We start from the raw sequence: 131,681 nt of genomic DNA on the forward strand, positions 1-131,681 counted from the left end.
ACTGCAAATGGATCAATAGCACCCCTTTATTCGATTAAACCAAGGCGCAAGAGTCTGAACGCAGAAGTGTGCTAACGAAATTCAAAATGATAGTACAAGCCATAAGCGCTTGTGCTGTCCATTTGTACTTTTGTGGCGCACATCAAAGTTAAGATATTTCAAGAATAACTTGCCCATAGTAGACTGTTGAAGGCGTCAGCGTAAAAGCTGATGTACTAAAGCCTAAAAACATCCCAATGATCTTTGCAAAATAGAAACAAAACGTGCAGCCAGGCCGTACAGGCGCGGACATAAGTAAACGGAGCACGCTTTTCTGCTGAAACTAAAATCACGCCTTCTGCACCGGAGATGAGAAAACAATATTTGTCCAAGTGAAATGGCATTGGGGTCTGCAACCGGTTTGAACATGACTCGACTGCTGGTTCCAAATATGCAACGTGTGAGAAATTTTAGAAGGAAATAGCGTGCTTTGTTCACTTTTGTCCGCACCTGTACATCTAAAAGAGCTTGATGGGAATGGCAGGGAAAAAAAAGTGCCACTTTGCATCAAAATACAAAATTTAAATTATCAAAAGGCTCGCATGAAAGTGTTGGCGCTACGAAGCGACGATTGCAAGAATAAGTAAACATATTGTTTAGAGGCCAGTGTCATATATTCCAACAATTTATCAATATTTTGCGCGAGTGGGGACAAAATGGAAATGTTGAAAATTTTCAATAGCGCAAAACTAAGGACGACTTTGCTTTGGCAATCCAGTCGAAAAAAACCACAGAACTATGTCAAAAATACGACAAAATGTCATATAGTTCTGTCGTAACCATCAGGTTTTCTGTAGTTCTGTAGTACTTTTCTCTAGTTCTGTAGTTTTTCTGTAATATATTTCTGTTGTCTGTAGTTCTGTAGCACTTTTCCGTTGTAACTACAGAAATTTCTGATGTTACAACAGAATGCTCTGCTGTCACAACAGGATTCCGGTCAAAAACCGCACAGAAAATCTGTCGTAACATCAGCAAAATTTCTGTAGTTTTTTCTGACTGGGTCTTTTCATATTAACTGGGCACGTTACTAGGACAGCAGCAGACAACCGCATGATATTTGATATTTGTTAGACAATAATTACGGACACAATATAAGCTCATGGTCTGCTCAATTATTTTTGTTTTGTCCCGGCCCTTGATTTATTGACTGTATTGAAAAAACGCCGGAAACTCCTCCTTAATTTAGCAAGTTTAAACTTTAAACAACCGAATTCTCCGATACATAGATTGAAATTCCTGAATAATTTATCACATATAAAAACCATTACCTGTGATTTTCACATAGCAGTAAACTAAGTGGTTCGTCTGAAGTAAACTGACAGCCGAAACCTAGAGTCGGTTATCCGCAAATCCTGGACAGCAACCTGAATGTGTAAGGTGGGCGTTTGTGGAATCGATGATCCACAAATGCTGGAAACGTATCTGAACCTGTAAGTTGGGCGTTCGTCCTCACCGGTACTCCAGACAGTCGTCTTTTTTCGTGCTCTCGTGCAGCCACAGAAGGCTGTCTCGTGTCATTTTGCGCATTCTATCCAGCTCTATTCCGAGAAACGGGGAGCCTTCTCTCCACATTTCGACTATCTGTGAAGATGGTAAAAAATGATCGGTGGTCAGATGGTGGCAATCAGCGTTTCTCCTTAAACACGTGGATAAATGTAAATGCTAAAATAAGTAAATGCAACATGCTATTCCTATAAACACAATCGAGATTTTCCTGTAGGACCTGAAGGGATATTTGCTTGGCCCTGAAAAGGCAGGTTAACGTCCCCTCCTGTCATGCACATGCATAGACGTAACTTTAATTAAGGATAATCACGAAAGCCTTACAAAGCAGTCGTGTACTCCGGTTACCTTTATAAGCGCCTGTAAAATCAAGAGCCGGGATTCCTTGTCCTTACGCCTTTCGTACCCGCCTTCTTAAATGGCCTTTCGCGCTTTTGGTGCGAAAACTAGCCGTGAATGCTGCATCAACTGAAACAATTGAGTCTTCATTGTGCACTCCATCCAACGAGCTTGAAAAGGCAGCTCACAGAAGAAATACGTTCTAAGTGGTTATTGCGGTCAACTGCTACATCCTACTATAACGGTTCCATGGCCGTTCTGTGTTGGCTCCTAACCTAGTCATCAATGACAAGTGATAGTGACGGATATTTAAAAGAAAACTTATTTCGAACTGAGTGCCTGGTCATGTTCTATGCATGTATTGTAGCCATATTCTGTTCACGGAATACTGTAGCAGTGTTTGGTTTTGTGGGGTTTAACGTCCCAAAGCAACTCAAGCTATGATAGACGCCGTAGTGGAGGGCTCCGGAAAGTTCGACCACCTGGGGTTCTTTAACCTGCACTAAAATCGCAGAGCCCACAGGCGCCTTGCTTGGCGAAAAGCGGACGCCGAGGCCTGGATTCGATCCTGCATCCTTGGGAACATTAGCCGAGCGCCGTGTCCAAAGCGCCACCCCGGCAGAGCACTATAGCGGTGTTTTTACAACCAGAACTAAAGCAGACTGCTACATTTAACTACCGGCTACAGTAATAAAATTGCAGTATTGGGAACATATGCTGCAACCTGTATTTACCTGAACAATTTCATGTAAGTACAGTGTTTTCCTCCGGAAATTCTCCGATTGGAATTTGCAGCCAGAATTTCTTTTCCAAATTACTAATTTTACCATGGTACTTCAAGATCATTTGCTTGGTTAGGCTGTTAAAATTTTTATTTGCTTCCTTTGTTCCTGCCGAAGTGTGCTGTGTGTTGTATTAATTTTCTAGCTTTCTGATTTGTTATGCTATCGAATTTTTAATATCTAATACTATTATGATTCCTTTCTTCTCGCCGAATTGTGGTGTGTAATGTATATCCTCTTCTGTGTGTGAATGTTGCCTAGTATGCCCCTCCTGCTTGGCCTTCAGTATTTTGAAATAAATATATAAATAGGAAAATTGTTGCATGCATGACATAAATGAAACAATTCACTGCCGCGTTATGACATCTGCTGCGTTTCGCCAGCTTTTGAGCTGCTCTGCAAAAGAAAATGATACTTGCCATTTGAGGAAGATGAATAAAACTTGGAAGCCCAAGAAAGTACACTCTCGCACATGAAGCAGTGATGCCTATATCTTTGACAACAAATAGCACATGAGGCAACGCTCTTACACCGCAAACTGCGCAAAGGACGGGCAGTGTTGAAGGGTCTTTTTAGCAAGTAGGTAAAATAAACCTTTCAAGCTGTATTTATTTCACATTTCTCATGAGAAAAAGCTTACGGCTATTAAAAATGCTCATTTGTTTTTTCATTGCCCAAGACGTTTTGCTTCGAAATATACCTTCTCAAAAGGACTCTTTGTCGAAGTTTTGAACACACGTTGCGTTACTCACTGTGTCGTGTGACGTCATTCCATGATACACTTCAATCTTCATTCCTTTTAACTGCGGAAAGAGAAAAAAAATTACAAATCGCAAGTTGTAAGTAATATACTTCGCACCTAGAGATCATTGCCGAGCTCGGGTAACCTCGGCCCGTATCCCATAAGGATCGACTTTCTTTTTCGGGTTCATTTAATCCTCTGGAGTGGGTGACTATTGTTTGTTGACATAATCTTTTCGTTCGCATATCCGTGCGAAGTGATTGGAGCATTGCCTTCATGGTGACTGGACACTGCCAATAACCACATGTAGCAGCAAATTCCGGACCCGTGCTTGCGGTGACCGGCGAATATTAATGCGTACTTGAGAACCCGAGATTGGCTACGTGTTGCTTTGAGCTTCTACCGTCTTTAGACTTACTTCATCGACGATCAAATCGATACCGGATGTTCTTTTCAGAGGGTCATTACAGGATACAGTCCCTCGTTACATGGTGACTACATCATGCAAGGAGTTTGTTTCCCCCTTGAAGCGAGAAATTGAGGCCTCGATACAAAGAAACAAACAACGGAAACAGTCTGAGGAGGCTGGTGGACTGCAAAAATCAGAACCCGCATTAAAAATATTGCTGTCTCCAGTAACTATCGAGATCAACCGCAAACATAACAGTATTACAGTAGTGACATACAGAAGAGTTTTCAATTTCTTTTGTATACCGCAAATATTCATTTTTGCTGTTGATCTTGACATTCCTGTGCGCGCACAAAACACCGAAACCCCTCTGCTGCTGACTTAGTTGCACTCTGAGACAAAGGCGCTTACTATTTGAAGATACGAGCTAAGACAAGCACACCATCTGCTAGCTCTCACGGAAAAGCGCGCCACACTCACCATCGCTTTTAAACCATGTCTCTTCCTAAGAAAATGATAACAATAAAAACCTTATGCGACAAAAGAATGCATTATCGGAATGTGTCGGTAGAATATAACAGTGCTTAGTCGACATGCAAATGCAAATGAATAAAAACTGCGTACTCCCGCACGAAAGATCGCAATCAGCGGAGGGGCGAACATATATAGATTCGCTAACGGCTGCGTTAGACCACCACACCATGCATAGCTGCAGCAGAGCGTCCTGAGTTTTATTGTGAACCTCTTGCGATATGCTTTGGGCATCGTCTTCAACAACTTGAATGCATGATCAAGTGCACAAGAAGAGCAAAATGAAAATCCTCGGCATTTCTACGTGAAAGGTCACGTTTGACCGCGTATGCGGTTTAACTGCACACAAAGCAAAATACTTGAGCGCATCACATTAAGAGCATGCCGCTAATTGCACACAACTATGAAGTCCGAAAAAAAAAAAGTTCTAATATGAAATGTTTCTGTGAACACAGTGTAAAGGTGTAACTATATCGCTTTGTCACCAGGCATTCGCAATTAGCCGACCTCCAAATTTTTTAGAGGCCGCGCGGCTGATTCTTGTGGAGTTATGAACAAATCTCCGATGACAAAAAGAGCAGCAGAAGAACTGTTCCGAAAAGTGTTGAAACATCTGCCTCGTGATCACCTTCTGTTACCCGAGTTGCCTTAAATGGAAGCTAGAAACATTTCAGGCAAGAGAAGCAACAGTTAAGAAAATAAGGATGCTCTAACTTTATCAGGTTTGGTAAATGTACCATGGAGCTTAACATGTGCCGCAAGACATAAGACGTGATGGCACCGCGATTTATCTAGTAAGTGAGATCATACTGACCGAAATCTATGACCGTGGCTATGGGACAAAGAGAATACAGAATATGTCATGTCGTCAGTATTCTGAAGCTGAGACTGAAGCCTCCGTCATATGCATGTCAGCTACGTACCACCCCGATTTCGCATGCGCCTTGGGGGCCAAGGGCGAGCAGACGATCTTCCTGTATACGCGTCTCTGCGCTCTTCTAATGCGCCGCAAAGCAAAGCAAGAGAACGATGGCTTTGCTCTGCGTTCGGCTTTGGGCAGCTGACAGAACTTTACACCGATCACCAACACAGCATTGCTATTCCTGGCTTCTGCGTGTCTCGATATCTGTCGCACACGGAAGGAAATGGGCCGGGTATCTCTTCGTCCAACCGTACCCTCTAATATTTTCTAACCTAAACGCTCCTGCGTAGTTCTCAGAGTCGATAAGTGCGATAAGACAGCGTTGAGGCCTTCCTGACTGCAAAGAAAAGGCACGCATACTGTAGTAGTGTTCGTTTCAACTTCGGAATAAGGAAATATCGTTCTCAGTATCGTTTCAATAATCACCAGACCTAGATATTAAAGGCGTGTCTGTTCTGCAAATGATAATTTATTGGCGGATACCCATACACAAGGGTATTTATTTCTTTAGCTGTTTGTTCTGTTTACTTTGTTTTTGAAATGTTGCTCATGCTTCTTTTGCAAAGATGATGTGTACTAGAAATGGGCAAAGTGAAATGGGTGAAGGATTGCTAGATAAGTTTGTTGTGGTCATTCTAAATTTGTGTTTCCACGACGGAAGTTGTGATAGGAATCGTAGAAGGGTCATGTGACTCAGTACTTTGTATACATTTGAGCCCCAAATCGCCTATAAACAGTTGGTAGTCCAGTCTCTTGTCTGCTACTGTTTTCATGTGTGTGTCTGTCTGGCTGGTTAATTATTCCTTAATTCAATGAACCAACTAGCCCAACAATGTGTTCTACTGGTTAAGGGCAATATGACGGAGCACTAGCGGCGAAGTTAGCTAGAATACGCACATGCATGCAGTGTACAGTCAAGTGCGGCTTTTCTCGGCCAGGCTCCTTTCGGGAGGACAAAGGCACTGAAAACCATCTTTTTTTTTCCGCCTGTTATCGATTTGGGCGCACTTTCTTGACGCAAAAAAAAGACACCTAACTGAAATATGGTACCGTTTTTTTGTTTTTTTTTCTATGAAAGGAAGGTGGTGAAATAATATTCCCAACAACTTGACCAGATGTCGTATCGCTGTTGCTGTAAAGAAAGCAATACATTTAGTTAAGCGTTTGGAAGGCTTGATGCTGCGGTATTCTTTGCAAGATGGACGTTTTTAATCAACTGGACCTGTAGTGACAGTAACTTTTTCTTTGTTACAGCAAAACACCGCGTGAAACATGAGAAAGAAATTGATACACGCATAGCACAATCCATTGATAAATATTGCATTCCATCCAGCTCAAAATCTACCTACCACTTGACTATCTGTAACTTGAAGGCAGCGTTCAGAAAAGAAAAACGGTGTAGTCGATTTTGTGGCCTGAACAATCGGGAGGGCGATGCGATTGCGGAACATCCTAACAGAGGATACACACAGCCTAACACAGCCAATCTACCGAATCATTGCAACAGTTGTGATAGCTGTACCCCGTCTTTAGTAATGTCAGCATTATCGCCCGTGGAAACACACAGATGGTTCGAGAGATCTTGGAAGAATTCAAAATCGTAAAGTTAGGCCCTTATTGCATCATTGACAGCTCCGTCAGATTTTCTGCAAGAGAATATAATTTTATGAATGGAAAAGTTTGGCCACGTGTAAAATAGCACCTTTGAATTTTTGAATTTTGTTTCTGTTTGATCCTTTCTATGCAGTAAATTCAGCTATGTTCTAGCGTCGTCCTTGTGCACTCCTTCATTGTAAACGCGTCCTCGTGTTGCTGGTTTTCACCTTTAACTATGCACCAACTGGCCCAACAAGCTACGCTTCTTGAATACTGATAGCACCCACGCACGTATTCTCGATTACCGACTTCGCAGTCGACACATGACGAAATTGTCGACGCTCCTGAGTTCTGGAAAGGAACTTGTTAGGGTGAACGCTCACGCTCGCAATGTACAGGGTGGTCCACTCTAAGTGAGAACACGGCTCCGCGTGGCCGCGCTCCGCGGAGTGCCAGGGACTTTATGCCAGCGGATCCGGCGCGTTCGCGCATCGAAGCAAAGCCGCGCCGGCGCACAGGGGCCCGGGGGAGGAGCTTCGTGTCGTCTGCTACAGCGCTGGCGCGCGCCTCGCTTGCATTGCTGAAAAGCAGACGACACGAAGCTCCTCCCCCGGGCCCCTGTGCGCCTGCGCGGCTTTGCTTCGATGCGCGAACGCGCCGGATCCGCTGGCGCTCCGCGGAGCGCGGCCACGCGGAGCCGTGTTCGCACTTAGAGTGGACCACCCTGTACTAAAACCGCCTGATAATTTGAAAGTAGCGACACTCTCCTCCGCGCCGCGCTTTCCTCCTCGATTCTCCTCGCGCGGCGGCGGCGAGCGCTGCGCACGACACGCTTTTTCTCCTTGACGCCCGCCGGCCGGCCGCAGCAGTGAGTGAAGTGCGAGCTTTTGGGCCAGGTCAGCGCTCCAGGAGTGCACACAATTTTTGAAAAATTGCGGGAAAAGCATTCAGAATGCCGAAAGTAAAGTTCATGAATTGATTGGTTTCTTCTTAGAACTGTTTGAATGGAGAATACTGATAAACAAAGCTTTCAGGCGAGTTCTGTGCTACAGACACTTTTTAAGTCACATATTAAGGTTTTACTTTGTGCACCTGATCTAGTACTGCCTCTGACTTTGTGTTTGTTTTTTTAGAGCGTGAAATCTGTCACCGCGGTAAAACGTCGGAAAACGATCCAGGCTGGTGCTTTGAACATCAAGATCAGAGAAAGCCAAAGCAGGACCTAGTCTATTTCGCTAGTCAAGCTATCTCTCTGAGCATAGTATATGTCACGCGATCAACCATGAGATTGGATTATTGGTTAATTGTACATGTATTTTGATCAATTACTGGGCCAAATTAATTGATATTTAGTAAATTGCAATTAGAATCTAAATTTTAGCAGGAACATCGAACCGTATACCGTTGGAAAGCTTAGGCCAAGTGTAATGGCACTGTGCTAGTTAGCGATCCGCGATAATCTGCGTTAATTAGTTAATTTTGTATAAAACCAAATTTTGAGCTGTTCCTTGCCGCTTAGAGGCAAGGAACAGGTTTGCTACGGCAGTGAGTACGCGGCCACTCACTGACTTCACGTGTGGTTAAAAGACAGCAGGGTACACTGGGAGAAGTGGTGGACCCTATTGCCGACACACTGAAGTTCTGGGGCAAGCATGCTGTGGCCTCATGCGCTATGTAAAAGAGCTGGATTTCATTGAACGCAACAATCAAATAAAAAAATTACAGGGTGCACATAGGTCTTCAACGTGCGGAAATGAGAAAGCATATAACTGCCAATTCATTAACTATCGCTATCCTATCTATCACTGCATCTACTAATGCCAGAGACCTATCATAACTGTCACTATCCGCAACGAACACTATCACCTCACTATCCGGGCCTATTACTATCATTTACTATTATTGTCCGTAACAGTCACCATCATTACCTATAACTATTCATAACCATCACTATTTAATTTGATGCCGTCCCATGACCCATTGATATACTTCAATATTAATTGACTTACATTGTCTCTCATATCTCTTTTATAATATCTGACGAGACAACTATACATTGACTTTTAATTCTTATTTTCTCATAAATGGAGTTGGGAAAAGAGCAAGCCATAGAAATAACTGACTACTATCAGCGCGAGGTTCATGTCTCTTTCGAGGAGGCTTCCTTTACCTCAGGACAGGTCGGTGAGAGAAAATTGATGGAACTGAGTTGGGCCTGTTTTTTTCGAGTTCGTGTAATATTGGCGGCTCAAACTGGTCCTCAGTGAAATGTAGCTATAACATAGAGCGATGAGTTAATCACTCAGGCTAGGTGAAAAAAAAAATCTTCTTGCGTACAATTGAAATGAGTAATATGTTACAGTGTTAAGAATTGTTGCTCGCAAAATGTTCCCCTATTTTTACATCATAACTATAATCATTATTGATTGTTTAAGTTTCGTAAATACAGAAAATTGATGCAATGATTCCGGCTGATTTGAAATCGATGGGAAAACTTTTCTCGCAGTAAATGAATACGCGGAATCGCGGTTTTAGAGCTCCAGCTTTCAAAGCGAAGGTAACCTGCCAACGCCTTGTAGTCATGGTCAAAGTGAAGCATGTGTGATCTTGTGAACATCTCCTGTACATTGGCCGTATCCCTGATAAAACGAACGCATACTTTTTAACCTACGCGTGCGTTGAAGCATGGCAAGACACATTCAAGAATTGAAAAAAAAAAACATGCCGTACGACCTAACTAGTGCAGATTACCCGCAATGCCTCGGGTTTACTTGCCAAAGAGTTTTTCAGGGCCAGCATTCATTGCTCCCGAGTAACTGACGCACACTACAAGTACAAGCTGGAAAGGCTAGCTCCTCTACAAGCCCGAATTTTGATTTTTAGTGAAGGAGGCCAGGGATCCTAGCGTAATCGCGACAAATGCAATCGAGAGACTGTAATTTTCCAGTTATCTCTGACAGCAAAAAGCAGATTATAGCGCCCTATTTCTGACTGTACAGAAGTCGAAGCGTGGTAAATGATGGACCCTTGGAGCCTCGCAGAATATTCAGCATGCTGCAGAGGACAACTTTCTTTTTATACAATGAACATGTTGGCGGCGCAAAAATATTGAGGAGCAAGCAGGAATAAAAAACGCAGCGTCAAGTGACGTGTTATTACGGGGAGTGAGAAAGGCACCTTTCGTCGCAAACAACTCTGTTCTCTCTAGGAATAAACGTCTTTCGACTAATCTTGTGAATCAATTGACTCATGCGCAAGCCGTCACGCTTGTCTTGAGATATCATGAATACCGCATAACCATCTTCAGGCCGCTTGCTGCAGTTGTACGCGCAACAGCACGGCATAGAGCTTGCACGCTGCAATAAAAGCACAGCGCGAAATATTCGCTCGCCGAGACTAGAAGAAAAATGGCGCGAAGGAAAAAGAAAACACAAGGAAAACGCCGGACGCGCGTCGGTTTCCAAGGGCGACGGCAGGGAGACCAATCGTCGCTCAGGAAATCGGGCGGAGAGCCGGCCTTCAGCGAAGGGGCGCGCAAGGGGCGAGGAGGAGGCGAGGAGGTAGCGCGGCGGCGGCAAAGTTCAATCGTTGGCGTAACTTTCAAAGTATCAAGGGGTTTTACCCTGTACATGAGGCATAATTGCGCCCGGCTTCTTTATCCCGTTGCTGAGCATTTAAGCGTGCTTTATTAACGCGAAAGCGTTACTTCGCTATGTTCACAGATTTCTGTCCGCAGACCGCGTCCGCAAAATCGTGTCCGCCGCTGTTGCGGGTAATTGAGATGTGGTAGAGCTTAATGACTGGTATCAATCGATTGAGTGTGACGTAGTGTGTCTGCAAAAAAATAATTAGGCTGAGAAGGCAATTAGGTAATTAAATAAAGACAAAATGTAAACGTCCGCAGCAGTTGTGAGTAATTGAGAAGTGATAGAGGTTAATGAGCGATGTCAATCAATAGAGGGTGACACAATGTTGTGTCTTCCATAATATGTAGGCCAATACAATAATTAGGTAATTAATTAGAAGCAAAACACGCAAATTCTCGTCTGCAGCAGTTGTGAGTAATTGAGAAATCGTAGAGGTTGATGAGTGGCGTCAATCGATAGAGGGTGATGCAATGTTGTGTGAGAAAAATAATTAGGCTAAAAGGGCAATTAATTTGTTAAGAGGAAGTAGTGCACGAGAAACATTCTAGGCAGTGGCATCGTGTTCGCTGCGCGTGTTGCACCTGTGTTCGCTGCCGCTGAGTTCGCCGCTGATCTGCCCAGTCCTGTTGACCGAGTCCTGCTGATCTACTCAATAAATCCCCATCTTATTAAGTATCTATTTAGAGCCAAAAAATGAAAAAGGAAAGGCGAAAATAGTCTCATTATCGAATGGTTGGCGCCTCATTTTAATATATCAAATACTAAAATAGTTAATTAAATCAGTCAAGTAGGGTAACATCAAGGATGTGACACCACGCAACCGGAAGTAGAGCCGAAAATGGGCATAGGAAGAAACTAGCGCTGAATTTGAAAGCACCAAACCTTAAAGTAGTTAATTAAGGCAGTCAATTATGGTGACGTCAACGATATGACATCACGCAACCGGAAGAAGAGCCTAAAAACGGCATAGGAATGATTGGCACGCAATTTGAAATGTACTTAATACTAAAATGGGCAAACAAGAAGTGAATTAATGTGACGTCAAGGACGCGACGTAACGCAAACGGAAGTAGAGACGAAATTGAGCATAAGAAGGGATTGGTGAGAAATTTGAAACTACCAAAGCCTAAAATGAATAAATAAGAAATTAAGTAATGTGACTTAGAAGACGTGACGTCACGCAACCAGAAGTAGAGCCGAAAAAGGGCGTATGAAGTGATTGGCGCGCAATTTGAAAGTTCCAAAAACTAAAATAGGTAGAGAAGAAGTGAATTAAGCAACCAGAAGCAACCACAGCACAATCCGTGCATTCGCTTTACTCCAATAATGATTCTGCAGTGCTCTTTAATGGTTTCTAACAGTTTTGCATCGCATGTGGGAAGGATTGTTTAACGCTTCAATTATGCTGAAGAGTAATGGGGCGCTCCTGCGCAGAGTCTAATCGGCGGGCATAAGTTATCGCAGACTTAGGACACTATAACAGCAAGCTAAGAGAACACGCCAGATCAAATAGTAACCTTGACGAAAGGGTTCTGCACTTTGTGGCCTCCCACGAAACAGAAGCATTACAAAAACTACTTTTTAACTGCGCAAAATAGACTGAGCAATGAATTTCGATATTCGTGATGTGGCCGCGATGCCATAACAACGCTTTAGTGTTCTACAAAATCCGAAGATAAAGTGCAGTAAACCCAGTTACTTCCTTTGCGTGTTTTGTAGAGAGGTTTGGAAAATGGGCCTCTTCTGCTATTTCCTTTCTCAGTGTGTGCGGGTGACAAAATGAAAAAACTTCTACAAATCTCTACGAAGGCGCAATGACACGCTTCAAAGTTGTGTAGCTTAATTGCAATCGCTTTGCGGTTCATAGTGTCGGTGGAGATTATGCAGTAGTCACGCGAAAAGATAGCAGATGTCCGAAAAGTTCTTTTCTATTGACAGTGGCAGTCCCGCCTTGTAGATAGCTAATTGATCTGGTTTCCAAGTCTAATTATACACCCGCATGTTTTTTCAGATATTTTAGGGAAGTTTGGTTTAATTTGGACGGACGCCGTAACGTAGGGCTCCGGAAATTTCGACAACCTGGGGTTTCGCACAGTACACGGGAGCATTCTTCTTCGCCTTGACAAAACAAAGGGGCTACGGCTAGGATCCTACCCGCGCAATAGGGAATTCAGCAGTCTAGTGCCCTAACCATTGGGTCATCGCGAATTGGTTCTCTTAAAATGATATTTAAGCATAAAAAATCGGACTGCTACATAGAGGGAAGACTAGCGCGAAATTGTAAGAATAAAAAAGAAATAGCACTTTTCTATCATTGACACTTTAAGCTTACCGGGAAGATGAGCTGCCAAATGAACAGTTATAAATCGTGCCCAAAAGATGTTGTTGCAAAAAGGTGTCGTTTTAGAACTCAGTTGACACAAAATTTATTTTGTTGGCTAAGAAAAGCATTTAGCTGCAACCGGTAACAAATTTCGCCCAAACTCAAAGCTGGCCTTCACTCATATGCACCAAATATAGCACACCACCGATAAAACTTGCTGGCGTAACGACGCTCTTTTCAGCCCGGGTATCGCAACCTTCTACTCCTTAAAAGCTTTCGGAACCTACCAAATGGCATTGTGAAAAACCGAAACGGCTTGTAGTGGTGTCTGCTGCGTCGTCTTTATTGCATTTTAGACGTCGAAGATTTATTGATCTTGAGACACTCATTACGCTGAAACCTCTGCACCCTGTCCTGACGCTGCGTGCATGGCTTTTGTAAAGAACACATGGGGCAGGAAGCGGAAAGCTGTTTTTGTGATGGCTAGTGGCATTGGTGTTCGGCATCGCCTCAACGGCTATTGGGAAGTGGAGCCTGTTCGTAGATTACGCTCATAGAACACATTCGCCCACGTATAGAAAGAAATGTAACGGCTGCAGCAGCAGACAAACCTTCGCCATAATCGCTTTTGATAACGCTAATCATTTTCATGAATCAGATTTAGTTTCTTAAGGTGGATGCCTATGTTCTAATCTATGTTCTAAGGAGGCCCCGGAAGGCTATAAAGTTGTAGACTTGCGTCGAATTTCGCAAATGAAGGAACTTACACGCTTCTACAGTAATCTGATTCGGTGAAGCCGACGTATAAATTTACGTATAAATTACTCTTTGCAACTCTCCCGGCGCTACGTAGCCACCATTTGTTACTAAGATGTCAAGTGTGATTGAGGAAAGCGCAAGGTTTCGCCAGCGGCTGCCCAAAAAGAGAAACTGAAAACATATTGGAGCTTGTGGCCGAAGTCGGACAACTCGCTCAGACATAATTTTGATAAATATTTCTAGCAATCGCTACAGAACCGTCTTGTATGTGGTTTTCAGCGTTTATAGACATCAGGATATATTCGTTTCTTGAAGTTAATGCCCTCAATTTTCAAAAAGCTATTGAGCGCACGTTTCCCTTCGAAACGGCGTGACTAAATACCCCGAAATGCTTCAAGGCATGAGTAGCACACTGGCATATATAAAACGCCCTACCTACGGCGTATTTCGAAGAAAAACCTGTCGTATGCTATTCTTTCGCCCCGCGGAAACACTTAGCCATGAGGTGTCCGCATCCGCAAGCGACATGTTAAAGAACTAAACGAAGATATAACACCTTTGCGAATCTCGAACAATTCCTTAAAAAAAAAGTGCCAAAGTGGGCGTCGTCTACAAGCTGGAGGAAGTTGCACTAAATGACGTAAAATGCAGACACGTTGTAGAAGCTTGAACGTTATTGACGGTCTCAGGTAGCGCCACAGAAGGAGCAGCGCATAAAAGATGCTGTTTCAATTATCTTATGCAAGCCTTGTAGGATGTCTTTTCCAAATTTGGAATGAAAATGCTCCCTTTTGTTGACTGCCCAGATACGAAGGCAAAGCAATCATGTATGTTCTAGTCCCAAAAATTAATGCGTCCTAATCAAAATCCCAATCAGCTTGAATTCTTTGTTCTGATGCCAAATGGTTTGTGCAATGAGCATCGGCCAACCCAGGTAGCTTTCTCATTCACAATTTGGAATGCGAGTTACTTTCTTTTCTCGAAAAGGAAGTCCCAACTGATTTCACAGATCACGGTTTGGAGTGGGTTTGGAGTGAGGAAACAAAAGGCACTTCCAATTGGCTGTGAAGTGAAACCAATCCGAGTCAAGGAAAAACGATGGGTCGAAGTGTGCCTTTCAGTTAAGCATAGTGTGAAAAGTCGACTAAAAAAATTCAGCCAACCCTGCTCATGAATGGTCTTCCGTATTTGATTTGGTTTTTGTTCCATTTATGCATTCCGGTGTGTTCTGAAATAATGGTGGGAAAAACCAGCAGGTTCCTGAGGTTCCAAATGCTTTAATGACTGAATCAGTTTCTCCAGCTGGAAACACCCAGTTTTAAAGCTCGCCCAAAGGAAACATAATTACTTTTTACTAGAATTAATAGCTTTTGCAATACTTTCATAAAGCTTTTCAAATAAACAACCTACCTGATGAGAATACTAATTCTGTTAGCGGTTAGCGGAAAATAAATTGCACTAAATGCATTACTAAAACCTAATTACTGCCATGTATGATCCATACCGTCTTGTTTCAAATAACAGCTAGAAATTGAAGTATGATGCTGTTGCCAGTCACAGCTGCAGCGTTGGCACCTATCATGAACACACAGTGCCGCCTCGTACAAGTAGCAATAGCCGCGAAAAGCACTGTGATCTTTCACATCGCATGCCGTAACCTAATCCTGATAGCGGAAAATAAATAAATTGCACTAAATGCATTACTAAAACCTAATTACTGCCATGTATGATCCATACCGTCTTGTTTCAAATAACAGCTAGAAATTGAAGTATGATGCTGTTGCCAGTCACAGCTGCAGCGTTGGCACCTATCATGAACACACAGTGCCGCCTCGTACAAGTAACAATAGCCGCGAAAAGCACTGTGATCTTTCACATCGCATGCCGTAACCTAATCCTGATAGCGGAAAATAAATAAATTGCACTAAATGCATTACTAAAACCTAATTACTGCCATGTATGATCCATACCGTCTTGTTTCAAATAACAGCTAGAAATTGAAGTATGATGCTGTTGCCAGTCACAGGTGCAGCGTTGGCACCTATCATGAACACACAGTGCCGCCTCGTACAAGTAACAATAGCCGCGAAAAGCACTGTGATCTTTCACATCGCATGCCGTAACCTAATCCTGATAGCGGAAAATAAATAAATTGCACTAAATGCATTACTAAAACCTAATTACTGCCATGTATGATCCATACCGTCTTGTTTCAAATAACAGCTAGAAATTGAAGTATGATGCTGTTGCCAGTCACAGCTGCAGCGTTGGCACCTATCATGAACACACAGTGCCGCCTCGTACAAGTAACAATAGCCGCGAAAAGCACTGTGATCTTTCACATCGCATGCCGTAACCTAATCCTGATAGCGGAAAATAAATAAATTGCACTAAATGCATTACTAAAACCTAATTACTGCCATGTATGATCCATACCGTCTTGTTTCAAATAACAGCTAGAAATTGAAGTATGATGCTGTTGCCAGTCACAGCTGCAGCGTTGGCACCTTTCATGAACACACAGTGCCGCCTCGTACAAGTAGCAATAGCCGCGAAAAGCACTGTGATCTTTCACATCGCATGCCGTAACCTAATCCTGATAGCGGAAAATAAATAAATTGCACTAAATGCATTACTAAAACCTAATTACTGCCATGTATGATCCATACCGTCTTGTTTCAAATAACAGCTAGAAATTGAAGTATGATGCTGTTGCCAGTCACAGCTGCAGCGTTGGCACCTATCATGAACACACAGTGCCGCCTCGTACAAGTAACAATAGCCGCGAAAAGCACTGTGATCTTTCACATCGCATGCCGTAACCTAATCCTGATAGCGGAAAATAAATAAATTGCACTAAATGCATTACTAAAACCTAATTACTGCCATGTATGATCCATACCCTCTTGTTTGAAATAACAGCTGGAAATTAAAGTATGATGCTGGTGCCAGTCACAGGTGCAGCGTTGGCACCTTTCATGAACACACAGTGCCGCCTCGTACAAGTAACAATAGCCGCGAAAAGCACTGTGATCTTTCACATCGCATGCCGTAACCTAATCCTGATAGCGGAAAATAAATAAATTGCACTAAATGCATTACTAAAACCTAATTACTGCCATGTATGATCCATACCCTCTTGTTTGAAATAACAGCTGGAAATTAAAGTATGATGCTGGTGCCAGTCACAGGTGCAGCGTTGGCACCTATCATGAACACACAGTGCCGCCTCGTACAAGTAACAATAGCCGCGAAAAGCACTGTGATCTTTCACATCGCATGCCGTAACCTAATCCTGATAGCGGAAAATAAATAAATTGCACTAAATGCATTACTAAAACCTAATTACTGCCATGTATGATCCATACCCTCTTGTTTGAAATAACAGCTAGAAATTGAAGTATGATGCTGTTGCCAGTCACAGCTGCAGCGTTGGCACCTTTCATGAACACACAGTGCCGCCTCGTACAAGTAACAATAGCCGCGAAAAGCACTGTGATCTTTCACATCGCATGCCGTAACCTAATCCTGATAGCGGAAAATAAATAAATTGCACTAAATGCATTACTAAAACCTAATTACTGCCATGTATGATCCATACCCTCTTGTTTGAAATAACAGCTGGAAATTAAAGTATGATGCTGGTGCCAGTCACAGGTGCAGCGTTGGCACCTATCATGAACACACAGTGCCGCCTCGTACAAGTAACAATAGCCGCGAAAAGCGCTGTGATCTTTCACATCGCATGCCGTAACCTAATCCGGATGCGCATATGCAGAATTGATGGCCTTCATGTCAACGTGCCGTGGTAAAACCTGTCGCGAAGATAAAGAACGTCTAGAGCGTCGATAGCACTTTCGAAATCGGAGACAAATCGATTGCTATTCCTTACGGAAAATAATTTACACGAGTTTCTATAATATGGCTTATGGCAAGCTTGTTTAAAAAAATAAACAAACGTCCATTAACTGTAAAATGCATAAAATGGTCGCCTTCGGAATGTCGCACAGCGAATGGGCATGGGCAGGACGTGTAATGCGAAGGCAATATAATCGGTTATGGCTAAAGGTAACAGGCTGGTTTCCATGGAAAGGGCATTGCTGGGGGAGGTGGTGTACACTAAGGTGGGCGGAAGAAATTATGTAATTTGAGGAAGTCGATTGGGGCTGCTAGGACAGGCTATAGTTAATTAAAAGAATACGGTAGAAGCATTGGCGCTGCAGGGGGCGTAGTCGGATAATGAAGATCACGAATCGAAGTCTAGCTGTTTGACCAAATTGCCTGGGTCATGCTTTCCCCGCTCACTCTTTTCCTGCACGAGAATCTGGTCTAATAAATTGCGATGAGTCCGCCATCAAACCGCCTTTACTTGATTGCTGTTATCGTTGAATAAAATCCTACCTTTCAATCTGGGCCTTGTTGCTTGGCCTGTCGCCCTGTTCGCAACACGGCAATGACCAGCGCATAACGTGGACATTGCCGTGAATAACGTCACGAAGTCGCTTCTGCATGCAGTGAACGGCTAACAGCTGGCCTAGAAATCTGATGGTGTACAGATGAGACAAAGTTTGTCTGTAGACGCACCAGGTACTGACGGAACAAAATGTAGCGCTCAGCAGATGAGAAACTGCGAATCAGCGCCGCCTAACCGAGCCGGCTGAAGTCGCATGATCGCAACGCACATGTGCACGACCTTTGGCAGCTTGACTGTCTCCACCGCCCTTCTATATGTAAATAGACGAAGCTGTGCGCTCCCAATGCACTGCTTTCCTTGCACTTAGCCGCGTCAATGTAGAGATAATGATTATGATGATGATGATGAAGAAGATGATACGTTGTTCGCTCTAGCGTGCGAGAATTTCTGAAAGCGTGGACCATTTCCTGCATAAGGCAGAGGCCGAAGAAACTGCGCTACTGTTAAGCCGCCTCGCCTGATATAGATGTCGGCGTGTTTCCGCCCACGATGGCCCACATGACTGCAACTTTTTCGGCCTCTGGGACTCGTCTGCATACCGCTACCGAACGCGCTGTAAATATCCGAGCTTCTACATCAGCTTCGTTGCTTTATAGAGTGCTGCTATACGCGCAAGTTTCGCGGTTGAGCTGTGTAGCCATCGGTGCCTTTTTAACCGAGCGAAATAGTCACAGAAAAAAGAGAGTTGCTAGAAAGAACAGAAAGAATAACCACGTGTTCCGGCAGTTCGCACACCGGACACCCGAGACCCCCCGCCGGGCAGAGTCCTCTTCTCACGGCTCTCATCCACAAACGCTCTAGAATCTCTCTCGCCCTCTCTGTCTCTCTGGCTCCTTGTTACCGCGCCCTCCCTTAGCGTTTTCTTTCGCTTTCTATGAAAAGCTAAATACCTGGGTTAAACTTTCGCACTACGGAATGTCATAACCGTCCCCAGATGTTTTTTCTTTCTTTCATATAAATTCCGGTTATATTCACCTTGCTCCTACAAACCACCCACGCAATTCTTTTTTGCCGCGCGAAACAAGTGGAACTGGGAGGCGTGCGACATCATTCTGCTGTATTGGAAGTATTTCGTGCTTTAGTCTTGTGGATCTTGTGCACTTCGCTGCTCAGTGACTTGTACCCGAGACAAGGGGTTTTATCGCACACGAGGACTCGTGCTTTGAGATGTCCGCCGTCAATATGTCGCGAAAATTTCCTACTTCGTTGTTGAGCACCTCCGGATCTCTGACTGAGTAAATATCCAAGCACATTACGGGAGTGAATTTGAAAAGTTTTGGACATGTGTCGATTCAATTGTCTCTTGGAGCCAAACTAAATTCGGAGGACGCCCAATTATTTTAATTCAAGGGAAAAAGCTAGTGCCCCTAAAACAAAACGGAGCACCGGCCTATGGGAAAATTGATCTCATTCGTCAGTGCTGCTGATAAGGCGAACACCAAAAGTACCAAGCTGAATATGGGGCCGGGTATCCCGCACGCGCCGAAGGGTTACACATGCGCGTAGGCTTGCAGGGCGCGCCGCGAAACCAAATTCTATCGCTCATGTGCTCCATTTTATTTGCGGGCACTAGTACATAACGCCGAACCCAATATTGAGAATGGGAGAAATAAATGTCTCCCGAGCGCAACTCATATAAAAAAGACAAGTATTTGCCAGCATCTGTCAAGAAGGGCAAAAGTCGACTCTTCGAACATATCCTCGTTTACATCATGTCTAGCCGGCATGTTTACAGTGAACGTAGAGTACTTATAACGTGTGTAGCTTACCCTCTAGAAAATATGAAACGATGGATTTTAAGAGAAGGTTACCGTCTGAGTGTTAGCGCTCATTTCTCGCTTGACTCTACGTGCGAATCATTTTGACTCAGAAGACGAGAAGCGGAGCTTTCATGGCTCGGATCATTTTAGCGAGAGCCCGGCCCGAACTCCAACTTTTGCTTGCACAGCATCATTAGCAGTTAGTAGCACATAAAAGGATGAAATAGGCAACATTTTCGGATACGTTAACCGTACATAGTAGCAGGTAGTTTTCAAGAGACGGTGGCGCCACCGCGCACTGGCATGATAAATATATGGAGGATAGAGGTACCTCCTATTTAGTCTACGCAGAAGAAAGAGTGCTCGTATATTGTATATGAAAAACTGTTACCGCCCTAAGAAAAATAATTATCTGCTATTCCCATATCAAGATTAATGAGTCTCCTCTCTGCTCAATGTGAAGTTCACTGTACCTTCTTTAAGGCAACCTCCTTGGTCGCTTGGTCCATCCATGGCACCCAGCGGATTTGGCCTATGAAGGCCGCACGAAGCTCGTTGGCAATTCTCAGCACGTAAGCCTGGAAAAGCAGGTGGACAAAACAATGACGCCTTTAGGCTTGGTCGGCGTTGTCGCCGAACAGGAATTTCGCATTTTTGTTTATAAGTCACACCTGTAAGCCTGGTCGGCTCTCTGATTATCCGTTATATATTTGTACATTGTTTGTGAATCCTATTTTAATAATTTAGTTCTGAAAAAATGAGTCAACTAATCTTGAGAGTCCAGTATATTGGTGCGCAGTATGGGTAACTGGCCGAACGCTAACAGGCTCATTTAAATAAAATAAGGTAAATAATGTGAATTCACGTTGTAATAAAGGAATCCAAATTTCGCTTTTGGAGGTGTTCATTACGTTATCGTGTACACCTCATGAACAGCGGTTCAATACTCTTTCAGGGGCACAACACAATAGGTCCTGTAGTGTAGCATGCATGACAATTGCTACAAGTAATTTAATACTGTGGCTCACCACTCTTGAAGCCCTCTTACCATTTGACGGCTTCTTTTTACGTTTTAAAATACGTTTTGAAGAAACATGTAAAATAAGCGCCCTTGCGGTTCAACTTGAAGCTTTCTGCTGTGGTATACGGCTTGTATCATTTTTAAAGACATATATTTGTTGAACCACCATATTTACTCACTCATTGCGATTATATTTTCCATTAAATAAATAAATTCTGTTGTTATTATGCTTCAGTTCAGCAGCACTCACGGCCGTTCTTTTGTAGGATTCATCTTGGAGTACAAGCCTGGCGGATGTTGCAGGGGCCATTTTTATGGCGAGCATGGCACAAGTAGGAATGTAGTTCCATTTATCAAGTTCCAGAGCGTCCTTGAGATAGAAGGCATATTGATGATTGAAGGTAATATGGCCAAGTCGGTCCACTACCAACCAGCCCAAGTAATTCACAAGAGCACGCCTGCATGAAAGTGAACAGAGACAAACCGACATTTTGAGGGGAACGCATAATAATACCGAAAAGGCAGAATACAAGCTACCTATGCATATCGGTATCAGAACTGAAAATTGACAATACAAGCGACCACTAGGAAGAATCCCGTACGAAAGCAGACAATCCAAAACTGACGTTGCCACAAGAAAACAATCCTTAAAAGAAAATGTCATTCATGGCTGACACGTGCGATGTAATCGCCGCCCCAACTTCCCGAGCCTGTTTTGTGGATGTGCCCACATGAATATTGTCCTATAATATCGACGTTGGCAGTCAAACGTTCAATCTATATCGAGGCTCTATTCATTCAACTGCTACGCCGTAGGCATGGTATCCTAGGGTATGATACTGTACCGGATGGGATGTCGTGCTGTGAAATGGTGGGGGAGGAATTAGGATCAGAAGTTTAATCGCATACACAATGATGCGGGTGTAGGCAAAAAGCCTTCTGGAGGCTTGACGAAACCAGCACCCTGCTGAGAGACATTTGGAAGAAGAAGCAGCGACAGATCATATGACTGTATAAAGGGATAGCAGGCATCAACTGTTCTATTCGGTCATGCGCTTTATCCAGCCTACGCTTTGCCATACCACGGCCGCTCGATGGAAGCGCACTGGGTGCGGCCTGCTGCGTCGCGTCGCCGTCAATGGGCAAGCGCGTCCTTGGAGAGTTTACAGTTGCGCCCGCTATTTCTACTGAGGGCGCCACTGTTCGGGGACACGTCGCCGCCGGGGTCGCCGGCTCTGAGCGCGCGGTTTGCTTCCTTTCTGGACGCGTTCGCCTCGCGTCTGCGTAGTAAACGCAACCTTTTTTGTGTGCGCGTGTGCAAGCACGTTAACGTTGAGACTGGATTCGTTTGTTTTTTAAGGCGAAAGCCGTTCTAGGCTCATGGAGCGAAAATCTATGCGCAGAAGCTTTGCCTGTTATCTGTGCGTCGCATCTGTGCACTGCTGTGCTCGTCGCAAAAGCGGACGTGCAAGGAGGGAGATTAAAAATGAATATGATTGATGGTGATAGGCAATCAATAAAAGTTATAAATAGACATTGATAGAGGTAATGACTAATGCTAATGACTAATAATGGTTAATAATGACTAAAATGATTTGTAATGACCAGTATATCAAACTACGACATGATGACCGCAATTTATTAGAGGTTAGTAAAAGTGCTTAGCGATGTATGGTAATGACTATAATAGCTAGACATGACTCATCATTACTGTTAATGACTACGAAATGACCAATATGTGAAACGACGACATGTAATGACAGCTGCTGATTCCAAATGAGTAACCTGCTCAGTTATGAGTGATAAGGACTACAATGACTACGCAGGCAGACTCATCATGACTGAGAAACGACCAATATATCAAACGACGTCTTGAAATGACGTACTGTGGCAAACGATGAGAGGCAAATGATAGGAGAAGGGTAGGCTTTCGCCGTCCTGCGCTTAAGAGACATCTAAGAGACCCTCTAATTTTATCCGCTGAGCTCGCTTCAGGCAAAGCCAGCAGCGAGAAGTGGAAATGCACTCGCTTCCTCTGAAATGAAAGCGGCGCGGAGGTTAAAAAGTCCAGATGCTGAAGCATAATGCCCTGTCAGCTGTCATTGAATTTTCTACAAGGGAAAGAAGATTGGACTTGTTGGTGATTAATTATCGGTTAACCGTGCAAAACGTGACGGGAACACCGGAGAAGACGGCACAACCGCGCTAGTTGTGTCGTCCTCTTTTCTTGTGCTCCCGACACGTTGTTTGACCTATTTAGTTACCAGGGAGCTGGCCAGTGAACTAGAATTTTTAACGATGTGTTGTGAAGCAGATGAACACGATTAGGTAGCACCAGAAGCTTTTGTCGCAGGTTATGTTGCGAGGACATATCAGAAAAACCTACGAAGGTTTTTTTTTATATAAGCATGCAATTTGTTCTAAATTTTGCCGCGCTAGTCTGAGTGGCCTTGCAAGTAAAGGAGCCTGTGCATACAACATTTGTTTATACTGTTGAGACTGTTTGAGCCGATGCGATAAAATGAAAAGCCACGTTCCATAGAAAATCCGGCGCCAGCTCTGTCGGTGGAAAGTCGGAAAAAAACCTCTCTGGTAAGAGGCACTTTAGTTGGTGATATAGCCAGACACCTTTGGCACTATGAGAACACATGACATGTTGAATGTGGCAGGAGCTGCCAAACCAGAGAGAGTCAATAAGATGTAAGGGTGAAAGGGGAATTATTGAAAGCGGGACCCTTAGATCCCAAGTGAGGCACACTATACTCCTATAGGGCACGTTCGTACGGCTTCGGTAAAGAGGGGCTTTATATAGCTATGTGTAGGGTGCTATTTCATATAATGCGGTGGCTTAAGGTTGCATTCTAATGATATGCGACAGAGGCAGCAATTACGGGATACGGTGAGTAAGCAGGTAGCAAAGTGGGGGCACTCTAACGAGGCTCCTCAAGGAGACTTAAGAACCCCAAGTTTTGTTTATCACTATCAGGTTGTTGCTTAATTTATGCGATATTTGGCAATGGTTTTGAGGCGACATGTCAGTCGAGCAGGAGCTGTTGCAGGAAATATAGTCAACTGGACCAGTTACAGGTTAATGAAAACCAAGGACAATGGAGGCTTGATGTACCCCGCAAAGGAAGTAATCAAGCATTGTCAGCTCACGACCATCTTCAATAACAGGATGATGAAGTCTGAAGAGGTCCGGTGAAGTAGCAAGCTGTGTAAACTTTTGGTTTCATCATTGTTTTCTCACTGACAGTACCTGCAGCTAATCTATAAAATCAATGATCGTGCCCAAGCTAAGGCGCTATGCAAGATATCGTTAAGTTGCTGCCCCCACTGATAGCGAGCTGGGCTGGAAATGTCAACTCAACAGTGGAGCGATGTTTATGGCTATGGCATAAACCTCTCTCAAGAAATGTTTTCCGTCTGCGATTGGTAGTTTTCTTCCCTTTTTTGTGTGGCCATTAAATAAGCGTACTCGGCTGCTCACTGAATCTCGGCTGCAGTTGCGCTCTGACGCGTGAACATTCTTGTGATCACAGCTAAGAGTTTCACAACAGCAACACTCGATGCGCGTTCTTCCATTGAAAATTACGAACCAGCAAAATTGTATGGGTTTGCGAGCAGCCAATAAAAATAGTAATAAAAACTTTCGGCGCATATACGTAGCACCTTGAGGCAGACCGGCTCTATCAGGCGCGCTTACTTTGTCCGGCCATGCAAAATGCGGGAAGCCATGACGGGTAGCGTTCTGGCGTACAAAGTTTAATGTCTCCAACTGAGTCGAAGATCCCAGGTTATCATCTAGATTTAACCTAATAAACATCTTCATATTTCCACTGTAAAATTTGTCATAATGAGATAGAAAGGTTGGTTACATGTCGCATTTTCACAGAGGTTGCTCATAGTAGGACATTTTTTTATTGGATAGCGCTGGCAGCTTAGAACTGGTTGACGTCAATTTGTGTATAAAAGCTGTATGCAGAAATGAGTAAATGGTATGAAAATGACACACGGAATTCGCGACATAGTTAATTAAGTGGTTATTCATTAGGCTACCATGGCAGCTGAATAGCTTCGAATTGTTCACAGCCGGGTCACATTTTAATGTGACGAACAACTGAATCCGAATGCAACATCATGGTAATGCGAGCTCTCCAATCGATTGAACCACCGTCACTATAAGTTTTTCGGGGTACACTCCAGTATACATCCTTGCCGAGCAAGTGCTAAGTGCTGACATGGTCACACTAGACATGACAGTATATACTAATTCTTGTTGCCAAATTGTGTGAAGCGGAGCTCTTATATCCTTAAAATAAAAGGCTTCTACCACGCCTACGCCTCCCTCAAATCGCAGCCAGGCGCTGCTCTCCTCGCGCGGCTGTCCCCGAACGGTGGCGCCGCGGCGGTGGCAACTGGAAGTAGGCGCCTCCCGCCAGTTTCGGGCGACGCAGCAGGCCGCACCTAGTGCGCTTCCATCCAGCGGCCGCGGCCATACCCACGCTGTGCCAGCTAAGGCGAGTACACAGTTAGCAGTCCCGAAACGGACATTGAGCTGGCAGTGTTAAAGGTACCTAAAACCCTCTCCACGCACTGGCCCGTGGAAGTATACGCGAGCGTTCGAAGGAATAGCTGCATTGCCGGGGTGGTCCGAGTGAGCTATTTAGCCAACGCTTTTGAATACCCATTACTGAATGATTCAGCGCGGACATGGATTAGCGTTGCGTGGCATATTAGGCGTACGTGGGCGATAATGCGGATGGCTGCCTTATAATCACATGAATTGAGTATGAAAGTGCTGGATATGGTGAGAACAATGGCCGCTTCATTTTTCTCCAGTGAGGAGGCTGCGAGGACTAAGCCGGTAAATCTGCGCTGGAGAGTGAGATCCCACTTAATACAATAGCGGACGCCGTTTGTAGGAGACTGCATTGACGGAGCCATAAAGTGTCTGTTTAGTGCTCGTGCTCTGGCAGTGTGGCAAGCCTGGCATGTTCTCTTGGAGGGCGTCGTGAGCAGTTGATCTTCCTAGAATGGATAGCTGCGTCGTATTTTCTCGTGCGACTGAGGACAAGGCAGGGTCGCGTTCTAAGTCCAGTGAGGGTGGAGGAGAGGACAGTCCTGTTGCTGCTTTCAGTGAGCGTCTCTTAGCTCATCTAGTGTGTTCTAGAGAACCATCCGTAGTACTTGCTAATTGAAGATGTATACGTATCGGCAGGTTGGGTGTAGGTATCTGCGCCTTCCGTATGAGCGCATTTCCTTTCTCTCGCTCCGGTTCGGAAAGGTACAGATATGGCAGGGAGTAAACAAAACGTCTGATGACCAACGCGGATGTAATATACGCATGTCATCTATGTCTGTGTTGGTTGGCTATCCTGTGCATACGCGTGAACTGGCTTATGGAGGTTGTGAGTTTAAGTGATGGTGTCCGTGTTTTTGGCATTGCTTTTGAGAATGGCGATTGTGCGTACTCCGCCCATTTCCATGTACGGCTAGGCCTAGTTTACCTTCACGTTATTGGAGGAGGGCTGTATTTATCATTCTCTTGGGCGGGCGAAGTAGAAGATCTCGTATTTGATGATTGAGCAGGAGAGCTGGACTTCTCCAGCGGGTGTATCAACAACGTCGGTATCCATTTTAAAAGTTTCTCCAGTGAGCCGGAATTTCCTGCGTTTGCCCATAAAGCTATACTTTCAACGTTGGGAAAGAGGGATTTAGCATTGTGGAAAAATATCGCTCTATGAGGAAACGTGTGATGTTCAAGAATAGCGAGAAATTCATGATGTCTCAGTGGTATCACGGCTGCTCATGAGAATCGATATGGGCAGGGATCCAAAGCAGAGTTCGTCGATCCTCTGGCGGAGACATTCAGAGATACAGCAGCAGCCGGCATGCAACCATTGGCTCTTCCTTCCTGCGTCTCAATAGGTATTACGAAAACGTTCATTTCTAGGTATTCTTGTCCCGCCTCTTCGTAAGGAGATGACTAAGATCCTGTGCACGTGTGGTGCTAGACTGTAGTCCCTTAGTAAAACAACAGAACCACCATGTGCTGCCTTCAGATAAAGGAGAAGCTCTGGCATCAATTTCGTTCTGGTTCCGTGTCATTTATTTTGGCCAGCTTACGGTAGCGGCTCTGAAAGGTTGTTTCTATTTGAAGCATGTCGGAAAAAAAGAGCTAACAATTTTCCGGAATGGCTATGAGTGAGCAGAACGCAAATCATCTGATGGACGCGGAAGTGTAAGACTACACCTTAAAGCCAGCATCAAGGCTTATAGGGCAAGTACAACGGGATGCATAGCGGCTGCGTGGGCTGAACTGCATGATTGAATTTCACAAAAAAGAAAGGAAATCAAACGTAGTTTTATTCTTTTCTTACACAATCGTCTTTTGTTTTGCCTAAATGAATAGCTGCTTGAGATTAGCCTAGGCAACCCAAGTCAAGCGGCATGGCGATGCTGTTATGTGGCCGATCACTAAAAGAAGTGATCTAATTGTCTCATCTCATTTTATCCAAATACATAAAGCAAGGCCACAGAAGAACAATATTGACAACAACGCTTTTGCATGATGGGAGAGTTTCAACATTTCAACCACCTCAGTGTGACATAAAGAAAATATATTGTTCCAATACCATGTACGTATCCATACACTCAGTCGTTATGCTGCACTGTACCGAGACTAATAAATAAATTACCTGCGCTTCGTTTGATCTACTTCAGAAAAGTAATTACGAAATTAATCATTTTTGCCGTAGCACTTATCATGATCCAAAACGTTTTCAGATTTTCTTACCTTATAATCTTTCTCTTTAGAATTGCGAACTTAAGGGTGTTCCTGTTTCTATCTGTTTGCTTTGTGTTGAACTGAGGGTCTTATTGGAGCGGGGTCCTGCCAGAAGAAGACGGAAACGGTGCCTACAAGAATGCCTTAGGAGTATTAGCGTGAGTGCTTGCACGCGAGAAGCAATGCTTTTGTACCATCGTCAACGCTTTGGAACTATTACTCGCCCTATTCGCGCCGCAGTGTGTTTTGTGTTACCGTGGTGAAGCCCTGACCCATGTTCTGTTTTATTCTTCACAGTCCTTTGTTGCACACATCGACGGCATGTCTTCAGCGCAGATTTGTCTAATGCTGTTTCTTTTATATTTAATATTTTTCTGTTGATCAGGAATAAACCGCTGTCTTTAAGAAAGACCTGTTTTTTCACTCGTCGGGCGAGACCATGGCTCACGGACCCGTATTCTAAAAGGCGGCTTCAATATATTTGCTGTATAGGTTGCAGACGAACTGCACTCCTGTCTGTTGTTCTGCCAATTATTGTAAGAGGGGCCAGGTCACCGTCAAGCGGTTTCCACAGATTTTAGTCCTGGCTCCTCCTTTCCCCGCAGAAAAGAAATAAACCTGACTTTACTTGATCTTTAACCAACAAACAGGAGCCAGCTTAAGGCTGTTTTGTGATAACACCTACCGTGAAAAAAATCAGTTTCCTTGATATCTAGAGTGCACAAGTACTACAGTTTGAGAGACATTAGTCCCCAGTGATCATATCAGTAAGCAGTGTTGAGGAGCCGTGCAAATGAAGTCTTCTGGGCGGTCATACGACGCAGCACTGCTTTCAAGGGAAGTGTCGAAATAGTGCGAGTTTTGGTTTTAGTCCGACAGAACACCGCTGCGCGCGGAACAAATTCTGACTGTGTGTTATTACGAAGATCGCTCATTTCGTTCTGGTTTATAGAAAAGCAGGACCTCAGCCTGAAACACCGGCAGCACTACGTCCATTGAAGAATCTTCTGCCCTGAAGTTACTTGCTTCAAGTACGGGTCGCTGAAAAGCCCGGTGAGGTATTCCAAGTAGTAGATATTCCAAATATTTATAGGTACGTCTTTTACAGATTCGAATTCATCCTGACCGTACAGACTGTAGAAGAAGTTGTGCCAGTCGACCTGGAAAAACGAAATAATTAAAAATATAAGAGTTGTACATCTCCCTCGGCATTACAGCTTTGCGGCAGGGAGACTGTAAAGCCGTGTTTTGGAACTGTGCATGCTGAGAACGACAGACTACGGCTTTTGAAACTCGGTGCCACGCTAACCTTTCAAATTACATTAGGCATAGTTTTAGTCTATTAGCACTGAAATTTATATGCTGTAGGAAAACCGTTCTTTTTCGCTAAAGCATCAGTAAGCACATGGCAAAGCAAAGAGACCAAAAGTGAAGATTGGAGACATAAAGATGTTAAGAGGCGATCGATTGCCTATATTATCGACTGGATTGAGAGAGAGAAGAGAAGGCAGCATGATATGTACACGATAATCATGGAATGCGTCACGTGTCACATTCGCACGGGCGGAAACCTCCAGCTGGAGTGACTATTCCGTCTGTAATTACATTAAGCTGTTTTACGCATTGGCGCATTAGTTTCATTAAAACATAATGCCTCGCATTTTGAGTGCGCACATCGTATGCTTAAGTAGAATGGACACCTGGGCCAGTTAATGAAGGTAATTAGCCCAATGAGCAGCGCAAAGAGAGAACAAGGAGAGAAACACGCACATGAATCGCTCAACAGGTCCTTTTCTGCTGTTCATTATTGTGAATCAGATATGATATTGTTTGCTTTCACCACAAGCGACGAATTTTTCTATGTCGAAGGGAATACACGCCGCCCCGTTGTACCAGGTTAGGTGTGTGACTGACGAGGGTTTAACTTTTTGGAGCAACAACAGGCTATCAGGGTCGCCTCATTGCCGCGGTTCGAATAAATTTTAACATCTGTTCTTTTTCCAGTGTGGCATGCACTGGCATCGCACATTTGCATGCACGCCTTCTTTTTTGCAGGTATTAAAACACAGCAGCCGATGTCAGGATGGAATGAGGATCTTCCGGATCAGAACCCCAGTCCCTTAACCCTTAAATCACCGTAGTGGGGTTGTATGTCAGGCGCTTCAAGGCCGTAATCTAAACCTAGTCTCTTAGTCATATAGTGAATAAAGTTACCTATCACTACGCCACAATGGATGGGGCACTGTTAGCAGTTCTGTTACCAACTTGAGAAGGGCAGATGAAAACGAAGCTATGATTTGAATTTGTAATACCAAAGTGTTTCAAAACTGTTCAGCAGAAAAAAAAATACTTCGTCGCCCCCTATATTCAAAATCGTCGCTGGTTGCGCTACAGGGCATGTAGCTTTATTATAGCACGTGATGTGTCATGTCGAATTTTGTGGCACGCTTCTCACGTGATGCTGTAGCGAGCTCCCCATCAGTTGGCAGCTCCGTCAGTTGCGTGAAGCTGTGCACACATACAATATTTACATAGCTAAGCGTATGAGATTGAATTTGAGCCACAGCCAATCCTGCGTGCCAAAGGGCTACTAGAGCAAAATCCCCATAAACGATAAGACGACCACGGAAGCGTGCACTCGAACTGAAGTGTCGGTGACTTTACAGGCTCAGCTCATGCGGCAAACAGCATGGACGGAGGAGTGGGAGAAACAGTCTAAGTGGATTTCAGACCAATGCAGTTGCATATGCATCTAAGCAAGTATCTCATAAGTTTCCTGAACACCTCAGATCTTGAACGTGTCATCGGTTGATTGAGCAGCGCTAGACTTGCCTGGACAAAGCGACGTAACCAGCCTTTTGGACAACGAAGCAGTCACCGCGTTGGTCGTTTTCTTTTATTTCAGCCTGAATCACGCTGACGGGCTGCTAGATCGGTATATATAAAGCGAGGGCTGAATTAGCATGCCGGTGGCTTTTTTCCCTTTCTTCAAATGCTTTGATTCCAGAGCCGGAAAAGATACGACAGTGGGATCCGGCATGTGCATTTTACGGCACAAAGAAACAATGTCCTCAGATGTAGGCAGTTAGAAGTTCAAAAACAAAAGTTTCGCTCATTCTGTCCACCTCGTCCGCGAAAAAAAAGTGGCCAGAGCCGGAGTTTCATGCAGCTAAGCAGCATCCTATCTCTTAGTTTCGAAAAGCGACTTATTACAGACATGATATGATTTTGCCATTATATCTCGCATAGAGTGCAAATGTAGCCAGCAAAACTTTCAGCTTACGAAATAAAAATGAGAACTCATCCTCGTAGGAGGGGATTACCGCCACCCAGCGAGTGGACCTTGCGCGCTTTCGGATGTTTATTCGCTGATAAACTGGGTATTATGGAAATTAGGGGAGAGAGGCAATTCTTTTCACAATTTTATTAAATTTATAGTTATTCAGTTCACAAAAAGTAGACAGACACTTAAGTTCTCCCGCTAAGTGTATGACGCGATATTGTTTCAGAAACACGTAGGATGTTTCCTCACTTTTGTAATTTTTAGTTTTCTTTTATTTGTATTGTAAAGAAGTTCCGATTAAGTGGGCAGATCGCCGACAAAGAGGAAGAGGAAGTGATTTTGCGGACCAGCTGACGGCAAGCTAGGCCACCCCTGCTCCGGTCCTGCTCGCTACCAGTGCCGGCTACCAGTGCCTGGATCCCGCTTAACACTTGGTGGAGGTGGCGGGATTTCCCTTCCATTTCCTCGCCCTGGAGCTCCGCAGCCGCCAAATTCCTACCTCAATGACTGACTCCAGCACCAATGCCACCGGCCCCGCTACCTCGGTCCCTTCTATTCCATGCTCCGGAGTGCTTCGCCAGCGGGACCCGCCGGTCTTCAGCGGTATTGACGATCAGGACGTGGAAGACTGGCTTTCGTCGTATGAACTTGTAAGCACCCACAATAACTGGGATGGCATCTTGAAGCTTAACAACGTGATATTCTACGTCACACAAGTCGCAAAGTTGTGGTTCACAAATCACGACGCTGACATTCCAACTTGGGCCTCGTCCAGATCTCGCTTTGTGGATTTCTTCGGTCGTCCTGCAGTCCGCAAGATACGCGCCGAACACCGTTTGCGCGAGCGGGTGCAGCAGAAAGGAGAAACCTTCACTAGCTACATCGAAGACGTTTTAGATTCGTGCCATCGTGTAAATGCATCGATGACTGAAGCTCACAAGATTCGCCACATCGTGATGGGCATCCATGAAGGCGTATTCAACATTCTCATGGCCAAAGAGCCCCGCACTGTAAATGATGTTGTCACGATATGTCAAAGCTACGACGAACTTCGTTGCCAACGCATCGTCCCTCGACAACCTGAAGGCACGATCGCGGCTATGTCTGATGGCACTGTCAGCTCCGCACTTGGAGCCCCGCACTATAAGTGATGTCACAATGTGTCAAAGCTACGACGAACTTTGTCACCAACGCATCGTCCCTCGACAAGCTGAAGGAACGTTCGCAGCTACGTCTGATGGCACTGTCAGCTCCGCACTTATCCAAGAAATCAATGACTTCGTACGGGAAGAAGTTGCCCGGCAATTATCATTAATTTCAAACGTTCCGCAATCCAGCTCACACCTCGCTTCGAACATACGCCAGGTTATTCAGGAACAAGTTGCCGAAGCACTTCCGCCCCCTCGACAACCAACTCTTCATGCCGCTCCACTCACAGCTCCGCTCATTCATTCCGACGCTGTCCCGATGCCCGGACCCACTCCACTGTCTTATGCTGAGGTTACCGCAAGACCACCCCCTCCTACGCCTTTTCCATCGTACGGTTCGCCTCAGCGGGCATTTTTCACTCCACGTCGTGCGCTACCTATTCTACGCCCTTGGGGCACGTCTGCCAATCGGCCGATTTGCTTTGCATGTGGTCTCCCTGGCCACGTTGCACACCTGTGCCGCCGTAGCCCCGCACCGTACGCTTTTGATCAGAACCCGGTCAACTACGTGCAACCGCCGTCCCCTCTCCGTGCGCCCCCTCAGCCCTCGTCCCACTTTGACCACTTCTCGCATGACAACCGCTCAACCTTTCCGCGCCGTCGCTCTCCGTCGCCGATGCGTCGCCGTTCTACTTCGCCAATGCCGAAAACCCACTAGACGCAGTTCCGCAGGCAAGAATTGCGCTTTCGTCGAACAGTGAAAGTACTGCTTCGCCACCGAACAATTTATTCGAAGTTACCATTGAAAATGGTTGCACTTTTGCGCTTGTAGATACTGGTGCTGCTGTACCGGTTATTGACGTTAGACTGTGCCGCTTGTTACGAAAAGTTGTTCTGCCGTATTCTGGGGTTTCTTTATGCACTGCCACTGCTGAGCACATCAAAACCGCTCGGTACCTGCATGGCTCGAGTCACCATTCAGGACGTTCTCTACGTCATCAGTTTTATCGCTCTTCGTGACTGCTCTCATGACATTATTTTAGGGTGGGACTTCTTGTGTCGCAATCGCGCCGTAATTTATTGCGCTCGTGCCGAAGTAGAGCTTTCTCCGTTGTGCACCGCACCGACCGCCGTTAACGTTCTTGGGGAAGCCAAATGCCACGTTGCGGATGCTACTGATATCCTACCTTTATCTGCCGCTATTGTGCCTATAAACTGTGCCTCTCGTCATGACTGTACAGTGCTCTTCACCCCATCTTCCCTTTTCGTCTCACGACGCTGTCTTCCCCTATCCTTCGCCGTCCTTAGTGTACGAAGCGGCCACAACGAACAAGAAATTACTAATGATTCGTTATATCCACCCACGTTGCAATGTAGCGAGTGCGTTGGGTATGCCGACCCTCTACGATCAGAAAATTTTGTTACCGCCCCGCTGCTTCTCTCCGCCTGTGCCGACACAATCTCTGACAGCATAAGTCCCCTCGTTCCTCGTCTCCTTCATCGCCTCTTGCTGCCTTTGACAAAGCCATCGACAGTGCTTTCGCTCCAGATCAACGCCAAGCTCTTCGACTTGCTGAACAGATTCCGAACTTCCTTTGACATCTAGCAGCCATCCTTGGGTCGGACATCGACTGTTACCCACCACATTTATACTGGTACGCACGCCTAGTTACGCCAACGTCCTTATCGTGTATCAGCCTCAACGCTTCATTATTGATGAGCAAGTCGATGAGATTCTCCGTAGATGTGTTATTCAGCCTTCCAGTAGCCCTTGGGCATCCCCGGTCGTTTTAGCCAAGAAAAAAGACGGGTCTATTCGATTCTGCGTGGACTACCGCCGCCTTAATACGATCACACGAAAGGACGTCTATCCGCTGCCACGCATAGACGAAGCGCTGGACACTTTGCATGGAGCGGAATTTTTCTCTTCAATCGTTTTACGATTTGGCTACTGGCAAGTTCCAATGGCTCAAGACGATCGCACCAAGACCGCTTTTGTCACTCCCGACGGGCTCTATAAGTTCAACGTCATGCCATTTGGCCTGTGTAACGCGCCCGCCACCTTTGAACGCATGATGAACAATATCCTCCGCGGTTTGAAGTGACACACACGTCTTTGCTACTTGGTGACATCGTCGTATTCGTATTTTCAATCGACTTCGCGACCCACCTAACTCGCCTTGAAACTGTGTTGCAATGTCTTAGCGACGCTGGTCTGCAGCTCAATCTGCAGACCAGAATTCCCCGCTCGCTAACTTACTATTTTAGGGCATTCAGTGTCCAAGGATGGCATACTTCCTGATTCATCTAAACTCCGCGCTATCGCTGAGTTCCCGAAGCCAACATCTACCAAAGAAGTACGCAGCTTCATAGGCTTATGCTCCTATTTTAGGCGTTTCGTTGGGAACTTTGCGACCATCATTGCTCCTCTGACGCGACTTCTCAGCGCCCACAAAGATCTTTCTGCCTGGTCACCGGCTTGCGATACTGCTTTTACGAAATTGCGCACGATACTTACCTCACCCCCCGTATTGCGCCATTTTCATCCGGCTGCTCCTACCGAAGTGCACACCGATGCCAGCGGCGCCGCCCTCGGCGCTGTTGTTGCCCAACAAAAACCCGGTGTTGATGAATACGTTGTGGCGTACGAAGTCGAACGCTGACAAAGGCCGAGACCAACTACTCGGTGGCAGAAAAGGAATGTTTGGCAATTGTTTGGCCGCGTCACAAATTTCGGCCATACTTGTATGGGCGCGCATTTGATCTTGTTACGGACCACCACGCTTTATGTTGGTTCTCTTCACTAAAAGACCCCACCGGCCGTCTCGCCCGCTTGTCGCTTATATTACAAGAGTAGGATATCCGAGTTATCTATCCTACAGGGCGTAAGCACTCCGACGCAGACGCTTTATCTCGCTCGCCAGTGTCGCCTGACGCTCCGTTGTCCCCTGCCTCCAGCTCCGCCTTGTCTTCCTTGTCCATTGACTACATGCCATCAGAACAGTGCAGGAATTTGTGGCTTACAGCACTAATCGATCGTCTTACGAACTCGTCACTTTCAACACCTCCTCGCGCCCTTCGTCATCAAGCGCAGCATTTCGCCCTTCGTGACCGTCTTCTCTATTGACGCAACTATATGCCAGATGGCCGTAAGTGGCTGCTCGTCGTACCTCGCCACCTCCGAAGTGATATCTGCGCATCTTACCATAACGATCCGCAGTGTGGCCATGTGAGTGTATTTAAGACTTATGAACGGTTGTGACAGCGCTTTTACTGGCGCGGTATGTATACCTTCGTCAGTAAGTATGTGCGTTCGTGCATCGACTGCTAACCTCGCAAGCCGCCTCCTCTCCATCAACCGGCTCGACTACAGCACCTTCCATGCCCATACCGACCATTCTATCGTGTTGGCATCGATTTGTATGTACCTCTGCCGTACACACCTGCAGGAAATCGTTGGATAATCGTGGCCGTCGATCGTCTTACTCGCTATGCGGAGACATCAGCCCTTCAAGATGCCACCGGACCCACTATCGCGTCCTTTCTTCTTCATAATTTCATTCTGCGGCACGGAGCCCCCCGTGAACGTTCAAGTGATCGAGGCAAATCTTTCTTATCCGAGGTTGTCGAAGCGCTCCTACGCGAATGCCGAACCACTCACTGGACAGCCAGCGCGTACCACAATCAAACCAACGGACTGACAGAGCGCTTCAATCGCACACTAGGTGACATGATGTCCAAGTACATCACCTCCAATCACTCCGATTGGGACAAGATTCTTCCATTTATAACCTATGCCTACAATACCGCCGTTCAAGCAACTACCGGATTCTCGCCTTTTTTTTCTGCTGGTCGGACGTAAACCTTCGTCTTCACTCGACACCATCCTTCTCTAACGTCCTGATATCTCAGAGTATACAACGCTTTCAGCAGCTGCCAGGCACGCTGAAGAATGTCGCAAACTGGCTCGCTCACTCACTTCGGTCGAGCAAGCCCACAAACAAGCGCATAGCGACAGCAGCCACTCTGTCCACCAATTCTCTCACGGTGCTCACGTGTGGCTCTGCGTCCCATCGACACCACCCGGTCTGACCAGCAAGTTTATTTCCAAGTACCACGGACCCTGTCTAGTGCTCCAACAGACTTCACCCGTCAATTACCTAGTTGAACCACTAGCCGCTTCCACCGACCTTCGCCGCAGTGGGCGTGGATTGTTCATGTCGACCGTTTGAAGCCTTACTATGATCCCGCATTCCTTTCGTCTCCTTGAGTCGCCAGGATGACTCCTCTTTTCTGCGGGGGCCAGATTGTAAAGACGAAGTTTTGATTAAGTGGGCAGATCGCCGAGAAAGAGGCAGAGTAAGTGATTTTGCGGACCAGCTGACTGCAAGCTAGGCCACCCCCGCTCCGGTCCTGCTCGCTACCAATGTCTGGATCCCCGCTTAACAGTATATTTTTTCCTCCTATACTGAGCATCAGCAAAGATTGGCATTCCAGTATGAGCATTCTAACACCTTTTAACGCGAATAATATATTGCGATTATTGCAGTTAATTGATCAATTACACATTCTGTTTTTTTTTAATTAGCATCATCAAGTATTAGAATTTCATTCTGAGCGCTTTTACACCTTGCAGTCGCTCTTTTTCCAATCGTGTTTCATTTTCATTTCTTAAGATTTCAAAACGCCTAGTTTCTCCCTTTAGAATTTTTGCTCAGTGAAAAACTTTCACTGATATCTTCCTGGAACAATTTATTTTCAATGAAATTGTAGCTTTGTCTAAAACTGGAAGTGGTGCTTTGCTGATATTTCATCGGCTATCCAGAACACGTTCTGGCAGCCACAAGCGCAGATGCTCAGAGTCCACTTAGTAACCTAAATTTTGCCAATACTCCCGAGGCAACTGTCTTTGTGAGGCGGTTATGAAGCGGTTTGTAACACTTCCACTAAATCAGATTGTTTAAAACGGCTAAAGATGCGACGATGCCAGCGTGCCTTCTGAATAACAGAATTCCAATTTACCGGCTGAAGTTTCTTTAAGAATTGGTTGGCTGCTTGCCAGAATTCTTGATCTAAAGGCGTTTTCTTAACTGCCTTCTGATGCTTATATAAGACAAGTAAAATTCCTAACCTTGAGAGGATATTGTCTTTTAACACGACATAACTGCGACTTCCAATAAACTGCTTGGAAAGAAATCTGCCAAACTAGTTGATTTCTACACAGTTTGTTTATTTCTTTCATCGGGCTTAAAATTGTTAGCAGGATTAGATATATTTCGCACCCCAGAGTAATCCGCTAAAATCCCAACACAGGGCTTAGGCCTCCTCCCTTTTGCCCGCAAGTCATGCTTGTCCCCTTAGACCAGTACATTGTGATCGGACATTTGATATTCTAGCCTATAGTGAAATAACCTTTGAAGACATTTCATGGATTTGGCTTTCTCTTTCTTTTTGCTCATCGTGCCAATAATTAATAATTTAGGAGGAAATTGCACCAAAAAAGAAATTACTTGAAGACTAGATATTGGCACATAGCAGAATAAATTAGAATATTTAAAGGCAAAGATTTGTTGCCACTTTTTAATTGAATCCTTTGTATTGCAACGTATAACTACATTTTGTTAGAGGCCTAAACCGACAAAGCAGTTATTGACTCCCTAAGACCCCTAACGCTCAGTAATATTCTACGGGAGCTAAATATTTACCTTACGTCAAACCCTCGAAATAATATTCTTACCAGTGTCTCTCGAGTGGCTAGGTTTTGAAGGGGTACACTTCCCAGGTAATAATCTTCAACAGAGGGCTTTAATAAAAACATCTGTGGACAAAAAATGTGAAATTTGTGAGTCCATATATGTTCTATGTAATACTCTCATCACTAAATGATGCAAATGAGTTTATTAACAATGGGCATTCAAGCTTTGCTCAAGACTTCAAAAGCAATATGACTTCTGCTTGTCCTAATAGTGTACAGTGAATGTGACTGTTGCCTTCTAAAAAGCTTGCAACCGCAGTGTTATGGGTAAAGAACACCGCATAATACGCCGATACAAACACCCTTGACCATACGTGTCTTCATATCTATATCTGTATTCTTTGAATCACCTCCGCTTCTTCTCTCGGTGTGGATTGGCACCTAAATGGGGAGAAGCCAAGAGCCCTGCAGATGCTTACAGATATCTACTCGAGCTCCCGTTTTGCACTGGCCTACTTCTTTGCCATATTTTTTTCTCCTCAGCCAGTTGATTCCTACGTCTTTACGCAGTATTTCCCTTCTCGCACTCATGTTCGTTCGTCTCGTATGAATGAGCTTGGCTGAGAGCCTGCCCTGTTAGCCGTTGTTTATCACTTTCCTTTGTGAATCCTCTATATCTTTCGGCGCTTTTCTTCGCCCGCCCACAGCTAAAGTCTTCAACAGGACGGCTACAAGTATTCGACCGCCATTGCTTAATAAAAACAAAAGTTTCTGTATCACTTTCTAATCAGGTGTCACATTGAATACAGTGGACTCGTGCAATGTGTCAATCATAGATTTACCTTTGTCAAAGAACGGTAGAGCAACGCTAAATTCACCAAGTTTTTGAGTATTCAAACAAAGAGGTTCAAATTCAAAACATTAGATAAAGACATATATTGCGTTAAGAATCTGTAAAGCCGTAAATGCACTCCTGCCTTGATTTCGTTTTAAATAAATTAACTAGCTAGTGAATATCAATATACCGCTTACCTTGTTGAGGTGGTATTGCAGGTTAATAATTTCCATTGCAATCCCAGTAAGTTGTATGCGTCTCCTGAAAATCCGAGCTATAATTGTCATGCGTTCATTGTATTGCTCAAATATTGGCTTCTCCTTGGGGTTACTGAGGACGAGGAATTCTTTAGGCAGGTACAGCTCTGGAGGACCAATCTGTGCAATGAGCGATGAAAGCGCAAGCAAATTTGTACGCCAATTAATAGGCGAAATTTATGTCCATTTAACGCTTTACCCGTTATCCGCGTCTTCCTCAACACGCAACCTAACCGTGCAGCTTCTAAAATGATGCTTTGCGATATGTACGGACGAAGCAAGCTTTGTATGAATTACTCCACGTATACAGGCCTCTTGCGGTGCCCAGGAGAAGGAAAGAAAACGGTGCTAAATAGCATCCTCCATGCGACTGGTATGTGACATAAATCTCTGGTGATGATGATGATGGATTTTTATGGCGCAAGGGCGACTCAGGCCATAGAGCGCCAAACTCAAGGTTAACGGTGTACTCAAGTTTGCGTAATGTGATTGTTGTAACGTTTCATGAAGGGATAAAAAACAGTGGTGTATACGGCCTAAAAATGCATTTGCTCTGTAATATCACTAAAAACAGTGGTGTATAGGGCCTAAAATTCATTTGCGATGAATAATGAGCTGGGAAAATATTTAAGAAAGTATATGAGATGCTTTAAAAAATCTCATCCGTCCTCTCAAGGAGGAACGGGCTGAGACCAACGTCGATAACAAAATTACATGCAAAAAACCTACTTGTGATAAAAATTTGAGCACCTGATTTAAAGGAAATAGCAGATTGTCACCAATAAAAATGGATGGGTGTGCAGGTATTTGAAGAGTGTACAAGGAGGGAAAATGACGTCTCCTTTCTGGTTCCAGTTGCGCACATATAATGAAAACATGAATGACAGTGAGCCGGTCCCCATATCTCAAACAGTGCGGTGCAGGAGCGTTAGTTAAAAGATATGTATGTGTTGTGTAGTGTGACCAATTCTTAGTCTGCACAGAGCTACTTTTTACATCTGTCTTGTTTTTTTGTGGTGTACCTGCCTATGGTTGGCTTGATTGTGTGCAGTTTATTTTCTGTTGCTGTGTCCCATTCCTCTTGCCATATTGTTGCCGAATTATGCTTTTTATGTGTGGCTTGAGGTCATGATATGTTATCTTATTAATTTCTGTGTCATTTCGAAGGGCAGCTGATGCAGCAAGCCTATCAGCTGCCTCGTTACCTGGTATATAGCGGTGGCCTGGCACCCAACACAGTGTAATTGTAATTTCTAGTTTATGGGCAAGCATAAGGGTGTTATAGAGTTCAGGACTGGGTTCTTATTATGCCATTTCCAAAAGGATAGGGACGTTAAAACACTGAGGGAGTCTGTGTAGATGATCGGCATCTGAATTTTATTTTTCTATAATGTGTCTCACAGCTAAAAGGATACCATGGCATTCAGCGGTAAATATACTAGTATGTCTGTTCAGGGGTTTTGACTGGGAAAACTGTGGTCCATGTGCTGCACAGAAAACTTGAGCAGACTTCGAAGCATCAGTGTAATATTCATCACAAGTGTACTTCTCCTGAAGTGACATGAAGTGCTGCTGTATGGCAATGGGGGATGCCTGTTTCCCCACTTCAAGAAACGACAGGTCACAATTAACAGCGTGCATTTCCCAAGGAAGAATTAAGTTTTTTATGGTAGTTGTATGCAGACTGGTAACTGGAACGTCCAGATATTCAATATGAGTGGCAACTCTGATTGGGTATGGTGGGGTCAGAGATGGTTTTCTTGAAAAAAGTGCAGTGCTAGTTTTGTCAAGCAGGAGCCGGCGACATGGATGATCCAGTTGGCATAGAACCTTCATAGCATAAGTTACACAAGTAAATTCTCTTCTTCGTCGCAGTGACCATCGGTTCGCCTCGACATAAAGGCTAGCAATTGGGATAGTTCGAAAAGCACCCGTGGCGAGGCGAAGGCCGAGGTGGTGCACGGGATCAAGCAATTTTAGAGCAGAGGATGATGCGGACCCATAGACCATCGGGCCATAGTCAATGCGTGATAGAACTACACTATTCAGAAGGCTCAGAAGGCAGTCGCGGTCCGTCCCCCTGAAAGGTGAGAGATTAATTGCTTTGAGAGACATCAGTCGCAACTGTTTTATGTGGGCAATGAAGGAAAGCTTTTCATCAACAACTACACTAAGAAATTTATGTTCCTTTTTAAGGGCTAGGCTCTGATCATTCCATGATGTTGGGGTCTGACGCCAAGCTGCTTAGAAAAAGTACACAAACACTTTTTTCAGAGTTAAATTTAAACCCATTGTCATCGGCCCACCTGGACAATTTGTTAACATCTAGCTGAATCTGTCTTTCACAGATGGCCAAGTTGCAAGATATTAAGCTTATCTGGATGTCATCAACATATACAGAGCAAGGAATGGTTTTTGGCAACACACTTTTCAAAGAGTCCATTTTGACTATGCAAAGTGTGCAACTGATAACGCCACCTTGAGGGACACCGTTTTCCTGTATGTACTGCTTTGAATATGCATTGCCAAAAGGAATTTGAATGATCGTTCAGACAAGTAACTTCGTATTGTATTTAACATGTTCCCTGTGATACCAAGAGAGGAGAGGTCGCGGATGATACCATAGCGCCAAGTGATATCATATGCTTTTTCAAAATCGAAAAAGACAGATAAACAATGTTGTTTGTGTGCAAAAGCATCCCTTGCATATGTCTCAAGTGCACTGAGCTGATCAGCAGTTGACCGCCCAGCTCTAAAACCAGCTTGGTTTTGATGAAGAAGACCATTGTATTCAAGAAAATCTAGAAGGCGGCGATTAACCATTTTTTTTCAAAAAGCTTGCATAAGCAGCTTGTTAGAGCAATAGGCCGATAACTGGCAGCAAGAGTGGGTTCTTTTCCGGGTTTTAATATCGGGATAATGATCGCTTCCTTCCATGTTTTAGGAATGCGTCCTGTGGCCCATATTTTATTATACAGGCAGAGTAGGGTGTCAAGCGTGTCCGTAGGCAGGTGTTTGAGCATTCCATATGTGATCCTACAGGACCTGGTGCTGTGTTCCTTCATGTGCCAAATGCAATCTTCAGCTCCTGCATGGTGAAAGGGCTATTGTACCCTCCTGTGCACGGTCTTTTATCACATATAGGCTTCCTCTCCTCAGTTACCTTGTGCCGCAAAAAGGAATCTATTAGTGCGCTGAGCTGAATACGTATTCGAAGTGTTGCCCTAGTGTGTCTGCTTGGTGTTCAAGAGAGTCACCACTGGTGCTGACAAGAGGCGTTGGGATTGTGTTATACCTTTTAGTACTCTTTTTCTGTTGTATACTTTGTGAGCATCAGAATAAGAGTTCACAGAAGAAAGGATGATGCCCAGCTTTCTCGCTTGGAAATGCGTCGAACACGTTTGCCATTTGCCTTTGCACGCTTAAATCCTATTAGGTTTTCAGCAGTTGGGTATCGGCGTAACTTCGACCATGCCTTGTTTTGTGTTTCACGGGCAGTCTTACATTCTGCATTCCATCACGGCCTTCGTTTGTTTCGTGGCTTACTTGATGTTTGTGGGATGTGTTTTTCTGCAGCATCTATAATGTGCAGCGTGATCAAGTTTTAGATTCGTCAACACCTAAGGCAGTAACTGATGAACAGGGCAGAGCTGAGTGTTCCCTGAACATCTCCCAGTTGGCCGCATATTCTTTAAATTTCCTGGGACTAGATGCATTTACATTTGTATTGCCTGTGTACTTCACAAATATGGGAAAATGGTTACTTCCATATAGATTGTCAATAACAACCCACTCTGTAGCTGCCAAGAGCATCGGAGGGCCAATGGCTAAATCAATGGCTGTGTACGTGTTATGAGCTGAGCTGTAGTATGTTGGGTGTTTTGAGTTGAGTAAACATGATCCTGAGGACAACAAAAACTTTTCAATTAGGTCACCTCGGAAGTGCGTTCTTGTACATCCCCATAATGGGTGGTGGGCGTTAAAGCCTCCGACCAGCAGCCATGGTTCTGGGAGTTTGTCAATCAGCTTTTAAAAATTTGTGTTGGTTTTTGCTCATGAATACACGAAACAGGGATAATTAACGCAAATATGTTATATAGGTGGCAAAACGTCCTCGTGCTCGTAGCTTTCCGGTATCCAGTTCAACGACTGCCTGGGTCGCATTCTTTGGATGCCCCTCCAAATTTTCTCGGCACTGCACGGCTCCTTCCTCTCTTTACGACACTAACGGGATGAATCGCATAGATAAATTTCAGAAATGTGTAATGTGCTTCAACTGTACAGTGGCGCAGGTCTGCATTGGCTGGTTTAGAATTAATCATGTGGTCCGAATGGCGTATTGATTATATCGGCTTCACAGTACTTTTTTTGCAACTATACACCAAGAGATTTATTTAAACCACGATTTCTGTGTACCGTCATTTTCTGTTGCTTCATTCTCAACTACATTTTCGCAATTGACGAACAGTTGAACAATTGAATAAAGTGGCTTAATTGTCAGTTGATCTAGAAGCGATGCATGCATTTCTGGTTTGAGCTGGCGGTCAAGTAAACTTAGCATGAATGATCTTTATTTCAACCAGTCCGAGGGACTGCCCGCGTCAATCATACAGTAGTCTTACTCTGTCCAGCTCTGAAGGAAAGTTATGAAGACGAATATGAAAATATTTTGTGCATGGCATCCCAAGACGTAAGTGACATCCCCATGTTTTGTAGATGAAGGGGTGCTCAGCAAAATTAATGTCTCGTGTATTCAATACTTCGCCGAATATACTTTTTTCTCTTCGGAAACAATAGTCTGCAACTGTGTCACAGATACGTCTGTGATGTAAGGCGATTGTGTTTGCAGCCTCAAGAAGAAAGGAAAAAGCTTGAGCCCACTCACGAAGTTGCCGAGATACACATTGCAGCGTAGGCAGAGCCAGTAAGATAAATATTACCTAGCCAATTTTATTGCCTACACGAGGTAACACCCCTACAATATTCGTTTGAAAACTCAAGAGCAAGATGCCCATAGGCAAGTAACGACTCGTTTTTATGTTATTTAAGTTACTGTTTTAGAAGAGCCATTATCTAACAAAATCAAAATGCGCTAATTATGACATTTCAAAAGTCTCTAATAATTTGATCAACATTGGTGCAGAACGAGAGAGAGTTTCAATCGCAAATTTAAAAAACCGAAACTATTAGGCACATATATTTAGCGATCAACAGAAACGTTTTTTGTGTGTCCTGAATTCCAGCCTATTAGCGATAAAAAATTACCTGAATATATTTAAGCCAACTATCTGCACCGGTGTTTCAGAAACTTATATTTACAATAATTTACCATATTTACTAGAGTACGATACGTCAGAATATGATAATGAACCAAGTATTTTATTCTTTGAGTAGATTTGCCAGGAGCAGAACATCGCAATGAGGAAATCGACATGATTTTTGTATATAGTTGACAGGGAGAGACCAGCTATTTAGTTTTGTAATCTCGGCACTGAAGCAAAAGAGTGCGAGAGTAATTTCATTTATTAAATTAAAGACGGACCAGAAAGGCAAGTCTCAGTCCTACTCAGATTCTAAACTATAAACGATTTTTCTCTAACATCCAATTTGAGATCAAAGTTCTAGAGAAGGCAGCCGTGATATTAAAAATTCTTGGCAGCGACTGCAGTTTCTTATTGATGGAGCAAGGCTCTCTAGACCATCGCGCAGCTATCGCACTTACTCCGCAAAGGCGTGTCCAAACAAAAATAATCTTCGATGGGTTACTTTCAATCCTGCACACTCTCTTTATGAAGAACGCTCCGAGCAGTGCAAAAGTATCTGAGCCAGGTGCACGGATTAGAAGTATAGCGAGGAGAGGGAAAGCAATAAAATTTAAGCACAAGAATGCGCCATAAATTATTCACTGTATCTCTTCGAACGAAACGGCAGTCAAAGCTATGCAAAACGATAGACGAGGGAGAGATTTAAGGGGGTCTCTAAAACTCAAAATTTAAATTCGCTATAAAGAATGTCCATTTTTGCGGTGCACGAGTAACACAAACTGCCTGCAACTCGTGCAGGAACAGAAGCGCGTACATGCAAGGTGTAGGGTCGGCTGTGCCCCATCCGCCCGTACATGAGGTCCCTGCGCACTCGCAGCGTGAACAACCCCGCGAAGCCCATGTGGAGGAAGAACTCGCGCAGCACTTCGAAAACATTCAGACGCTCATCTACTTCCAGCATGGGCCAGCGGGCTAGTCCCACACGCCGAAGAACTGCTCGGATAGCCTCCACCGCCAAAGTCTGGTTTGGGTGGAACAGCTCTGCAATGGAAGAATTGAACACACTGTCAGAATGCAGGTTTGTAAAGCAAAATATGTACATTTTAGCGACCTTGGCGCTAGTGGCTGATGCGTCTATGTGTCTGAGTGTCGTAATGCACATCTTGGCCCTCCAGCAATTTATTGCCGCATTTGATGATACATTAAACCAGCCGACACTTTTCCACTGTCCAGAATAGTGGAAATATTATTACAATTTCTCAAATTGCAAACCGTCATTTAAAATGTTGCGAAGTTCACCTCAAACCTATATGTAGGATATCTTGCCGTTCATGTATCTCAGTATGTGTGTTATTAATCCTTGCAATCGTAGCGCAGTGCATTTATTTGAAGGTCTAGATCAATGACACTACCTTTGACCTAGCTTAAGAGCATCTTTTTCCGCCCCAGATTAAAGGGACAATTTAGGAAGTATACGAACAGCTCAGTTAGGCGTGAATCAAAAAGAGCGCAAGAGATGAACACCAAAGCAGAGAATCACAGGACGAGTTCCGACTCAAAGCTGAAGGTTTGTTCAAAAACGGAAGACAATATACGGAAAACATGTAGCACCCTATAAACAAATGGGCAAGTCAAACACACGTGCATGCAATATCACTTTCATATAATACAATGGATGGTTTCCTAACGCATCAGCTTGTTCTATTTCTTCATGTAGTAGGCTTCCATTTCCTCACGTGTTACGTGTGACGGGGGCTTGTACAGGATATCAGAATAGTGCAATGAAGGATAACCAGATTCGCAATCACGGATGTGTAGATCGAATTGGTATGTTTGCTGGCATCCACGTTACTTGCATGCTCTTTAAAACGTGTAGTAATGGACCGGCCTATCTGCCCGATATGCACTTATCCACGTGACATTGGGATTTCATAAACTGCACCTTCAGCGCATGTCTCATACTTAGTTTCTTGCTTAACCCCATATGTTATTCCAGGTTCTTTTTTTGGTGCTGGGCCTTTATTTCCAAAATAGATGAAACACTTTTAGGATTCTTACGTTAAGAAAACCCAACCTCTATGCCATATCTTTTTACCAAATTTTTAAGATTGTGTGACAGGCTGTGCACACAAGGGAGAGCAGTAAATATTTTTTTCTTTCCGTCCCTTTCCTCGCACTAGGCGCCAAAGCTGAAGCTTTAAGCTTTTTGGCGGTCTTGTTACAGCCAATAATAGAACATCATCAGAGTAACTAGATGCATCAAGTCTTCCAATTTGATCATTTAAGCTGCCGACTACCATATGTTAAAATTTGTGATAAAGCAGACATCAGAAATGAGACTATGATTCCTGTTTTCATTGTCTTGGAGTCCTAGGTAGGTATTTCCAGCAGATATGGCTCGTTTCAACATTAAAGCACAGATGTAAAGTGCAGACGCGCCATATCTGCTGGGAATACCTAATTAAGTTAGAAACCCGATTGTTAAATACTAATTTGCATCACTCCAAGGCAGTGAAAACAGTAACTGTGGTCTCGATTATCTATGATGTCTGCTTTTCAAACTCTTTTAAACCTATGGTAATCGTAGCTTCAATGATCAAATTAGAAGACTCAATGCATCTGGTTACCAGGATGATGTTCTTTTATTGAGCGGTGACAAGATAGCCAAAAAGCTTAAAACTTCAGCTTTGGAGCCTAGTGCGGAAAACGGGAAGGAGAAAAAAGTTTGTCGTTCTACCTAATGTAGGTCGCGTGTCACACAATCTAAAAAATGTGGCGAGATATGACACAGGGGTTTTTTTCCGCACCTAAGAAACTTAAAAGTGTATATGCTATTTTCGAAATACAGGCTCAGATCCAAAAAGAACCTAGAATAACATGTGGGGTTAAGCATGAGCTAAGTATATGCCATGCGCTTAAGGGGCAGTGTGTAGTTTATAAACGCAGTGTCATGTGCACAGGTGTACACTGGAAAGACATTCGTGCATTAATCGTGCATTAATACACGTATGAAATAGCATGCAAATCATTTGGACGCAAACGAATGTGATAATCTCGTTGACCACTTCCGTGATTGCGAATCTTGTTATCCTTTGTATCACTATTGCGACACCCTGTGCAAGCTTCTGGCCCGATTAACACGTGAGATAATGGAGGCCTTCCACACGAATAAAAAAAAAACAAGGTTTTGCGTTAGTAAACCATCCAAGTCTTTGCATGAAATTAAGATTACATGCCTTCATCCTAAGTAGCAACATGTGTTTTCGGCTCGTTCGCTTTCATATAGGGTGGTCAATATTTTTCATATACTGGCTTCTGTTTTGAACATACTTTCAGTTGTGAGTCAACGCTCGTCCTGTGGTTTTCGGCTTTGGTGTTTGCCTCTTGTGCTGTTTTTCATTCAATATATTTCCCTAACCCACCCGTTTGGCTATAGTGTTCAGTAAGATGAAATTGATAGCATCCACGTGAGAAGCTCCGCAGAGCTACAAAATAGATCTATACAGTTTTATCAGAAACTTCTAAAGTGAAGTGAACACGTAACGCTGGTACCGGGAACGTCTGACTTCAACTTCAAGTCCCTTTTATGCACTAAGTTGGTATGAGCATCAGCAATTTGGGACCCATCCAAAAAGACTCTTATCGATTCCATCGAAGCTGTTCAAAACAGGTCTGTCTGCTTTATAGATTTGAATACTCTCGTGCTGCCTGTGTTTCACTTCTGAAGTCTAACCTCAATCTACCTGATTTGAAAGTTTGAAGAAATATTTCTTGTCTATGTCTTTTTCATAAAGTGGCCTTTCATAATTTTTCCATGAAACGCGAACGTATAGCCCAACCTACGTATGTACGTATCATACCGCACAGACCACCGCCATAAATGTTTTGTTGCTTATTGTCCCATAAATGTGCTTTTGATTCATTTCTGCCCAAGAGAAGTGCAGACCGGAACCGCCTTCCCTCCTCCATTACATCCATTTGTAGACACGCTTTCATTTAAATTTTCCATTTCTAACCATTTTTAGGTGGCTTTGTTGCATTTTGTTGTTCCGGCGTGTGGCACGCGTTTCACCGCTTTACATGGCATGTGTTCTTTTATTACATGTGATTCTCGCACATTGTTTGAGTCTGTTATGTTTATAATTCCTAATTCATCTGTAATGTCTTCAGGCCCTAAGGGTAATGTAATAAATAAATTTACTTGCAAAATAAATAAAATGTAAATAAATGAATAAATAAAAGCTTCAACTTCACAAGCATCATCAGCAAAGCTTCTGCGGAATCTTTAGAGCCGTTTTTATAGCCGTAAAGCTGCGCTCGAGGAATATGTCCAAATATGGAAGTCAATCTATCGGTTGAATGATCACTTAAATACTTTAGAGGACAACAAGAGCTCGATACGGGTTGGCACAATCTAGGAGGCGTCTGCGATGCGTAGTGCTATATTAAGAATTTTTAGATGTGTTGGCATAGTGCGTACGCTACCTTTAAGCACTCAACTTACCTCCTTTACATTTGCTGTAGAAGCTGCGCATAAACTCATAGTCGGAACTGTGTGGCTGATCATCTTTGCTGTCAAACTTGGCAAATACGTCTGAAAAGAAAACATGCATCAATGATCAATGTTGATTAGGATACACGCACTGCCAAAAGTGAAACAAGTGACTCAATAGTTCAGAGCGGCAGCAAACTGCAAGTATGTGAAAACAGTCGCCTAATTTTGGCCGGTATCCCAGTAAGCGACATGCATTTTCACACTAAATAAACATATACGAACTCCTCGATAACCTAAGACAATTTTCGAGTTACATTCTCACTCGCATAAAGTGTTATTAAAAATTTATTTTTATTTTGATTGGGTAAATGAAATATTCCTAGTTATAGGATTTCCAAGTAAGCTTTTAGGAGTGGAAGAATACCAGATTGTTCAGTCTATCGCTGATACCATTCATTGTATAGCCATGGAAGGTTTAGCGATGACACACACACACACACACATACGAATACTTGTCTCCCGCATGCAATGTAGGGCGAACAAGAACCTTTAAAAAACTGTGCAATGGCCGCACTCCTTGCTCGCGCAGTTCGCTTTGCAGTCACAAGAAGAAAAAAAAAGGAGCTCTTGCATTGAAAAGCATAACTGTAGCTCTGAGGCACACCACAGAGGGTGGAGGGGGAGGGGTGTTGTTGGTTTGCAAACACACCTTTTTATCTCGTCCCGTCTCTACTGTATATCAAGAGAAATTTACAATAAGAGATGTCTCGAATTTGTGCCTCGACATAAATGCTATTCTTAAGGCCAAGAATGCAATGGAGCTCTAATTACATTAAGCGATGATTGTGAGCCTGTTACCGCCACATATTCACCTTGGAGGACCAATGCGGCCTTGTCGAGCATCACGAGCCACCTATCCGTAATGTGGCGCCTGCTGACATCCATGTTCCCTGCGTCTGTTGAACTGCCCCCGCAAGCGAAGCTCTGGAAGTCGTCGCACGGATCTACGCTGTAGTTGATCGTCGACAGGTATTCTGAGGCTGCGCGAAGAACACCGAGCAACCGTAAGAATGCTCTTTCCGCAAGATATTAAAACCCCAGAATAATCAAAACTTTCGCCTGGAATCTGGTGAACTGTCACGCCAATATCGTCAGAAACCCGCTGATTATGTGCCTATAGCGAGAGTAAATGTGATTGTCGGTGTAGTAAAACGACTTCTCCGCCATATATTGCAACCGCCTTCAATAATGTTTTTTTTATTTGCGGGAGGCTTTGTTTAATTGTTAACGGTTCCCAAGAGACACGTGCACATTGTTGCCATATCCCCTTCAGTGAAAAGGCATGCAGTTTGCACGGCATCTGCGGAACTCTCAACTGCTGTACTGCCCAAAACTAGACCAGTGCCAAAGTGTGCCCTGAGGAAGTACGTCAAGCTTAGTGTAGTCACGTAGAACGCATCAGTAGAGTTTTGTAGAAGGCATAGGTTATAGAAAAGCTATTAAATTTACCCGCCTTGGCAGTTCCGTAGTTACTGACCTCGACTGCTGATTTAAAGAAAGCGGAGTCGAATCTCGGCCGCGGTAGCCGCTTTTCAGTGAAGGCGAGTAGTAAGACGCTCGTTTGCTGTTCGATGTGCGAGGTATAGGAATATCCTATGCGGTCTAACTTTACAAACCACTCCTCTACGCCCTTTCTCACAGCCTGGGCCGCTTTGGCAGATTAAACGCTATAAGCCAACCAAGACGGCTATCGAATTTAAAAGATCTAAGACGCAGGGCACGTCATTTAATTACGGTTTTTTACACCTTCTTTGTTGGCTGAGGTGTTCTTGCTACCAAGCGAAACAGCTGGTTTCAAACCCGGGTGCTTCAAGCCTAAAGTGCGCTGAAAGAGCGGAGAAGATGTTTGTGGCTATTCTAGGTAAGGAAGCGGTATACTCAATATCGGGATTTCGTGTTTTCTTTTTTGTATTAGTACGGAAGCAATACAGTATATGATTTAGAATAAAATTCAGAGGGGTGGCGCATGCATTGATGCAAAAGGACGGCATAATCGCAATCTTCTGCAGCGACACCTCTTGCCTTTGGCGGATAAACCTGAAATGGCTATATGTTTACCGTACCTGTGAGTATTAATGATTACCTCATCCTTTTATTGCATATGACTTGCAGGTGACAAGAGTTTAACGGTTAGAAGCTATGTTCATGATTGTTAAACAGAAAAATTGTACTAAAGTGCATTTATTTCCAAAAACACGCGAGCCGTTTCTTTCGTTAGACGCTAATCTGATATGGTGGCATGCGCTTAGGAGGCTCGCCAGCGTGGATTGCAGACTACGTTTATTTTGGCCCCTGAAGGGTGGTTCTTTGTTTATATTTGTGACATGTGGCCTTACGCAGCTCTTCATAGCCATTACCGCATTTGAGAGTCAGAACATTATATCGCTAAACGCAATGCTACCCGTATTGTTGGCGAGGCAGCAATGCAAAACAGTGTACTATAAGGACACACTTTATTAAAGGATCACCGCTCCTGACTGTGCCTACAAAGGAAAATATTCGTAGCATCCATGGCTATCACGATGTCAGAAACTACGATCTCTCCACAGCTACAAACTACAGCATGCAATGTTAGGAGCAAGCGTTTGCGGTACCTCCAGTGCACAGCGAAGTCAAGGAAAACTACATTGATGCGCCATATGCCGCAATTGCGCCCTGTTGCGAGACTAAGGGAAATTTCGTCTGAAGCGCACTTTGCGCACGCCTATCTTTCCTTCGCTATCAAGCATGCCTTGTCGCTTGCTTCCCAGGGTCCGCTTTTGACGCTCATTGCTGCCGCTGAATCGCTATGCCTCCATCATTTCTCAGGGTGCGGTACGGAAGGAGCCGTCAAACTCCGGTCATCGTCCTGCGAAAGCAGCCTGGCAGTGAATCTAAACCAGCGCTTAAGCGCCTTTCAAGAGTCTGATAAGCGCTTTACGGGGAAGCAAGAGACAAGACATGATTGATAGCGCAGAAAGGAGAATACCCAGAAATGTGGCGCAACAAACAGAATCACATGAGAAGAAACAAAACATAGGCGAACACTCAACTGTAGTATGGATCTGAACACACACTTCCGCTTCACCCCTCATCCTCCTCTACACCCAAGTACACCTTCTTCTGACACCTCTTCTTTGCCAAGGAGATAGTAGCACATTCATTCCAGCAGAGCTCAAGCATCATTCAAGCATGACAGTCACAACTTCTACACCCAAGTACATCTCCACACATCTCTTATTTGCCAAGCAGGTATTACCACAATCGTCTCAGTACAACACAATCATCGTTCAAGCAGGACAGTCACAACATCCACCACACGGACACACATAGTAAACAACCACCACACATATGCAGTAAGACATGTCCATCCAAAGCAAGTCACTTGTCAAGTCCCTATGTAAACAAAAGGAGCTGCAACGTACCTGGCATGTCTAAAAAGCGATGCGAGCATTAAGCACATGAACGTGCGGGAACGTTCCTGGCCACAATACACGTTTCGTGTATTGTGGCCATGTTTTGTATTTTGATTTTACTTTTCCTCATGTTCATTTCATTAATGCTCGCATCGCTTCTGAAACATGCCGGGCAAGTTGCAGTTCCTTTTGTTTACACAGGGACTTCATAATTGACGGGCTTTCGATGGACATGTCTTACTGCACATTAGTAGGGGTCGTTTTGCTATATGTGTCTATGTGATGGGCGTTTCGACTGTCCTACTTGGACGATGGTTGTGTTGTACTGGGACGATTGTGGCAATGGCTGCTTGGCAAAGAAGAGGTGTGTGGATATGTACTTGGGTATAGAGGAGGTTGAATTGTGAAGAGGAAGTGTGTGTTCATATCTATATTACAGTTGGTAGTGTGCGCTTGTGTTGTGTTTCCCCTCATGTGGTTGTGCTTGTTGAGCCCCATTTCTGGGTATTATGCAGCACTAACTCGCCCCTCAAGCTTTAATTTTAGGAAATGACAAGCATGTGCAAAGCGTGCTTCAGACGCAAGCTTTGTTAGCCTCGGCATCGGCCGCAAATGCAGCAGATGGCGCAGTAATGCAGTTTTCCGTCGTTCCGCCATGCACTGGAGATTCCGAAAGCTTTTGCTGCTGACAGTATGTATGTACAGTCATGAGCAAAAGTCGTATACAACACTTAGACGGTAGCGGAGCACGAGAGAACTGCACCCCAACTTTATTTGGCAAAAGCTATCAAAAATCGAGATATTAGTGGTGGTGCACCAGTTTTTTCACATTCATGTGCCGATGTTGCTGTCCCTTACCCTGCCGCTATATGGCTTTTTGATGCAGTTTTCCCGAGTCCTGTCCCTAGCTGAGTGTTGTATACCATGTTCGCTCTCGACTGTACATCTGCTACTACAGCATATGTCTACTTCCATTTAATCGGATTATTAAGTGCTTTATAAGATCCCGAAATTAATGAATCGCTCGAGCAAAGGCTTGCGCGAATTATCTCGTCGACGACAAACGCCACCAGACCTGGCCCCACGAGCCCTAACGGTTTTAGTAATATGCGTGCGTGGCACGCAGTAGATGGGCAGGCGCAATTGACTATAATAGGTAATATTTAATAGCCTGAGCTGACGCACAACGTGGCAGTGCATACGCGCTCGAGGTGGCTTGTACTCAGCTGCCACGTTCAAAGCCAAATATGCCTCGCCGATTAAGGTGGGTGAAAATGCTGCTCGACATCATTGGGACGAATCACGCTTCGTGGTTTAGCACTGACGAGCGCACACACACACGAACCATTGTAAACCATAGCCTTTAGCGCAAGGATTTCTTGCATATGTTGCTCCACCAACTGGAACAACAACCTACACTGGTCCAGAGTATGGCGAAGTATTAAACTAATGTAGTTGGTTTGGTTTTTAGGAAAAGGAAAGGTGCGTATATGTGTGACGTTTCGATAGACAACTACACTTGTTACTAACGGCAACCGGTACGTGATACATATGCTGTTGGTTTGAACCCTAGTCTCATATCAGCCTCCAACTTGACGAAGATGAATGCTAAATAGAGAAATGAATAAACATGACACCACCGTGAACGCTGCGCAAAGAACGGTTGCCTCAGGTTTTGAAATCAATATCACGTCATTCTCTAATTTTCATGCCTACAAGCGTTACACGATTTTGCTAGACTGTGAAGCTCCGGATTATAGAACTGTCGCATTAGAAAGCCTTCCTTGTGGTCAGGGCCGATGACTTCTTCACTCGTTAGATGTTTTCGCTTCAGCCTCTGCTGGCAATTTAGAAGCAAAGAGGTCACATATAAGCAGCTTTTTTCCCTTCATAAACCTATAGTCCGTTTCATATTATCCTGCAAAACGTCTCTTTCAGTTTCCTAAGTCGCTCCTTCACCAAATTACTTATGTCTCCGGCCCTGTTTTAGTGCAAGGTCCAAAGAGGTCTTAAAAAAAACATTTAGGCTGTGGTGGCACTCGGTTATCACTGCTGTGACGTGCCCTGACTGCAGGCTTAACTTTCGCCCAGATTTTATTCACTTAATGTGGCAATGTATTGAGTATCGCAATTGAAAGCAGAAAAATGGCCATATCGTCTTTTGAAAAGAAATCAGTACCGCGCCACTCATGGATACCGGCAGACAGCTATCATTTGTGAGATACGGGAGCCAAAGCTTCCTGACCATTGTGGGGCAGGAGTTCCAGCAAGACCTCTTATGGTCGAATCAGGAAGAAGCGAAATGGGTAGTACACTGACTCGGACCTTGAGTTGTGACTAAAGCTCTTTCCTCATTACCTCCCACTGCTGCATTTCGCCTTTTCGTCAAAAAAGGACTTTGATCAGTCAGACAGTTAATCAATAAATCCATCAATCAATCATTTCATTATACATCGTCGCTCATTATCCCAACAATTTTGACACGTGCATTAGAGGTGAAGAAGAAGGAGCGAAATCGGTAGAAGTAGAGGGCTTTAAATAGTCGGCCCATTTCCGGTGCCCGCGTTCTTGGTTGAGCTCTCTCGGTGCCTTTGTTCAGCGGTTGCAGTAATCATTTAGTGTAACAACTGTTACGCATCTTGTGGAGGTGCTGGGTACGCTTCCCGATTTGCGTAAACCTACAAGATAGAAACACGGATCTCACCCTGTTCCATCAGCGCCTAAGCCGCCGTCTGCGCGGCCAGTCACCTGAATTCGGGCCTCTTAACCCCTCGACGAGGACGACGCTGCCTCGACCGCCTGTTCTACCAGAAACGGCCACAGATAGCAGGTCGTCGGCACCCATTCTTTACCGCACGCCGCGGACACCGCCATCTTTCCACGGCGACGTGCACGAGGATGCGGAATACTGGCTGGACACTTTCGAGTGGGACGCCCGCTAATACGGCTGGAGGGACGACCGTAAGCTCGATAACTTCTATTTCGCACTCGAGGACTCCGCAAGGACATGGTACGAGAACCATGAAAACAACTTGTCCACCTGGGAGACATTTCGCCAAAATCTCTAAACAACATTCCTCAACGCAGACCGCCGGGAGAAAGCTGAAGGTGCGCTTCACCCTCGTAACCAGCGGGCTAACGAAAGCGTCCGCATGTATGTGGAGGACATGACGTGCCTCTTCAAGCGTGCTGACCCCTCCATGGCCGAGGAGACGAAGCTTCGTCACCTCATGCGCAGGATCACGCCGGAGCTTTTCGCCGATCTTGTGCGCAGTCCACTGCGTACTGTTGCACTCAAGCGACCATCATGGAGGCAAAGCTCCTGCAACGATCCCGGCAATACAATCGAGATGTAAGCCCACTTGGGCCCGCTGTTTCATCTTATTGTGTTCTCCCTCATAACGGGAGAATGCAATTTTTGGATCTGTCTTTGTTTTTTGAAGATCAACATGTGTGCTGGTCCTTTTCATCAATGTCGTGTAAGCCACTGTTAAATTTTTCATCAAGTCATTCAAAGTTAAGAACGGCATTGCTTCTGATGCAGTGAGTTCGGCCGTTACCAAGTCATGTCCCCCATCGAACTAACAAAGGTTTTCCGGATCAGGTGACCAGGCTGAGAAACTCAGGGCTGCCAGACTCAGTGGTGGCAGTAGCAGCGCAGAAAATCCTGAAACAACTGCACCGAAGCCTAATGAACGTAAGGACACAAAAAGAAAGAGGGCAAGAAAAGGAAAAATTCGCTTTCATCCCGTACTTTCATGGTGTTTGCCACGGCCTCAAGAAGGTGGCTCGACGTTACGACGTGAAAATTGTGTTTTCATCTAGAAACAAACTAGGCCGAGCATGTGCTGCTATAGAGCGGATTGTGTGGGTGTGGTGTGAAGCACTCTGATCCGTGGGTGGAGTGTGCCTGCAAGGTGGTTTACGCCATTTATTGTCCTGCGGCCTGAACTATACGGGTTAGACGGGGCGCTGTATTAATGTTCGTCTTTGTGAGCATGTCAGGTCACTCGAAGGCGGGTCGGAGACCCACTTCTCAAAGCAAGTCAAGGGTCATGACTGCACACCGCTGTTCCATGAATCACGCATTATCTGAGAACATAGAGACAAGACAGTCCGAGAAATTGCAAAGGCATTTGAAAGAAAACAGCCATGCGAAAGATGTGTACGCGCGCCGTCCTTATTGCTGCTTCATGCTGAATCTGTATGTCCCAAACATTTGATACAGTGATACGGTTCGACACCAGGTCGCTTTTGAAATGACCTTGTAAACATGGACCGGAGTGCGCATGTGTCGCCTTTTTGTTTCTTTGGGTATATTTTGGGTTTTTCACATCTATCCATGCGCCAATAAAGTTTGTCAGTTGAAAGTGAACACTTGGTCAGTCTTTCTCCGTATTTGTCCTCGTCCCTGTGGTGCCACAAGATGAATCCATACCAATTTGCCCAGTTTTTTACTCCCGCTGTTTCTTCGATGCCGCTAGGGAGTGATGTAGCCGTTTTACGTGACCTAATCAGGTCGATCACCAGGGAGGAATTACAAGCCCTCCAGCTGCCTCCTAGCGCGCCGTCTGTTACATCTCTGTCTGAAGTCGTCCGGGCGAGGTGCGCCTGGCATTACAGCAGAAACAACTCTCTGAGACTCCTAGACAGACTGAGGTCAGACCTATCTATGCCGCTGTCCTGTGTCAGGCGCCAGAACCAGCCTACGGCATGAATACCGCGGCTCAAGCAGTGCAGCAGTATGGTGTTTCCCGTGTGCCTGCCTGACCACTCTATCGGCGGCCACAAAAATTTGATGTGTGGCGTACACTGGACAAGCGGCCACTCTGCTACCACTGCGGTGAGGCTGGTCATTTTTTACAGGGCCTGCTCGTACCGACGAGTTGGTCTGCGTGGTATCTCGCCCTACGACCCTTGTCCATGCAGCGGCGAATGACCACTCGAAATAGAAGGTCATCTGTCTGCCCGTCACAAGCCTGTGACAAGACCAGGATACATCCCCTATTACTCTAAATTGTCATCGTCGCTGCGGTATCATTCCCCAAGTCCTCGCCAAGGTGCCAGCTTTCCTTAGCGGTGCTCTCCCAGTTCACGCCGGGGAAACTAATTCGTGCGGTCTTCGGAGGCAAGGTCGCTGCTGACGGGAAAACTGAAGATCCTCCGCCGCTCATACACCGATACGCTGATTTCTGACAGGGGCAGGGTAGCGACAGCATCCGACGCGCTACTTCTGGTTTGTGTGTGACAATTGACGGAACTGACACGGTCGCTTTACTTGATACTGGTGCAGTCTATTCAGTGATGAGCCACGCCCTCGTCCAGGAGTAGAGCAAGGCTTTGATGCTATGGTTGGGCCCTATCATTCGAAAGGATGGGAGTCACCTCATTTGCCAAGCCGCAAGGTGCACAGCCCGAATCAGCCTCCGCGGTTTCGTCTATGTCAGTGAATTCGTCGTTGCGCGAGTGTTCGAGAGATTTGATCCTCGGCTCAGGTTCCTGCTGGCAAACGATATTGTGATGTACCTACACGAGGCGCGACTCACATTTTCGACGAAGCAAGCCGTAGCGCACAGTGACACAGAAGACCCAGAAGTCAATGCTCTGCGTATTGTTAAAGACAACGTAATGCATGCACCACGGTCCAGTGGGCTGGTGTTAGTGCCCAACCACTCGTTTCACGACTACGAAGGTATTGCGGACCGTCACTCTTCGCTGTTGCTCGAGAAGGGAGTAGCTATCGTGCGCGGTCTTGTTGAACTGAATGACGGCTGTGCAACAATTTTGCTGAAGAATTTCACTAATGAAATTCAGCACTTCGCCAAGGGAACGGCTGTCTCCTTCCTCCACGACGTGGATGGGCTACCGAATCGGTGCCCATGGAGATGAATCTTCGGGACGAGGCCGCACCACCTAACGCCCTTCAGAAGGCTAAAATCAACCTGAGGTTGTCACCTCATCAGGAGAACCTTCTGTCGTCGCTGCTACTTGATTTTAAAGATTACTTCATGCCAAGCTCCAAGGTCAGGCGTACGCCTGTAGCCAAGCATAGCATCGCCACAGATTCGGCCACGTCACCTATATATCAGCGTCCGTACTGTGTTTCGCCTAAAGAGCGGGAGGCTATTCGAACGCGTCAATAAAATGCTTGCAGACTATGTTATACAGCCGTCAAAAAGTCCGTGGATGCCACCGGGGGTCCTGGTGAAAAAGAAAGACAAGTTGTGATTCTGCGTTGGCTATCTTTAACTGAATAATGTTACCAGAAAGGAAGTGTACCCCAACCCCAGGATCGATGATGCGCTTGACTGACTCCGAGACCCCAGGTTTTTCTCTTCCTTAGGTCTGAAAAGCCGATATTGGCAGATCGAGGTGGACAAGCGAGACCGCGAGAAAATGGCTTTCGTGACACACGACGGTCTGTACGCATTTAAGGTGCTCGCGTTAGGATTTTGCTTCGCTCCAGCCGCATTTCAACGCATAATGGACACTGTTTTAGCTGGTCTGAAGTGACATTCGTGCCTTGTGTACCTGGACGACGTGGTCATATTTTCGTCTAGCTTCGAACAACACTTGCAGCTATTGCTCATTGTCCTACAAGCTCTCCAGTCTGCACAACTAACAATCAAGCCAGAGAAATGTCATTTCGCTTTCGAGGAGTTCCGTTTCTTAGGACACGTCAGCCCACAAGGTGTTCTCCCAAACCCCGACAAGACGTTTGCAGTCTCCAGTTTCCTACGCCCAACCGATAAGAAGGCCCCCGACGTTTTTTGGGCCTCAGCTTGTATTATCGCCACTTTGTTAAAGATTTTCCTCGCCGAACAGAGCCATTGACAGCCTTGACTCGAGATTACGCACCCTTCGTATGGGGAAGTGCCCAAGACGAATTCTTCGAGAAACTCCGCCGCCGCCTTCGAAGTCCACCAATACTAGCTCATTTTGATGAGAATTCAGAGACTGATGTCCACAATGACTAGCAATCTCGGCCTCGGAGCGTTCCTCATACAGTGGCAGGACGGTACAGAACGAGTAAACGCCTACGCGAGCCGCACACTTTCTTGATCGAAATAAAACTATTGGACGACAGAAAAAGAGTGCCTTGCCGTCATCTGGGCAATGAGTAAGTTCCGACCATACATCTACGGATGACCATTTCGCGATGTCAGCGATAATCAGTTGCTATGCTGGCTAGCCAGCAATACAGAACCTTCTGGCCGGTTGGCCAGATGGAGCCTCACGTTGCAGGAGTACGATATGACAGTCGTCTATAAATCGGGTCGGCAGCACTAAGACGCGGACTGTTTATCACGAGCGCCCGTGGAACCGGCTACTCAAGACATCACACAAGATCGCCCTATTCTTTGTGCCATCAGCGCCTCCCATATGGCACAGATTCAACGGACAGACTCTGAGATGGCGCTACTCATTAAGTATCTGAAGGGTTCTAATGCTAGTGTACCTCATGTGTTTCACCGTGGACTACAGTCCTTCATTCTGCGGCGTGGAGTTCTCTACAAGCGCAACTTTTACAGCAACAAGGAGACGTTTCTGCTTGTTGTGTCATCCCCGTCACGCTCCGAAGTCTTGAGCGCTTGTAAGGATGAACCTTCCGCCGGCCACTTGATGGTCAGTCGCACACTGGAAAAGATTAGGCTTCAGTATTACTGGCCCAGTTTACTAGCATCAGTGCGGAAATACGTACCAACATGCCGCAATTGCCAACGGCGCAAATCTCCTCCTCTGAAACCAGCCGGCTTTCTGCAGCCCGTAGCACCCGTAAAGACCCCTTTTCAGCAAATTGGCATAGACCTCCTCGGCCCTTTTCCGAAGTCGTCCACAAGAAAACGATGGATTGTAGTCGCGGCAGATTATGTGACACGTACGCTGAGAACACGTCACTTGCAAACGATACTGCTGCTGAAGTCGCCGAATTCGTTGTCCACAACATCGTAATGTGTTATGGCGCTCCTGTAGGTATGATTACTGACCGTGAAGCTGCATTTACGGCCCGCTTCACTCAGGCGGTGCTCAAGCTGACGCATACCAGCCATAGACGTAGAACGGCCTACTACCCGCAATCAAATGCCTTGGTAGAACGCCTCAACGGGATCTTGACTGACATGCTTTCCATGTATGTTAATATTGTGCCCAAAACATGGGACCAAATCCTTCTATACGAATCATTCGCGTATAATACCGCGCAGCAGGAAACAACACGGTTTACTCCGTTCAATTTAGCCTTCGGTCGACAGGTTACCACTCCCGTGAATGCTATGCTACCCGTGGACACCCCTGACGGTGAGAGTGAACTTGACATCGACGTTGCCACTTTTGTTCAGCGCGCAGAAGAAGCGCGGCCACTGGCCAGACACCGCATTCAAAGTCAGCAGCAGATCGATGCTGACCGCTGCAACCTTGGACGCCGCTACGTTGCTTACAACCCGGGTGACTATGTGTAGGTCTGGACGCCAGTCGTCGCCGCGGGCTATCCTAAAAGTTACTGCGCCGCTACTTCGACCCTTACCTTGTTTTCCGCCGCCTCAACGACGTAACGTATGAAGTTGCACCAGCTGCACCAGCTCGTTCATCGCACAACAACAAGCGCAGCGACGTTGTGGATGTGGAGCGAGCAAAGCCATACTACGAGCGGCCCTCCGACTGACTTTCATGCTGCATGTAGTCTTTTCCGTGATGTCAGACTGTGGTGTAACTCTTGAACGCTTTTCCTCCCACGCTCTTCTGTCTGATGGTAATACCGCATCGGGGCGATGCTCCAGAGGAGAGGGCAGTGACACTTGCATTAGAGGTGAAGAAGAAGCAGCGCAGTCGGTAGAAGTAGAGAACGCTGAAGTGTCGGCCCGCTCCTGTTGCCCGCGTTCCTGGTTCAGCTCTCCCAGTGCCATCGATCAGCGGCTGCTTTAATTCTTTACTGTAACAACTCTTACAATATTACGTTTGTATTATTTAGGATCCAGCTTCCTGATCGGTTGGCCAAATGCCTTGCTATAGTTTCGACGGACGGGGGAAATCGAACATATCAACAGACTGGCATACTGCAAAGAAAATTCTCACTCCATGAAGGGAATTCCTTTTCGCAATAGGTCAAACAAAAGAGTTATAATATATGGTAGTATTACCAATAGAAGTGGCTAGTAAAACCTTACTTTTCATCCTAAAACTGGGAAAAAGACGCCGGTTATGAAGCTCTGAAAATGCCAGGGACGAATCCACATACAAACACTGGGCCGTTATAATTGGAATGTTATGGAGGTTTGTTGCTACTTGTTGGCACCGCAGGGAGTAGCAACACGTTCCATTTATGTACATTGAGCAACACGAAGTGCTATTGGGTGAATTTGCTGCACGGCGAATGGACGCCGGAAAAACTTAATTGGTTTTGTTTCCGCGTCTAGCTCCTTCATCGTTCAGACATCCAAAACAGGTTATCTGATAACGAAGTGAAAGACTATTTTTTGTTTTCGAGAAGATAAGTAGTCGAAGCACAGTTTCGAAGAACTTTGATCTCACCAAGTGAGGACCCAACCAAGGGCGATGTGAAATACACGCATCATGGTATCTGATTGCTATCATCCTATTTCGCTGTATTCAGGGAATACACGTAGAGCACGCGTTCGTGCACCTCACAGTTGCACGTGTCCAAAATTATGAATCATTTGCCTCCTTTGGAAAACGCAACTTTCCTAATCCGTATCTAAGTCCTTAGACGCAAGCTCCGAGCTGTGCTAAATTTGTCGATTCTGGCTAGAGGCAGCTTAAGGACGCATGTTGTTAGGCATCCCCACACGATATCCATCAGCTTTTCCAAAGTAGCGCACTCGGCTAAGCGGCGCGTGCTATTCTGCACGCAGTTTATATTCTGTTTGCTAATTTCTGAAGAAGCAAGAAATTCAACTGAGATTAATTTTACAAAACACCCAACACTTTCAGAAGCATCCTCGCCAGTTTAAAAGCACATTGCAGTAAGCTTTCATATAGCACCCAAATGCACGTGAACTGTGACAGATGACATAGCGGAGAGGTCTCCTGAAGTTATTGATCATCAAAAGTTGCCTCAAATGTACTGACCTCGCAAATGGCTGGATTGGTTTGAGACGAAAACTTTTGTGCGTTTAAAACGGTTAATGTTAACTAGTTTGCATTCACATTTCCTTGGCAATTTAGTAGCTTTTCGGTGGCGAAACTCGGCGGTTTAGTGCACGAATGTGCCAGAATATTTTGGAGGCTCTAGCAGCACAGAAATCTCATCAGGACGGTGTGGGTGCTGGTAAATTATAAAGATTGATAACTATGCTTTGCTACATTTATTCTAATGTTTATACCCTTCAAGAGGGTGTTATACTGAGCGCCCTAGCTCCTACCACTAACGTCATGTCGTTCAGTTCCCCTCTTTTGAAAGAATGGCTGCGATTCTTTTCTTGGCGCTCTGTGCGACTACGAACAGCACGGAGCCTTATTAATGGCCATTGCTCTCGGACACATACTACGAAATTGAAGGAGAGACATGTGTGTTTTTAAGTTTCTGTTCTCCCGCGAAATGCAATAAGCGAAATCTCTATAACAGAGATAAATATTCCTGGAAGCATACCATCTATGAGAGGGCAGTGAAATGATGAGTGCCTTTCTTCCGTATATCTCGTACATACTCGGTGAAACAGAGCCTTAGCGACTCACTTTTTCCTCTCATTCAGTCGCTGTTCTGACAATATTGGAGATCGATCGAAAGATTCCGGACACGCATGACAATAGAAAGCGACACAAATGTTATGATGTCCTTTTCATGAAGTGTTTAGACCTGTGAATTATGGCTACATTACCCCTTGGTAGAGCATGGCGCCCCAGCAAGAGCAGCTGCTTTAAAAACGCAAAAGCGCGAGGCATGACCTCTTAATCCAGGTACTTCCATACAAGCCAACATTTAATGAAAGAGTGGATTTTTATTCACTTCAAGAGAAATGACGTTTCACGTGTCACACGGGCTCTAGTTTTAACTTTAGTGAAACGCTTGTCTCCAAATAAATATATCAAGCAGCCCCTTATGGTGTCCACAGACACATTTATATGTTGCTTAGATATCCGAAAAAAATTGTATACGACAGGTGAATGTAACGTTTACGATGCGCTTGAATCTATAACATTTTACCCAGGATAACAATCTTCGAACGCTCTTGTGGAGCAGTTAAAAAAGTGAAATCTCTGATGTTCACATGAAGTGTGAAATGATCAAGGCTTAGGAATGTAGGGCACCCTGAAGCAGAAATTACTGCCCGGCTTGTGCAAACGAGCAAGAGCGTATACTGATGATATGTAATAGTGTAATAAATTACTCACCATATGTCAAACATGTTGGCTTCTCACAATAGTCATACTCGGGACTTTCGTGCCTCACGTGGAGTGCTGAAGGTAGAAGAGTGATTTTGTAATTAAGCTCAAGTTCTTATACTTCTTCCTCTTTCCCAGAACGATGCCTAACCTTCAAGGACACCTTAAATAACAGTAAAAGAAGGAACCGAACAGTAACATAAACCAAGCTTTGCAAATTTCATGGGTCCAGTGAGGATTTTCTTCTCTCAAATCGGCCACCGTTAAAGTAATGGTTCAAGAATTGCTATGTTTTACTTTTCATAAAAACACTCCATTGTCGTGAATACTGTATGCACTTGAAGAATGCCAACATGCGCAAGAATAGTTCAGAAGTCATAACAGTTTGACCCCTGCAGGAGCGAAATCTCTATCGAAATGAGAAGATAAACGGTCAACGTTTCGAGACAAATGCAGTGTCTACCAGTTTGGCCAACGTGCGCCTTTCCGAAACTCAGGGGAGCAGATATCTCTCTCTGCATAAGGATCACACTTGCAGCTGCCTTTCTTTTCCATCACTGAGGCTGACAGAAGCGCTGAAGAGAGGACATTAAACCCCTATCAAATATATTTTGGTTGCTAGATTCTTTTACAATTTTGCCATAAAAACTGCGCTATTCCAAGCTGTGCTTCAACACACAAGTATAAACAAACACACCTACGGGAGCATACGCTATACATCAGTAAACGCAGATATGGACGCATGTATTCATTCACTTATATACATGTAAAATATTTGAGGTGACTTCCTTTAGGCTAAACGTGATCTGTACCGATACCCTGACACCAGTTTGTAATAATGAACTGCCGCTACCAGAATCTGAACCAGATAACGTTTTACGCTAGATTAAAGGGGAGGTAATCTTGCAGTGCTATTCCTTGACTTAGCAGACACTAAATTGAATATTATAGAGTTTCTTCACATTAGAAAACGTTGTGAGTATGCTGCATTAAACGGCGAGTATATATTATGCTATGGAGGTTTACCTGACAGAAAATGACGAAGTACGGTTTCTTGTCAGTATGTATATAGCTTGTAACATTGATAAGTTCTATGATATTCTTTAACCAATGTTCGACGTACGTTGATTGAACATGTCATCTATTCACTCCGTGTATTTCGTCTTAAATCAAATTCATTCAAGTCATGCCAACATGGTTTCAGAAAATTGTTTTCATGTTAAACGCAGGTGGCACCGTTTACAGATGAATTGGTTCCGAAAGTGAACAAAAGAAGCGTAGTAGACTGCATATTTATAAAATGCGCCTAAGATTTTGATACTGTCATAATGTACTCCTTATTATACTCACTGCACTTAACATCGACCAAAAGGTTTCAAGCTGGGCTGAGTCCGTATTTTATTCGTTCCCATTATATCTCCGTTATTAACCATTACTTCTTCAACCATCTCGGAACCGGCGGTGCTCTGCAAGGTCCAGTTTCATGCTCATTTTATTTCTGCTGTACACTAATGATCTACGCACACAAGTATCCTTCGATATGAAATTATTTGCTGCCAACTGTGTACAATATATGGGGTTATTTCAGGTCCTGCTGGTACTGATCTACACAAGGACCTGAATGCAATTACCTCCTGGTGTGGAGATTGCCTCATGACCCTGAACTTTACTAAATATAAACATATACGTGTTTCCCGCCGTTTATGTCATGATCCCACCTCCCATTTTCTCCTCAGTTATCCGCTAGTGCGTGTAACATTGATAAAAGATCTGGGTGTCTGCACCACCATTTTTTAAAAATGCATTTTCACTCAGTGTGTAAAGTCGCTACGGTACGGCGTGCTTGAATTTCTTCGACGTCGTTTCTCGCCTGCTACCGTGCTCGTGAAACTGTTTTATACACAGCTCTAAAAAGGTGCAAATCGTAATATGCATGTTCTGTTTGGCGTCCGCCTCATGTAAGAAAAAAAAGTAGCACACTATGTCATAGGCTCTAGAAATAGCAGATGAGAGTTATAGAACAATTCGCAGCGCGCAAGAATTTACGAATCATGAATAGCTTCTGCAACAAATAGATGAATAGAAAATGGACAGGAGAAAGCTCGAACGGGGAGAATGAAATGAAGTTATTTACCACTTTGCTCTGAGCCAGGAATTATGCAGGATGCGCTGGTCATCCGAAAGGGGCAGCGCAGCGACCCAAAGAAGATCAGGCCTCGAATTAGTGTAGAGTAAAACAGGGACGGAACAAAAAAGTAAGGAAGAAGCTCATTAAAAAACGCGGTAATAGGAAATTATAGGCATTCAGGATCTGTTGCAGAATAGAATCTGCGCATCATCATCATCATCCGCCTCAGCCTAACTATACCCACTGCAGGATGAAGGCCTCTCCCATATTTCTCTAATCAACCATGTCCGGTGCGAGCAGCATCCACTCGACCCCTGCGAACTTCTTCACCTCATCCGCCCACCTGATTTTCTGCCACCCCCTGCTGCCATTTCCTTCCTTTGGAATCCAGTTTGTTGCCTAAATGTCCATCGGTTATCCTTTCTTCGCGCTACATGACCTGCCCATGCCCATTTCTTCTTGATTTCCAATCGGTACGTTTCCTATTTCTTAACGTCATTACAATCATTGTTCTTTCCATAGCCCAGTGCGTTGTCCTCAACTTAAATAGAACCCTCTTCGCTGGCTTCCACGTTTCAGCTCCCTAGGTAAGTACAGGTAAGATGCAACTGTTGTATACTTTCCTCTTCACCGATACCGGTAAGCTGCTAGTGATAATCTGGGAGTGCTCGCCAAATGCGCTCCATCCCAGTGTTATGCTCCTTGTTATATCCCTTTCATCGTCCGGAGCGGCGGTTACCATCTGTCCTAAATAGATATATTCGCCTTCTACTTAAAGTGCTTTGCTACATAACGTAAACTGCTGTTCCTTCCCGAGGCTGTTGAACAGTACCTTTGTCTTCTGCTAATTAATTTTCAAGCGTACTTTACCTTTCCTGTCTAGGTCATCAATCATTCTTTGCAATTCATCTCCTGAGTTACTTAGTAAGGAATTGTCATCAGCAAATTGCAGATTACTGAGGTGTTCTCCATCTACTCTCATTCCTATCTGCTCCCGTTCCAAGTCTCCGAATACTTATTCTAAGCAAGCTGTGAATAGTACTCAGGAGATCGTGTCTCCTTGTCTAACACCTTTCTTTATGGGACTTTTGTTACTTTCTTTATGCAGAACTATGGTTGCTGTGCACTCTCTATATATATCTTCCAGCTCTTTCACGTACAGCTCGTCTACACCTTGATTTCGCACTGCCTGTATGACCGGCGAGGTTTCTATAGCGTCAAGAGCTTTTTCGTAATCAATGATTACTATTATATAATGCTATTAATACTATTGTTACTATTATTACTTTTATATTCTGGGCATTTATCACCTTGTTGATGGTATGGATGTGATCGATAGTACAGTATTCTTTCCGAAACCTTGCTTGATCTTTTGCTTGGTAGCAGTCTAAAGTTGCCCTGATTCTATTAGACATTACTTTGGGAAATACCTTATACGTAACGGACAGTAAGCCAATCGGTCTGTAAGTTTTCAAGTCCTTAGGGTCCCTTTTCTAATGAATTAAGATAATGTTTGCGTTCCTCCATGATTCCGGTATTGTCGATGGCAGCAGACATTGAGAATACAGGGTGGCCAGTTTTTCTAGCATGATATCAACATCCTTCAGCAAATTTATAGTTACCTGATCCCCTGCAGCTGCTTTCCTCTTTTCATAGTTTTTTAATGCTTTCTTAACTTCATTCTTCGTCACTGGCGGAACGCGTGACTGCATTTCCCTACCTGATTAATGTCGTGACTTCGTTGGCGGCTGTAGAGATCAGTATAGACCTCTTCGGCTACTTTGACTATCTTGGTCATATTCGTAATGACATTACGCGCCTTGTCCCTTAGCGCACACATCTGATATTTGCCTATGTCGAGTTTCTTCTTTCTCACTTTAAGGCTTCCCCCGTTCTTTAGAGCATTCTTATTTTTCTCCGGGTTATATTTACTTGTATTGGCCACTTGACACCTATTATTTAGCTTTGATATCTCTGCCAATTCTTTCTCGTCTGATGGATTGGAAAATTTCATACTTTGGTGTTTCCTAATCAAATCCTTTGTCGCCTTAGACAGCTTACCGGTATAGTCTCTAACTATCCTTCCGCCTAATTCTACAGCGCACTCAGTAATGATATCTCTGATATTATTATTCATTGCTCTAGGCTAATGTCGTCCTCCTCTGTTAGAGCAATATATCTATTCCGCAGCGAGATCCTGAACTCTACTGCCTCCCCCCCCCCCCCCTCCCTCACCGCTAATTCGTCGGTGAACGTTTTTCTTACTAATAAGTTTTTTTATCCTTTTCTTATTTAGACTAACTTGAGAACTTACCCTCCTGTGATCACTGCATCTCAACTTCCCGATTACTTCTATGCTCAGCAAAATGGCGGGGTTGGAACACATTATGAAGTCAATTTCATTTTTAGTCTCCCCTTTAGGGTTTTTCCATGTTCACTTCCGGTTGTTAAGCTCTAACCATCGAATATTTCCTTAGTGTAGAAGTAGTGAATGATAGCTGCATAAGTATCTTCACTTAGTGCGCGGCATAATTAGGCGGTGTGAAGTCAGGCTGGATACAGTTAATATATCTGAGAAGGCGAATGACGGTAATTGAAAATGCTGAATCTTGAAGGCCTTCAAACCTGTAGACGGGGCATATCTGGCAGAGCTATGCATGCTAATCACAATCAAGAATCATAAAGTGTGACACATATAAGACACAGCATAACATACCAATAATTGAGAGGGCTCTAAAAACGATGGTAGTCTGATAGCGGTCAAGAGGAAACTAGGGATCGGCAAAAATCATATGTGCGCGCTGAAAGACAAGGTCGGCAGTCTAGTGTGCGAAAATGGATAGGATAGCCAAAGCGACGGAAGAGTTCTTTGTTTATCTGTACATTAGCTGAAGAAATAAGAACAATATTGAAATTTGCTGAAGCAACGAGCAAATATACGTTCTGTGCATGTCAAAGTACGTAGTAAGGAAGCATTAAAGCAAAAAGGGGAAACCGTTGAGATGGTCAGGTAACTGCAGAGTTGTAAATGACGATGGGGAGGTTGTACTCGAAATACTCCTCGCCATGCATACGCGACGTGTGACCTCGAGAGTACACTACTCTTGGAAGAACGTCCGACCGATTAACTTCTTCTTTGTTACGTGCTGGGCAACCAGCAAGCTATTAGCGAACAGATTCAAGGCAAAATTCATCTTCAATTAACCAAAGAATGTAGCATTCCTTCGGAACGATCATTCTACCGCTGATCGCATTCATACTATCAAGAAGATGATACAAAATTGCTTAGAATATAACCAGCCCGGTAGACAGCATTAGAACCCTCTGCCTTCATGTAAACACAGCGATATTTGCATGCAGATGAGTCTTATATGAAGGCAGTGTGAGATGTGCCGTAACCATAGTCCTCCATAAAGAAACTAATTAAATGTCAATAAGAAAGGTAATAAGCAAGTAAATGCAATTTCTCTAGTGTTATGCTTCGCATACTTACAGGTTGTATTAGGGGCCTGCCGTGACAGTAGTTAAAGAAATACGGTTATTTGATAATACCACAGCATTTTGAGATTTGCTGATGAATTTGCCTTCCTAAGTAACTCAAGGGATAATTGCAAAGGAAAATGGTTGACCTGGAAACGAAAAGCAAATAGGTAGGTTGAAAACTTATATGCAGAAGACTAAGATTAGGTTGAAACGTCTTCCGAAAGAACAGCAGTTCACGATAGGTAGCCTAAAACTTGGAGTTCGGCGATTATGTCTGCTCAGGACAGATACTAACTGCAGATATGAACCACGAAATGTAAATATGAAGAATAAGATCGGGATGAAAGGCACTCGGCAAGTACCTGCAGATACTATGAAGTCATAACTAGGAGCCTACTTGCGGTATCGCCTTAGACGAAAGTAATAACTCATGAATCTTACAGATGCTGACCTATGAAAAGCGCAGGGTAAAGAAAATGTATTACTGAGGTAGGGATGACACAGATGATTATGAAACGAAAAAATGGTAGGTATAACATTTATAGATAGGAAGCATGCAGAGTCCACTATATCAGGGTACAAACTCGAGGTAGTACCATTGGGCTCCAAGATTACCTCGGAAGGAGACTGCAGCCATGAAATTAGGAGACGCCTGGTTCTGGGAAAGAGGGCAATGGTTAGCCTTGACCGCCTAGTAAAGTGCAGAGACATTGGTCTGCCAACCAAATCCGTATAACTCGTGCTATGGTCTTTCCAGTTGTGATGCATGGATGCGAGTTTTGGATTGTGAAAAAGGCTGACCTCCGAAGAATTGACGCGTTTGAATTGTGGTGCTGGCGAAGACTCTTGAGAGTTCCTTGGACTGCCAGAAGATCAAATCAGTTGATATTGTCAACCATAAATAAACCCTGACTACTCATTGGAGGGTCAAATTCTAAAGTTAAAGTTCAGCTATTTTGGTCATCTGATGAGAAGAGATGAGTCGCTGGAGAAAGATTTGATGTTGGGAAAGGTTGAGGGTCGCCGAAGAAGGGGTAGGCAGAGAACGCAATGGTTAGATGGCATCCTCGAGGCACTGCAGATGAAGTTATGTGATGTTAGGAAGATAGTGAGAGACCGGAAAGCGTGGCGTGACATGGTTCATAGGGTCACGAAGAGTCGGACACGACTGAATCACTGAACTGAACTGACCATTGTATTCAAAACCAAAGAGAAGAAATGGGCTTGGCATGGATATGTATTGCGAAGGCAATATAACCGATGGTCTTTAAGAGTAACAAATTGGATTCCAAGGAAGGGCAAAGGTAGCTTCGAGTTCTGAAAAATTGTCTGTGAATGGCTATAGACTGTTTTACCGATTGCAAGCAGTAGAGGAGGAAAATACTCTCTAACCAGACTCATTGCGCCGTCCCAAGGAGTTCCGAGCGGTTTGTGCCTTCGCGCGCTTCGTGCATAGCAGAGCGGCCTTTCACCCCGGTATGTTGTCGTTTAAGAGACTTAAATACATTTATTAGCGCCCTTTTTAGTGGTAATGTCATCGGGACAACAATGTGTGTTCGTGGACTGTACGAACAATCAAAGAAATTGCAAGATGATTGCTGAGAGTGAATGCGGGAAGCATGCCACAAGAGTCCGAGTGCGGCTGTGATATGTTTCTGCTGCAGCGGATGCCGTCCATTCTGATTTAATTCGCCCACGAATGCTTTGTGTAGGCCAGACAGTCTTATCACCAATTACGGATAAATGAATATGATGCTCTATCGTTCCCTTCTAGAAACTGAAGCTAACACACAGATATTTGCCAAGTATGGCGCGCTTAGTGGCCTGGTTAGAGCAATGCGATTCGAGTGACGACCTCCTAAACAATGAAGGATTCTGTCTTCTCCCCTTTATCCCCATCCATGGCCATGAGCCTTCCCAATAAAAAAAATGACATTCAATCAATCAATGCTCATTTTACTTCCTCAGCCATAGTAAACACGCACTCCGTGCCGCCCGTGTTTCCCGCAAGCCCTCCGCGCCAACGATACGCGGACGATTTCTTCGGCCAGCGCGAGAACAGCGTGCTGGTATCTGTTCTTCACTTAAGGAGGTATGGTAGGGTAAACGGTACATGTTACATTTAACGTATTATATTAGAAACAAGTGCAGATATTTACATCAAATTTCGTACGCTCACAACAGATGCCCCTGCGTACAATATAGAACACGTTTTTTGAGCTTAGATTGTTTACCTGTCCTTTGGCCCATTCCCAAAATGTCAGGTGTGTTTAATTATTCAATGTGCCTTTTCTCTGTAACCACTCAAAGGAATGTGATGATATTAGGCGGTGTTCTACATACCCATGGGTTATATCTGAACTAAAGACATGCGATATTCTTCAGGAATTTGTTCCCGAAAAAATAATACCGCTGCATGCACTGAGGCACAAGGGGGGGGGGGGTTGTCTTGAAGTGTAATTTTTTCCAATGTTATAATTCATATCATCTGCAATTTTTTTCATTTCCCATATTTAGGACTGGCTAATGTACATGTGGGCAAAGTTTAACTGAAATCCGATAAATACTTTCTGAGAAAAGGTACATTGAATTTGAGGAACTTGCAAAAACACAATTTGAGAAAGACGAAGCTTTATGTTTGCATACTTCTCATGCATGCTCAAAATGCCTCAGAAGAACACATTTCACGGCTGACATTCTTGCAGGTGTCTCCAAAACCCTTCTTAGAGTTCCTTTTTACCCGTCGTGTTTCCTTGCTCTCGGCAGAGTCATACAATTCTGCCCTGTCAACGCGCTCTTTGTCCATTCTGTCGAGGGCAACATCACAAAACACACCTGGAACAATTCCAAGAGCCTCTAGAACAGCTTTTCTTGCAGAGGTACCATCATTGTAGTAGGCTGCAGCATCGTTAGCAAGGTGTCAGCACTGACAAATGTTGTCTTAGGGTAAGGACACCAAATGAGTTTGTTCAGCGACTCATTGGTGTTCTGTGTTCGTCCGTGAAGACATTTGCCCAGAAGACCTGGATCTAACAACGCCTTGATGACGTCCATCACGGCCTCAGGAAAGTAGCTTTTGTGGAAGTAGGTCTCAAGGCTTCCCTCAATAAGGCTGCGGTTATACCCTCACCATGAAGAAGGTCCCTTTGGGCAGAGTTCATGGTGGGGCTTGCTATCTGTGGATAACTTATGAAAGTATATCGCCCACACCGCTCGTCTCATATTATACAGACTGTCTGTATTTCCGCGAATAGCTTTGCCATAGTAAACCTGAAGGGAGTCAAAGTCATTTTCTGTGAGGCGCCCTTTCCAGGAAAGTTGTAGACCATCGGCAAGCTTTTTCCCCTTCTCATTCTTCTTGATGTTCCTGAGCCTTGTGCCCATTCGCTTCTGGACATGTCCTACACATTCATGTTTTTCTATGGCCTTCTCGTATGGCTGCGAGTCTCTTACAGAAATATACGCCTTACTGTCTCCATCACCAATGTAACTTGTGTACATTAGTTGGTGCTTTTCAACAGAGCGCCCAAAGATTTACTGCTCCAGAAGATTCCATTCCACCAGATGGCCCATCGTAGGAAACTTTACATTCATTCAAGCTGTCATCTGTGTGAAGATTGCGGGCACACATGTGGCAAAACTTAGACTCTACTTAAAAGTAGAGCACTTTTCCAGTGTCACCCGATATCGCTGCTACGACGTCATGTAGTGAAGAATAACTCCGATTCATCCACGTCCCATCCACTGTGACCGCAGTTTCCAGCTCTCCATCAGAGGCGAAGGCCTCTTTCTTGAGTTCTTCGGCAGCTTGTGCCATACTATTACTCACAGCGGTCGTAGATGCACAAAGAAGCCTCGCGTTGTACGATGCAAACTTTGTTGGCGGTGGCGGTAGATTGAGGACAGCACACATGATGCGACCAGATGCCAAACCTTTGCCGCAGGTGCGAAGGGCATAAACAAACCTTTGATTTACTTCAAAGACGTTGCCAGCAATGCGCCTTGATGTCTCAAGCACACTGAGAGCATCGCACTCGCTGCAGGTGAAATTTATGGAGGATGCCAAACCGCTTCGCCTGTCAATAGCTTCTTCGAGTAGTATTGCACCCTTGCTGCACTTTTTACACACAGCAACATCTTGCAAGAAACTGCGGAGAAGAGCGAAGTCGATTATACGGTAGCCAGTCGTACTTGCCCCGTCTACATCAAAGGAATCACTACTGATCCTCTCACCAAGTCTTGTGAAGCTTGCGCTTCGTCGTGCCGGTTTCTCACTGCCCTTCTTGCTAGTGAACCGTTTACCTTTGAAAGTTCTCTTTCTGCTCCATTTGCTGGACGGTCGTGCCATCTTCTGCGCAAGCAATACGTTTGAAACACGAAAGAGACAAGACCGTAACCGAAATGATGCCAACAATAACAAACACGAAACACGCTACAAGAGCCCCACTAGCGGAACATCTGCTATCAAAGTAAATATTTTTAATACAATAAGATCTTTTAATGCATAACATTTATTTGCCACACATCCCCAAGAAAAAAAAAAAAGCCGCGCCATAATGAAGAAAACTGCGAAAGACAACGATAAACAAACCGGCCTCCGAACTCCGTCCGCCATTTTTAAACACCAGAGCGCGCGGCACATCTTGGCACGGCATTTAAACCGTTTTGAGCGGGCGCTCGAGGCCACGCTTCCGCAGGTTTATTCTTCATAGTGCACTCGATTTTTCTGGGCCAAAATTGCAAATTCGATTTTTTTTTGAGGTTTACCCTGCCTTAAACAATAAGCCGACAGTACTCTTACACCGTTGCCGACGGCAAAAAAAATATTTCTTGCCGATCTCTTACTTATTCTGTGTTGTTGATAATTGCAATAAGAACAAGTTCTTTTTAACTCACCCAGCTGCCGCTGGTGCGGCGCGCGGCTCATCGTCTGCACGCTTGCTCCGCTGCTACGGCGTCACCGAAATTTACATCTTTCTTTTACTCATACAACGGTATCGGCAGTAGGACAGTTCCACGAGAGACCATTTACTCTAGCGCTGAGCAATTTCAATGCGCCGTCGAATGTGGTTTCGATGCGGAACAATTTAGGCCTAGCGACGACTAGGGAGTAACGCTCGGCGAGAGTGCCATCGTCTGCCGCGCCAGAGGGCTGCGCCGATTTCTTAAGCGCTCCTGTACGTACTACAAATTTGTCTTTGTTCATGGTGCAGCTAAAAACGCACGTTATTGGACATTTTGCTCAACGATACATCGTACAAACGATACTGCTACGACAGAACGAGGATACTATTGCTGCGCCGCCGAATGTACACGAAGGCTGCAGAAGAAACTTCGACGGACATAGACGCTACTCCTTTAATGTGCTGTTCTCGAACCGTGGTTTAACTTGAAAGTATACATGGTTGAAGCAAGACAGCTCGATTGTATGCTTTTCGCACTAAGTCGCCGGCGCACCACAGACACACATGCATTCGCCAAGCTCGGTACGCGATAACAGCGGATAGCAGCCTAACCGCGGTGAATGCTACCTGCGCCTTTAATGCAAAATGAAAGCAGCGCAATACTGAATATAAATATGCACTGTCGAGAGGAAATACACGACATGGAATGGGTCGCACTTCACGTTAAATCTATGCGGCGATGAGCGGAAAGCATCGTTTGTAGTATCTGTATTCCGCGTTCGGTAGCTGTCTCTCTGTGCGTACAGTTACCATTGCGATTAGAGAATATTATTTAAAATACATGTATTGTGAAAGATACAACAGATACATCTTCACAGTTAACACTGACGAGTTCGACCTGTGGAAGCGGAGCGCAATCCTCCGTAGTTGCCCCGGCCGCTAGTGCTGTTGCCACCAGCTACCGCAATGCCAAACAGATGGTATACGGTTTGCTGGCGCGCTCAAACAAAACAGAAGATAGGACCAATGTGTCGGATAGATTTCACGAGCGCCAGATACCTGTGCATAGGACAGCAAAGTTGTTCCTACGAATATTAGCATATGTCGTTTCCCAAACTTAATTCAAGTAGCGCTAACATAACAAATCCAACACTCTGCTGAAGCTTCTGTTCGGCAGGAGAGAATAACCTACTTTGTATTCGATACTGAATCTACGTCAAATCAAACAGAAGGGAAAAACGAGGCTGCACTATATTCTCAATACTACGATGTGTTGCAAAGCATACTTCATTAGCTGTAAGAATTACACGTCATACCTGCTGTTGAGCGGGCGTCGCACACGTTGCTGCTGGTCCCAGTGCGTGCAGATGTGGACTCATCCGAGAAAAATCACTTCCCGTCACTTCTCTGGAGACCACTGCTGGAAGGCTCTGGCAGAACCGAGTCTCTCTTCTCTTTGGTTTCTTGTGAGGTGCGGCTTTTGAGCTGCAACGCAGTTCATTAGACCTGGTTCTCGCCACCTTATCTAACAGTGTCGTAGGAGCAGCTCACCCCAGGTTGGTCACGAACCTCCCGGGCGTTCAAGAAGGGGTCTACAGCTACTGCAGCAACGATTAACTCATCTTCTTCAAGCGTAGTACTCCTTGGCCGTCCACTGCGCTCAGCATCGGAAATTCTGCCGTGTTCGTCCCTGTATGCTCTAAGAATACGGCTCACCGCTGTTCTTGTCCTTCCGGTACGGCGACAGATTTCACGCTGAGGGACGCCTTCTATGCCCAGTCGCACGATCCGCCTTCTTTCCTCGATTGGAATCCTTGGTGGCATTCTTGCGAAGTACCGAAGCCGATGCAACCGTTCTCGGTTTTATAGATTAAATGGTCCCTCAGTGATAAATGGCCAGACAGAATGTTATCAGGATAGCACCGCGCACTGCAAAATCTCTGGCCTATAACGTTGATAAAAGTAAAATACGAACATTCAATCCAGGTTCACCATTGGATAACGGGAAAGCGCAGAATGTATAAAAACGAGAATGGTCGCATTGGGTTTGGTACTTCGCAATAATGCTACCTAGGGCTCAAATCGAGGAGAGAAGGCCCAATGAACGACTCCTCTGCATACAAGATGTCCCGCAGCGTGAAGTTTGTCGCCGCATCTCAAGGGCAAGAACTGAGGTGAGCCGTATTATTGGAGTATATAGGGACGAAGATGGTGAAGTTTTCGATGCTGAGTGCAGCGGACGCCCAAGGAGCACAATACCTGAAGAGGATAATTAATTGTTGCTGCCGTGCTTGAAGACCCCTTCTTGAACGCCAGGGAGGTTCGCGACGCACTTGGTCTCAGTTTCTCCAGCGAAACCATCAAGTGCTGGTAGCAAGAGATTAGTGTAATGAACTGAGTGACTGCTCAAAGGCCGCACCTCGAAACAAACGAGAAGGAAGAGCGACTCGACTTCTCCGGAGCTTTCGAGCAGTGGTGTACAGAGGAGTAGCGGGAGGCGATTTTCACTGAGGCGTCCACGTTGTGCACACGCTGGGACCGACAGCAGCTTGTGTGGCAGTAGTTTAACCGCAGGTATGATCTGTCATTCTTAGAGCGAACGAAAAACGCGGCTAAGGTTGGACTAACTAATCAGTGCCAAAAGCGAACTATGGTTTGAAACACATCGTAGTCTTGAAAATGTAGTGCCGCCTCGCATCTCCCGCTTCAGTTCGACATAGATACAACATCGAAAACAAAGCTGATTATTTTCTTTTGCCGCGTAGAAGCTTGAACAGAATGTTGGATTTGTTATGTTTTAGCAATAAGCCTTATTTTTCTGAAGCGAAACGGGTTTTAGTTCGGGACCCGACATAAGATAATGTTTGCTGACACATGTTTGCTCTCTTAAGCTCAGGTATCTCCCTGAGTACATCTACAGCGTGCACGGCAGTGGCTACTGCTCAGTCAGTGTTTGGGGCACCATTAGTAAGGACGCCGTCGGCACACACGTGCGGATTGAGGGCTTGAACATCAGACCGAGGTACTGCGAGATCTTTACCGGTCACATGGTTCCCTACGTCCTGGACGGACCGTTCCCGGATGATTGCTACGTGTTCCAGCACGACCGCAGCTCCGTACATAATGCGCGTGCTGTAAGCGACCTTCTTGAGCTGCGCCGTGAGTCAGCTCCCGTGGCCGCCTAAGGGGCTGACCTCAACCCCATCGAAAACATCTGGGGAGTCATGAAGAAGGAACTTTCCTCACGGCACCTTTGTGGTGGCGCAGCTGACTAGCTCTGGCAGGCCGTCAAAGAGGAATGGGAAGCCCTGCGCCGACGTCCATACCTAGTGGCGGCACTACATGGCTCTATGCCAAGACGACTAAGTCAAGTCATCGCGGCACATGGCAACTTTTCGCCTCACTAAGGTAACTCTGCAGAATGCCAATAAGATTTTTAATCTGCTTTCGCAAATAAATTTCATCACTGGAAATAATTTTTATGATTCGTCTTCCTAAGAATCTCTTCGGGACTAAACTATTGCAAAGAAATTATCGTCATAGGCTACGTATCGTAGACCCCATTTAAAGAAAAAAATTTGCAGATGTTTTGCTGAACAGAATATCAAGCTTGTTGCGAAGACAGTGGCAATACGACAGCTTCGAAAGAGAAGCAGCGCCCGCAGAGAAGTTCGCCGTCTCTGTTATCTCACTGGCGTGAAAAAGCGCCCGTCAAGGTGGCTGCCGATGCGGCGTCTTTGACCGCGTTGCCTAAAATCCGGCTATGGTAGATGCAGGGGATTAGCAGTAACTTCTAACATGAGGGCAATATAAAAAGACAACAAAAACCAAAATTCCGACACGTTTGTTCACACAGCCACGGTTTTATGGACTGCGGCTGTCCAACTGATCTGACACAGCCCGATGTGCTCGATGAATAGGCGATGTGCGCTCCCCTTCGTCGGGACCGTCAGCAGCAGAGTGGCTGAACGCAACACTAGACATTTAATAAGCGCGACAAGCCCCCGCGTGAGGATGAGGGCGAAGTTCGTCGTCACTCGGGGCACTCTGGCTGCCAGCGAGCGGCGCGAGATAACAGCGCCCCTGTGCGGCCCCGCAGCCACTCCGCTACCCTGAGCGGTGGTCCATTTTATTTTCCGGCCGATAGTACCTGTTCAGCGATAACAAAACGACGTAAGCCTATGTCTCTAAACGAGACGCGGTGAGATGATAAAAAGGTTAAAGATTTTCCGAACACCCAAAGTACCTATCAATGTCAAAGAACTATACGAAACGAACGGAATAACTGTCACGCTAGTGTTAGAACACCCAGATGTAAGAGCTTAGGTAAGATATTCAGATGGAGACTGTTACCATTTAGGAGTTAAAGCCTTTTAGAAGTATAAGTAACTGCGATACAGCTTCGCTCCCTAAAACTATAATCTCGTCCTTTCACGATTCCATTCCTTTCTCGCGATTCATTTGTCGCTGAGAGGTCTCAATGTGAGGCTACGCATTTAAAACTTCAGCGTGTAACATATCCTTGATAAAGATCTCACTGACAATAGGAATATTCTTCTGATACCAGATAAAGCACATACAGCGAACGTTAGTGCGGCAATGCGACGCAGTAGGCAAAACACGCCGCAATGGGAGCGGAACGGAAGACTGCGCAATGCGACACGCTTCCTGAGGCAAAATCATACCTTCAATTTTCAAATATAATAGATGCAGTGGGACGCCGCTCGTGCAAATGTGTACTCGTAAAACAAGCCGGCACTTTTTGGACGTACCCGGGAGGCCGAGCTGGGCGAGCCAAGCCACCGAGCTGTGACGCAGCATCGTCCATCTTCCGGAAATGCGCACATGCCGCGGCAATCAGTTTCTCATCGAGCAAACAAAGTCTTCGCCTTGATGTAAAGCTCTACCATAACCAGGAGAACGAAATACTGACTGTTTAACATATATAATTCCCTTCGGACGCATCACGCGACGTTGAACGTTGAACTGGGGCTGATGACGCACCCGGTCCGTGAGTGAAAAAGCTTCAATCTGAGCTTCTGAGCTTTGAGAAACTACGGAGCAGATACTTAATGGCCGAAAGAGGTCGGTAAATACAAGTTAAAATATCATTATAAATACTACGCATTTTACTTACAAAACAAAAGAAAACTTTATTCATTTCTGCTCGTGAATCTTATGTTTACTTTCAAGTTCTTTGGAATAATCTTACTTTTTGTGCTTTATTATTCTGCGACACAGTTCGCAGGGGCCCTTGCATCGTTTATCATCTTCATCGAGTTGACGTCACTTATACAATAGACATGCACGCGTTTTCTTCCAAGTAGCGCGACCTTTTGCATTGATCTTGTGCGCACCGCGATTACAGCGCTCTTCAAGCGCACCGCGATTACAGCGCCCCATTCAAAACATACTTTTGCTTTGCTGCTGGTCACGAGTTAAATAAGAAGAGGTACTGACTGTGCGATTCCTGCGCGTTAGCAAGCGGTTCTGACAGTTACCGCTGAGCCAGTAGCAACGCAAAGCTTTGTCGTAGGCATCGCAGAAGGGACAAATCAGGCGGTGCCTTACTCGGTACCGCAGGTCAGCGCTATATTCACTACGTATTCGGGCGCACCGAGCGCGCCGTCAGGAGGAATTATTGATTTACTATACCATAAAGGTGAACAGTGCATTATAGAGGGGCGGGGAAAGTAACAAACGCCAATTAAAAAGGACTCGCATAAAAAGATGACGAGTAGGATTACAAAAATTCAAAACAGCAATAAAGGCAAAAATAACAAAAATGCTAATGTGGACAAGAAAATAATAATTGCCTCGAGTGTTACGTGGTGGCGCAAACAAAATTATCACTACAAAATACAATGTAAAAAAAAAAACAGTTAATACGCGCAGTGAGTCACTTGTTTGAATAGCTTAAGATATAAGACCTTGAATGGCCGGTTTAAAATTATTTGTGGTAAGGACTTTGCACAGCGCGAAAAACGAACACCGGGAAAGAAACACACGCGCTGTGGAAAATGCTTAACTCCCGCCAACTCACCCCGTATTCAGTTTTGTTAGGGGTTATGCTGGTGAGTGACAAAGATAAGTTGTGAAAATATTTGCTTGTTTGGGGAAGAAATGAATAAGAATAGAATACTGTGTCACTGTGCGAAATATTCACTTTCTGGCGGTGATCTAGGCGAGCTAAAGCATATGTTTGTGGTTCAAGCCACAATGAACGTAAGCATGAAATGTGATAAAGGCGAGATATTTCTCTTCTGACGATTAACGGCGATTTGTTTAAGAACGCTTTATTACCAGTAATACTGGAAATCCTTTGTAGCTGTTTAGACTGAATTGGAATGAGCGATTGTATGAAGTTGACATAGCGTGGGCCCAAAATATATGCTAGTTTTTTATTTGCCTTGGAAGTTATGCTGTCGTTGTGTGGTTTCTAGGGCAAATTATTGGTAATATGCATCCCCATTTATCGATATTAAGTTGCGCTTTCTAATGAAGTGTTACTGAGCAAATATGAGTGGCACATCACGTCAGTACGTGATATCCTCATCACCCGGCGATAACGGTGACTCATCACTCTGGAAGGTGTCAGGGGTCTCCAGAGCATTCTACGGGACCTAGCCAATGACGACGCTCGGCTCGACGGGAGGAAAAGGAAGCGCTCTAACTAGCGAAACTAAGTGTGTGCGCGCGCTAGCCTTAGCACGCCCTATTTATTGAGGCCGCGCCGTTTGTGTAGTCAATCAGTCAGTCAGCGATTGCGGCGTGTTCGCAAGTGCTTCGGCTGGACTCCCGGGGATCAAACGGCGCTGGTCTTGCATGGCGGCCACATTGTGACTCTCGAGGCGTCGGACTGCAACAGTGCCCGGTGAACAATTTGGTGTTAGTTTATGTGATTCTCTCGTGTTTGTTCTGTCTTGTAAAGCCTCTGTGTTATTGAATAAGTCTGTAGTTGCATACTTAGCGTTTATTTTTTTCTGGAAACCTCTCGTCTGTGCATTTCAAGTGTTCTTGTGTATTCCTTTGTATCGTCTTTTACTGTGAAGAAAGTTTATTTTGTTTGTTACTTCTGACTCCGATCCTAACTCTGACTTGAACCTGCGAAAGCTGGGCACCAAACGGCCACCCCCTTCTGTCACTACAAGGTAGTTGAATTCCGGCTGAGCTTGTCAAGCAGGTCGAGGGCATCTCCTTTGCGACCGGAACAGCTACCCCTACTCACTCTACGGGTGTCTGGGAGGGTGCGCACCGTTAAGGGCGTATCGTTAATAATACCTTCTAATTATTTACGGGTGACAGCCTTAGACTTCTTTGTTTTATTCCATGCGCCATATGCGACATCATCCATTATAGTTACTTACAGATATTGTTAAGGTGTAATAAGGAAGAGGTGTTTATTTACAGGGCTGAGGTAGCAGAACAAGATGAAGCCTACTAGCCCCCAGAAGCCAACGTTTTTTCCTCCTCTTCTGCCACACCATCACAATCCATCGTCGTCAGTAGCGTGACATTTCCCCCTTACTCAGACAAAGCCCTCTGAGTGTGTTCGCGAGTCGTGCGAGGCTCACACGGCTTCAAGCGGGCAACATGACATAGTTCAGTTTTGGCATACCGACGACCTGATGCTGTCAGGCGGGCTATTGCATACGTTAAATCACTGATGGATTTCACAACGATATATGGGCCGTCAAAGGGGGCCAATAGTTTTTGATGTAGGCCGCTGCGCCGAATTGGACGCCACAACCAGACTAAATCACCTGTGGAGTATGTTACACGCCAGTGACTGGCATCGTACCGTGCTTTGTAATGTTCTTGTGAAGCACCAGACTGTAAGCGGGCTAGTCTCCGAGCTTCTTCGGCGAGACAGAGGGTCTCTGCCAGGCACGGGTCTTCACGGGTTGAGAAGGGCAGGATAGTATTCAGGGAGTCGTGGCGGTCTGACATACAGCAGGTAGAAAGGACTGTACCCAGTCGTCTCATGCGTGACGGTATTAAACGCATACGTGATGAAGGGTAGTATAGTATCCCAGTTATGTCCTGCATCCACATACATGGCTAGCATGTTTATAAGCGTTCTGTTTACGCGCTAAGTCAAACCATTTGTCTGTGGATGGTATGGTGTCGAGTGTCGGGAAGTTACGGTGCATAAACGCATGAGCTCTTCAACAACATCAGTGATGAATTGTGGGCCCCGATAAGTGATAACAATTCGTGGTGGCCCGTGTCGTAAGACGACTGAGTGCAGCAAGAAAAGCGACACCTGATGTGCCGTAGCAGATGGAAGAGCGGCGGTTTCACAGTAACGTGTGGATAGTCCACGCAGATTACAATCCAGCGATTTCCATCCAAGGACTTCGGAAACGGACCTATGAGGCCAATGCCTACTTGATCAAACAGAGCTGTCGGGGTCCTCACATGATGCAGCAAGCCAGATGGAGTTGCAGTGGGACGTTTGTGGCGTTGACATTGCTTGCAACTGGCAACACATTGTTCAATAGTCGAGCGCATTCTGGGGCAGTAAAATCTTTTTCAAGCACGGGGGAGTGTTCAAACTGATCCCAAATGCTCAGAATTTGGATCATCATGCATGACATGCAATATGTCCGTGCAAAGCGTCTTGAGAACTACGAGTAGGTATCCTGGCCGAGGGACGAATAACTCTTTTTCAATAGGAGGCCCTCACGTACAAAAAACGGCTTGTAGCTGCGCTGGCTTGAGAGGCGGCAAAGACAGGCTGCAGACTGCTATCCCTTTGCTGTTCTATTTTTAAAACATTCGTGTCGGGGAACGCTGCCTCGAGGGTCGACATGTAATTGTCACAATCGTCGCTGTCAGATGCGGTCGTGGCCATAGGCACCCTAGAAAGACAATCTACGTCTGCATGACGCCTCCCGCTTTTGTGCACCATGGCAAAGTCATGTTCCTATAACGGGAGGGCCCAGCGTGCGAGGCGACCACATGGGCCTCGAAGGTTCCGCAGCCAACAGAGTGAATAATGGTCAGTTACAATAGTGAAGGACCGTCCGTAAAAATATATTCTAGGCACTATAGTACAAATATGAACGGAGGCGCTGCTCCGCGAAAACGACAGCCAATCATTCCTGTCCGGTGACTGCGTAGTTTCGCTCCGGCTTGCTCAGGGTACGACTTGCGTACGCGATAACATGCTCTCGTCCATCGTGCCGTTGGTTAAGGACTGCACCGAAACCGATTCCACTAGCGCCCGTGTGCACTTCTGTCGTTTCAGCAGGATCGAAGTGACGTAGGATAGGTCTCGATATTAAAATAAGCTTCAGTTGACGGAATGATGTGTCGCAGTGTAGTGTCCAGTCAAAAGTGGAGTTTTGTGCAGAAGGCACGTCAATGGGTAAACAACGTCCGCAAAGCGATGTATAAAGCTTCTAAAGTCTAAAATACGAACACACCCTAGAAAACTGCGCAACTCCTTCACTGTCTGCGGGGGTTTAAAAGACTGAATAGCGGCAGTTTTTAGCGGCTCCGGCATTACGCCATCACCATTGACAAGGTGTCCTAGCACTAGCGCTTGGCGCTCTCCAAAGCGTCACTTTTTCGAGTTAAGAATTAGGGCGGCGTTGTGCAGACAATTCAAGACTCGTACTAGATGGTCATTGTGTCTTGGAAGGACTTTCCGAATATGACGACATCGTCCAGACAGCAAAGGCAAATGTCCCATTTTAAGCACGCAAAACTGTGTCCATAAATCTTTGTAACGTTGCAGGCGCATTGCACAGCCCGCATGGCAGAACATTAAACTCATAAAGGTCATCTGGCGTTACGAAGGCTGCTTTTTTCTTATCCGCAGGGTCCATTGGAATTTGCCAGTAGCCAGATCCGAGATAAAGAGAAGAAAAATGAGACGCACGAGAGAGGCAGTCGAAGGCGTCGCCTATGCGAGGAAGAGGATAGACGTCCTTTTTCGTAACAGCCTTTAGACGCCGGTAATCGACGCAGAATCACCACGAACCGTCTTTCTTGCGTACGAGAATAACAGGGGCTGCCCAAGGGCTAGATGACTCCTGTATCACCTTCTTCCGTAGAATGTCCTCCATTTGCTCATGAATGTCTTCGCGCTCAGATGGGGATATGCGATATGGCTTTTGACGGATGGGACGATCCGAACCAGTATCGATGGTATGATGTGTCCGAGGTGCAGGGCAAGAGGTTAGTCCATCTATTTGAGAAACGTCAAACATAGGCGAAAAGGCTAGAAGAATATCCACAAGAATACGGTGTTGAGGTGAGCTGAGATCGGCACTTATCAAGTGGCAGATCGAAGTTTCATCAACAGCAGGAGGTACGGTGGCACTCATCACATCTGTGACCAAAGCAACAACGCGAGGCGCATCGGATCCAGAGGACGCTAGCTTCACTCCGGTGGGTAAAACTGTGGGCTCGGACAATTAATGATTGTCCATAGCGAGGTGTTACCGTGATGCACGGAGATCATACAATGAGGAATAATACTTTTCTTCAGACATGCTGACTGAACTGGGTGCACCACGGCCTGAAATGAAACTTGCTCAAGAAGTGGAACGGACACGGGGGCGAATATAGCAGACAAGGGTGGAACTACTATGTCTTCGGTAATATTCAAAACTGTTTCTTCATTACGGCCGCTTTTAAAAAGAGTCGGCAGATGCGAGTCGCCAAAATGAACCTCTTGACTTCGGCAGTCCACGGTAGCGCCGCAAAACTTGAAAAAGTCGATTTCTAAAATAATGTCATGCGTAGAGTGGGGTAAGATGACGAATTCGGCTTGAAACATTGCACCACCCACAGACACTTGCGCACTACACCCACCCAGAGGCCGCAACACCTCTCCACTGACACCACAGAATGTTGAAGCACAGTCATATTCAAACATCACTTTGCGTCCCAACGAGCGCCTAAGCTGATTACTCATAACAGACACAGTCGCACCCGTATCCACCAAAGATAATGTACACACACATTCAATGAACACACGAATTTTGTTTTTGAGCATTGCAGTTGGAGGGATGTTGGCACACCGCACATTTCCAGCTGCCTCACCCACATTGGTCACGCTGGTTAATTTTCCTGATGGGGCGACATGGAGCGCCGCCGCGGTGATGGAGAACGACACGCACGGAAGGCGGGTGGAGGAGTAGCACTACGATCAGATGCAGAGAAATGGTTGCGGATATTCTCGTTGTGGATGTTGCGGTAATACCCAAGCGGAGAATTGTATTGCTGATAAACGGGGCTGTATGGTCGATTGTTGGGTACTGTTGGAGACACCCGGCGGTTATAGCGTGGCGGGAACCGACTGCCTGTTTTTTTCTTCAAGGTCCGAATTCAATGTCCGCTTAAACTTTGGCAACAGCTGCTGTAGTAGCTCCTTGACGCAATTTCTGTCTTCCAACTGAGCCTGTGTACCCAACGGATTAACGAAGTGAAAGGTGGTGGCAGAACCTTCAGCTCCATGCAGTACAACTTGGAGCTGTACCTTGGCCTTGCCCGTAGGTGAAATCTTTTGCATTTTGATGTCTGCGTAATTCTTGCTCACAGAAAAGGAGTCCTTGCCCTCCAACATCCAGGCAATATGCTTTGCGATCAGGTAGAGTGTTCCGTTGTTCTTGTAGCGTAAATTGCTGACCATCAAAAGGACGTCTTCTGAAGATGTGCACATGGCTGCAGACTGATGTGGTGGGCACTTCTTCGAAGAAAGCACAAGTTGATTCTAGCAGTCAGATCTAGCGACCATCCTGATGAGTATTTCAGACTAAGCCAACGTAAAAGTCACGGGGCAGTCACAGATACCGGCGCGCATGTGAAACAAGCGGCGATTCATAGAGAATTTCTTCACAAAATTGTTCAGAGTGCACAAAAGAAGGTAACTTAGGCATGGTTTTGTGCATCTGGTGCTACTATCAGCAAGAAATCAGGCCAATAGTGAACACAAAGAATTCATTTGCATTACACCACATCACACAACACCCTCGCAAACCGCCCACAAACCTGGCGATGTGACCTCCGACGCCGCAGCGGTAGCATATCGGTGGATCAGCTTGAAAATGCTGTTGTGGATAAGAGCCTGGAACAGCAGGGCGTGTCGTAGGTTGGCTGAATGTTCATACTGCTCGGATGCCTGATAGATCGAATTGAAGATCTAGGTGCGCTTCAGGTGACGTTCTACCTTGGGGCTTCAAGCATCGACACAGTCGGGTTGGGAAAATGCATTGGCGGGTAGTCAACAGAAGCTGCAATGTCGGAAGCTTTAGAGAAAGGCTGCACTGCAATCGCTTGTGGTGGTGAAGCCGGCCGTCTAGAAACCCTCTGGACAGAGATCTCAGCAGATTCATGCAGTGGAAGCGGGTTGAGCAGTAGAAATTCTTCCCGCCCGATTTGCCGGATAGTTGACGGAAGATCTAATTGGGCATGGTCACAAAAGCTGGCCACGGTAGGCACGTTGGCCAGCCACCCAACGTTCGGCGCAATACGACGCGTTTTAAAAGCTTGAAACGCGCAGATGTGTCTAATGACATCGGAGACAGTGTCAAGGTTGTCTTTGGCGATTAAGAAGTTGTACACGTTCGCCGCGATACCCTTCAAATTGTGACCGACTCTGTCTTCCTCGGGCATGTTCAAATTGACACATTTGCATAATTTGAGAATCTCTTCTGTATAAGTTGTAGAACTTTCATCAGGCAATTGAGCCCTTTGGGCAAGGGTCTGCTCAGCCCGTTTTTTGCTGGAACAGAGTCGCCAAAACGCTGTTTTAACTCGGTGGCGAACCGTTCCCAAGTCGTAAAGTTGCCCTCATTATTCTCAAACTAGGTCACAGCCGTGTGAGAGAGAAAGAAAACGACGTTTGTTAGCATGGTAACAGGGTCCCACCGGTTGTACCGACTAACTTGTTGATAATGAAGTAGCCACTTCTCAACGTCCTCACCTTCTTTGGCAAATGATCGTGGTTCCCGGTAGGGCTGGGACGGAATAGGGCTGGAGTGGGCAGCCTGTGGCCAGCCTGGCTTGCAGCTTCGCGGCTTGCACGGGTTGAGTGCGTGTGGTCCATGATGGTCGGGAGCGGTGGCAGTCCAGCGAGGTGGCAACTACGTCGAAACTCCAGTTAGTCTTCCAGCGCTGTAGGTGGGGATCGAACGGCGCACCTTCCACCAAGTTGTTACGGTGTAAAAGGAAGGGGTGTTTATTTACAGAGCTGAGGTAGCGCGACAAGATGAAGCCTACGGGCTCCCAGAAACCAACGCTTCTTCCTCCTCTCCTGCCACACCATCACAATCCCTATTAGTCGTCACTAGCGTGAAAATATTTCTAGATTGAAAACGTTTTGGGCTTTCATTTATGCTGTAAATAACTGTTAAACTGAGTCTAGCTCGTCGAAAATGCCTGGCTTGGAGAATTTTTGTGACTCCCGACAGCTTTCGGATTCACTGTTGAACATGTTGAGCGTAATTTACAATGGTAGCTAGGTATTTTCCTCCAATCATCCACGCATCATGTCCTCACCCCACGTCATCAATGAACATTGCTTTTTTACTGAGCTCCTATCGCGTCTTTTGCGCTAAGTTTCGATTTCGTACAAGAAGAAAAAGGCGTCGAACTTCCTCGTGCTGTAGGCCTTTTAAAATTTGCGTATTTCTATGCTTTGAAAACCAATATGGTCACAATTTTTTCATGGCTTAGAACTCTCCGTCAGAAGAGGCCACAAAACGGTGATACTGAAAAAGACAACTGGTTGATTTTGTTTAATTCGCTTGATAATTAGAGTAGCATCCAGCATACTATGTCTGTCATAGAAGAGTGTGTTTCTGGAAAGATATTTTTGTAGTTTGAACCCAGTATTTTTATGAATTTTTAATGTTTTCGCTGAAACACCCGCTTAAGTCGGGAGATCTTTCATATTATATTCATGGTTGCTTGCGACAGTTTGCAGTGAGTATGTGTGAGTTTACACACGCAAAAAATATCAAATTATCTAGTAAGCGAGGGCACGTACACGAATGAGGATCAACAAGAGAAACCTGCAAACGCGATTCATTAAAGATGTTGCTTCCTACCTTTAAAAGCGTGGCATAAAGTTCTCTGCTAGTGTTTTACTGCAAAGCAGTGGTATTGCGTTCCACAAACTAGCAGTTGTCGGATTGCGAGAGTTAAAATGTGAGTGATGTATCCACCAGACTTCTCACAGATGAGCGATCTGTCCGCATTTATCCTTAACCATGGCACTCAAGAAGCGCCAGCAATCGCCGTCAGGAACACAAGCTGCCTCTACCCCAGGAATGGGAGCGCTCGACCCACCATGGCTCATCGAAAGCCTATAAGAAAACTTCAGTCCATTGAGACACATATTTGAACATTTTACTCAGCGTCCCCATAGGAAGTCGTACACCCATCTGCACCTCCAAAAACCATGCAGCAGAGAATGAAAAAGTGACAGCCAATTCTAGACGCAATGGGAAGGTCACCCTTCTACGCAATGTCGTAGTTCGGGCGTACCCCCTGGTTCTCATATCCGAACATTTGTGTATATTGCTCAAAGGATAATTATTGCTGTGTATTTAGGTGGAGCTAAAAATACGAAAGGCCTGTGCCTCTACCCTTTTCAAGCCTTACGATAATATTATTACAGACGAAGGAGGAAGAGGACGGCAGTGGCGCAGGCTGGAGCGCGCGCGCTAGTCCCGCACACAGATTCATTAAACGCCATCTCACGGTCATACAACATCTTCTCTCTGTCCTCTGTTCTCTTGTGTTCACTGGCTTGCCGCCACGTAACATTTGGTTGAAGGTGCGGCGTACGTCATCCCCCCCCCCCTTGCCTTGGAGCATCGACGCCATCTGTAAGCCGGGACCATCGACCAAGGGCCCAGGGACATCGCCGAGCAGCTTCGCCCCAGCCCTTCAAGCCCAGATCTGACCAACTACCACCGCTCAGCCCCCCGCCCGGACCTGAAGACAAGAACAGACAGACCAATCAGAACCGAGATGAAGGACCCGAAAGACCCGAAGGACCCGAATATTAGTCTGGGGTACCACGACGAAAGGAAGTTACGATAGGCTGCTTGTACTGCAGAAGCGCATTCTACGTCTATTTGAAAACTGCAAATGTAAAATAAGTGACTTGCCCACCCAACCACTCTTCCTAAAATATGATTTATTACCAGCCAACAAGGTATACTACTTTCAACTGATGCAAATCATCCATAAAAGAAAGCTGTACCCAAGGTACACAGATATATCTCCGCATTAAAGCTTTCGAACCCTTGATCATAAAATAAAAAAAAGCCAGAACCAATTATGGCAAACAGTATCTTGAATACCAAGCACTAAAATTACGAAACCTTCATGCACACAGGATTGATCTTACGTTACCATTTAATTCCTTCAAATCAGCATATAAAGCATTCCTAAAGACCACAGAATATATTTATTGAATATAGGTGCACCCATCTGAATCCAAATGATCAGTTTTCGTTTTCTTGATGATTTTTTTTCCTTACAGTCTATGTCGTCATGTTATTTCCTGTCAAATACAGGTCCATATTTTTATTGAATTTTTCTTCTCATCTTCGCGCTGTCACATATTCTCTTATGTGTTTGTTTCGCTCCAAAGTGGTCCCAAGTAGCACAAAGTGGGCTATGACGTGGGGGCCCGCGTTGGGCCCATGAGGGCAGCCCATACGGGCCCCATGCGGGATTTGCAACACGTACCCAGAGGGGCCCCGCGTGGGCTGCCCAATTCTGCCGCTATCGGCCCAATCTGTATCCGTGTGGGCAGCCCAAGTAGGGCTGCCCGCAATCAGCCTAGGTAGACGAATGTGGGCAGCACACCAAAATCATTAATGGGTCCCACATTTGTTCAGGTAGTGCTATCCCATTGATCAAGGTGTTAATTTTTAAGTGGATTAATCCCTCCAATACCTGAATTATACAGGTGCGGAATTTGCGAAAGCCAGTCCGTTTTGGGCTGGCCCACGTGCTGCCCTGATGGGTCGAATCTGGCATTTTCGGGGCTGCCCAAATTTCAATAATCATCAATTGCGAAACATTATGCGCTATTTTTTTCCTTGTATGCGACACTCAGCAAGATGAGAGAAATTTATTCCCAACACTACAATAATGTGGGCTGGCCCACATCAACCCCAACATGTTGGTCTCAATATTTATTTCGGTGGTGCGTGTAGAATAGTAATGCCGCAGGAAACATTTGGAGATCGTTCAGTGCATACTCGTAAAGCGGAACAGTTACTGTTGCATATTTTCTGTCGACACTGCATAATTAACGTAGTTGTTAGAGTAAAAATAGTCTTTATTCATAGCAGAGATATGCTTAGGACAGTTATTTGAAACCTCCAGAAGAGGCAATTAGTAGCCAGTATAACATGATTTACATAAATAAAATAGTGCCTTAAAGATAGGGTGGAGACGTTTCAGAGCGGTAAGACCGCCTACGGTCAATTTGGGGCCCACTGCGGCATTTCATGGGCCGCCCCAATTGGGCTGATCTTGATTTTACCGCATGGACTACGAATATATATTGCATTTTCCCCCAAGTACCCCAAGAAATACCCGTGTGGGCAGCGTTGCGGTGTGGTCGCTTTTCAGCCCGGCCGCAAACCATGCGGGACCTATTCGGCTTTTGCGTGGGCAGCCCCAATCGGACTAGCCCGTCTTCTATTTGCTTTAGGCCCACATTTCCATCGCATCTGCCCTAAATTGCCCCGCAAGAGACCGATGCGGGCAGAAGTGGGAAGGAGCAATTGCCTGCACCGCTACCACCCCCGCGGAAATTATCTAGGTTTTTGGTGGGCAACCCTATTTGGGGCAGCCCAGGAATTTTCTGCATGAATTCCAGATTTTCGTCTGACCTTCCCTCAAGTACCCCTCAAGGATCCCATGTAGGCAATGTGCGGGCATACCCGTATTTAGCCCCGCCGCGGCCCATGCGGGACCTATTCGGCTTTTGAGTGCGCGGCCCCAATTAGATCAGCCCATGCGTTTCCTACACAAAGCCCAAATTTCATTTGCATCGGCCCTAAAATTTCCCAAGCGGGACCCTTGAGGGCCAGATGTGGGAATATGTACTCAGTTAGCCCTTTCCACGCCTATATAATGCCCAAATGGAAAAAACAAGGGCAAGCCCAATTTGGGCTTGCCCGCTTGATCCCTAAAGTGGGCCCTCGTGGGTGTTATTGTGGTTGCCCAAGCCCAACTTGCCCATACGGGCCCCCGGTGGGCCATGTAATGTGTGCTACTTCGGGTGTTGTACTGTAAACTGCATTGTGTGTTGATATGTACCTTGTATATCTATTTTTTTTTAATTTGCTGTATTGTTAATCAGGACATTTCCCTTTGTATGCATCGTAACGTGTTGCCTGTTACGAGCTGCACATGGGAGACGAGGCCTTGTCAGGTTACACGCCTTTTGCCTCGTCTTCAACTTTTACTTGAAAGGAAATAAAGTGAACTGATGAACTGAACTGATGATGAACTGAACCGATAGACACGAACACGCCACCCCCGCCCAAGCTGCCCGACGTGACGTCGAGCCATCGGTCCCGTGGAATGGACTCTGGTTACGGATGGTTGACAGCTCCAGGGGAGGCGGATCACCCACGCATCAGACATCGTTGTTCTCTAATGTGATGGCACATACCCTCAGAGGGGGATCGGCCAAGAATTGGGGTGCAGAGATATTAGATTCTGAGATGTATAACTACATCGCAAAAATAAATAGAAGTAATTGCTAGGGAATAGGGAAGGAAATGTAAATATGAAAATACCATATAAAAAAGTAAATACTAACGCACGCAGTAGGAGAATACTAAGATTTATATGTACAAATTAATAATTCAAAGCATATTAGCAAGGTAGACTTTTTTTTTCTATCAAGAAGTTTTGAATGGCGTTAAAAAGAGGCCTGTGGCTGTACTCAAGCATGGTGGCACCGAACGATAATAAAATCTGGCTGCTCAAATTCAGACCCAGCTGTTGTAACAACTACTCTAAATACCGTTTTCTCATCATGGTAAAATGGCGGCAAAATATCAAGAAATGATCTATTGTTTCCGGTTCCGCGCTGAATGCGCACACGCGAGAAAGCGCCAAACCATACCTGTGCACATAGAAATTTAGGGCAGGAATACGAGAGCGTAGCCTGGTTAAAGAGACCTCAGTCTGCCTTAATTGACATGATTTCCTATTTCAGGAATACTTGAGATGCAGGTAGTCATTCGATGATAAAACAAATCCAGACAGCGTGTTTATTAAGGCACGTCTCCGAAAACGTGCTGCTGTTATGTACGCTGTTGCCGCGAGGATGGGCAACACAGGGCCATTCAGAGATTTTTTAGATAGTCTGTCAACAACCTCATTGGCTGTCACATTACTGTGACCTGGTACCCACACTATATGTATGAGGCTAAAATGTGAGGGGAGCAATGAAAGAAAGGTGTTTAAAATTTGCGAATCCATATTCGAAGAAAGCGACAAGCACAAGGAATAAGAGTATGTTATTACAGCCACTGTTGAGTACGGTGGGTCTAGTTTGCGCAGAGCAAGCACCACCGCCAGCAACTCCGCCTGGAAAATTGGGTAAAATCCGGAAGACGGACTGAAAAAGCCCAGTCTAAGAGCGGACAGTATATTCCAACGCCGGCCTTTTCATGAAATTGAGAAGCATCAGTTGCTATCATTATGCTAACTGGAAGACTTTGTAAATGATCTTCTAATAATCCATTTAAAATGTGAGGTGATAACTGTTTTGTATTACTTGGAAAGATGTCATCCTAGAGATTTTGAACCGACGATGCACTTACTTTTGTCTGAAGGATATTAGAAAGGACTACGTGCAAAGGTTGTAACAGGTTTTGCACTAGAATTACATGCGGGGTATGAAACCGAGGCCATCTGACTTCATCGTACCGGCAAGCCGTTCTATTCTTACTTCTTCCTCTTCTTCAAGCATCCAGACACGCCCATCATCATGCCATGGAATCATCATCGGTAAACTTCCTCGTCTACGATCGGGACGATCGCTCAGTGGCCCCGGGTCATGTTACGAACGAAGGAGGAAGAAAAGGACAGTGGCGCGGGCAGGAGCGCGCGCGCTAGGCCCGCACACAGATTCATTAAACGTTATCTGACTGTCATCCAACATCTTCTCTCTGTTCTTTGTTCTGTGCTCACCGGCTTGCCGCCACGTGACAGTATCAACACATACTTATGCATCCTATATCCAACATATTATAAATTAAGATCTGCAGTCATCAAGTACTAATAAGCGGAAGATACCGCTTCTATCAGTGATTTTCTTGTTATAGTGCTATGAAGAGTGAGTGTGTTTTACGTGCCCACTGATTGTAAGAAACACGGACAAATTCACAAAATCTTAGTGTAATAATCCAAGAAGCTACCTTTGTTGTGCATCAAGACGACGTAGCTGAGGTAGGTTGAAATGATGCTGATCAAAATGACGGTGAACCATATGGAGTACCACAAAATCTGCTCTGTTGGCGACCGCACGTCCCAAAACTCTTCGACAAGGTCATCAATCCTGCACGAAGGCAGCAGAAGGGAATAAAACACGGTTGTGCAATAGATATGGTTGGAGCGAAAGGACCGCCGAATTATTAGCGCCATCTCACTTGGTGGAGGGCATCAGTTTTATCACTTGCCAATACAAAAACGCAGGTCATTCACCTTATTTTCAGATGCAGAAATTAGGGAACAGCGCATCACATTGTGTGCAAATTCCCATCAGGTCTTACATATTTTAAATGAACAAACGTTGCTTTATGGATAGCGCCCGCGGAAACATGAACTCCTACAATGTGTAAGCCAAGAGTGACAATTTTATTCAGCAGGGTGCGAAAACAATGAAGAAGTACTAGCGTGCTAAATTTTCTTTATTCCGCATGCGTATATTGGCATCACCATGCAAAAAGTGGCTTTTGGTATTACGATGCTTTTTAAAACGTCATTACTTTCAGCAGCATACCCTTCCGCAATTTGTATTTATTCACACTCACTTAAACTATTAATATCGTACTGCCGAGGAACCATCGAAAACTTTATTTATTCATTTTTTTACAACCGCCGGCATGCAGCCTTATCAGTACGATTGCAGCGCACGAATCAAGTATGTATTTTAGTTTTTTTGTTCATTGTTTTGTCGCAAGACGTAGCCTTAGAATATTCTTTGTTGCACAAGATGCGTGGCGATGTATCTCAGAGATTGCAGGCATTCGCGTGTGTTTCTACAATGTTCCAGTGTATGCTAGTCACCAGTTGCAGTTTTATCTCGATCTTTCTACGTGGCCTTTAAATAGAGCGCAGACGCGTGAAACGGGCATTTCGCAGGTCGATCACCGCTTAGCACGATTGTTGCTATCGCTGCAGCCGAGTTGTACAGCTCTTTTGCGGGCGAAAGTCAGCCCAATAAAGAGTTGTTTCCAGTGAAGCCCCAGTCTCCTTATCTGTTGAAGACGGCAGCATTGTTACCACACCACGTCACAATATTGGGGATGTAATTTTTTCACTCATACGTCAACCAACCGTCATTTAAAAATTGTGCTTTTCGAATACTTCCCTTCACTGTCCACTGTCTCAGCTGACCCCCTATACCAAATTATTACTTTCCTTCTTTATTTAGTATGCTCTACATAAGATTAGTAGCACTTAGATAAAGTGCTCGTAATGGCGATATTTTTTTACAGCCCTTCCTTCAGCTTACAAAACTGACATCTGACTACACGTTCCCAAAAGCCGAGCACAGTATTTTCCATAGTTTCCATTAGTTATAACATGCAAACCGTTTTGTTTTTAGCTATACTTCTCTGGAATTCACTTGTTAAGTCGTCCCTATTTCAAGTAATATCAACATCTTTTTATTAAATATATATAACCGAACTGTTAAGCTTTTTAAGGAAGTATCGTTTCTTTGGTTGCTCATAGGTTTTAACATATTGTTACGAGGCACGTCGAGATGTTAGGAGGCGATGGTACGTCCTAGCCGCAACAGTTCACCGTCAGGGACACACTCACAGGAGAACCAGACGTAGCTGCAGCGTCGTCTTTCTCCACTAGCCCAGCACTTCGTCATCGTCTCTTTCACTGCTTACCGTAACAATACCCCCCCCCCCCCCCCCCACCCTGCGGAAGAAGCACAGTCCCGGTGCGTAGACAACACAGGTGAGCGCGAGATATAAGGTTTGAGACGGGCGACATGCACGACTTCTGGATGATGGTTTGCAGGAGAGTGGCGGTTCACAGGGATAATCTCGTACGTCACGTCGGTAAGTTGCCGCAAGACCTGGTAAGGGCCCACATAGCGGGGCAGAAGTTTCTCGCACATGCCTACACGTCGAGCAGGGAGCCAGAGGAGTACGAGGGAGCCAGGAGGGTAGTAGGCGTCACTGTGCTGGAGATTGTAACCGTGCTTTTGAGAGCGCTGAGACGCACGAAGCCGGTCTCGAGCAATATGACGGGCGGCTTTAGCGCGGGCTATGGCATCAGAAGCGTAACTGCAGGAGGAATCGTCAAGAGGCAGTAAGGTGTCGAAGGGAAGAAGAGGGTTGCGGCCGAAGAGTAGATAAAAGGGAGAGTATCCGGCGGTATCATGCCGTGAGGAGTTATAAGCGAATGTTATGAAAGGTAAAGAGATGTCCCAGTCACGGTGATGGTCAGAAACATACATTGACGTCATATCGATCAGGGTACGATTAAGGCGCTCAGTAAGACCGTTCGTTTGTGGATGGCAGGCCGTTGTGAAGTTGTGGCGCGTAGCGCATGAGCGCAGAAGGTCCTTACCAAATTTAGAAAGGAAGCAGCGACCGCGATCGGTGAGCAGTTGACGAGGAGCACCATGAAGCAAGATGACGTCATGCAAAATAGTCTGCAATGTCGGAGGCACAGCTGGTGGGGATTGCTCTGGTTATGGCATACCGGGTGGCGTAATCGGTCGCTACGGCAATCCATTTGTTCCCTGAAGTGCATGTGAGAAATGGCCCAAGCAGGTCGAGACCAACTCGAGAAAAGGGCTCAGTTGGAACTGCGAGTGGTTGCAGGGGCCCACTAGGGTGAAGAGACGGGGTCTTCCTGCGCTGGCACAGCTCAATGGCGGTGACGTAGCGACGAACAGAGCGGTAGAGGCCAGGCCAGTAGAATAGCCGTCGAACATTGTCGTATGTGCGGGACAATCCTAGGTGCCCTGCTGTAGGAGCATCATGAAGGTGCGCTAGAACAGCAGAGCGTAGATGTGTCGGGACAACAAGCGAAAGGTCTACACCATCTGGTCGCATATTGCTTCGGTATAATGTGTTATTAAGCAGCACAAACATACTGATGGGGGGATCGTTGCTGTCGTTGCGTTCTCCTGTGAGTGTGTCCCTGACGGTGAACTGTTGCGGCTACGACGTACCATCACCTTCTAACATCTCGACTTGCCTCGTAACACTATTTTAATGCTATACGTTCGCCAATTCTTGTATTTGTTGGAGGTATTCTTGTAGTCGACACAGTCGTTAAAAACACCAACGGAACAGGTTTATGGTCCCTTCGTGTACAACACTCGCTCGCACGGCGTAGAAAACACACTGCCCGAAAAGGGTCCTTTTCAGTGGCGGCACGGTCAATTCGGTCCCTCTCAGCACGCCCTCTCGCACCAGATGTCCGAGGCCGGAATAGCCAATTAACCCGAGAGCTACTTCGCAGCGGAGCAGAGCGCCCCCCGTCGAGTCCGAGGCGAGAGCCCGGAGAGGGTCTGCGCGCATTCCGTCCATGGGCCGAAAGTACGTGGTGTCTCTATCGAACACATTCGGCCATCGTTTTCTTTTCAAACGCCTTCGGTTGGAATGGAGTCTTGCGTTTTCTCTTTTTTTTTCTTACTCGTAGGTCGCTTTGCCGTCGTCGCTTTCGGTGTCTTGTGAAGAGAAATCGCCGCTGGCTGAGGTTCCCAAGGTGAAACGCCTTATCCGGTCCACCGCCACGACGTCTTCGTGGAAGCGCCTGGTACGCTGCATTTCGGGGAAGTCTTGCCCTTTGTATGGGTCGTTGGGAAGCATTACCACTACCATGTACGGTCCCCTGTGCTTTGGGCACTGCTTGCGCGACTCTCTCGATCAGCACCATGTCGCCTGGTTACTAGCTCGACGCTCTCTTTCGTCGCTTGTTGAAACTCTCTCTCTGTTTATTCTGTTCCTGACGAATATTGTCAATTGCCATCTCCCGTAGCTTAGGAAGGCTGGCTTCAAGCTCCAGTCCGATGGCGTCATGAACTGGGTCTCCTGTCACGTTTCCTGGGTGAAAGTTGAAAAACAGACTGAATGAGGTCGCTTTCGTAGCTCGGATTACGGTGTTGGTTCCCCATTGCACCTGCTTTAGAGTTTCGTCCCAGCCTTTTCCGCCGCCTCGTTGTGATAGACTGGCAATGGCGGGCGTTATCATTCGGTTGTACCTTTAGATCTACCCGTTGGCCCTAGGTGCGCACGTTGCGTTCTTCACGTTAATTATGTTGAGTGACTTGCAGTACTTCTCGAACTGTCGGCTGGTGTAAGCGGTTCCCTGGTCAGTAATCAGACTCCGTGGAGCTCCGAAAGTGGCAACAAGGTCTCTGAGAAAACGATGCTCAAATGAGGCCGAGGGAATCAGCAAGTCATCCATGTACGCAATGACGTTTGTGTTTCTGAGCGGTTCGAGCACCGTGTTTATCACGAGCTGGAACACGCTTGGTGCGTTGACAAGTCCGAATGGCATACGGGTGAATTCGTAATAACGGTTTGGAGTAACGTATGGCGAGTTCTCTCGACAGTCTTCATTGATAGGCACCTGATAACAACCACACGCAGAGTCTAGGCTAGTGAAAAGTCGTTTGTCGTGGAGCCTGTAAAGTTGGTTGTCAATTAATGTGAGCGGATAACTATCCTTCTTAGTTATTTTGTTGAGGGCTCGGAAATCTGCGCAAAGCTTACCAAGATACTTTGTTGGGCGAGTTGGTACTTATTCATTATTAAAATAAACAGTGCGAACACGAAGACAAAGGACAAGATAAAGGAAACCAAGTAGAAGCGCTGACTCACAACTATGCCTAAGCCCTTTACTCCAAGGCCCAGAAAAACAAACACGACGAAAACGAAACAGTCACGTGAAACAACCCCTGTGTTCACCTGCTGCATAAATAATCACTTAAAAAAGACACCTCTTTGCTTGAAAGAGCAAGAGAAGTCTGGCTCTTTCAACAATAAGTGTGTTAGCAAGACTTCTCTTGCTCTTTCAAGCAAAGAGGTGTCTTTTTTAAGTGATTATTTATGCAGCAGGTGAACCCAGGGGTTGTTTCACGTGACTGTTTCGTTTTCTTCATGTTTGTTTTTCTGGGCCTTGGAGTAAAGGGCTTAGGCATAGTTGTGAGTCAGCGCTTGTACTGTGGTTTCCTTTATCTTGTGTTTTGTCTTCGTGTTCGCGCTGTTTATATTAATAATGAATAACTACGCAAAGCTGTTTCTCACCACGTTTTTGTTACAACTAGGATAGGGCTCGCGTAGGCAGAGTTAGAGTCCGTAACCACTCCAACCTCTTTGAGTTCGCCGATAATAGTTCTCACAGCCTGCCTTTCAGAGTGTACTAGGCGATAGGGGCGGCACGTTACCGAAGTGTCCGTGGTCACCTCAATCTTCATTGCAGTGGCGCGTGTGCAGCCGATTTCCGATAGGCAAGTTACGAAGCTGTCGCGGTGCTCGTTAATTACCGCGACGAGTGACTCCTTTTGTGTGTTACAAATTGACCAGCCGATCGTTACATCATCTCCAGAGATTGCTTTTGTCGACTTTCTTTCATTGCAGTTTACAAGAATGGAGGGTTCCGAGTGTTCTTCCATGCACAATGTTCCCCTTGCGATTTTCTGGTTTTGCACAATGATTAGCGAGGACTCTGAGACGTTCGCTTTAGGTATGCATAGCTCGCACACTCAGTTTTCCCTCAGCACACCGCGTGGTACGTATTGGCCTCGTGGCTCGTGCAGTTTTCCGTGGACGAAGATGTCACTGTGAGTAAAGCTGTCACTGCCCAGTGAATGAAGCCGATGTAATTCGGAGGTATCACAACAGCCTCCTTTGCCCACAAGTTCACTCGGCGCGGAGGTAGGGCCGGTACAGCTAAGTTGTCCATTGTCCCGTCCTCATCCTCCGACTCGTCATGCTCCTCAAAATTGGGCACTGAATTTTTGCAGCGCACCACTGTTATGGGAGGCTATTCGGTAAAAGGTTGCCCGACAAGCAGTGGGACAGCTTGTACATCGTCTCGGCCAACGTGGATCTAGACGTCGGCTGTAGCCTGGTCCACCATGTAATTGCGCTTAAAAACTGCCCATTGGCGTCGCTTTTCCCGATCCATACCAGCTGATCGTAAAGGGACGGCTTAGAGGATCATATGAGAATTTCAACTGTTTTGCTTCGCTCTCCTTCATCATTATGCATTAGCTTCCCATGTCGACGTATGCCTTATTCGCCTTCCCGTTCACGTTAACACTCTTGAAGTACTTTTGATTTGGCATCATGCTGCTCACTGTATCGTTGCTCTCTTGCGCAGGGACAGCTGGATTCGTCCCGTTGCTAGTTGTTGAGCCTTTCTTCGAATAGCAATCTTTGGTCTCGTAGCCCGATTTTTTACAATTCGTGCATCGCGGTTTACGTTGAGGTTTAGGTCATGCTACCAAAAAATGTCCGTATGAAGAGCGATTATCTATTTATTTGTTTATTTTATTTATTAAGTACATACCGCAGACCCTTTTCAGGGTCCAAGCAGGACAGGCATATATTGTAACAAACCTCAGAAGATACAGAACACAATCAAAAGAAACATGCATAAAAATGAACCGGCAAATTTTGAGAAACTATGACAGTGCCATAACATGGTTCCAATCGGATATTGTCCGCGGGAAAAACTAATATTTAAAACAATCAGTCTTCGCAAAATACGGCGTCAATGATTGAATGTGAGGATGTCGGGTATGCCGTTTGGATAAAGGGGATATGTACTGTGAAGGATCCAAAGCTAACTTATGGTTAAGTAACTCAAGGCGATATTTTGCTCTTCGCGTTTCAAGTGATTCAATATTTTTAGTCGCCATGATATCAGTGGGGGAGTCGGTGATTTTAAGTTTCGAATAGATAAACTTAACAGCTTTTCTTTGAACCCTTTCTAATTTATAGATGTTAAGCTTAGTAAATGGGTCCCATACAACCGATGCATACTCAAGCTTTGGCCTGATGTAAGCGGTATACGTTAGCAGTTTTACGTGAGAAGGAGAATTTCTTAGTTTATGCCTCAGAAAACATAGCTTTTTAAATGCAGAGGAGCATATGTTATCTATACGTGAGTTCCAGGAAAGATTGCTTGTTATTGTTACACCTAGATATTTGTAACTATTAACCTGCTTTAGTGTTGATGATCCAATGGTATACGCATGGTTAATCGGGTTTTTTTATGTGTTATTTGCATCGAAACTCTTTTTTCAGTGTTAAGAGCCATGGAAAACTCACTGCACCAGTCAAGAACATTTTCTAGACACCAGTCAAGTTCATTTTGATCGTTAGTACACGTAATTTAACGGAATACAACACAATCATCTGCAAACAAGCGAATATGCGTTCCTGGAGTAACTACATTGACAATATCATTTATATAAATCTGAAAAAGCAAAGGTCCCAAGACGCTTCCCTGGGGCACCCCAGAGGTGACTGGGAGACAACTGGAGCTGCACCCATCGACTGAAACAAATTGCACTCTATTCGTGAGGTAATCTGCAATCCATGATAATAAAATGTCTGGAAGATTAATATTTTTTAGTTTTTGAATGAGCTTTCCGTGGTGAACTTTATCAAATGCTTTGCTAAAATCCATAAATATGGTGTCTATTTGGCCATTCATATCCAGTGTTTTAGCAAAAGTATGTACTATTGTAACTAATTGTGTTATTGTAGAATAGCCCTTTCTAAACCCATGCTGACAGTCGCTTAATACGGCGTGTTCAAGAAATTTGTTAATATGTTTAGCAATAATGTGTTCGAGCATTTTACAGCATGCAGAAGTTAAAGAAATAGGACGATAATTTTGTAATAATGTGCAGTCGCCTTTTTTAAAGACCGGAACAACTCGAGCAGTCTTCCATTCAACCGGAAGTTTTGATGACAAGAGAGATTTTTTAAACAACACAAAAAGAAGCTTCACAATTATTTCGGCATAGCGTCGCAAAAATACATTAGGTAAATTATCAGGACCAGAAGAAGTTTTAGGCTTCAATTCTAAAAGCAAAGCAAATACACCAGGGAGGCTAACAAAGTCCACCTCCGATACAGGAAAATATGACGCTCTTTGTACACATTGTGTACCTGCTTCAGGGAATACGCTGTGATAAAAAGCATTAAAATTACGTGCATTGTCAATCGGATCAGTCAGTGTATCTCCCTGCGATGTTATTTTTGAGATATGTTTCTTGCTATCACTCAGGAAGTTCCAAAATTTACTTGGGTCATTTTTAACAAAATTGGGTAACGTTGTGTTAAAGTACAAGTCATTTGACTCACGAACCGCACGTTCAAGATTATTTTTAAGCGTTTCAATCTGACTTAACTGGCGGTTCTTTTTCTCATTTCTTTTTAGTTTTCGCTTCAGTTGAATAATCTTCCGCGTCATCCAAGGTGTGGGTTTGTGAACTTTTTTGCATTTATTTGGAACGAAGGTATTTAGACAGTATTGACACATTTCGACGAATCGCTCCCACAGCTTGCAGACATCATTTTCATCGAAACTGGATAAACAAGTTTCCATATGTTCAATCACTGCGGCATTATCAGCCCTAGAATAATCCTTGAAAGATCGTACGTGACTGACTTTTTTGTTGAGGGAAGGGAACTTAACTAAATCTATCGACACGCTTACCAGGGGATGGTCTGAAATGCCTGCTTCAACTGACACAGTATGCATAGAATATTGACGGCTAGCAAAAACTAGGTCTAGTATAGAGGAAGATGTACCTTGTACACGAGTAGGTTGATTTACAATTTGAGCTAAATCATGAGTAAGCATGATCTCAAACATAACGTCTGCACTGCTCCCATATTTAGTACCGCCCTGGAAACGGTCCCAGCACACATCTGGCAGATTGAAGTCACCTATTAGCAGTATTTTCCTATTTCGGAAATAAGACAGGTGATGCTGTAGCTTAATAATATAGTCGGGTGTGGCATCTGGTGGCCTGTAGCAAGCGTACAGGATAAAATAATGACCCCAGCAAGAAATTTTCATGCAAAGGCATTCAAGGTCAGGAACGTCATATACGAGGTCGCATTCTACAGAGTCTTTCAAGAGAACGGCTACGCCGCCACCCCTTGAGGTCCTATCCTTGCGAACGACTTTATAATGAGGAGGAAATACCAGGTCATCTGCTAAGTCGTCGCGTAACCAAGTTTCCGTCAGGACTGATATGTGTGGGTCGAACTGCAGCAGTTTAATTTCAAGCGAGTCTTTCTTGTTTGCAACGCTGCGTGCGTTAATGTTAACTATTCTCAAGCATTTTGTACTAAATTGGCCCGTGTTACTATTGCAAAACAAGCTATCTGTGTTAGTGAAGAAAAAAGCTGAGTTAAATGAACTGCTCACTTTTTCGGTGAGCGGTTTCGCAGCTGCGAGCAACTTCGCGTCACGGGCCGATTTGCGGTGACCTCGTCGTTTTTTTGAACCCTCACTTTATCATTTTGTTCGCAGTCCCATACGTAAGGGATATTATTGATATATAACTTATCAAAAACCAAGGAAACCCGTTCTTTTTTATCTCGATTCAGCTTCGCGCTGTCCCATAGTTTCTTTCTTAGTTCACGAACTTTCTTTGAAAAGTCTTCGCCAATTGAATAATCTTTTCCCTTTAGTTTCTTTCCGTTCTCGAGTATCGCAGTTTTATGTCTAATGTCTAAAACCTTTATGATTACAGGACGTGTTTTGTCAATTGCCGGCTTACCTAACCTATGTACCCGCTCAATAGGGACAGGGTTGAGTCCTAAAATATCATGAAAAATATCTTTGTTTACAGTTTCTTCAAGTGATTCATTTGTTTCCTCTTCAGTTTCCGGGATGCCATAAATGATCAAATTTGACCTCCTACTATAATTCTCAAGTTGCTCAACCCTTGCTTCAAGCCTTTCGATCGTTGTACTCATGCAACTAACCTGTTCTTGGCAGAACGTTACTTGGCTTTCAAGCATGGACAGGGCATCTAATTTGTTCTCTATATTCAGTAATATATTCTCTTTTATATCCTTTATGTCAACTGCGATTTCATTAAGTTGTTGCAAAATTAGTGTCATGTCAGGGCCGGGGTTCGATTCAATGTCACCTGCTAACAATAATAATTCCTCAGACAAAATGTAAAAACCTCTAGCAAGCAGCAAAGCCAAGGGCACGGCAGCACCAACAGGAATAGGTCATTAGAACGGAAGCATTTTCCGTACGTTTTGCTCACCTGCACAAGGTAGACAAACGGATTAGTGCTCCGCATTCTGTCGATGCTGCCATGCCCAGTGGCTGCGAAACAAGCGGGAGTCCCATTTATAGCTTGAGTGCACTGCGATGCCCCCTGCAGTCCAGGTTCCTGGCAATCAGCACGTGTTGCCGAAAAACGATGATACAGACGCCAAGATTCCAATGCTGGTGGGCGTATTTCTTGATCGATGTCTTGATGCGTTGAAAGATGGACATGCGCAGAGAGGTTCAGCACGCTGATGTCCAGACAGCCACCATTGAAACATCCGAGAAGGCCACATAGCTGCACAAGGTAGACAAACGGATTAGTGCTCCGCATTCTGTCGATGCTGCCATGCCCAGTGGCTGCGAAACAGGCGGGAGTCCCATTTATAGCTTGAGTGCACTGTGATGCCCCCTGCAGTGCAGGTTCCTGGCAATCAGCACGTGTTGCCGAAAAACGATGATACAGACGCCAAGATTCCAATGCTGGTGGGCGTATTTCTTGATCGATGTCTTGATGCGTTGAAAGATGGACATGCGCAGAGAGGTTCAGCACGCTGATGTTCGGACAGCCACCATTGAAACATCCGAGAAGGCCACATAGTTCACAAGATAGACAAACGGATTAGTGCTCCGCATTCTGTCGATGCTGCCATGCCCAGTCAAAGAACAAAGTGGCTCGCCTTTTACATTCTATTTCCGTCCGGGTCCTTTGCTGATTCACACCCGGTGCAAGGTGAACGTTGAGCAGTTGCCGCTACACAGTCTTTGCCCTCTTGAAGCGGTGTGAGTGTAGAGCATCCAACAGCTGATAAAGCATCTTGTGTCTCGTCTGCTTCGTAGTGTCAGTTCTGTCGCAGAGCCGTTTCATGCACTGGAGCAACTCATCTGGGCTTGCGTAGTCTCGAACGCTGAGGGTCCGCACCAGATCTTCGTCGTTACGTGCAGTGATGACGTACTTGATACAAGATGCTTAACCGATGTTGCAGCGCCTTTGCTTTGGTCAGCTTGTCGTAGAAGTACGCTTCAACAATTTCGTTGCGCTCCTTCATTCGTGATTCCATGTTCCGGAACGTGCGTTGGAAACTGGATGCCGATGGAAACGTCCTCTTCATTTCAGTTTTCCAGTCGGCCCAAGTTCGTTATACATCTGTGAGCCCATCATGCTATGTTTTTGCGACGCCCTGCAGCTTAGTGAGGGAGAAGCAAGTGGTCTTCTGGTCGCTCCAACTGTAGGCTGCAGCCAGATTGTCCACCTTATTGAGTCACGTCTCAACCGTTGGCTGAGCGTGCAAAGATGGGTCGAATATTAGCACCAGGTGCGAGCTCGCCGTCAGCAATTGTCCATCAGAGACGCCCTATGCACCTGCCGGTGGGTGGTGTAGTGGCTATTGAGCCGACTGCATTAGCGGGGCTGCTTCCTGCAATGCCTCTCGTACCGCCGTCTGCTTCGCCGCCTGCATCAGCGCATGGAGGTCGAAGGCACTGGGATCGGCACTGCTTCGTTGGGGCTGGCCATGTCGTGGCTGCTTACCGTTGCAGCATTCCTGGAATATCTTTCGACGTTGGGCTGCGTCTCTTCATTCTGTACGCTGTTGTCGTTCGTCGAGTGAGCCGGTCGTGATACTTCGCCCTCTGGTCTTCCATTGGTTGTCTTCGAACGTAGCATCATTGTGTCTTTTCGTGGTCGAATCACTTCAGAGGCACTTATTGAGGAAGGTAGCAGTTTGCGATCCCACTACTGAGAGAAGGTACGTAGTCGACACAGTCGTTAAAACAAAACAACGGAACAGATTTATTGTCCCTTCGTTTACAACACTCGCTCGCACGGCGTACAAAACACACTGCCCGAAAAGGGTCCGTTTCGGTGGTGGCACGGTCCATTCGGTCCCTCTCAGCACACCCTCACCCACCAGATGTCTAATGTCGGAATGGCTGAGTAACACGAAAGCTACTTCGCAGCGGAGGAGAGCACCCCCGTCGAGGCCGAGGCGGGAGCCCGGAGAGGGTCTGAGCGCATTCCGTCCATGGCCGAAAGTGCGTGGCGTCTCTGTCGACAACATTCTTTCATAGAAAGTCCTTCTGAGAACTTTGCTTTGGGACCTCTTCTGCCCCCTTAAAAAAATATTATTTTTTGTAATACAGTTTTGACAATAAAAATCTTAAACACGGACTAAAGCAATAAGATTCTCCCAGATAGACAATATACAGCTATTGCCCTATACGAAGAGGGATTAAGGAAATCGAAGCAGTGACGAGGTATTTTGGCATTGGCATATGGTACTTTTATTGGCTGGTCAGGGGCGTCTCACGGCAGTATTCACCCTGTTTAGAACTGCTTGCTGGGGCTATAATTAGCTTGTCTTTCCAAGTAAAGGGTGAATCTGTGGTTACTGTTTGGAGAGCTCTGTTTTTAAGCACTGCATCTAAATTGAATGCACACGTGAAGCTTTAACCGATGAAATTTATTTCTGAAGGTTTCATTCGCTGAATGGAGAGTGCTGCATGTGCTCGAGCATCACCACTTTCGGGGTCAAGGCGTGGCGAATTTAATAGCACCGCAGGGTGTTGCAGTAAAAGTCTCAAGACCAACCAATCCCGGCAATGTTATCAGTGGTTGCATACTGTCAATATATGATAGCAGGAGAGAGAATTCAGAATGTGGCCACCGTGCATTTATCTCGTAGTGACATTCTGCAAGAGATTCAGAGGATGTATGCTAAACTTCATCCTAAATGACTTAGGTTATGATGCGCTACTTCACGATCGGAACATTCCATCAAAGTGTAGTTCTTTTCACGGCTATTTTTTTCAAAATACCACCCTCAAATACAGACGCCCCTGTACGTCTCTTCTTATTTGCACGAGGCTCAAATCTGCCTTGTCGCAAAGTCACTTCTGAACATTTCTAGTTATTTGCGTTAGCACCACGATTATGTAGCAAACGCCTGGTTTCAAGTGCGATGAGAATTTTGAGCACGGGACCAACCCGCGCTTATTTTTTCGGTAGAAGAGTATGGCTTCAGAAAAGTTATTTGCTTCTTTGTTTCACAATTGTAAGCCAGCCAAGAGAAATTGCGGCCTTGACCATAGCGATAGGATAAACCAGTGCTTTCAGCAGGTGTAAACTCAAACCGCTTACTTGGAAAAGGCGTTGCTGATCCGCGTAAGGCGGTCGTTCTTGCCAGCTCTAGGGCTTCCGTCACTTTGCTGCTGCGAGTGCACATTGCTCTCTGCCGAGATCTTGGGTTTTTTCGTCAGAGCCTGCGGGTCTGAAGTGGAACGCTCGCGCTTCCTACGGCGTGCCTCGCCTTCCTGGAGATCATGTGCCATCGGAACAGCCTGTGCACGAAGAATTAATACGAAAGCAGTTGCGTCACAACCCGTCACTCAGAAGAGAGGCAAAACTACCACAACAATCTGTAATCAAATTCATCTGCCCTAGGAACTGTCATATTCATTATAGAGCCCTGTAAGTCAAACAGACACAAAGAAAAACTCATCCTTTTGTGCGTAGCGAGTTATCTACTAAATATTTGCCATAGTAACTCTTTCACTGGTCAGTCAAAAGACACCGTTAATTCAGCTTCGCTACCTTGTGAAGCAATATGAACAATTGTAAGCCCATGTTTTAGCCGATGGTTCTGCACTGCTGTAAATAAAATGTGCGAGAAATACTCAGCTTCGTCTGCCCTACAAAATGATAAAAGTACGGACGTGCTATTGAAAAGAAAAAATATTATAGGTCTAAAGACGGGAAAATAGTCTTTACATTTGCAGCACTACCTGAGTGTGCTAACCCTTGACTGCGGCGACACATCTGCTGTGGTTATTAGAATTTCCACTGCCGGTTAGTTCAGTCTTACCTAAAAACAAATTAGAGCGCACCTTATACTCCCCAGCTCCATCGCCAAATCCTACACGATGAGTCCTTGATCATGCAGAGGTCGCATGAAATGAGCAAACTCATATGCTAGTCGCTATGTTCAGAGCTCAGTGCCGTTATCCCATGCTTATTCCCTATAGTGTGAATCGGAACTCTGGCCTACAAGATCACGATTGCAGATTTAAGGCAAACCAAAAACGTCATATCAACGCGCTACCCCGCGCCCATAAACCTAACTACTCTAAAGCACACATATATAGTCTGTAGTATTGAAACCTTCAATTACATTTTCTAAATAATTCCTTTCCTCTTGCATATGTCTCTCTAAACCATTCATTCATCTGCTCTTTCGCCCAGTTCAGTCCCTGCATCTCCTTCCCTTCGCAAGAACCTGCAATGCCTGGCTGTGTTGGGCACAACTGGAAGGGCAGAATACCTTGTTAGCACAGAATATGTTAAACGCTTGACCGGCGTTCTTAAATATAGTATCTTTCTTTCTGTCCGAACGTTTTAGTGGTCGCTTCGAAAGACGATGTTCAAATAACTGCGTATGGGCTGAAATATAGTTTCCTTCCTTTGCGTTTTCAGCCTTCAAACATACACCTTCCACTGTAGAGAAAACCTGGGTTTTGCAAACCGCACTCTGCTCGCAAGTCCAAACCAGGGCGGTCAGACAGCATTAGCACTTCATTTACATACCGGCCTGTAGAAGTCGCCGTCTTCTTCTTGGTCTTCTTCTTCTTGTTTTTCTTGGCCGAAAACTGCGGTGCAGATTTATGTGTTTTTGACATGTATAATAACATCCCCAATAATAATATAATTCCAAAAGAAGAGAGAAGGAAACTAAATGAAAAACATCAAAATAAAATTAAGATATCATCGCGCACGAAGGAAGCGAACACTGTGAGATTTGTAGCTACTGATTAAAACATTGAACGCATATCAGCAAGGCAGACGTTTAACTGCATTAAAAAGTTTCGAACGGCATTAAAAATAGACATGTGGTTGTATCCAAGTATGGTGGCACCAAACGACAAAAAGATATGCCTGCTCAAATTAAGTCCCAGGTGTTACAATGGCTTTTCCAGATATCGTCTTCTCATGATGGTGAAACGATAAAACAGTAGGAAGTGTGCTATTGATTCCTTTTCCCAGCAGAATGCGCAGACGAGCGCCTTCGAAATAACGATGCTGCTATGTACTCAGTAGCTAGGAGGATGTACAACACGGGTCCATTGATATACTCATTAGCTAGGCTATCAGCAACCTCATTGACTGTAATATTGCTGTAGCTCGGTAGCCACGCCATATGTATGCATGGGCGCGAATGTGAAGGGCGCTATGACAAGAAGGTGTTTAATAATAATAGAGACTACTTAGCCAAACTATACGCACCCTCACTGGTGGTCCCACCGCTTTGTCCTGGTATACACAGCTTATGTATGAGGCCTGAAAGTGAAGGGATTAAAGATAAGAAGGTGTTTAAGACTGAAGAATTCATATACGATGGCAGTGACAAGCACAAGGAGTAAGAGTCTGTAAATACACCTACTGCTGAGTTTGATGGATCTAGTTTGCGCAGAGTAAGCACCACCGCCAGAAACTCCACTTGGAAAATTGGGATGAAATCTGAAAGTTGAACATTAAACGCCCATATTAGCAGGGGACCGTATGTTCCAACGCCTGCCTTTTCATGACATGACCTCCAAGGAGCCAAGGTTTATCGCTTTTCGTTACTTACCACACCAGAAAAACATCATCAGCACTTCAGCTTCTCTTCTGTTTGGCATGCCTACACACAGGTAAGGGCGACGAAATATCCGAACGGTTGCTTGCATGCTTATTTCCTTTTTATTCAGAGCTGCTGCTTATTTAAAGAAGCAAAAAGTGGAACTCATGAAATTAAGGAGGGGGAGAGAAAAAAAAAAACGAATTTCACATATCAGCAAGACAAAAAACAAAATATTAGAAAAAGCTTTGAATTCTTAAAGACAGAAAATAACACGAGTATTTTGAAGGCAAGAGCGCAGGGCACATGAAGGAAACATGGCAACGCAGAAAAAAAAGGAAAATTATGGGTGAAAAATTAAAAAAAAAGCATACTAGTGGTCGCAAGATTTGAAGTCATAATAAAATGTAAAGTTTTTACACCTGTTTTTGGGATTGAGCAGAAGAGGATTCACTTGACTCTTTCTAAGTCTACTTATGAGGTAAACCGTGTCCGTGAACACAGAAAGTCTGGCCAGAAGACCGCTTTTGGAAAACTTTAGAGAGCTGTTCTTTCGGTCGGCAAGGTTATTCATGTAATTTGTTCAGTGCGTTACCTTGCCAATGATTTTATTTCTGCGCTCTGGAACATACACCTCTCCACTTAACTAGTTTCAAAAACAGGATGATGCTTGTGGTACCTTGTAAATGCAGCTGTAGTATACAGAAGTGCTGTTTTGCTGCTGTCGTCCATGTGAAGCACTAAAAAATGGTTATTTCAACCTCACCAGTCCTGTTGTTAAAATCAGAAAAACACAGAAGGTACTAAGAGCGGTTACGCTGCTTAACCTTGATCAACTGGCAGCGACTTTGCTGACTTCGACAGGCTGAAATTCCGCCTTCTAGAATTCAGCGCAGAGCAGGCAGAGCTTAGATCCAGTGCCGGGCAATGAACTAATTTGCATGCAGCCAAAAGAAAGTAATTCACACTCTAACATGATATATGCATGAAAATTAAGCACTCTGAGGACCGCCACCGAACAAAAAAGTCTTTTTATTAGAAAGGCGCTGCAACTGTACGGCAGTGCTGCGCTTTTCCGATACACTATCAGGAGATTATTTGTTACTTCTGGCGTGAGCCCCGCGGGGTCGGTGCAGCGGTAAACGTCCGACTACTGTGCCGGAGTTCCCGGGTTGGAACCCCACCATGGCTGCTGCGTTTCGATGGAGGCGAAACGAACTGGCGTCTGTGTGCTGTGCGATGTCAACGCACGTTAAAGATCCCCAGATGACCGAAATTATTCCTCAGCCCTCCACTACGCCTCCCCTTTCTCTCTTTTCACTTTCACTACCACCTCCATCCCTTCCCTTACGGCGCGGTTCAGGTGTCCACAGAGCAAGTGTGACAGATACAGCGCCTTTCCCTTCCTGTGAACCAATTGTTTTTTTATTATTTTACTTCTGGCGCGTAGGTGGTGGGGGTGGCGAAAACATTTATTATAATATATAGAGGTACATATACTAGGTGGGCCCCTTCATGGATCACTGCCTTGTCGTGGCGGAGGGGGTTTGCGAAATTGAATGAAGTCGTGAGCTCTGCTGTGTAGGGCCACCCAAGATAGACAGGTCACGGCAGAGAGTTCTGACAAAATGTGATTCACTGGAGAAGGTAATGGCAACCCACTCCAGTATTTCCTGCCAAGAAAACCCTATATCCAGTCACAATACCATTATTGATATGGCGCCGGAAGATGAGCCCCCCAGGTTGGAAGGCGTCCCACATGTTACTGGGGATGAACAAAGGGCGATTCCTAGTAGCTCCAGGACGAATGAAGCGGCTGGGCTAAAGCCAAAATGACGCTCAGTTGCGGATGTGTCGGGAAGAGACCGGAAAGTCCGATGTTGTAAGGAGATATATCACATAGCAACATTGAATGTAAGATCTATGACGCAAGGTAAACTGGATATCGTCAAGCGAGAAATGGACAGATTGAACATTGATATCTTGGGTATCAGCGAGCTCAAGTGGACCGGAATGGGAGAATTTAACACCGGCGACCATTATGTCTTTTATTGTGGGCACGAATCCAAGAGAAGGAATGGGGTCGCTCTCATAGTAAACAGAAGAATGGGCAAAGCAGTGATAGGGTACAACCCCAAAAACGACCGAATGATGTCACTTCGGATCCAAGGTCACCCTTTGAACATAACAGTTATCCAAGTCTATGCACCGACCACTACTGCTGAAGAAGCTGACGTTGAGAGATTTTATGCGGACCTACAATGCCTTTTAGACCGCACCCCATCATCAGACGTCGTTTTTCTCATAGGAGACTGGAATGCTAAGGTCGGGAGTGAAGAAATATCCGGAATTACAGGCAAGTTCGGTCTTGGTGAGCCAAATGAAGCTGGGCAGAGGCTAGTAGAGTTTTGTCAAGAAAACAACCTGACCATAGCGAATACTCATTTTCAACAGCACAAGAGGCGCCTGTACACATGGATTTCACCGGACGGTCTGTACAGGAATCAGATCGATTATATTATTTGCCGGCAGAGATGGAGAAGCGCTATACAAGCAGTAAAAACAAGGCCTGGGGCCGATTGTGGCACCGATCATCAGCTTCTTGTTGCCAAAATTAAGCTTCGATTGAGGAAAACGCAGAAAACTAGAAGGCCTTTCAGGTATGATCTGGATCAAATTCCATTAGAATATGCTGTGGAAGTGAGGAATCGATTTCAAGAATTAGATCTAGAAGACAAAGAGCCCGAAGAGATGTGGACTGATGTTCGTGATATAATACAAGAAGTTGCTACTAAGGTCGTTCCAAAGCAAAAGAAATGCAAAAAAGCAAACTGGTTATCTGAAGAGGCTTTGCAAATAGCTGAGGAGAGGAGGATGGCAAAAGTTATGGGGGAAAGAGAAAGATACAGGTTCTCAATGCGGATTTTCAAAAAATAGCAAGGAGAGATAAGAATGCCTTCCTGAACATACTGTGCCAAGCAGTTGAGGACAACAGCCAATTAAGGAACACAAGAGCTCTGTATAAGACAATCAAAGATAAGATATCAAATGAAGCTTCTGTGCTAAGCTGGGCGTGATAAAGGACACACAAGGCAAGGACCTCACTGAAGCCGCAGAAATAAAGAAGAGGTGGCAGGAATACACAGAAGAACTGTACAAGAAGGACCCGAATGTGCAAACCCAACATAAGACGGTTGTGATCACTGATCTCGAGCCGGGCATCCTGAAGACTGAAGTTGAATGGGCCTTGGCCAGCCTTGCTAATAACAAAGCTAGCGGAATTGATGGTATTCCAGCTGAGTTGCTTCAAAATCTCAACCACGACGGCACTCAACCACTTTAATGGTAGAAAGTGAAGTGGAATTCAAGAGACTTCTGATGCGCGTACAGGAAGAGAGTGAGAAGTTTGGGCTTAAACTGAACAATAAAAAGACAAAGATCATGGCGTCTTGCCCTATTAAGTCCTGGAGCATCAATGGACAAGAAGTGGAAGCTGTGAAAGATTTTCTCTTCTTGGGCTCCAAGATTACCTCGGAAGGAGACTGCAGCCATGAAATTAGGAGACGCCTGCTTCTGGGAAAGAGAGCAATGGTTAGCCTCGACCGCCTAGTAAAGAGCAGAGACATTAGTCTGCCAACCAAGATCCGTATAACTCGTGCTATGGTCTTTCCAGTTGGTATGTATGGATGCGAGAGTTGGACTGTGAAAAAGGCTGACCGCCGAAGAATTGACGCGTTTGAATTGTGGTGCTGGCGAAGACTCTTGAGAGTTCCTTGGACTGCCAGAAGATCAAATCAGTCGATATAGTCGACCATAAACCCTGACTGCTCATTGGAGGGTCAAATTCTAAAGTTAAAGCTCAGCTACTTTGGTCATCTGATGAGAAGAGAGGAGTCGCTGGAGAAAGATTTGATGTTGGGAAAGGTTGAGGGTCGCCGGAGAAGGGGTAGGCAGCGAACGCGATGGTTAGATGGCATCCTCGAGGCACTGCAGATGAAGTTATGTGATGTTAAGAAGATAGTGAGCGACCGGAAAACGTGGCGTGACATGGTCCATAGGGTCACGAAGAGTCGGACACGACTGAACGCCTGAACTTAACTGATACTAGGTGGGACGCCTAGACAGGCACTCCATTGGCGTTTGCCGCAGCCCGGGTGCGCTGCGTTAACACCTTTTGGGCCTCTAGGGTGCAGCAGCTGGACAGGGTCGCCTCCCAACTCTCGGATGAGTTTTGGGATAGGGGGAAAAGATTTGGTTTTCTGGTAGGCTCACACCATGTGGTAGGTGTCAGACACCTCTCCACAGTGCGAGCACAACCCGTCGAATTGCGGATCAAAATGTTTTAGAGTAGCCGGGCACAACATTGCATTGGTGAGCAGGCGCAGGAGCACCCGCTCGTTAGCCTTCCCCAGCACTTTGCACTGGGTGGGAAGAGTTTGGTGCGTGAATCTGTAATATTCTCATATTTATTTATATTTGTAAACTGGGCTGAAAGCAAAATCCTGGTCCGCGTCGGGTCTCGTGGGAAATGCCCGGAGAGAGCGCGCGGGCTGCGGCGTCGGCTGCCTCATTCCCTTGGATACCTTGGTGACCTGAAGCCCAAACGAGAGATCGGTACGCGGGATCCGAATCTCGACTACAATTTTGGTATGTGCGGTAAGCTAGGGGAGCAGTCCACCCTTTTTGGACGTTCCGACAAGCCTCTCACGAGTCGGTTATGATGTATTTGGAGGACGAGTCAGAGGCTGCGAGGGCGATTGCAGCCTTTTCTGCGTGGGTTGGTGATTGGGCCTTGAACGTAAAGCCATCTACTATTTTGTCCTTATGGATGACCGCGCCAGTGTACCATCCCCTAGGGTTCGGGCCGGAGACGTCCACATAAAAAACTCCTGGTTTGCTTCCATAATGGCGGTGCAAGGCTTCCGCCCACGCCAGGCGCCGACCATTATGGTCCTCTTTGGACATGTTGGCGGGGAGAGGCCGCACACGGAGGGCGCGTCTGCATTTTTTGGGGATGCGACATCTCTGCTCTGTGAGTTGGGTGTGTTGAATGTGAAGTCGGGCAAGAAGACGGCGACCCGACTCTGTCTTTGTTAGACGCGTATACAGATTGGTGAGGTGGGCCTCCCGAATCTCCTTAAAGGTATTCACCACACCCAGCGCCATGAGACGGCTGGTAGAGGTGGAGGCAGGGAGGCCCAGCGCTCGTTTCATGATTTTACGTAGGATAACTTCGAGAGTATTCTCCTCCTGTTTCCGCAGGTGGAGGTAGGGAGTCGAATACAAGATTCGACTGGTCACGAATGCGTTCGCCAGCCGCAAGGCGTCCTTGCATCGTAACCCACCGCGCTTGTTGGAAATCCGGCGGACCATGCGGCTCACCTGGTCCGCTACCTGCCGGAGCTTGGCGAGTATTGTGTCGCATCGTCTCTGGTTGTGTATAAAGAGTCCAAGAACTCCGATTTCCTTTGATTCTTGAATGGGACCACTTTGCAAGGTGAGATTGATTTGAGTCGAGCATGAGCGCGAGGGGCGCAGATGCACGAATTCAGATTTCTGCGGTGAGCATTGGAGACCCCAGCCGCGGGCATAGCGGTCTACTATGCTAGCAGCCGTTTGCAGGCTGGTCTCCATGTCCCCCAGACGCCCTTGCGTGGCCCAAAGGGTGGTGTCGTCGGCGTACAGCGCGTGTTGCACCCCTTCGACCGCACCCAACAGAGCAGGTAAGAGCATCATTGCAACGTTGAATAGCAGAGGGGACAGCACTGCGCCTTGCGGAGTGCCCCTCGTGCCGAGCAAAAAAGGTCCGTGTTCTTGATCCCGTATTCGAACATAAGACAGCCTGTCTGTGAGAAATTGTTTGGTGTGGTTGAAAGTGTTCGTACCACAATGCGTTTGACTCAAGTGCGTGAGTATGACCTCGTGTGTTACATTGTCGAACACCCCTTTGAGATCCAGGGCGAGGACGATTTTGTCGTTTCTTGTTCATATGATGGGGTTCAGTATTCCGCGGTCGCGTTGGAGTGGTAGGCTTCTGGCCTACCACTAGAACCCTGGTAACGAGGCCGCCAACAGCTTAGCCCGAGGTTTATTACGCCGGGCACAGGCGGCCCCATGTCGGAGTTCTCCCGGGTGCGCTTGCACACGTTTAAAGAGATGACTCAGGCCTACCGTATCGAGAGACAGCTCTACCCTCCACCTCCCTCCTGCCTCCGCAATCACCACCAAACCCTAAAGCGCCACCTCCAGACGCGAACCCTCCCATCCCCTTATATTAGGTCTCGTTAGCACTCCAGTCTCACCGGCCCCTCCTGCGCCCTTTGCAACCACCCCACTGCCGCCCTCGCCCACATTCTATTCAATGCCCGGCGGATCCTCCCCCGCGGGGTCTGGAGTACTTCACCACCTGGGAGGAAGGGGGGACGCTGCTACGCTCTGAGGACCCGGTCCGGCAAAAGACCGCCACAGACCGAGCTGCCGACGTCGTGAACCGTGGGAATATGAACGTTTGAGTGTAGTGGGGCCGTCCGGGGGCCCAGCGGCCTGCGTGCTCCGAACTGCTCTGTTTAAATAAATATTTTTGCTACTACTCCTACTACTACCACCGATTGCTAGAACTTCTTCAGGGACGGCGTGTCAGAGCTTACCTTCCAGATTTTGGTACGGCATCGAAAACCGAAATAAGGAAGCGCCATCAGAAAACTGGCAGTAAGCCCCTATCATCTTTGAAAAAAGGATCATCTGTGAGACTTGGGGACAACACATCTTCAAACAAATCAACTGTCGTCGCCACTACGGCTCCTAGGCCCTACGTGGTACAGACGATCATCCCGTTTTTAGACACAACAGAAGGCAGCTTCATCAAACTCGCGAGGAATATGCACCATACACCATGAACGAAGACGACGTGTGTGCTTCGCTCGATCGCGAGCTAGTGGACCCCAGCGCGTCTGCTTCAAACTGCTCCGCTGCTCATTCAGCGGTACGATCTACTTGCTCACCCCAGCCACACTCATCCTCGGCAACGCAGCACCCGTAAATACAGTGGGCCATACACCACCATCTGATTCTAGACTAACGCCTGCCCAAGGAGGTCAACACTACGATCAAGCCACCGCAACGACTTCATTAAGACGCTGGTTTTATTCAAGCAGCCTGAACTCGTTCTCATATTTTTTACCCTTCAAGGGATGTATCAGAAAGCGCCTGTACCACCGCACTATCACCGCGCCATCCAAGGCTTGCATAAAAAAGGCCTGCAAGTAAATCATGTGCATAGTTCTTGTTCTTGCCACTAATTAGTCGCCTCGGTCTCTTTCTAGCTTCACGCCACGAATTCCCCCGTCAGCCATTTGGTGACTCTCCGACCTCGAGCGATGGGAGGCCGCGGTGTCCAGCTCTGATCCAGTCGTTCAAAAGCGGCTGACGAACTGGGCTTTGGTTGTCGCTGGGAAGGACCAGCTTCCGGCCACAACACGCAGCCAAGAGCCGATTCGTCATTAGGATGTAACCACTTAAGGCTCCCAACATTGCATAAAGGTTTTCACCACCACCGCCACAAATCTCTACAGCGGTGGTACTTCTGGCAGCCACTCTGTGCAATTAGAATTGGCGCCTCGCGGCCTTTTTTGGATTCACTCTTCAGCCGAGCGTTATGCAGCATGAATGAGTGAGTGGGTGGCATTGTTGGAATTAAAATTCTGCATCAAGTGACAAAACTGCGTGCTCCCCGCAATAAATAGAGCGAGGCGCTTGTCCGCAATTAAGCGCACTTTACATGGAAAAAATTGCAAGCGGAGATTGCCACGCAGATAAAAATGCTGCACATGGAAATGCAGTCTTCCTGTGCGAGCGCCTTTTGTCGGAAAATCGTTTCATCGATGTGAACACCTAGTTCTTCCAGCTTCTCGCGAAACTGCGCTAGCAAACGGAGCTTTTAGACGAGAATCTTTAACGGCCACCTCGATGGAAGTGACCAGGCATGTGAAGTGTATGAGGCTATAAACAAGATTGCTGCCGTCATGGAGCGTATTTGATGAAGCGCCAACACAGAGATATTGAAGTCGCCAGCGCTTCCAGGCAGCTTCCGTCACGTCTGTGATAGAAGACCATCACGACGATAGGAGACAATTACATCACGACTGCGATAGAAGAAGGCCATCAATAGAAGCTGCAAGCGCGGATCTCAATGGAGTCACGTGCTGTCCCCTCGCTGCGCTACTGATGCATGTGCGAGCAATTTATTTTGCTGTGCCTTAATCACCCATTCGCACTCGTGAGGGGTAAAGTGTAAGTTCTGGTTGGTACCGGATGAAGTCGGCAATCAAGCTGAGCATGGCCCAACGGTGTAAACGTATGTGCACACAAGTTACTGTCACACCCCACGTGTAATACACAAATCGACAGACAGGCCAAATTGGGCAAAACTAATGAATTTCGGCAGCTTCTTGTTTCCACTCAAAACTACCATTCAAAGTGCAGCAGCAGTGCGAGCCATCGCTTCACACTGCAATCGTTTGATAATATAGAGCTCCAGCATAACTTTCGCTTGTTGAATATGCTGTCGCGCCGCCGGTGCGACGAGCTGGACTACAAAGTCTGTAAAGTATAAGTGGCAAGCCACATACGCTCAGCGAGTCCCTGCGTTCCCTGGTTCCATAGAATATTTAGATCGTGGTAACGTGTTTACAAATGCAGGACTCCAAGAGTCCGCTGCGATGCGTAGCTTAAAAGATGTCTCCTCTGCGTTTATTGATGACGTTCGGCAGAAGTGCCTCAGTGATGTTGCAAGATAGCGGCTGAAAAAGGTTATATTAGTGGAAATTTCCTTCTGTTCAGTATTATAGGTTTTGTGGGGTATCTCGACGTCACATAGGCTGAACTAAAGCTTCTTTCAAATGAAGTAACCAGAGAGCGTGAGCTGAGGAAATATTTGAAAGAAGAGCAAACGCGCATGTTAACTCGCTTAACTTTGGTCTTGACGTGAAGGAGAGCACGCAAGGCTTTTTCTTCTCTGCCGCACAGTGATGCACACAGATGTTCTCACATGACTGCGCACAGTTAACTTTCAAAGCCATCGCTGCTTTTTAATTATGCGCGCCGTCTGCTAGCCACTTCGCAAGGGGAGGTTTCATTTAGTGTGAAATTTTGGGAGAAATTAAAGCCCATCAGGAGACCACGTAACCGTAGCGTTCATTAGCCCGCAAAGCAAAATGCAATGAATGAAATGCTTTCCTCCAGCGCATCCAGTGTACACTCGCGCACATTAAAATGCCTGTGGAGTACCGTAAAGCGCGGAATATAAGGGTGCCAGGAATACCTCTAAACATTGTCTCCTCTAGTAGTGCACAGGGTGGAACGATAACAATTTAAAGAACGCGCCAAAGGCATATTTATGCGAGTTAAACTTTGCTCACTGTCAACGAAGGGCATGCTACAATGCCTAAATAACCGCTGATGACCCTAGAGCGACTAGATGAATCAAACTGGAAGGCATTTATAGGGTTGATTATAATGCCTTCATGCCATAATTTGATCCTCGGAAAGCGTCGCCTGAACTTAGGAGATGCAGAGTTTAGCCAAACTCGGTGCGTTTGGCATTGGGCCCCGGTTATTTAAAATCTGCCTTTTATGAAAAAAATACATCGTGAAAAATTTCAGCCATGGGATTTCAAAATATAGAGGGTGATGTCGCTGTTTACGGAGAATATTACATGCTGACAAACCAGGCGCAAAAAAGAAGTCTAAGCTCACCCGGGCATGCGTCAAACCTCACGCTTTATTGATATAAGCTCCAATACTTTTTTTCTCAGGAAAGTTATTTGACAAAAACAAATTTTCATGTACAAACACTACAAAAAGCTCATAAGGCTGGGGCCTTAGCCACAGTTGGTGAAAGATTCAGAGTAATTAATAACGTACACTCAATATTTTATTGCAGATATATTCATTTGCAAAATTCCATACCAAAGTGCAAATGAGGTAGAAAACAACTCATGATTAGGCAGATAGCACGAAGCAAATTCGTTAAACATATACAAGAAATCAAAGAAAGCGCAATAAAATATTGGTTACGAAATATTTTATACAGTATGCAGGAGAAATATAGAGTGCTCACAAAATTGGATGTACTATGCCAACCAAAATAATTGTTCGTGGTGAATAGCATTGTAAAGAAAGTTATAAAACAAGATATAAAACGAGAGATTCACTTAACGAAAGACATCATTATATTTGTAATAGATATTACATATCACTTTAGAATGGCTGGCTGCATTTACCTTGATCAGCAGTTAATTCCATATTTCAACTCCATGCATCATATACTTGGTCCTCCGCGAATCAAGCACTCGCTGCATCACCTGTCCGTGGTATAGTAAGGTAACGATGCTGCTGCGCACATTTTATTACTGCTTACCGCTGGCTTGCTGCTTCCGCCTTTTGCATTTTTTACACGCATCCAGAAAACATTTGAAGAAGCTTAAGATCGCCTACATGCATAAAGGTGAAAAGTCGCTAGCTTAGAGAAGCCCGAGTTCAAAATGTGCGCTTCTCTACGCCAGGAGTGCAGTGAGCTGATTAGTGCATCTAACTGGAGGCATATAAGTAAGTTTGAACGTTTAGCGCTTAGTTAGACTAACAGATGCATGACTAGTAGGGAACAAAGTTGTATGGCACACCTACCCTGCTGTCAAAATGTTTTTCTCAGCCTTTTTTACACGAAAGAGGATACTTGTGGGGCAACGTGGAGGTCGGTAGAGATGCCAGAAGACAAAATAGCACGCCAATGTGCTGAAAGAAGGAAAGTTCCCTAGTAAAAGAGCACATGATCATTAGCGAGCTGCTGTGCGTGCTTTTGTTCCACTCGTTGCTTCACTGTGTAGACAAGGGCTGGTGTTACATTCGCTATGGCAACTGTGACGTTCAGTGAGGGACTCGAACCGACGGCGCTCTTTGGGACTCGCAACCTTTATCTCATACACGGTCCTATGACAAAAAAAAAAATTCAATCCTTGGGTTTGTCTGGATTGAATTCAATTGGTCTGGATTCAAGCATGGAAAGGGAGTCAAAATTCTGTGTTTTGCCTGCAGTTAGATTTCTTGCTCTCAAGCCTGGCGCATTAGCGTCCGTCCCCAATGACACACTTTATCAAATCGGGTGATAACAGGATGAGCATTCTAATATTCTGAGAGGTCAATTTACATTCTTTCAGCGTTATACCAGACAAACGTTTGCTTAGCAGGCAAAATCAGTAGCGAGCACGGAAAGAAAGAAACAGATCAAAGACCTGGAGAATGCGGAAGTTTGGCAGAATAACGGAAGCGATTGAACTAACAGCTGTGTCTTCCTGATTGATCCATTTGTTCTATGCACGCCTTTCAAAGAGCTGAATTAGGAACGCCCCCATTAATTCCAATGGCTTCCTTTATCCTTGCTGCTTTTTGACACTGGCCTCAAGCTGTGTATTTGTCTTACACTTTTGCATCGGCCTCCTCATCCTCTTCTTCACTTTTGCCCAATATATGCAGTTTGTCCCAGCAAAGATGGACGAACATTTCAAAACGAAACCTTAGCGTGCTTCCCGATTGAAATCAGATGAGTGTTGTTAGGAGTTGTGTAAAGTTCCCGGTTTTATTATTGTTTTCGTTCCGCGGATTTTGATAGCTATTTAAAGTTAACTAATTAAATAGTTTAAACATCGCTCTAAACACTCATGTTAACACGAACATTGTCGAGTGCCACTCATCTAGTGCTGCCGAGTTGTTTTTGTTGCGTACCAACGCTTCTCTAGTCGTCGAGTCATTTCACATGGCACAACGTGGGCCAAGCTGCGCATGCGCGAGGAGCCGCGTGACGTCACAGGCAGCAGCTGCCGTCGCCGCGCGCTCCGCCGGTGCCGGACAAGTGACTTCGTAACCACAGCCGGCGCCAGCTGCACGGCACTCTCTCCGTCGGTTGTGCGGAGAAGAGTTGTGCTGGTGGATATGTTGGACTTATCGGTTTAAACCGAAAAAGGCCAGTACCTTTTCATCCACTCCGCTCACTCTCGGTGGCGATAGAAAATTACGGGGCAAATAAATTGAGGGCATGATGTGAGACAGTAGGATCGTTGGTTTAAGTACAGCGGCTGAGGGTTTTGAGGCATTGTTCATACCCTCACGCATGGGGAAAGAATGGCAGCAGTGCTTCCCCACCCTCATAACAATATTAAGCGTCTGAGGAGGGGCTCCTGCGGCAAGGCAGGCACTTCGAGGGGCGAAGGACAGACCGGAGCATTTGCAGCGCAAGTGCTTCCAGGAAAGCGCGAAGGCCAAAGCCCGCCAGTTGTCATGTGACAATTTTGAGACACAACCCTATTGCAAAAACCAGCATCTCTCAGCGTCTTCCAGTGCGAAACCAGTAAGATTTTCGCACTGGTTTTGCACTGGATCTGCTGGGCACGCTGGAGGTCTGCGATATTCACTGGAGCAGTAACGGCAAGACACTGGTTGCACTGGTATGATTGGAGAAAAACACTGGGGTTAGCTTTTTGACGCTGGGTGTGTCGCTGGCATCCGCGATGCTCTGGGAGAAGCGTTGTATGTGCGCTGGGGCCGCACTGGTCCGAGCGCCCCAGTATAGCCGGTGCGGCCTGCGGCGTCAGCCGGAGTAGCATCCCTCCGGGGCCAACATGGCAACAGCGTACTCGCAATCGACCATCGGGGCGCATATGAAAAATATGGTTCAAGCAAGCGCTTTTTGCGGCGACGTCGTTGCGAACCTGTAAGAAAACAAAGGCAGTATCTTTTTTTAGAGTTTCCATGTTTCAATAGGTCGTTTCGAGCGTTTCGAAAGAGACAACGACCGCCGCACCTCTGATATTTTATGACACACTGACGATTAACGCACAACTAAAACTGGAATTGAATAATGTGGGCTACCATGCATGACAAACTTCACAGCTTATCTTAAAGGCACTCTAACACAATGATTACTGCCAAAATGTTTAATGCGGGCTCAATGCGAGAGTAACCTGCACCAGGGCCCAGTATAAACAGTAAAAATAAAAAAATAAAACGAGGAAGAGAGTAGTTTATCGAGCGATGGGTCCATGAGAGAAAAAACAACATACAGCGCTTGTAATGCATAATATTTTGCACGTTTCTCAAGCTTTTGTGCGATCCTTCTTACTCTGCGTATAAAGCATCCGAGCCCTCGGTCATCGCAACGCTTCCCGAAATGTTTACATACAATTAAGGGTTAGTTACATGCAAAATAGTGCCGTCGCTGCTGCGCTTGCCGGTATTGAAGCTTGGTCGCACTTTTTTCCTTGAAAGTTTGTACTAAAGTTCGGTGTTCAGCGAAAAGTAAGCCCACGGTAGCAGAGCACCCCCGAAGAGCCGTCGTTGGTAAATTTTCCAGCGATATCAAGCTCCATATGTTAAAATGATTCCAGTGCACAAAATAGCGCGCATAGGCACCCAGAATATTAGTTGCAGGTCATGAGAGCAGGCAGCAAGCTCCAATGATCAAGAAGTTGTAATTGTAGAGCGGCAGCAATGGCCTTTACACTGCGAAACATCAGTCCAAACCTTATAAATGCTGGTCATGACATAAAATTTAGATATGTTTCAATGAGTTCCAGTTCTCGGCGTGGCCGAGTTGTTAGCGTTGTGAGCTAGTGATTGAATATGTGCCGAGAGACCAAGTTCGAAGCGCGTCTGATGCACTCTTTTTAATTTTTTAGGGTTTTTTTATGTTCCTAACTTGTTTCGTTCATTTTACTTTTTATTTTTTATCCCACGCCTTTTTTCTTCGTGCGAGCAGTGCCGCCAGTGCGGAGCGTCCCTGTATGCCGCGTCCCAGTGCGCCCAGTTTCCAGCGTCATACTGGGACCATACTCAGGTATGGCGCTGGGGCACTGGGACCCAGTGGCACTGTGATGCAATAGGGAAGCCGGGAGAAGCGCGTCTGTTTTTAGATGATTTGGTGTATCCAAAATTTTGATCGTAATAAATATTTCAGTTACGCCTTTGTCTAATGTGCGAATTTGTTTTACATATGCATTTTGTCATGACGCTAATTTTAATCATGGCAATATCTTTTTCTTACAGGAGCTTAGCTGTATATATTTCAAACTGTAAATTAAATAAAAGTGCATAAACAACGTGCAAGAAAACAAAAGCCGAAATGAACAGTGGGTAACGTTTAACGGTCAACAGATGCCTCTTATCCCGTAAAAAAAGCCGATATTTCTTCAGCAGGAAATATTATTAACTGAAAAAAACAAAAAGTTGTGTTCGCATAAAAACACGAAAAACGTCAGCCCAGTTCTTTGAGAATAAAAAACCGAAAACTCTAACCCCTAATAGCTAGGAGCGCGTGGCCAGAATCGACCGCCTATGGAGGAGAGCCCGGCCGCTGCTCGGCGCGTAGCCTAAGTTATCCTAAGCGTAGCTATGCTGTTGCTTTCGTCATTGAAATAGGTTTAACTGTAGTAAACCATCGCGAATTTTTTGACGAGGTAGGTTTAGCGTAGCCGTGTATTCTGAAAAGAAAAATAATAAAATACCGCGAATTTTAAATATGCCATGTGACAGCGCGCTCGGTGCACTGGCAATTTCTCCGCAATTACAGCGCTCACATAAGCGTCTGGATAAAAAGCTGCCAGATTGGCGGTTTCTGTGATGCAGAAAGCAAACCTTTGCTTTGCTGACGGCTCGGAGTAAAAACGCTTTCAGTGCCAGCTAACGCGCCATAAAAGAACACTGTAAACTGTTCGAAACGCCTGTATATAATGTGAGCACTGTATGGGTGAACGTGCTGCTTCATTTTCATCCTGATCTCTCTTGCCGATACCCATCGTCATAGCTGAGTGTTGTTTGCTACAGTGTGCGACGGGCCGGGCTTCAGGTATGTAATAAACCTACCCGCCAAGCCCGACCTTACAGGTGATGGAGGTGCGCCTTGATTTCCCCGCTGCTTCGTCACCTGCATCTACCTGGAGTTCCGTCCTGGCCGCAGTTTTACCCCAACCACTATCGTCATGACCCATGACGCTGCTGTTCTGGGTTCTTGCAACTGCACCCCAGCTCCCCTTGCCACTTGCCACTTGCACTGTGAGCAGCCTTCAGCGCGACCTGCAGATGTCCGCCGGTCTCTGCGGTGACGACGCTATTGACTCGACAGCTAAGACCGTGTCAGTTCTTTTGAACCGGTATGACGATTCTCTAAACTAATTAATAGGGCCATTTTTTTAACGTACACCCCCTACAACCAGTGCAGCAAAAATTCATTGTAGTTATAGGAGATTTGCTACACTGGTGTAGCTTTAAACAAATGGCCCTAAAGCGTCCTTTTATTTGACGGATGTGGCAAAAATGTGGTTCCTAAACCATGAATCGGCGATTCCAGACTGGGCTGCCTTCAAACAAAATTTACGCCAGATTTCCTGTACTCCTACGTTCGCTCAGAATCCGCCAAGAAGAAGCTAGATCTCAAAATAACGGCTTGAGGGGCTAGTTGGTGCTGCATCGTATTCAGATATGTGGCGCAACAAACAAACAATCTTCTCTTGTGTTTGTGTTTGTTGCGCCACATATCTGAATACGAAGAAGCTAGATGCCCGACTTCAGCATTCCAATGAGACCTCTACTTCTTATATAGCAGATGTTCTTGCCTTATGTCGGTGCCTAAATGACACCATCCCAGAGGTCGAGCCGGTTCGGCACGTCCTTAAAGGTATTGGGCAACTCGCCATTAACGCCCTGGCCGTGCAGTACCCTACCACCATCGACGAAATCATATCGACTTGTCAATGCCTGGATGAACAACATTCAATGCGTCTGCAGTCTGATTTTACTTCCTTTGTCTTCACTGCCGATTCCGAGCTCCGTGCGCTTATCCACGGATTAATTTGTGAACATCTGCTGGCTCAAGGTGATCTGTGCCGCCCTGCATCTGAGCCACAACCTTCACGTGCCAGCTTGTGTAGCATTATCAATGAAGAGTTGGCCTCTATAACTTCTTCCGCCCCAACACCGGCCGCTCCTACCACCTGTCATATACCAACGTACGCTCAGGTCACGTCCTTGCCGCCTGCATTTGGAGCGCCTATGCCACCGGCGCCTACCACTGGTCATTTCGCCGTATTGGCACCACCTGCCGCTCCGATAACATACTAATACTTCTGGCGCCCAGCCCGCCCTGTTTGTTATTACTGCGGGTACCGAGGACATATTTCCCGTTTCTCTCGTCGCAGGCTCCAAACTGAACGGCGCGGCTGCAACTCATTTCAAACAGACTACCAACCTCGTTGCTCCGGCTCTAACCACCGATCATTTCCTGATTATCCCCGACGTTCATCACCCCCGCTAGAAAGTTCCGCTCCGCCTTGTGGTTACAGGCATTCAATTCGCCGCTGAACGTCGCCGCTCCGCCAAGCTGCTCTGAAGCCCCCCTCCTATCGGAAAACTGACCACTGCTGTTTTAGGAGAAAAAACTGCATTATTCGACCATCTCAAACCTCCGGAAAATCCCTCCAATATGATTTTAGTGTGAGTTGAGGGTTTACCTGTTGAGTCATTGATCGACACGGGCGCCACTATTTCGCTATTTCTGTGCTACACACTGAGTTGTGCTCTGTGAAAACTGCTTGCGATTAACCTGAACTCCGTGGAACTAATGATGCAATCATTCGGCCTTCTGCTAAGTGTACTGTGCAAGTATTTGCTGACGGTGCCCACGACCATGTACAATTTGCAGTGATGTCAGCGTGTGCTCACCGAATTATTTTAAGTTGGGATTTTCTGTCTGCGGCATCAGCCAGCACTTCGTGTCATGACAGGGTCGTTTGCATGAATGATAGCGATCCGTCTTCTGAACCTCCCAAGCCCGTCATCGCCTGCTTGCTGCTACTGATTCGGTGTTGCCGCCTGGACGCGAGCAACTTGTCACGCTTACTTCTACTGACGGTGTTAACGGGTATGTGCTAATCGTGCATTCTGATTGCCATCTAACCCGTGGAAACGTGTTACCACCAAGTCTTGTTCAGTTTGAGCACGGCCAGTGCTTGTCGCTGCTTTGAACACTTCCCCAGAGCCCATTGTGCTGACTAAAAGGGCGTGTTTTCCTTGTACCCTTGACATTCAACCGGTGTCCCTCACCGCCCTTACCGCCCCCTCTTCCTCACCACCAGCTTCTTCCGATGCCTCTCTTTGTGTTCGTTTTGGCACCATCAATCCTGAAATTTCAGCGTCTAACCTCCAAGCTTTGAAGAAATTACTTCGAAAACACCAAGCCTCATTTGACGTCACTTCTCCGACGTTGGGCCGAACTTCTGCTGCAGAGCATCGCATCATTACAGAAGGTACGTCTATTGTTAGCCCCCGGCCTTACGGTGTTTTCTTATCAGAACGTAAAATCAGAGACGATAATGTGAATGATACGCTGCGACGAGACATTATTTGGCCCTCAGCTAACCCCCGGTCATCTCCGGTCGTCTTGCCCCCCAAAAAAAGGATGGCTCCGTGCGTTTTTGTGTTGATTACAGCACACTGACCAAAGTCACTCGCAAAGATGTTTACTCTATGCGACGAATTGACGACTCCTTCGACTGTTTTGGCATTCTGGTTACTGGCGAATTTCGATGCACGAAACCGAAGAAAAAATCGCATTCGCTACTGCCTATCATCATGATCATCATCCTGATTTTACCCACTGCAGAGCGAAGGCCTCTCCCATATTTCTCCACTTAACCCGGTTCTGTGCTAGCTGCATCCACTTGACCTCTGAGAACTTCTTAATCTCATCCGCCCACCTAAATTTCTGCCGCACCCTGCTGCGCTTTCCTTCCCTTGAAATTCAGTTTGTTACCCTCAGCGACCATCGGTTATCCTCTCTTCGCACTACATGTCCTGCCCATGTCCATTTCTGCTTCTTAATTATTACTAGAATGTCGGTAACTTGAGTTATTTCTCTGACCCACTCTGCACGCTTCCTATCTCCTAATGTTACCCCTACTATTTTTTGTTCCATAGCCCTCTGGGGGGCCCTCAACTTAAGTAGAATTCTCTTGGTTAGCCTCCACGTTTCAGCCCCCATAGGGGAGTACAGGCAAGATACAACTGTTGTATACTTTCCTCTTGAGCGATACCGGTAAGCTGCTAGTCATAATCTGCGAATGCTGGCCAAATGCGCTCCATCCCAATCTTATTCTTCTTGTTATTTCCTTTTCATGGTCCGGATCTGCGGTTACTACCTGTCCTAAGTAGACATATTCGCCTACTACTTCCAGTATTTCGCTACCTAATGTAAACAGGTGTTCCTTCCCGAGGCTCCGTGATAAGCTCCATACTGCCTATGGGCTTTACGAATTCAATACCATGCCTTTTGGACTTTGTAATGTCCTAGCTATGTTTGAGCATATGAATGGCACTGTTTATAGAGGACGTAAGTTAAAAACAAGCTTGTGCTACCTGGGCAACAGGTATCTTCTCTGCGACGTCTGATCATTTATGGCGCCTTAATCAAGCATTAACGTGCCTGGCATCCGCCTGTCTCCAGCTGAACACAGTAAAAGTACGACTTCGCTAAAAAAGAAATCAAGATCCGGGACCACCTCGTCAGCCGCAATGGCATTCGACCCGACCGTGACAAGCTTGCTGCAGTTTTGAAGGTTGCACGCCCTCAGAGGGCAAACGATCTACGCAGTTTCCTTGGGCTATCTTTATACTTTCGCCATTTCCTTCACTCTTTCGCTAACATTGCTGCACCACTACGCCACATTCTTATTCACCGTACCGCTTTCAGTTGGTTTGAAGGATGCGAAAAAACCCTGAAGGATGCCCTCACGTTGGACCTTGTTCTCGCTTACTTCGACGACACTGCTGCCTTCATTCTTTACACCGATACCAGCAGCCTTAGTATCGGCGCCGTAATTCTGCAGCGGGATAGCGCTTCTCGGGAGAAGGTAGTTGCGTATAGTTGAACTCTATCACCTGCGGAATGGAACTACACCATCACTGAACAAGAGTGCTTCGCGGTCGTTTGGGCAGTTCAGAAATTTCTCCCCTACTTCTGCGGCCGCCATTTCAAGATCGTTACCAATCACCGCGCTCTGTGTTGGTTATCCATTCTCAGAATTTTCACTGGACGTCTGCGCCGTTGGATTCTGCGTTGGCAGGAATACACCTTCGATGTCACAATGTCACATACAAATCGGGTCGCAAACATTAAGACGCCGATGTTCTTTCCCGTTGCCCGCTTCCAGAATCACCACCTAGTGCTTTTACGCGCTTTACTGTGTGTAAGTTCGACGTCCCAATGTCTTCTAGGGCTCCAAAAATCACCAGTTTTCCTCCTCCTGCTGCTCGAAATCGCTGTGCCATTATTTTGCAACAGTGAGTAAATCCCTACTGCTGTTCTCTAATCGGCCTTCTTACCGATGCTTCTCACCCTCCTACCGCTAGGATGCGCAGGCTATTTCAAAAGTGCAAACCTGACAACGGCGTAGTCTCCCTTTATTTTATTGCTCTGAAAGCACCCGTTGGGTACCTGTTATCCTGAGAACGCTTCGCACCCATATCCTGGCGGCTCTCCACGATGATGCTACAGCCGGTCACTTAGGCTTTCACAAAACTTACCATCGCGGGAAAATCCGTTTCTTCTGGCTAGGCTTCGCCTCAATCGTGGCAAAATACGTCGCCTTTTGTCTACCATGCCAGCGCCGCAAATGGCCGGCTTCATCTCCTGCTGGCCTATTACAGGCTCTACCTTGCCCTGCTACTCATTTCGCCGTGGTCGGCATACACTTATACGCGCTTCTTCCATTGTCCACACGAGGTAATCTCTAGATCGACCTTCTAAACGCTACGCTAAGACCGCTGTCCTCCCTAATGGCTGAGCGCCTGAGGTCGCGGCCTTCTTTTTGGAATCCTTCGTACTGCGCCATGGGGCCCCTTAAGTGCTCCTCAGTGACCGTGGTCGGACATTGCTGTCTACGATTGTAGCCGAAGTTCTTGAGGCCTCAACCACACATCACAAATTAACCTCCAACTATCACCCGCAGACCAATGCGTTGACTGAACGGTTCCACCTCACGCTTTGTAACATGTTGTCTTTGTACGTCGATCAGGACCACCGAAAATGGGACGTAATCCTTTTGTTATGTTCACCTACAATACGGCTGTACAGCTGACCACAGGTTGCACCCAGTTTCTCCTCGTTTACGGCCGTTCTCCCGGTACCCTTGTTGATTACTGTTTCCTTTCTACATATGCCAGTTCCTCATAATCTCTTATTGACCAGTTCATTTCCCGAGTGGCCAGATCTCGCCGGCTTGCTCGCTTCAACAAAGAAGTCACCCAGGAAGACCGTAAGTGCCGCTATAATGCGACCCACCGCAAGGCTTCGTTCCGTTCCGGCGACTAGCTGTTACTTTGGACACCATTACGCACTCCTAGCCTTTGGGACAGTTACAGCATCGTTAAATTGGCCCTTGCACAGTTCTTGAAAACACCTCCCCGGTCAACTATCGCGTCTCTCTGGTTACCCTCCTCCGGACTGTCGTTACCGTGGCACCAAAGTTGTCCACGTTTCACGCATGAAGCCTTTTTATTCGGCGCAGTGCTGCGCTTCAACTGTGCGGGCGAAATAGTGTGAGCCCTGTATGGCGCTTCATCTTTCACAGGGGGAACGTGCTGTTTCATCTTCATCCTGCTCTCTTTTAGATATCCATCGTCATCGCTCAGTGTGGTTCTATACAGTGTGCGACCAGGGATTCAGGTCTGCAATAAACCTGATCCGCTAAGCCTGACCTTACAGTATAGACATATACCAGGCGTCCAGGCTAAATTCACCCAAAGGCTAGAAATATATTCCAGGTAGGCCAGGGAGATTACCTGCCTGAAGCTGCCAGCCGTCCTACGCCCACAGCCATTTTTTTTGGCTGTGTACTTACAGAAATAATTATTTAAGATATAATTTACGAATTTTAAATATCCATCATCATCATCATCGTCAAGCGCGCTATACCCACTGCAGGGCGAAGTCCTCTCCCATACAGCTCCACTTAACCCAGCCCTGTGCTAGCTGCACTCACTTGACCCATGCGAACTTCTTATCCTCATCGCCCACCTAACTTTCTGGAGCCCCCTACTACGTTTTCCTTCCTTTGGAATCCAGTATGTTACCCTAAGTGAGTATTGGTTGTCCTCTCGAAGGTCTACATGCCCTGCACATTATAATTTATTCTTTATTTATTTAGACAATAAATGCGATTTGGAAATTTGAAAAGCATGGTCAGAGACCCCCACTTCATTATATTCGTTAAACACTCACGCGCGTCTTTTTTTTTCGAAGCCCAATAGAATTAAAGCCCGCGAAATTATTCACGAGTCAAGTGCATTCGTGGGCGTCAAACGTGGTTCTCTGAACCGCGGTTTCAGCGAACGTAATTAGGAGCTGCAGTGAATCGATCATACCGCTGTAGCTGTAGGATGTTGGCAATGGTTGCAGCGAGCTCGGTACACATACTGCAACTTACACCGTCACGTGAGCCGGCCGACTAGTGCTGCCGAAGAAAACGTCGCCAATTTATGCAGCCAGTCGGTGCAGATGGGCTCTGGAGCCACGGCCACAATGTATTTCGTAGTACCGAAGTACAGGGGAGAGCATCAGAATTGTGTCACACGAGTGCGCCAATCACGTGATCTTTTTTTATTTCATGGACTTTCATGAGCTCAAAAAAAGATACATGTGACGCTTACTTTATCGCGAATAATGAAACTGGGGTTTCTGAAGGCGCATTCTATTTTTAAAATCGCATCTATAGTGCAGGGTTAGTATTTATTTACTTAGCAAAATCACTTAATTCATAACCGCAAATGAAAAATGCTTCTACGGCGAACGATAGCTGCCGGTTGTGTGCAACTGCTTTTCCTAGCCTACCTAAAGTATTTTGATTTTTAACGGTTGGCTCAGGTTAGGTAGGACACCCGGTACGCATATTGTTGCATCTTTGTTATGAAATAGTGTTAGTAGTTCAATGAATGTGTTTCGCTGTTTTTTTTTTGTGGTTGTGCATCAACATAAATCATAAAGATCTATTTCCTGGCACTAAAACAAAGAAAAGAGCAGTAAAAATAGAATTGCGAAGTTGGTTTGCCAGAAACCCTCAGCTGCTTCTACACTAGTGATGTCGTACAGAAATAAATAAAATTAGGGAAATCCTGACTATCTACGCCCTCTAGTCCACGTAGACTGGCCTGAGTTTAAGGTCTGCAGGCTTCCTAGTCGCACCAACAACGCGTATATTTAGTTTCACTAACGTTCTATTCGTTCAATTTTCGTTTTCTAAAAAGATGAAGGGGCAATTGGGTAAAAAAACGTCGCCGGAGTTTTAAGAAATCTTAGCAACGGAACATCCTACCGAACGGATTACATCCTACTTGAGCGAGGTTTCACTGTGCCTCAGTATAAAAAGGCATGCAACGTTGACTTTGGGGCGCTAACGGTTGAAGCCCCGAGCAGCGCACCCGTGTGGTCCTACTGCATTCCCCGAGGAAGTCTTTTCCTACTTTATAACGTTGGCTTTCCTGGCTAGGAGCGAGGAAACGAGGGTTGCTTCAAGTAGAGTTACGCG

At 45.6% G+C, this 131,681-nt stretch overlaps 1 protein-coding gene and 1 pseudogene across 1 annotated transcript; both read right to left on the bottom strand.

The window, feature by feature from the left end:
- Window positions 1–44,193: 44,193 nt before the first annotated feature.
- On the bottom strand, window positions 44,194–103,495 carry LOC146194841 (uncharacterized). Its single transcript, XM_084596651.1, has 6 exons — window positions 103,443–103,495; window positions 93,349–93,488; window positions 63,419–63,484; window positions 49,487–49,654; window positions 48,624–48,713; window positions 44,194–45,160 (listed from the first exon to the last, which is right to left on the bottom strand). The coding sequence occupies exons 1-6, from the start codon at window positions 103,493–103,495 to the stop codon at window positions 44,841–44,843; spliced, it is 837 nt and encodes a 278-aa protein (XP_084452777.1). The 3' UTR covers window positions 44,194–44,840.
- On the bottom strand, window positions 71,680–73,185 carry LOC146194842 (uncharacterized; annotated as a pseudogene).
- Window positions 103,496–131,681: the final 28,186 nt, after the last annotated feature.

This window comes from Amblyomma maculatum, chromosome 3 (assembly GCF_055883805.1).
Source record: "Amblyomma maculatum isolate TAMU_Amacu chromosome 3, ASM5588380v1, whole genome shotgun sequence".
Classification (NCBI taxonomy): Eukaryota; Metazoa; Arthropoda; class Arachnida; order Ixodida; family Ixodidae; genus Amblyomma; species Amblyomma maculatum.

Coding starts and splice junctions, on each gene's coding strand:
- LOC146194841 (XM_084596651.1), bottom strand. CDS start 103,495: ATGGCAGCATCGACAGAATGCGGAGCACTAATCCGTTTGTCTACCTTG. Junction 93,489..103,442: donor CGTTTGTCTACCTTGTGCAG/GTGAGCAAAACG, acceptor GCCTTCGTGCAG/GATTGATGACCTTGTCGAAG. Junction 48,714..49,486: donor GGCCGCATTGGTCCTCCAAG/GTGAATATGTGG, acceptor TTTTCTTTTCAG/ACGTATTTGCCAAGTTTGAC.